General features: G+C 45.9%; 4 protein-coding genes across 5 annotated transcripts in view; 1 reads left to right on the top strand and 3 right to left on the bottom strand.

Annotated features, from left to right (window-relative positions):
- The window catches only part of VANGL1 (VANGL planar cell polarity protein 1), a 45,879-nt gene extending 5,415 nt beyond the window's left edge, over positions 1-40,464 (bottom strand). Inside the window, exons 1-8 of the mRNA XM_082279277.1 lie at positions 40,392-40,464; positions 32,278-32,569; positions 30,410-30,536; positions 26,634-27,241; positions 7,202-7,335; positions 3,756-3,888; positions 1,558-1,792; positions 1-342 (exon numbers count right to left, since the gene is read on the bottom strand). The exon at positions 1-342 is cut by the window's left edge and continues 5,415 nt beyond it. Coding sequence (XP_082135403.1) covers positions 82-342; positions 1,558-1,792; positions 3,756-3,888; positions 7,202-7,335; positions 26,634-27,241; positions 30,410-30,536; positions 32,278-32,360 — 1,581 coding nt within the window. The 5' untranslated portion in view covers positions 32,361-32,569; positions 40,392-40,464 and the 3' untranslated portion in view covers positions 1-81. The remainder of the gene's footprint in view (positions 343-1,557; positions 1,793-3,755; positions 3,889-7,201; positions 7,336-26,633; positions 27,242-30,409; positions 30,537-32,277; positions 32,570-40,391) is intronic.
- A 6,927-nt stretch (positions 40,465-47,391) lies between these two features.
- CHD1L (chromodomain helicase DNA binding protein 1 like) lies at positions 47,392-70,319 on the bottom strand. Of its 2 annotated transcripts, none has more exons than XM_082279435.1 (23): positions 70,203-70,319; positions 68,455-68,567; positions 67,543-67,649; positions 66,173-66,287; positions 65,783-65,814; positions 63,596-63,677; positions 62,180-62,342; positions 61,634-61,783; positions 60,463-60,555; positions 59,937-60,033; positions 58,605-58,678; positions 57,391-57,501; positions 55,683-55,797; positions 55,102-55,255; positions 53,843-54,008; positions 52,395-52,540; positions 51,863-52,026; positions 51,036-51,244; positions 49,897-49,995; positions 49,076-49,146; positions 48,704-48,818; positions 48,359-48,467; positions 47,392-47,661 (listed from the first exon to the last, which is right to left on the bottom strand). In XM_082279435.1, the coding sequence occupies exons 1-23, from the start codon at positions 70,297-70,299 to the stop codon at positions 47,583-47,585; spliced, it is 2,661 nt and encodes an 886-aa protein (XP_082135561.1). In that variant the 5' UTR covers positions 70,300-70,319; the 3' UTR covers positions 47,392-47,582. The 2 variants fall into 2 exon arrangements, with proteins under 2 accessions (XP_082135561.1, XP_082135560.1); XM_082279434.1 differs by having other exon boundaries at positions 61,634-61,789.
- Positions 70,320-70,418: 99 nt separating this feature from the next.
- Positions 70,419-86,718, top strand: LOC309570628 (uncharacterized protein; the record flags this gene model as incomplete). Its single annotated transcript, XM_082277598.1, has 20 exons — positions 70,419-70,571; positions 70,654-70,710; positions 72,254-72,291; positions 73,514-73,654; positions 74,641-74,703; positions 75,873-75,993; positions 76,399-76,491; positions 77,509-77,669; positions 78,677-78,762; positions 78,995-79,078; positions 79,922-79,984; positions 80,109-80,186; positions 80,280-80,368; positions 81,080-81,116; positions 82,340-82,488; positions 82,702-82,764; positions 83,078-83,153; positions 83,532-83,616; positions 83,782-83,869; positions 84,395-86,718. 20 exons carry the CDS (start codon positions 70,419-70,421, stop codon positions 84,503-84,505), a joined length of 1,836 nt encoding a protein of 611 aa, XP_082133724.1. The 3' UTR covers positions 84,506-86,718.
- Positions 86,719-86,957: 239 nt separating this feature from the next.
- On the bottom strand, positions 86,958-105,707 carry TMEM39A (transmembrane protein 39A). Its single transcript, XM_082277628.1, has 9 exons — positions 105,418-105,707; positions 94,996-95,189; positions 93,247-93,469; positions 91,816-91,899; positions 90,304-90,446; positions 89,505-89,847; positions 88,508-88,695; positions 87,920-88,040; positions 86,958-87,384 (listed from the first exon to the last, which is right to left on the bottom strand). The coding sequence occupies exons 2-9, from the start codon at positions 95,106-95,108 to the stop codon at positions 87,151-87,153; spliced, it is 1,449 nt and encodes a 482-aa protein (XP_082133754.1). The 5' UTR covers positions 95,109-95,189; positions 105,418-105,707; the 3' UTR covers positions 86,958-87,150.
- Between the last annotated feature and the right edge of the window lie 9,826 nt (positions 105,708-115,533).

Raw genomic sequence — 115,533 nt, forward strand, 5'->3', positions numbered from 1 at the left:
TTGGGGAAATTAAACCCAAAAGCACGATATTGAAAAAAAAAAAAAAATAAAAATCTCCCAACAACCCACCCTCAAAATCCCTTAGACTGAAGTCTCAGACTGTAAGCGGAGGACAAATTTATGAGATTTAGGGTCTATGAACTCTTCTGAGAGTTTGATGAAGGGGATTTTTTTCACATTAACAACAAGGCTGAAGTCCAAGCACTTGAGGACAAACACGACGCCATCTTGTAACCCGCTTGTGACCGCTTCCTCGCTGACCAGCGTCCACTGCTTGGAGAACCAGCGATCCCTGTCGTACTGGAGGGTTGGGCCTGGGTTGAGGTAACGCTCCAGGAATGCCTGCCAAGAGTGGGACACACGTTAGCATCAGCCCCACAACTTGCCCTGCTCTCTCCCCATCCCCAAAAACAGCTCCGCAAGCATGGGCTTGCCATGCTGCAAATTGTTTCAGCTTTCACACTTCAGAAGACATCTTCTCCCCAGCCCCTCCCAGCTTTTCAGACCCAGGAGTAGACACAAACATCAGGAGATCCTCTTTCAGTCCATCCCAGCAAGTTTGCAAAGTTATAGCCCTGACTTCTGCCATCAGCACAGCCATCTGGCAGCAGTTCAGTAGAGCAGAGGTCATTTCTCCACTTCCAGACCCATAATCCATCCCAAAACTACAGTCCCAGCCAGCCAGATAGGATAGCTGGCTCTCTCCTTCAGGCCAAGCTAAGCTGGTAAACAGATGTTTCCATGTTTTCAGCCTGAGGGTGCAAAACTGAAAACAGAATGCAAAATGCCATTTGACCTTGCCGTGTTTTAAAGTCCCTCTGCACCTTAATGGCAGCAGAACTCCCCTTGCATACCTGGGCAAGGTCCCAGGCGTCTCACAGCGAGAGGCTGCTAAGCCCCATCTCTTGACAGCATTTCTGCTCTTACTGCAGTTAAGTCCTGGGTGAACGTCCAAGAATAACCCTTCCCTAGCACTGTGGGGTATTCTTAGAGGGGAAGGTAGAGAGTGGGAGGGGAATTGTGTGACCTGTTTCCCTTATCATTCAGTCCCTCCCTGTGTCTGCAAGTCAACAGTCACAGTCTGCGCTTGAGGCAGCAAACTATGTTTGATCAAGCAGCTCATGAATTAAAAACACTGTCAGAGAGACACAGATTTAGGCAATAATTAGCTGTCCAAAATGCAGCATAGCAGAGGGGGCAGAAAACTGATCCTTTGCAGGTTGCCACCTGCATCATACTGCTACCACAAGCCAGCTGGAAAAACTCCTGTGACTCAAAGCCACCCTTTCAAACATTTATTTAGTATTCCCTTTGCTGAACTGGATACAAGAAAGAATACCTCACAGGCACTTTCAGATACAGAGACAGAAGATGCTGCAGAGGAAATACTCCTTCCCTTTGAGACCCGCTGCAACCTACACCGCACTGGTCAATTCACCGGGAGCAACTATGAAAGCCTTCACTCACCTCCCGTGACAACTTTCTGTTCTGCTTGCACACACTGATGTGCCATCCCCTTCTCCCTCCCTCCTGCAGCAGTGTTAGAGAAAGCTTTACCTTTGGTGTCATGTTGTTGGTGATGCAGAAGGACAAGTGTTGCAAGATGCTCTCCATGCTGTGGTACTGCTGCTGGCGGGTGGTGCGAAGGTACTTCTGCAGAGCTCTTGCCATGGAGGGGAAGATTGCCTGGGCTGCTTCTCGGGGGTCCATCATCTCTCCTGGAGCTTTCTGCTGTTCCTCTGCCTGCAGGCGTTTGATGTGAGTGAAAGCCTCTTCTACCGCAACCACAAGCCTGCAGAAGGAAAATCAGGACAGTAAGAGTCATAGCAAGAAGTAGGATGGGTCTGTGGTTAAGGCAGAGCCTGGGAGTCAGGATTTACAAAACCTCCTTTCCCCATCAGCCATTGAGTCACTGCCTGCCCCCAATTTACGTAAAATCTTCTCTACTGGAAGTCTGAGGGGCAGACAGTAGCTTTTCCTTCCTTGCCCAAGCCATCCAGCAACTGAGGGCCATAAACCAGGATTAAGCTTGTAAAGCCCTGAGCACTGCACTTGGTTCTGCCAGCACAGCATAAACATCAGCTACATGACTCAAACAAGACACAGCTGCCCTTGCGTTGAACGCGTGTCTGAGTACAGGGCCCCAGCACACAGGACTGCAGCACGAAGCACAGGACAGGCAAGCACTCAGGGGAAGGCTGACTGCACTCCAGGACACAGCCTGCTCCAAGACACTCTGTGCTCACAAGCTGCAGGCTGCTCCCATTTCCACCAGCTGGGTGCAGAGCTGCCCAATGACCGCCCTGCACCCCTCCACTGAACAGTAAAGGCGAAGACACCCCTCCAGCTTCACTCCTAACACTGCAGCTAGAGGCATCTTCTGCAAACCATTCCAGTGCTGGCACAGGTGAGCAAACACCAAGACCACACCATGAAAGGGGAACAGATGTCTTACAATGCTCGTTACTTAGTACTGGGCTAACTTGCAAGGGAGGAAAAAACAATAATGAAAGAGCCACCCAACAGAACTCTTCGGCCTCTTCAGACAGGACTTGTTTCATACTTAATTTCCTCTCAAGTCACCAACGACTGTCCACAATGATCTCAATATCCGGTGCATCTTAAAGCCAGGGGCAGCTGCCTCACCACAAGCAGAGGTATAGCACACTGCATTCATACTGTACATGAGGAACAGCATGAGAAGTCCTGACCCTTGCCCATTTTGTTTAATTTGACATGGGAGAGGCGGGGGGTGGAAATCAGTTTCTAAACTCCTGGCCTGAAACACCTGGCCTTATCTGGTGACTGATGGTTTCCCTCTGACTAAGCAGTTGTTCTAACCAAACTCAGCAAGCACAGGAGATGTGGCCAAGTTAGGATGCTACACTTCACAGAAGAGAGAGTTTTAAGTTCCTATTGCTCCAAGGCTGGAAGAGAGCCTAAAAGACAGAGGCTATAGAGCAGAGGTCAGACTGAAGCAGGCAAGGAGGGGACGTTGTGCCAGCACTTTCCCAGTGAAACAAACTGCCAAAAGAAAACTCAAAATGAGCCAGCTCCTTCCAGTTATGACACATTCCTTCCAAACACAGCTCAGTTCAGGGGTGCCTGCCCATAAGCAACTTGCCTCAAACTGTTAGGTATGCTAACTACAGACTGCAATTAGGCTCCTGAGCAAACAGAGGCACTCTCTTGGGTCACCTCAAGACAGCGTCAACTTCGCAGCCTAAGTGTGACTGGCAGAAGACATATGTGTGTTCCAAAATAAAATGTAACTGTTTGTGGTGAAGTCTTTCCTCCTCAATTCATTGAAAGGCAGTCAAACTGTCCCTTTGACTAGTCTGCAAACACAAATATTCTCCTCACCCATGAACGGGCAACACCAAGAACTCCACTGATCCTGTTCCTGGATTCCTTCAGCTGACAAGCCTGGGCATGGGCAAAAATAATGGGATTTCCTACAGCAAATAACTACAGACTTGTCAAGCACTGGACTGTTCCCTAATCCATGACATTGCATTAGCTTATCTGCCTCGTATACACGAGCTCAGCTCCATGCACGCTCTTCGGATAATTCCAGTCGCAAGCTGGAATTACCCGAATTCCAGTCCCCCTCCCTTACGCATCTGGGTTTCATAAGCTTCTTCCCCGTGACAGATTTGCAGCCAGCTCCTCATGGTGGGCCGGGGGCACCCGCCAGGCTGGGCAAGCCCCCACGGCCGGGCCTCACAGCAGCACGTGCGACAGGCTGGCTTTACCTCGCCCGGCGTTTCTTGACGCGGCGCTCGTGGTCGGCCTCCTCGTAGTAGAGCTCGTTGTGACTGGAGTCCCTGCGCCGGGCGGCCGCCGCGATCATGGCCCGGGACTGCCCCGACGCGTTGTTACCTGGGCCTGCGGGGCAAGGACAGCACAAAGGAGACAAAGGCGGTGTCAGTGCCACAGAGCCGGGGCTGGGACAGTCCGGCACCCCAGGGCATCTGTCACACGTGCTCTGGGGCTCCAGCCTTCCCAGCCAATGCTATAAACCCTTCCCCGGTCCTCAGGAGCTCCGGTAGAAACCCTGCAAGGCAGCACAGGCTTAGAGAGGGCATTCTGGCACGTGGACAAGGGCAGTTAGTTGGGATGGAGGGTCTCACGCAACGTACACAAAGGCAGAGTGAGGTGAACATGCCAAGGATGCAACTTACCCCCCATTATATATGCTTTCAGTTTGAAGGCAAGGGCAGCTGGAACATACCACATTTCAGCATCAAGACAGTGTGACAGCACAAGAAGTGAGAAGTTGGAAAGAGGAGAGAGACAAACACAAGAACAAAATGAGACATGGAGATGAATAAATGAAAGCCAAACTCCAGACAGTTATCTGCAGGAAAGGAAAACAGGATGCAGGGGCAGCAGGGTCACCTTCAGACACAGCACAGGGTTTTCCACAAGGGCAGGTGCTGTCAGAGCAGCAGTCCCTCAATTGGGTAGGCTGGGGTCTTTATGTGTAGTAGCTTCTCATGGCACCCTAAGCAGCACCTGCCATCAGAGCTTCTGCTGCTGTTAACAGATCCTACACAGCCACAGGAACAGGGAAGCTGCAATCTGCTCTGTAACACCCAGTCAGTCGACAGAGCTGTCTACTACAAGACCTTAACTAGTGACCTTAAAATACAGCACTAGGTTCTGCAACTCTCTCATGAAGCCCTCAGCTCTGGCTTTTCAGTTAGGGAGAGGAAAAAGGCTGCCCCAGAAGAGTTTACAACCCCTCGTATCCAGATAGAGGGCAGAGGTGGGTCTACCCAGAGAGAACTGGCAGTCTAGGACTGCCTCCAAACCACCAAGAGCAGCTTTTGTGCCAACTGCTCTGAAAGCCCACACTCTCAGCTGGCAGTGGTTAAGGCCAATCAATTGCACAGACACGCTCAAAACTGTTCTGCTCAAGCAAGGGCAACTCTTCAATTTTTTTCCTAAAAAGCCCAAACCAAATTCCAAGACAGAAGCCTGAAACTCAGCAGTGGGAAGAACAAGCACTCACACAAATAGCTTCTTAAGAGTCTAAACATTTCAGATGTTGTTTGACAGCCTTGAAATGGAGGCTATGACTCAAGGGAGACAGTAGCTCCCAAATTTGGGTTACATCTTTAATTTGCCTTGTTGACTATGCCTGGCAATGAAAGTCCTGGTTTTGAAGGTGAACCTCCCCACTCTGCAAAAGAGAGATTACAGCTATATGTTTTTCTTTCCTGGCTGTTGCAGTATCAAATACAAAAGCTGTCAACAAATTAGGCTGCCTTAATAGCATTACTGTCTTTTTACAAGAAGGGTATAAGAGACTGTCAGGCTGCCAGGGTAAGCTGCAGCCAGAGCTACACTCTGCTTTGTAAGATGGATGGAATCTTCTTAAGGCCATGCCTCTAAGCCTGAGATTTCCATGTCCACAAAGGCAGCCATAGCACACAGAACAGCCCAGGCAACCGGTCCTGCCCCAGAAGGGAAAGCAGGAGTTCCAGGCCCTGGCAGGCTCACAAGCTTGACACTTGGAAAAGCCTGCCAGCCACACCTACAGCTTGCTCCTGGTTCCTTCTCTTCTAATGAAGCCTCATGATCTAGCAGCTTCTGAGCACTCACACTACCAGACTGACAATCTTTCCTCTGAGCTTGGGAGTCCCACTGTCCCAGGAGGTGCTGCAGGAAAAGAGAGCACACCAGCTCCTGAAGGGATACTGCAGTGCAGGAGAAGACAAGCCAGTAATCAGAATGGCACACCCTGCAGCCAGCCTGGCAGGCTGTGGGGTTTGAACAGTGTGCAGACACCTGTGGGATCAGGAAGCCCTCACCTTCCATACACCAGGCCTCACTGAGAGTGAGCAGCTGGAATGAATGATTTCACCTCTAGAGGAACAAAGAGCATTTCTGTTTACATGTCGGTTTGCTTCCCCTCTCCAACACAACTCAACCAAGAGCATCACTCCAGGCAGCAATGGACACATGACGGGCAACCTGTCCTTCCCCTTCCCTCATTTCTCCCTTCCTCTATCAGGATCAGAATATCTCACTGTAAGGATCTAAACCTCCAATTAATTTTATGGACTCAGGAGTGCTGCATGAGGTTAGAGAAGCCTTTAGGATAACATCTTTGAAACTCACCAAAAATGAAACAAATCCAAACAAATAAACAAACCAAAAAGGAAAACGAAAACAAAACGCCCATAAAGCACTGAAACTTTGTTGAAAGCAAAACAATCATGTCTCATGTTTTTCCATATGACAGATATCCTTGATATTTCAGTCTCCACGCCATGCACACAGAGCCAACTTGCCCAGTTAAGTCCCTTCAGTCTCTTCTTTCCAGCCTCAAAGCCTTTCAGTACTAACAAATCCATGGGCAGCGCGTGCCTTTACCACATTTTGTCACACAACTTCAGCCATCCTTCACCATAAAAGCTTTGCTACTCAACTTCAATTCTTCCAAAGGAACGTGCACCTCTATAAAGGCTGCTGGGCACATCTTGCTTATCAAACGTGGCTTTCACTGATAGGGTTTAAGAGTGTCAAATGATTAAGCCCAGTTTTCACTGTTTTGAGCATTCACATATCCATCCATCCACCCATCCTCCTTTTTTAAAGGAGCTTTTTTAAAGCCCCAAAGCCTGAAAACGGTTTGTAGAACCGCAAAGCTCAATGAGGATCGTTATCTGTGTCTGAGTTTCCATGGCCATGGGTGAGCCAGGCATAGCTCATTTAGGTGCTGAGGCTGCAGGCTGATGAGCAACACTTTCATCAGCAACTGCTGCTTACACCGCGGCTCCTTCACTTTCCTGAAGGCTGTATGTGAAAGCAGCACAAACGACTGGGGAACTCATTAGGTTAAAAGTTGTGTTTATTGTAGTATCACAACGGAGGAGATGACCCAAGGGTGACAAAAGCAGAGGCTGCTTAAAAACAAGCAGTGGTGCTGAAAAGTGTCAAGCCACATGACAATTAAGCCTGACCCAAAACGTGGCTCTTTCAGCTGGCAAAGACAAAAGCCTTCTTGTGGGCTAAACACATCTGTAAAGTCATCTGGAACTGGCAAACTCAGGGCTGCTAGGAAGATTTCCAGCAAGAGACAAGGATTGGCAAAACAAAAAGGTGAGAATGTGTGCATAACAAAGCATAAAGCCAACCCAGTCCTTCCCAAACCCACCCAGTCTCAGAGACTACATTTCACCTCACCTACCATCAACATTGTAGACTTTCAGGCCAGCCATGTGCTTGGCTGCTCGGGTTTTGGAGGCTGTTAACAAGGCTGGGTTGTAGACTGTGAAATCTCGGTAGTAATTTTCCAGAACCACCAGTGCAGCTCGTTGGATGCTGGGGAAAGAAAAAACAAAACAAGACAAACCCCCTCAGACTGAAACAAGCTCTCTTGTCTTCATAAAATATTTTAAAAAAAAAAAGGAAGAATAGTGATATTATTTGGAACAGAGTTGTCACGCCTACAGGACTGTGCAATACACGGAATATTAATTACTCTCTCTAGGACCTGAAATTTCATTTGAGATGCAAGATAAGTATCTCTGCCCTCAGCTCTATAGGAGGATGACAGGAAATCCCCAAACAAGGGCAGCACAAAGTGAAAGCACTATGCTGCCTGCAGCACGGGAAATTACAGAACAAGAGCTCAGCCCACCTCAGTACAATCACTCTGCTGCAGAGAGCTTGCTCAGGCTGAAGACCAGAACACCACATGGGTTTTGCTGTAGCTGGCCAGCCTGGACAGAGGGACCAGCCCAGGATGGATGCTTTTCCCTCCGAGTCATTTCCAGCCGCACCTCGCAGCTCCTCAGACCTCCTCCTCCATCCCAGCACTGACAGGAGTGTGATCTCTTCAGTTTTCACAGGAAGATAAGATCGCTGCCTGAGGAATACGGCTGCCAGAGACGGGATTACCTCAGTATTCCTTGTTAAATCCCCGGCTAGGGACAGAATGAGGAGCAGTGACACTCCCTCCATCCCTTTGAAGGGATGCCTTTACACCAAACGATGACACATGGGAGCACAACAAACACACGCGCCAGCCGCAGGAAAGGCTCATCCCAGAGGTATCTTCCTCTGCAATCATTTCGACAACGGAGACGGAGAGATGTCTGTAGGCACTGTTACCAACAAATAGGACAGCATTTCAAAACAAGCCCGAGCTCTGGTGTTTAAAAATGCAGGAACAGGACACAGCTCTCTCCATGCTGCTCTGGCTCTGTGCCTCAGCGTGGCATCGGACTGGCAGCAGCACTCTCAGCAAATCACCAAGATCACCCAATCACCCAACTGGAGCTTGCCAAGGACCCACACGTAAAATAATTTTTGTGGGTTCAAAATGAAAATGTAACTGCCAACACATTTGTTGCCAGTTAATTGCAAAGGTCACACTTACCAAGGAGGCCCCTCCTAAGGAAAGCAACAAAGTATTCTCACACATGGTACAACATAGGAAGAAAACATTACGAGGACGGTAACGTGGGAAAATAAGACATTAACAAATTAAGCCCTAAATTCAGTTCTCTGCACTACCACAGATTCCACGTGTGTTCCCGGAGGAGCAATTTAAATTTTCCTGTGCTTTGCGCTAATATTAAACTTCTGCATCACACCCAAGTAATTTAAACACACACACACAATCACCCTCATTCTACAGCTGCCATGCTCCCACTGATCAGTGAATTAAGCACAGATGCCAGCCCATTCAAGAGATTCTGAGAAGGAAGAACAAACCCCGACTTGCTCACTGTGTAGCTTCATCAGCCAGTATTACGGTACATCGCCATTTATTTCATTAGCTGCGTACCTTTAAGATTATGAATTTAGCTTTAGAAGCAAATTCCATCTTTAGGATTGTCTGGTGGGGTCTTTTGGATCCAGCTGGAGTGTCTTAAAGAAGCTTTACCTATCAGGCGCCACTCCTTCGTATTTCCTCACCTTAGGTTTGGTAAAACTTACGCACTCAGCTACTGATTTGTGGTAAAGAGCCACCAGTTAACAAAGGAAACAATTTTCCTTTGATGAAGGAGTGCAGACTGACCCACTGCCAGACACACATAGATGCTGACAGAACAGGTGAAAGCAGTTTTATTTCTCCCTGCCACGCTTCTGATTTCTATTGTGAATTTGCTGCAGCCTATAAATAAAATTTCATAGAAGTAATCATGTGGCAGCAGCACATATTCCCCCTTCTGACTGCATTCAAACATGATCAAGTTTTTCCATGTCTGCTTCCCAGGAAGATAAAACTCCATAGAGTTTCATCACAAAACACAATATTTGGAAAACTAGGACCAACTCAAAACAGGAAGATAAAAACGAACAGTTATTCTCTGTTAATACACTGTACTCGTTTCAAACAGCACTGGAACTTCCATCCCAGCAGCGGGAAATGTTTGGGAGCTCCACTGACCAATTAGCTCTATTAGGACAAAACACAATGCATTGCAGCAGAGTATAATTGATTTTTATACATACACATTTTCCCTGGACCCCATTGACAGCATTATCATCAGGATGCCAGCTTTCCCCACCTAACACCCCTTCCATCCCCTCATTAAATAACCTTCCCCACCAATTCATTGGCACGTGCACACAAAATCTAAACACAACAAAGCTTTTACATTGCAGCATGCAACTATCATTGCCCTGAAAATTTAAAGCCCAGGTATTAGTTCCTGATGCAAATCCAGTACAGGCTCAATCCTGCACATGAGATACCCCAGCCACATAGTGTCTGCTCTCTGGGAAGAGAAAGGTAATAAACATCAGTTTCCTGAATTGCTACCAGCCCATTTCTGTCTCCCATGTAGTCCACCCTAAGCGTGGCAGGTTAGGAAGACAGCTCCAAGTACAACCCTTCAAACTCTGTTCCAGGAAAAAAAAAAAATCAGAGAGAAGCTGCAGACAAGTAAATTAGAAGGGTCACAGTAATTCGCGAGAGAGAGGAAAAGGCTGAATCAGAGCCTCCTGCGCTGTGTTGCTCAACCTCTTCACCCACATCAAGGGGAAGCCTCACCCTGCCCAGCACAGCACGGCCAGCCCTGCCCCACACGGAGCTGTGAAGCACCGAGAAGCCCGGCCCCGACCAGGCACGGCGCCCCAAGCACGGCAGAAGAGCACCCTACGCTCCTGCGCAACACCTCGCTCCAGGAGGAGGGCAACCGCAGGCATGGGAGCATCCAGAGCAGCCCGCAGCAGTCAGCAGGAGCACAGCAAAACACCAAGGAACTCTGCTGTCTCCCAACAGAAATCCAGGCTTTTTGGGCTTCCCACCGCAGGCAGACCCTCTGCTGCCCTGCGAGCAAGGTGAAGCGGCTGCGGGAAGCCGCCTCTCCACCCACACGGCAGCTCCAGCGGGAATGGAAACTGGCAGCCTTCCTGCAGGCCACGTCTGGAGAGGCAGCTTCCCTGCAGCACTGTCTCGGGAGGAGTTCAGCACCACGTCGGTCACTGCATTCATTCACCCCGCACTTCGCAAGCTGGGCTGAGGCTCTCCTTTTGTTCAGCACGTTGAAAGAATGGGGAGGGGCAGGAAGAAAACGAACAGAAAGTTTCGATACTCAGTCGCCTGTAGGAAAGACTCCGAGTGAGGATCGTTCTCGTGTGCCATCAAGAGGGTCTGGCAGCCCGGTATATTTCAGGCATTGTAGCAAACTACCAGAGCTATGCAGAAAAAGCACATCAGGGAAACATGGAAATCGTCATAGAAAGGCTTGGACCTTAAAGATCATCTAGTTCTAACCCCACCCCCCTCCACCCCCGCCATGGGCAGAGTACGAAAAGCAGGACACAAAAAGCATTTCCATGCAACAGTTCAGATTCAAAACTTATGGCATGAGAGGAAAACCTCTTGCACAATCCAGGGGCCTACTGGAAACACAGATTTCCTTGCAGGCAGTGTCAGTGAGGCTCCATGCTTTGTTGCTTTGGATTTTGTGTAGTTGGAGGGCTGCTTTTTTCTGATTATTATTTTTACTTCCCTGAAGAAGGCCATGTCACAGCATGCTGCCAAGAGGGAAAGCAAACAAACAGACCCAGCAGAAGTACAGTGGCATTTGGCAGCAGAGAAATGCAGAGCCCTTTACTAACAGTAATGAATTAACTTTTACAGGGCATCCAAGGAAGTGGAGGAGGGGGACTCTATGACACAAAGGTAGCAACTATTTTTTTCTCTCAAAAAGGTAAGTCAGGACCAGTTTTGCCTGAGTGCTTGCTGCTACAAAAGATTTGAATATTGCAGTCTTGCAATACACTGCACCTCAGAGGCCATTTTGACTTTGTATTTGCCTTCTGTGACACAAATACTGAAATTGGCTTTTCTTAGTGGATTTCTAGGAAAACAAGCCAGTACTAAACTGAAGAAAAGCACAAGGGAAGAAACCTGTTTATATCATCAAAATACTGGCTTTGGACACCAGTGGTTTCTAGGAAAAGGGTTTTGAGTTTTATGAAGTGGTGCGAAACGGGTTGGTGAAAATTAAAAATAAGGACAGAAAAAAAGATTAAAAATTGAAGCCACACCTCTATGCACCTGTCACTCACACGGTTTTAGCAGTTTTGTGCTTTCCTGCTAAGCTAGAAATGTGGCCTGTCATGGTACTATACCAAACATCAGTAGACACTGAGAATTATCGAGGACAGAGGAGTGCCCCATACTTTTGCAACAGATCTATGTACACATCCAGAAAGGGCTGAGCTGTTTGCTGCCAGGGCAATCTTGCTATAGATGCAGATCTTGCAGCATCAGGGTTTAGAGTGAGCCACACACACCTAAAATACACAGGGATAGGCAGAGGTTTGATGACTGCTGTGTTAACTGAGGGCCGAGGAAGCCTGGGGTTATTTAATCAAATGGTTCCCAGCACAGACTCCTCTCCTCCAAACAACATTTTTTTTAACATTCTTCAAAACAGACACAGTATCAAAACAAGACAATGTCTCTGGGCACATAAAACACTTGCCACAGCCAATTGGGAAGTTTGGCACTTCAAAGAAAAGCTAAGAAAAGATTCCACAAAGCAACCTTCCAAGGAGAGCCAGCTTTGCTTTACCAGATGTCTCCAGCCTACAATTGCATCAAGCTTGCCTACTGCAAGAAATACTGAGGTCTCCTGGGGCACTGAGCGGCTCATCCAGAGCACTTCTTACTCTAGCAGTACTGTCAGCTCACATCCAACAGGTTCAGAGGCCTTCTCTGCCTTCCCTTGCCCTACAATCACATCTTTCTCCCAGAAAACTCCATTTTCCCCCCCCTTTCTCATACTCTTTTGCCAAGGCACAGACCTAGGGCTCAAGCTCCTGATTCTTCACCATGTTGGACTGTTTTCCCAGAGCAAAGTCACCACAACTTATAAAACTGGAAATAGACAGCTGAAGTGCAAATGCTTCCCACACCAACATCCCTGATGAAAATGATTACAGAAGGGATTTCCACCATCCTCCACGCAGACTTGCCTCCCTGCTCTGCCTGTCACAGCTACAGGTGAGGCCAGCACAGGCTGCCCAGAGAGATGACCCTGAGGAGCACTGCCAGGGGCCAGGAGCTGGCAGAACCCAAGGGATTCAGTATTCACTGTCCTTCCCAAGCAACACCTTGGAGCAAGGCTCCCAAGAGGACAAAGGTTGTGCAGAGGCACTTTGCAGTGCTGGCAGAAGCACAGATGCCTTGGGTACAGTTTGGCCCTTGCCAATAAACAGAGCCCGAGTCAGATCTCAGCAGAGATACCAAGACAAGGAACTTCTTCAGCAGCTGTGGCCAAACAAGCAGAGCAGAAAAATGCCTTTTGATCATCATAACTACAAGAGCATTTCAGTTTGGTACAGTCAAGAGAACAGGACCGCAGCCCCTAGGAAAAGGAAAACCACATTTTCTTGTCAGACAACCACAACTGAGATCTCCACTTGGCTAAGGCAGGCAAGCACAATCCTCGCCCTCCCTGGAACAGGCACCGGGCAACCGGGACACAGCGAGTTTGTTTTAGATACCCAACTCCTGGCATTCGGTGAGGCAGGGAAAAGAATTTGCAAGGTCAAACCTTTATCAGGGAAGGGAAGAAAACCTCATTGTAGTAGCAGGGTACCACTGTGATGGCAGCACAGCTGCTGCCCCCAAGGCAGCCAACATCCCTCCGTTAATGGTGCAATTAATACGGAACCCAAACACACACAAGGTCTGCCCCCGTTTTGCAGTGACCAGTCTCTGTCTTTCTCTCCCCTCACAGCCTTTTTTAACAACATGAAAATGATGGAATTTAAAGCGTGTCCCCATCTATACCCAACACTGCACATCTGAACAACACAACTGTTGTAAATTTAAGGAGAGCACTAGCCCAGCTTTTAACTGCAGATCTCCCCTTCTCTGCCCTGTGCAGTCCAAGAAACACGGCTCCCCAACAGACACTCCTTTACAAGTCTCATCTTCTGCGAGACAAAAATCAGAATCAACACACCAGCTGAGCAATACAATAGTTCACTGCTGATGTAGAAGGGATTTCAACACAGAAATTCTCTGAATGAGAGAGAGGGGAGTGGAATTCATTTTCAGGTTGGGTTTTTCAGTTTGTTCTCCTCAAACCTCAGAAGCAGCCTAGTCAAAACCTAGTCAAAAACTATTGAGTACAGGTGAAAAAGACCCCTGCAAGTCCACTACTAACATTGCTGTTACATTTGAATGTTTTCATTTTGAAGAGAAGCTGTGAATATTTTTAAAAACCAGGACTTTACAGGAGGGTATGACCAAACTTAGGGGCTGTGAGGGAATCAACTCCTTTACATCACACAACCTAAACAAGCTACTTACTTAAGCCTTCCTGAGGAATCCTATAAAAGTACTCCCAGGCCAGCACTAAAAAGATGCTGCTACAGAAGTACAGAGCACTAAGTTTTAGCCAGCAGCTATAAAACCGCAGTAAACCCAATGGCATGCTCCTACTGCAGTTCTCCTGAGAAACTTCCAAGCCTGACACCTCAGGAAGTTAACTGGTCTACAGGGTACCAGCACACAGCCTGAATGTTTTCCCCAGTCACCTTTACTGGTAGAACCTCAAAATTTGATGAATGCTTTCCCAACAGCTGCACTGCCCTTCCTTCCACTTCCAACAGCTGAAGGTGGCAGCTAGCATAACAGACTAGTAAAAAACTGCAAGACATTACTGGTATATATAGTGAGGAGGAAGAGAAGGAGAGCACAATCCTCTCATTTAAAGGGTGGTCTGAAAGGTCCAATAATATGATTTGCCAGGAAAGGACAATCACTGTGTTGAAGTCAGATGCTGTGACAGCACCACACTTCTCTTTCTCAGTAACACAGTGAACATTTTGTTTCACAGTATGTTGTGCCGAGGGAGACAAAGATCATAAGGACACTTGTTACCTCCAACATCATATTCAACAGACAGAAAATTGAGTAAGCTGTAGAAGTCTAACATGAGTTTTAGAAACAATGGAGGTTCTGGAGCACCAGAAGAGCTTCCTATGGAAGGCAGAGGACTCTAAGAAAGAAGGAAGATTTAATCCCTTGCTGAGACTAAGCTTCTTGCCAGGTTCCCTGTATACAAGTCTAGGAAGCTTTATTGCAGCAGGTCAGCCTAGGTAACTGGAAGGCTGCCTTCCAGCCCCTCACAGAGTAGCAAAAGGGAGTTTAACATGCAGTAAAGCCACATGGCCCCAGTTGCCTCAGCCCATCCATGGGGATGGGTGAGTGTACAACAAGAGCAGCTTCAGGAGCTGCATCTGAAAGAGCAGTTTGTGAAAGCTTGAACATGTGGTGCCACAAACTTCTCCCTCAGAAGGCTGAGGAAGCCAGCTGCCAGGAGAGCAGGCTCCAAAGCAAACTGCCCGCATCCTCTAACACCAAGACCACCTCTCCGAGGGGAACAGCGTGTGTAGGGAGGTGTTGTCAAGCACTTCCTCACCACTCAGATACCTAGCAAAACCACTAAATCCAAATGGTATAGCTCACAGATTAGCCAAGGCACAACAGCAGCTTTCAGGCACAGCTTGGGCTGCATTTCAGCCAGTTCCTCAGACATCAATCATCCTATGCAGATGCCCCAACAGCTCTCAAACTAGACACCCACTTCCCTTTAATCCCATACAACACATTCAAGCAGGCAAAGGTGCTCCCTTCTCATCAAAGAGAATATTTGCTACCAGCATCTCTTACTCCAGGGTCTGCTGCAACACAGACAAGAAACATGAGAGGCAAAGGACCTGTCCGTGCCCTGCCATGTACCTGCCATGTCCCAGACACCTGTAGTGAACCAAAACAACACCTGGCCAGACATCCACACCTCAAGCTCAACCCAGCACCCTCAGGAGCCACTAGTAGTTTAACAGGACATGGAGAGCAGCAGCTACTGGATCCAGCAGCTAGAGCTCAGAAAGGGGTTTTCCAAGTGCACTATTAGCACACCAAGCATTTGCCTCCATGTTACGGTTTTGCCAAGTCGTGGGCTATCCTCAAGGGAGCTAATGAGAATACTATCTTCCTTATTCATGAGAAAAAGCCCCACAAACAACCAGCTACCCTCTGCTCACACTGAAGTAAAGCCAAAGCTGTGAAAGGTTTTCTTCATCTATGGAGCAAATGGGCAGTTTGGGAAGGAAAGCAGTGAGAGAAGAACACAAAGGGGACAACCTAAGTGAAAAGGTGATGGGAAGAAGCTGCTGCTGAGCTTTCCCCACAAACCTGCACGGCATGGTAGACCACAGGCACACCAGAAAGACACAGGTGTCAACAAAGCAGGGACAAGTTGGCTTCCCCAGGCACTGTGGGTGTTGCATCCAGCTGCCAGCAGTCCAAGAGGATCCATTTGTCCACACCCAATTCTACACAGACCCGTGACCAATTTGAGAGAGTCAGGGACTGCTGAAGTAGATCTTACAGTTACCATTTGCACAGCTGAGCCAATTATTGAGGCCAACGAGCCTCCTGTGGAAGGAGACCTGCATGGCTCAAGATAATAATTTACAAAGTCCAGTCTCACAGCTGGAGATACGACTCTAAACCAAGACCACAGCAGTAAGCTGCCATCCATTTGTGCACCATGTCCAGCTCTGAATCTTCAAGGACATGATCTGAGGTACTCAAGACCAATGCCTTATGCTTGGGCCAAGGCTGGTCCCTCGTAGGTCAGCTGGACTGGGAAGAAGAAGCAACAACTGGAGGCTCTCCCATCCCCAGGCTCAGCAGAGGAGCAGACTTTTGCAGACAGAGCCCTGCCCCACCAAGGAGGGCTCCTGCAGACTGCAGGAATCTACGGGGCTTGATGGGATTCACGCAATAGTCCCTAAAGAGCTAGCTGATGTCATCACAAAGCCTCTCTTGACGATTTTTGAGCAGCTGTTGTCCTGATTTTCAAGAAGGGCAAGAAGGAGGATCCCAGAAACTACAGGCCTGTCAGTGTCACTTCAGTGCCTGATAAATTGATGGAGAAGATTATTCTGGGAGGTATTGAAAAACATCTGAAAGACAATACAGTCATCACTCACAGCCAGCACAGCTTCATGAGAGGAAACCCCTGCTTATCAAACCTCATTTCCTTTTACGACAAGATAACCCACCTAACTGATCAAGGGAAGCCAGCTGGTACAATCTTTTTGGATTTCAGTAAAGCTTTTGATACTGTCTCTCACAGGATCCTATTGGACAAGGTGTCCAGCACACAACTGGATAAACACATCATGGGATGGATGAGCAACTGGGTCAGGTGCAAAGGGTTACAGTGAATGAGGTGACATCAGACTGGAGACCTGTCACTAGTGGGGTTCCACAGGGTTCCATCCTTAGCCCTGTGCTCTTCAATATCTCATAAATGACTTGGACACAGGGCTGGAAGGGACACTAAGCAAGTTCAGAGATGATACAAAACTGGGAGGAGCTGCTGATGCCTTGAGGGCAGGGAGGCCCTGCAGAGAAACCTAGACAAATTACAGGGCTGCGCAATTACCAACCATGTGAAGTTCAACAAGGGAAAGTGACAGATTCTGCACCTGGAATGTGGCAATCCTGGATGTAAGGACAGACTGGGGAATGAGTAAACTGAGCAAAATAATCCAGGTAGAAAAATACACACACAAACTGCAAAGCTGCATAGGTAATAGAGATATAAATTACCAGTTCCACAATTCTGCCACTGCATCACTGTGCAACTAGACAACATTTCTTTGGGAGGGGTGAGGAAGGATCAGGCTGCTGACAGGATTTTTTTTGCAGCAGCATTATCTGAAGAAGTGATGTGGAACTATGATCAAACATTTATGTAATTGAGGGGTGTACCGAGTATTTCTGAGGGAGGCGTAACCTCTTTCAAAGGTTTCTACACACTTGAGGTTGTATTTAGGATTTAGGGAGTTTCAAACAAGTCAGGGGTGCAGAACAACACACAAGCAAAAGGTGTGCTTTACCTTCTGAACACAGCAGTTAGGAGCAAGATCACAAGCTTACCCTGCATGCAAGGGTGAGATAGGCATTTAGTGCAGAAACAAGGGATGAAATAGCAGACACCTCCAAGCCCTGAGCTACAGGGCAACCCTCAGCCTCCAACTCAAGCTTGTGTCCTGCTCAAGCAGCTAGGAACCCTGCAGAAACCGGCAACATGTGGGACCCTGGATTAGCATTTCCAGCTCCCGGGAGCAGCATAATCCATGACAGCGATGCATTTCCTCCTCCCAACATACACCCATGCTATGCCTCTGATTAGCCTGAGCCTCAAATGAAAAAAAAGTAGATGCAGGAACTGGCAGGTATGGCAAGAAGTTTACACGACTCTGCATTTTCACAAGATAATTTAAAGCCTGTTCATGCTTCAAGTAAGGCCAGTCTTTAGCCACGGAATTCTTCAAGCTACATTAATCATTATGAAGTAACTAAGGGTGGGGCTTTTTGTTAGTAGTTTTTTTGAGGGTGGGAGAAAGGGTTAGTTGCTGATTTAGGGTGTTTTTTAAAGTCAAAGCTAAGAAATACAGCTTTAATTCCAAGGAAACAACAGAAACAAAGTGTTCAAAGCCTCTACTGGCAGCAAAACTCCAGTGCTGTAATAGGACTTTACATTTAGATGCTGCAGCCATAAAACATCAGCATTCAGCTCTCGATCCCACTGCTGCCTGGTAGGATGCTCTCTCAGGAAAGAGGACCACCTCCTACTTGACCCCCCCCAGGAGGAGATGGGATTAATGTGGCAAGACTTTGAACGAGGTTGTCTTTAAAACCAATAGAGCAGTTTTAACTTGTTCTAGGATTCCTCTCAAAACACCTGGGAATGTTATTCTCCTGCAAGCCTATGCAGACAGGCCTGAAGAGGCAGCATCCATGTTAGCCACTAACAGACCTTTGCACACAGGGGTATCAGCTCTCAAACTACAGCCCCGTCCTCCCTGCACAGCATCCCTGCACCACAGGGCATTGCTCACAAAGCTCCAACCCAGCAAGCTCTGCACAAGCAAGAGCCACCTGATTTTATAACCAGCACTCAGCAACCCTATGGGACCACAGGGACATGACCTGCAGTTATGAGCTCAAAGGAAAAACCCAGTCCCAGCAAGGATGCAGATAACCTTCTACCAGGACTAGAGGAGTGCAAGCCAGAGTCAGCAGCCTGAAGCTCCCAAACCACAGCCAAAGTCCTTACTGCTGTGCCAGGAATCTGTTTTCCTGTCAGCCAGGGATAGCTCTCCCCACACTGTCAGCTGATATCCCCACTTGACCTAAACTGCACAAAAGGAATTTAAGCACTGAAGTTCATTTAAGCAGGTACTGGAGGGGGAATCGAGTTATAAGTGAAAATATTGCCCTCAGTTTTATAGCCATTAATAAATAATTTTTTAAAATTCTATTACTGCCACACAACTCCCTATTAATTTTTACTTATTTCTTCAGGGCAGAGTCAGGAATTAGCTGCCATATTTCTTGGACATTATTTGTTGTGCTATATGAGAACTGTAAATTCACAATTCCTTGTCCTCTTAACAAAAAGCGAGCCTCTTCTTTTCCCCCAAAGGGCACACAGCTCACTTCTTTGCAGAATATTTGTATTTCATCACTCACCACAAGAAACAGATGTCAAAGGTTGAGAGGGTGGATTTCTTTTTTTGCAGCGTTCAAAGAAAAAAGCACCTTCATGGCCACAAAATTTGTTTGGCAGCTTAGGGAGGCCATCTGTCTCCATGGGTGGTACACACAGGCACTTTGGAGGGCAGGGACAGCAGGGCAACAAAAATTCCATGACAAACCCCCTAAGTACAGGGTAGGCTGGAGTGCATACCGTTCTTGTACTTCTGGGCAGTATTGGTTTTGAAAGACAAGCCAACAAGAAAGGAAATCCCTGCAGATGAACCCAATGGCATTTCCTCCACACCACCTCTTTCAGAAAGATGAAGCCGAGCAGTTCCTCACCAGGGAGCAAGTAATACTGTACTGGCCAGGTGGGTTAATAATTGACAGCAGGCACTTCACCTACAAGTAGGCTTGTAAACTTTTAAAGTATTAAGTATTCCAAAAATGCAAGACGGCTCCAGGGTATAACAATCAGCCTGCACCACTTGCCCTTGCTGCCTGGTGCATCTGCAGGAGCACAAATAAGACTGGTACATGGCCTGAGGTCTGGTACCTTCAGCTCGTGCTCCTCCTGGTGAGGAGGAGAGGAGAAGTGGTGTGTACATGAGGGGTGCTGGGGGTGATCAGGGATCAAGATCGAGGAAAGGAGGAGAGAAGGGTAGAAAGATGTGGGCACTTCAGTTCCCCAAGCTCTCTCCTCTTTATCAAAACAAGGAGCAGCTCCATGTGAAAAGCCATATGTAAAATCTGGAAAGCGTATGCAGAAAGGTAAGAGGCTAGGAAAACATGCTCCTTTCAGAAAAGCACAGCCCTCCCAGGCTTGGAGACAGACTTTACCGCATCAGAAACTCCCAGACAAGTTGTGCATGTGGTCAGATACTTATGGTCTATCCTAGACTTTCCACTCACCTCTAATGAGGAGTACCTGGCATTCCTGGAGCTTGCTGATCACTTCTGCCACAAACAAGCAGCCTCTTAACAAGCTGTTGCTCTGACCCATGTCGTAAGTCCTAGCTGAACTTTGCTGGCAACACAGCCCTCGCACCACCAAACAGACCCTTGTAAAACAGAACAAGGCACCATTCCCATAACTCATCTGGAACATCAAAGGAGACTGCTCCCTACTCAGCAGGGAACAGTACTTTTCTTTTTTTTAGAGGCTACTGGAAAATTCCCTTCTGCAATTCCACAGATACCCTCCTGGCTAGAGCAATCATATATCTCTGCAGCACCATCCTCCAGAGGTGAGGCAGCAGACACAGGCAGGAGGGAATAGTATGGCCTGTGACTAAAAATGGTTAAGAATGTGGCTGAAAGTCTCTTCCCATATAAGTCATTATTAGTTCATCCACAAGTCAGAGCTTTCTTTCCTCTCCATGACTGCTCCATGGCATGGGTGTTTCAAAGGTGCTAATGCTCAACTGCCCACTGTGAACAGAGTTCAGCAAGCTCAGGAATGGGAGAATGGAAAAACTGCCCAGATGAGTTGCAAGAAGTTGCAAAAAAGGGGTTGTAAACACCCAGTTTTGTGAAGTGTTGCTGGAAAGACACTGGGTAGGGGGTCACAAGTCTGACACCCCTCAGAAGCTGCTCTGGAGGGGACCCCTCAGTTTCCCCAGGAGCTTCACACTAGCAGATGCAATTAACACCCATTTAGCCGGCTATCCCAGAACTTCTTGGGAGGGGAGACTGATCAATGCTGGTGCTCGTCATGTTTGGTGATGGGCGTGAGAAACTCACACAAATGGGCATCAGGACACCTTGTATGGATTTCAGGACAGGGAAAATGTATTCAAGAACAAGGCTAATCTCACACTGGCTGGAGGCTCTGGCAACAGAGCTGGTCAGCAAAGTCTGTGTAACATGCTGTTCTAGCAAGTTACTGCAATCAAAGCAGCAGGACAGTTAATAATATGTTTTGCTACAGAACAAGGTAAAAACTCATCAGCTCAATCTGTTTCATCAGTGTGCATCACTACAGAAGATGATGAGGTTGAAGAAACCCCAAACAGAAAGGAGGGCCAGTGTAATTCCTCAAGGCCCTGGGAACACAGACCAAACAAACTGCACAGGGGAGAAGGAGAAGGAGAAGCCTGGAGTGTCTCCAGCAGGATTTAGCTCGGCAGGTACAGCACTGCACTATAGTGCACCAATGCTTGTTCTGCAGTCCCACTTCTGACTGCCCCACTGGAAACAGAAATATCACAGAAGTGTATGTGTGAGATCAGTCACACTATGAAGGAACAATGCAATTAGACACACATTGTCCAGTTCCTTCACCAGAAACCAGCAAGATTTTAGCAGCTCTTGCTCAGGGAAGAGATCCAGCTGCCTAAACCCATGGTTACAACCATGCTAGAAACAGAAACCAAGAGGTTCCATGGAAGCTTTCCTTTTGAGGAGTAGAAGGATTTTAGAACAGCGTAAGTGTTGACACAACTCCAGGCAAGAGCACTCTGTACAGTTCAAATGCTGACCTCGTGCTCATCATTAGAAAAAAAAAAAAATCACCCTTGATATGTGGAGGCATATTTGAGCAACAAGATCAGATGTCAACACTTACAAATGCAGGTTGGAATATGGAGAAGCCTGTTCCCACTCATTAGCCCTCCACACACTCCCCCCGTAGTGAACAAAGTACCAGTGGCACCAAGGGATGCCTGACAAGAGAGCACTCAGAGTAATCAGTAAATACTGACAACCTAGAGATCAGCTTTATAAGCAACAGGTCCAACAAATACCCAAAGCAGCTGGAAGACAGGCTGAATGCATCCCCCTTCCACAGAACACATCTGCATCTACTTTCTTTTGTGAGTGTGTGCAAGCCACTGGGTCTCTCAGTAAGGTATTGATAATTCCTGCAGGGAAGGTACAGCATTTTCAGAGACACGTACTTGTTTTGAGGAAGCAGCTGTTCCCTTCCTGAATTTTCAAACCACAGTTCAGCAAACATCCATATATCCAAATGGAGATGGGTAACAGGGATACAAGGAATGTTCAAGCACACTTTTACCGTACAGAACTGCTATTTCTGAGTACTAAGCTTCTCTTGATTAGATTGACAAGAGAACACTGACCAGCTCACAGCCATCTGCAAAACCTGTACCCTGATTCCAAAGGTGTACACACGCTTCCCCCACCATCTTCCCACTTCCTAAAGGCAAGCCCACACCACAAAGGACAGTGACCTGGTTTTCTCTGGGATTGCTTTACTTTTCTTCTTAGTACACTGATGTTTGGGTTGTTGCTAAGTACTGCTTACTCTAAGTCAAGGACTTTTCAGTTTCCCATGCCCTGCCATTCAGTGAAGAGTTGCACAAGAAGCTGGGAGGGAGCACAGCCAGGACAGCTGACCCAAACTGGCCAAAGGGATATTCCATACCACAGAACATCATGCTCAGTGTATCATCTGAGGACAGCTGGCCAGGAGCCACCAACCACTGCTTGGGAATGGGCTGGGCATCAGTCAGTGGGTGGAGAGCAACTGTACTGAGCATCACTTGCCTTCCTTGGGTTTTATTTCCCCTCTCTCCCCTCTTCATTACAATTACTATTATCACTGTTATTATAATTAATATTATATTTTACATTAATTAAAATATTAAACTGTTCTTAACCCACAGATTTTACCTTTTTTTTCTGATTCTCGTCCCCATACTACAGAGTGAGGTGGGGAAGAGTGAGTGAGGGGCTGTGTGGTACTTACTTGCCAGCTGGGGTTAAACCAGGACAGACACAAAAGACGACTGAAACTCCTACTACTTAAAACAGCCCGACACAAGATGAACTATCACAGTCCTGCTCCTCATATACTTGCTGCAAGGATGAGCAAAAAGGAGGAGAAGGACCCACTCTCAAACATTTCTAACCTCAGAAAACCACAACTAACTATACTGCAGCCCAACATTCGGACTATGTGAAAGATCAGTAATTACCACATGTATTAGAAGCCATTCATTTTGTTGAGCTGTCCAGACTAGCAAAGCTCTAGGGTGGGAAAGAGCACTCACTGGATAGGAAGGCAGTATGTTTTGCACCCTAACTTCAGAAAAGGCGGGGTTTCTCCAGCAAGAGCTTTCCTACACAGTTTCTGAGCCATAAAAGACAGTACTGAACTGCGGATGACAATCTCATCAGCATCCCTATTTACAGGGAAAAACCAAAGCCTCTGCTGCAAATCCAAGCCTCCACTCACAAAAGTATAGGCCTTTCAACTGAAAAGTTATCTACTCTTGTGCTCCCCCACCTTCATTTCCCTTTGCTGTTGCTTTCAAAGTTTTGCCACCATTCCCACCCAACCTCCTGCATTTTCCCAGGCTTGACGTTTCCTGCATCTCTGCTGCTCCCTGCTCTTCACCCACACATACGACCAGAAAGCATTTGCCCTGCATGGTGACCCTTCCTACCAGGAGCAGCAGAGCAGTCAGTGAGCTGAGACTTGGCACCACACTCATCGAGACTCCTATTTAATTTTCACCTCCCCCCTCCAAGCTCCTGAATCAATGCCAAAGGGAACATTCATTTTGGCAGTCAAATCTCCCAGAAGAAAATAGCCAAAGTGCTGGGGGTGGGACCAAGCCAGCCTATTAATAGGCTGATTAGAATATGAATTTGGGGAACTACTCCCAAATATGCTTACCCTCCTGGACCTAGGGCTCTCAGGGGTGGAGTGGAATACCTAACTCAGCACTTTCAACTTCTTTACGGCATTTGGAGCCAAGGAGGGTGGAAAATCCTGTCTGTACCCTGCCTCACAAAAACATTGTTTGCCAGAAGGGCAGCTGAGCTATTGTTTTCTTCCTTTCTCCCCCAGAAAACATGTTGTTCTCAGACTTACACAGCATCTCCCTCTGCCTCACCAGAAAAGACCTAGAATTGGAAAGCTTCCATCTTGGATTAAAAAGGGCGATATCAACAATTTTGATGTGAAAAACAATAAAAAGAGCTACTCCAAGAAGCAACACTGAAAAACATAAGATGTCTCAAGTCCCTTCTCACCACCAGCTTCTCCAGAGCACACTAGACTGCTGAGGAAGACAGACTCCATGGATTGTTAGTGATCAAAACTTTTAAGATATTTGAGAGTGTAAAGAGACAAACGGTTTTGACTTCAGGAGACAATCAGATTGCTATAGCTGTTAAAGCATGCTTCTTCCTTCCAGGTGGCAGCTCAGAACCTCTCCAAGACCCCTTAAAAGTGCTGGGATGAGGCAAGCATGCATGGTGGCAAACAGAGTCCAAAGGCAGCAGAAAGTGGTACATGCCTACTCCATCATAGTTAGAACCCCCTCCCCAGCACACCCACAAGGCTGCTTCTCCAGTCTTCCTGAAATCCAGACTGTCCTTTCATGTCTTCACATTTTCCCATCAACAGACCTCCCATTCCAGACTGATGCCTCAGCCAGAGAGTCAATCAGAGACAGAAGGCAGCACCTTGTGACCTCGACCTACATTTCGCCAACAAGCATGACAAGACCTTCATGAAAACTCTGCAAAATTATGCTGTGAAGATGATCAAGTTCTCTTTTTTGTTCATGTTTCACAAACATCTCACAATCCCAAGCCCTTAGAAGCTGAAGGAGATATTAACTACCTTCACTTTTTACACAGTTTGTCACATTGGAGCCACACTCTTTATCAAGATCAGAAGTTCTCCTTACCACCTACACACAAGTAATACTCAGAGAGGACAAACTCTTCCTTAGCTGGGAGACACGTGGCCCCTAGTCAAACCTACAGTTTTACCTTTGCAGCAGTAAATATGCAAAGACACACAGGTTTCAAAACACATGTCAATACACATTGAACTCATCTGTCAAACTAAGGAAAAAGCAACACTAGTTTAGCATTATCAGACACACTTGACGACTCTTCTGTAGCACAAGACACTGCAGCACCTGTGTGCGGCATGGCACACTCCATGTACCAAATGAAACTGAAATCAGCTTGCCAACAAGCGAGGAGTTACAAGTTTTCACACATCTCAGATTTTACCCTAGCTTTTACAACTCTTTGCTGCCTCAGCATCACCCAAGACATTTCAAAACCTTGCTGCAAAGAAAGAATTGCAGAAAACACTGTTTTTAACACGTCCTATTAAATATTTAGGCCGTGATTCTCAAGCAAATTCTTTGCCTCTGATGGCAAGTTAGGCATGCAGACTTTGGCAGATGTAGGATCTCAATTCCTCTGAACACAAACCCACAATCTACCACCATGCAAACTCTCTCAAACCAAATCTGCATGCTGTGTGTGTATATACAGGTAAACACAGACACATGCCAAACTTTCTCTGCAGAATTTACTTATGATTGAACTGCCTCATCACACCTCAAGGCACAATATTGTGGCACAGGGAAACTTTGGTAATCAACTTTCCATCGCTCTCATCTTATAGGTTATGCTGGATCACTGACCACAGAGCAATTAAGTTAAAAAAAAAACTGATTTCACAAGAAACCCAACTGATATTAGTTCATTTTTTGAATTCCTGAAAGAGGCATTTAATTGAGTGAATGGGTGCACTTCCATCACAGAAGAGGGGCTCTCCCCTTCACATTTCATAGAGAAGGAAAAGAAAGCAGAGTCCAGACCTACTTCACCCAACAGGCTTCGAGTTCTTCTATTAAGCCAGAAACATCCAGGAGAAAACTCCCAGACTTGAGCTTGAACCACTAAATCTGCTTCAAAGCAATTCCATTGGTAAGCTAACGGGTGCAGGAGACTGTTCCTACATCCACTTAAAGCAGCAGATGCTAATCTCTTCATCTGCCACAGATACACATGCCATTGGGGTCTGGACAGGATAAGCTGAACAGATGTTTAAGTGCACATTCAGCCTGGAGAATCATCTCCAGGGCTCAGCTGCTAGCTGCACAGGACGCAGGAACTAAGGGATTTCTGGAGAGCTTTGCAGGACACAGGAACTAAGGCAGTTCAGACACCTGTCCTTTTTTGTACCGTTGCTGAGAGAAGCACTAATGCCAGCAGGAATGTGGAAGCAGCATGCATATGTCGTACCTACAGCTCCCAAACGCTCACAGATACATCCAGCCCAGCAAACTGATCCATACCTATTGGCAAAAAGAGCATCGTGCTAAACCTTCAGCCCCTGCCACGTGGCCTGGCCTGCTGACAGGAGTCTCTGAGCAGATATGCTCTGCCTGAAGGGCTGCTCCCAAAGCAGTGCCTGGCCTGTACAATCTAAATGCACAAGCCAGCCCCAGCTATGCAAGGAGAGCTCTCTATTTTCCTCCAGTAAGGAGAAAGGGCAAGAAGCCCAGAGAAGGATCTTAAAGATCTCATCAGGCATTGGCCAGTGACCATCCCAAAGTTGTGACATCAGCTCTTTTCATTTCCTGAAATGCACAGGACTCCTCTGAGGCAGGTACAGCCTCTCCCACACTCAGAGAGGGGGCAGAGAGGTTCAGTTTGGTAACTTCGGAGGGACTCTAGGAATTCTTCTGGGGGAAGATTCAGGAACCAGCAATAACACATACTCAAGAGCAGCTGATGCTTCATGCCACAGCAGAGCCACACTTAGGGCCGCCTCTGGATTCCAAGGGCCTGTACCTACCTCAGGTGTCCCAGGCTGTAGTAGCGCGCCTCTCCGTCCGTGGAGCGAACCACCTTGACGGTGAACGTGGGCTGCAGCTGCCGCAGCTCCAGCAGCACGATGGCCAGGTAGTGGATGAAGAGCAGGGCGTCCACCAGGGACACGGCGTACTGCACTATCCCCTGGTAGTTGGTGTCCTTCGAGTCCAAGATGCGAACGCCGTAAAAGAGCCAGTAGGAAAACACAAAGAGGAATATGAGGACCAGCAGAAGGGCCCGAAACACAAACACCCTCGGTAGATCTGCCTTGGGTTGGCGGAAAAAAAGAGCCCAGGTCCCAATCAGGAGAATGAGGAGTTTAAACGCCACAGAGATGAACAGTCCCTCACAGACAGTACCACAGGGCTCCAGATCATCTCGCCACAGGATCTGGGGTAACAGAATGAAGGCAATGGGGGTAAGGAAGACTAGGAGTCCGAGAACAGCTGCCACTGTTAAGCCCAGGTAACGTTTGCAGTCCAACCCAACACTGTCTTCCAGATCCTTACTGATCCGGGCAATGTCCTCCTGGGAAATACTGTGCTCAGAGGTGCCTGTGATTGCTGTTGTGGTCTCACCCCAGTTGTCATCCTGAAGGAGGAAGAGATAAACAGAAATAACATTGAAAAAATCAGGCTATTCCTTCCAGATGTTCTACTTTTCTTACCTGGAAAGACTGCTATGACAGCCTTAAGTTCCAGAAAAAAAATACACAGCAAAAGCAACACCTTCAACACAGTGAATAATTAACCCTGACAATTAGTAAACGTTTGCAAACAGCAGCAACCTGTCCAAACCAGTGACTATAAACATTAGATGCTAAAAGCCCTTAACTGCAGAGCAGGTAGCTCAGCTTGCTGTGCCACTCACTGTACCCCCAGAGGTGGTTCTTCCAGCACATTTAACGAGTAACATGACATAAGTCTTGGAAACTGTAGTAATCACCAGTTCCCATGTCCAGGGCAAGGACTAGTATTCTTCCAGCCCACAAATTCTGCAGTGCAACTGCACCACAAAAGCACCTGGAAGGGAAATTTTCATTTCAGTGTTTCAAGCCAGTTGTTGTTGTTACACAATCAAAAACATGTTCACACATTATTTTTCCATCCGTAACAGAAGCAACCACACCTCCAGCAAGTTCCTCCACTTTTATTGTCCTCTACAGCAGCACTGCTCTCAGTAGCTGACAATCTAACAAAAGTTTACTTAAATCAACACATTACAGGTGATCACAGAGGATATTTTCAGGTATGGGGCTTGTAAGTTCAGAGGATCCTAGACTGCCAAGTAGCTCTGGTATTACATCCCAGGCCATTGTCAGATGCCACTTATTCACAGAGAGGCTTACCTGAAATACAGTCACCATACAGGCAAGGTTCAGATTACATTACGTGTTCTGAAAGTCTCATTTCTCCCCTAGCTACCATCAGACAATGTCTGCTTTGGTTCCCCCATGTTACAATGCCTCCAGTTGCTCCTTCCAGGTGCTAGCAGAGCCAAAGAGTTACACTGACATGTATAGATTTGACTCACAGCTGCTGCTGGAGTGACTCATGCACATAAAGGCTCCTGATGCTTCCCACAAATGCATGCCAAAGAGTGGCAATGCATGTGCTCTGCTGCTTGGCACCTGGCACCTTTGTAGCTGCAATGCTCACTCAGAACCACACTTTTCTTTTCTTCCTGAGAATATCTTCCTGCAGCTTGTGTCATTAATAGCATTTACAACTTCCCTCAGACTTCTCCAACTGCCCATGCTGACCGAAACAATCTATTTTAAAGAGACAGGCACGATTTTAAACCTTTATTCACTTCTTTTTAAGGGCTAGAGGAAAGAGTCTTTGGGAAAGGAGTAGACTGAGGCAGCACAACTACTTTGAACAACTCCCAGCTCCAGGGATTTAACTTGCAATGCACTCCAAGACATGAATACCTCCCATGCCTAGAGCAGTAGGGTTTTGAGACAGACCAACCACAAACAGTCAGCATCTTGAATTAATATGAGGGGTTTTTTGAGTCACTTCTCACCAAAGCAGAGGCCCCAGAAGAGATATCTGCACTGTAGTATGTCCTGAAAGGCAGCATATTCCTACCACATTTCCCTCTTTAACAGCATCTCCAATAAAGCAATTTAAGCATTTCAACTATTTTATGTTTATGCATTAAATAGTTCTGCATAGTTTCCTCCATTTGATGAGCTGCAAAATCGTGAGGAAAAGAGAAGGGACAGGAACACCAGAGCAGCTCAAGGCTACATCCCAGAAGACAACAGGCAACCCTAGTAACAGTCTACCCCTTACAACTCTTTCTACTTGAAAAAGTGGACCACAGCCTAATGCAAAAAAATGTGCAATTATATAGAAACCATAGACTCAGAGAATGCTTTAGGTTGAATGGGACTTTAAAGATCATCCAGTTCCAACCCTCCTGCCATGGCCAGGGACACCTTCCACCAGACCAGGCTCTTTGAAGCCCCATCCAACCTGGCCTTGAACGTTTCCAGGGATGGGGAATTCATAACCTCTCTGAGCAACCTGTTCCAGTGCCTCACCACCCTCACAGCAAATAATTTCTTCCTAATATCCAATCTATACTCACCCCCCCTTTCAATTTAAAGCCATTCCCCCTTGTTCTATCACTTCATGCCCTTGTAAAAAGTCCCTCTTTGGCTCTCTTGCAGGCTCCTTTCAGATACTGAAAGGCCACAAAAAAAGGTCACCTCAGAGCCTTCTCTTCTCCAGGCTGAACAACCCCACCTCTCTCAGCCTTTCCTCACAGGAGAGGAAATATGAGGCTGAATCTCCAGTGGTACATGGTTGTTGGACCTAACTGAGAAAAGTCTGGTTCACACATCAACTTATTTAGCTTTGGCTTTAATTGAGAAGGTCTGCATGAAAACAAGGACTTAAGAATTTGCCTTTAGAACTATTTGAAATAAAGCTGGGACTCATGAAAACAAGCATCTGATTACAAAATACCCAATTACAGGACATGAAATGAGCATGTAGCTACACGAATACTGTCACAACTACCGCCAAACACAGTTTGGCTGGAAACTGGACACTGATTTTTTTTTTTTGAAAAGGTAGAACTGGAGCACCACAGCCAAGGATTAACCCCAAATCCAGTCCAGAAGGTACTGATGCTGCATTCCAGGTCTTGCAGCATCAGCCATTTTTTGAAAATAAATATGCATCTTCACATCACCTGCTAGAGCAGAGAGAACACTGGGTCCATCCTAGGTGCAATCCAAATGCAGCATTATTCTAGTTTTTACTTAACCCATTGTTAATGTACCAGCTTTTTCTGAGTTCACCCTCCTTCACAGCTATTTCACACTAGTTTTACATTTCTTTACTCCTTTCCCTATTGGAATCCTGATTCTAATGTACTTTGCATGATTACCTGGAGCAAATCCGGCTTAAAAACTGAAATATACATACAAGTGAAAGGGTTGGCCTGAATAATGCACAGTGAGATGATGGAAACAGATGTTTCTATAGAGCCTGGCAGATGACACTCAGGAGACAGAGCAAATTAGTGCCCAAGGAGTTGTCACATCAGCATTGGTGCTGTCAAAAGTAACGCCCTCAGAAGAAGACAGAAGTGACTGAGACCTTGGCTGTAGGCACAAATACAGGGCACCCATAAGTCACGATTCTTTACTCAATGGCATGCAAGCAATTCTTTCTTCCTACCCACGACCAGTAAGTCACACACACAGCACACACTCCATGTTTATTTTCACACCCTCCTTACCTGGCCCTCCTCTGCCCGAGAGGCGTCGTTCCCCAGCAGCGGCTCCGCAGGAGGTGTCTGGATAGTGACGGACTTCTCAGACCGACTGCCATCTTTGCTTCGGGGAGATTTGTGTCTGTCCCGGCTCCTTGTGCAAACAGAGGAGGAGAATAATATTACCAGTTACTTTCCAGGGCCTGAAATGTGCTGCACTTCTACCTGCAAAAGGTGCCCCAAGCATTAGATCAGTCAAGCTTGTCCATCTCTTGATCAACATAAACTCAGGCTGTGACAAAATGAGCTTTGGAGGAGGTAGAAAGGGATCTTGCCCAGAGAAGGTGACAGCCTGGAGGCTGGGACAGACCACTCCCTCAGTGATAGGAGAGGAGAGGACAGAGATGCATGCCCACCACCTCATGCTGTCTTGAAACAGCTTCCATCAGTGCTGTGCTTGAAAGGGAAGCCTGCATTCTCCAAACAGCTGACAATTCCATTTGGGATTTACTGGTCTACACAGTTCTCACAATAAAGTGTCTCACAGGGACATGCCCAGTTAACACAAGGAGTGAATCAATACAACTTTAGTTCCTGCAAAGCAGAGTCTTGTCATCTCTGACCTTAACACTGCAGGACAATCGGTGACGTTTATTTCCACTGGTTAATAACCTCAAGTTAACCTCTCACAAAGAGAACGAGAACATCAAGGGTACAAGGCCAGTCTTTATTTCCAGAGTGCACTTGCAGACCTCACAGCTTCTCATCTGAGAAAGTCTCAAGATGAATTAAGCCCTACCAATCTGCTCACCAATGTGTTCCTCTCCCTTCCCACATGGACAGGAAAGCAGCCTTTGCACTGGAAACCCTCACTGTGCTCAGGGACTGGCTTAAACCTCATTAATATCCCAGCTCTGCCTCTCTCTTAAAATTACGAAAGCCCAAAGGTTTCATGGGATGACACTTTTTCCAATTTAAGGGCTCTAGGATTTTTATGTTGTTTTTGGAACTCTGAAGGCTTCTTTCCACACAGCATTCTAAGTTTAAAAGGGCAATCTGTATTGGGGGTTGGATGCTAAAGAAGGAAAAAAAGGCAAACAAGAGCTGTTTTACTCAATAACTGGACTGTGAGCAAAGAGACTTCATGGAAGAATTCTTTTTCCAACCACACAGGATAATTGCTTCCGAATTGCAAAATTATTTTGGACCAGCTCAGTAATAAGATGCAAACACTAAGTGACACAGATTTTACATGTAAAACTAAGGAAGACAGGAAAAAAAAAGAAAAACCGAAAATGTTTCCAAATAATCAGAAGTTTCAGAGCAGATGGGTTTTCAGGCTGTTGAACTACCACAACAGAGAGGACTTGCTATTCAAATTCAGAAAAGCCTGACTTCTAATCCAATCAATGCTGATAAAGGACTTGTTGCCTACTCAAGTACCACTCAAATTCTGTTTAAAAAAACCCCAACACACCATTAACAGAGTCGCCTGGAGGAGGGTGGAGAGAGGCAGGAAAAATTATTATTATAGAATAAAGAAATGGCATCAGAAGACAACCAGCAATTACCAGTTTAGGAAGTCTAACAAGTCTTCTCCCCAGATATTGCACTCATCCCTCACCCTTTACGAGGGGAGTTAGGTGATCTTTTCTTTCTGCTGGCACTATCCCAATCTTTTTGGCCACACATAACCCCAGCATGCATCCAACAGGTTGAATATCACTGAATTAGCAGCTTCAAGTCTCCCTGTGTTCCCCATGAGGACTCTCCCTCATGTGTTATCTCCTCCAGAGATGTGGGCCCACTGATTTTATCCTGGCTTACAATTTTTTTCCCCATAGGACATGTCCTAACTTAGAGCAGCAAGTAATTAAAAATAAACATTTCCTTACCCTTGTCTGTGAGCTTTTTTGGAGTGACCTGAGTAGTGGGAGTATCCCGAATATGTTGATTCTGTATCCATTGCAGCAGACATCGGGTCTGCACGGAAGGGGCACAGATTTTATTTAGAAGATGAGTTCCTGGTGCTCCTGAGGTGGAGTCCGTGGTAAAAGTGCTTTCCTGGGTACTCTTTGCTTCCCAGTCATCGGTGAGATCTGGTCCTCAGAGACTGAGCGAGCTTCACTTAAAAGGAATCTGATCAGAGGGGAGGGGAGGGAGGGCGCTTGGCTTCTCACGATCGGCCTAAGAAACGAGAAACAGGCATGGAAGTGCACTCTAAGCAAAGCAAAACATCATTCCTACTGCAGGAATTCCCTTGCTTTGGCCACATATCACACTCATCAAGCCTGTCCTGGTCAATACCTCTTTCTGATCTAGTGAAACACACGCATTTGAAGAGCTTTAAATGAACTCGATGCATCTGTTTTGCAGGGTCTAGCCCATTGCTCTAAAACTCTGGAAGAGACAGACTAGGCCACCTGGTAGAGACAGAGACTTGGAGAAGGCACAGCAGCCTCAGATACCAAAATTCACCCACAGAAAAAGGACCAGGCTCGGCTTCAACACCAGATCTCTTCTCCTGTGTGACACACAGCCCAAATAACCCCAGATTCAGAATGGCAGCATTATAGACTATTTACAGGGGGAAGGGGTGGGCGTGAGGGCAACTTTCCTAGGAGAAATGCTGCAGAGAATCAGCCCACCATGCCTGAACCTGCTTTGTTTTCACAACTTCGAGGTGTGCCCATTATACAGGCATTAGTTACTATACAATCAATGGCACTATGAACACCTCCCTCTCTTTGTAACCTTTGCCTCCAGAAGCTAATTTGGGCCTCGAAGAACTCAATTTTATTAAAAATCATCTCTATATATACACATATTAATAACACTGGGGAGAGGTGATTAGAGATCACATCTAGCTTATATGGGCCAACACTTCTTACAGCGTACTTCCATTTGGAACAGCAGCTTAAGTCACATCTGTAAAGGGCAGAAGAGGGTCATGTTTTTTTGGAACGGGAGCAGGGGAACATTAGAACAATTCCCAACAGTTACATGTCAAAACCCCTGAACCCTGTGGGAAGGAAGGGTAGACATCAACCTGCTTTCCAAATCCACATCCTGCATTAGGTGATAAGAGAAATGGACAGGAGGGGAGTTAAGAAGTTAATCACCGGTTTGGGGAAACACATGCAAACAGGGAAGAGGGAAGGGTGGCAGCTACAGGACAGAGGTACCTTGGCACAGCTCAGCACTCCTGTGGCACACAGGAGCACTCTCACACGTCTTTTGCCCAGGCAACTCCTGCCCCCAGCCAACACAGGACTAAAGCCATGAAAGTACTTTCAGAGTGGGCAAAAGACGACTTTAAAATTAAATTAGATCCCTCCATAGTTTTCTGCTCACAGCAGTTTTCAAAGCTGTTAGCAATAAAACAGGCAACCACCGCTTTCAGCCCTCTCCTTCCCCAAAGACAGAGGGACAATAACAGAAATCCTGCTTTGGCCAACTATTCTTGCCAGCCATAAGATTCCTACACTAACACCTCCAGAAAAGCTTGTAACAGAGAAGAGAGCTCTACCACATGCAAGCTGTGCCAAAGAATGAAGCCTCTTCCCCACTGGGCTCCTTGGCTGGCAGTGCAATCTGCAACGAAGTAAAGAAGCACCCCCACTGCATCCAGAGATGCAGGTATTAGCACAAAACTTGGATTTCCAGGGCTCTTGGAAAGCAGAAAGGTGTGGGGACCTTTTGTGTACAGGATTCCCAAGCTCTTAAGGGCATATTGTGCCTCGAGAAAACTTAAAGGCATCAGAGAATACGGAAAGGACAAATAAGGATGGGATCATAAGGCCCAGTTTCAGGAGGAAAGAAATGAGGATGGATTTGAACACAGTAACACATAAAGCCTAGGCACAGCACAGTTTGGAAGATGGCATCATTACAGTAACAAGAATAAAAATCCCCCAGCCTAGGACGTGATGTTAACACTCATTAACTCCTGAGATTTGCACACAGCCTGTAGCTTACAGCTCCAGCAATAGGCTGTGACTCATTAAAGCTGATTTTTACCTCTACTGTCCTGCTAGGCAACCACAGAAAAATCCTTCCTCTGTGTTTGTCTTCCTCTGATAAATGGGGGTGAGGCCACGACCCCCCTACATTCAAAAAGCACTATGAGGAGATGGCTACACAGGACTTTGCAGTCATTAGGCACCACAGACCAGAAACACCCTCAGATGAGCAAAAGGTGACACACATTGTAGTCTTAAACCACTGTTTGTCATGTTACTGGAGTCTCTTTGAGAACAACCACTACCTTCACAGATACATTCCACTGCATTACAGGGAAAGGAAAAGCAAGGAGAGCTGCTGACATACATCAGGAAGGGTTATGTATTTTTCCTAGCCCTCTAGGAAAGTATAAACTCTCACCCTTTTCCTCTAACCACATGAAAGAATTTTCCCCCAAATACCTGGTAAAACAATCAGAGCTGAGACAGGGACTGGGAGTAGAGCTCCTCTTTTGACCCCTCTCACCCCATCAGCACGGGATCATACTTCTCTGGAGGCATCTGGGAACATTTCTGCAGGTAGAGGCTGCTGTGGAAATGCAAAGGCTGCCTGGGCAAGTACCATGAACAAGCAGTGCCCATTTGATGGTGAGTGAAGGAAGGCAGTGCTGGGCACCAGGCAGGAAAGACCAACACAGGAACATCAGGGCAGGCTGGATCACGCCAACTTTCCTTTTCTGTGTAAGCAAGAGCAACGGTTTTGACACAGCTCTGTGAAAAGTCAACAAGGCAGCCCCCTAAAAACATCAAGTCTCCTGGATCATAATCAAAAGCAGTAATCTTAGAGGTATTTTCCAACCTAAATGATTCTATGATGAACTCAGGGACTCTGCACCATCTCCTTGCCCTGACTTCAGGGCACACCAGTGGATAAATAGATCTTCCTGTCAAGGCACTCACAGGACAGTCAGGAACAAAATTTATCTGCCCAACCTCAGCTGGAAAAAGCAGAAGACCGCTGGCTTTGCCTGGTGCCCAGCCCAGGCTGATTGTCAAGAAGGCTTCCTAGATTGGTCCAACAGAGGGTAGCCTGGATTGCTAGACACCACTCCCAGGCAAGGAGGGAGGAGCACAGCCCAAACACACTCCTCACAGCCATGCCAAACAGGTTACCCACCTTCCTGTCTATTTTACAGCAGGAAGGCAAGGCAGCCTTACCCCAGAAAAGCTTCTGAAACTACCATGGAAGAGGTAAGGAAGGGACCAAAAGACAACTAACAAGCTAAACTACATCTTGGGAGCTCTTCCAATGGCATAGACAGAAGTCAACCCTGGATTAGCCAGCACCCCAAGAGCGCCTGCCACCAGAGCCTGAGGAGACCTAGAGAAGGCAAGCTCTACATGAGTCCTTCATAATGCAACCATACCCAAACTAAGCACAGTCTTTACACACCTCCACCACTAAATCACTGTTAATGATGATTCCTACCCTAACCCTCTGGGCAAGAACAACTGTTCTGGTTAAAGCAGCAGCCCCTTCATTTGGGGCCTCATCCCTTCACAAAAAAAAGTGAATTCAGAGTCTAATGTAGCCAACTGAAATGGCTTCACAAAAGATCATTACATGTCACAGGACTCTGCTGAAGGCATGGTCTGTTTGCAGAGCTTCTGGCCCTGCATGAAACAAAGCTCTTCTGGCCTGAGGGTACAGTTGCACTGTATTTCAGCGTTGACAAGAAAGCTGGTGTAAGTAGCTCCCACCTCCGCACCACGGTTCACCACTCTCGGTTGTGTCAACACAATTCTCAGCAAGCAAACAGCACTGCTGGAAAACAAAACAAAAAATCCCTTTTCTCCCCCCCTGCCACGCTTTTGTCTTGGATCCTTTCCGTGACCTAGTTCACAGTACAGCTCAAAACATCAAAACCAACATCAGGGTGAATAGCAGCACAAGCGAACAGCTAGAGGGGAGATGGGAATGCCTCCTCTGCCTCCACCACGACAACTGTATAACCCGTACACCCAGAACTTTGCTCCCAGTAGGGCCAGCACTCTCACTTTGCCTTTCCCTTACTCACTGACAACAGAAAGAAGCCAAGTACTAGATAGAAAACAATGGTAAGGGCACCCCAAAGTAAATTTTGAGACCCTGTCCTGGCAAGGAGGACTGCCACACCCTGCATGACAGTGAAGAAACTTAGTTACCCCTGAATACTGCAGAGATCACTGTAATTACAGTTTCTACGCAGCTACACAACTCATTGTAACTCCCTCTTTTCATATGCTCATAAATCTCAAAAAGAGTTCTTTTGAATTGCTATTTTCCACGCTGGAAGCCCAATCCCATTTCCAATGAAGTCTGCTTTGTGATTGTCTTCAAGGGAGCACAGTTTGGCTCCCCGCCCAAGAGAAATTTAAAAGAGCAAGTTACATCTTTAAATCAAAGAGGGCAAACGCAAACAGCTCTCTTTTACATCCCATGCTTCCCTGATGGATTTTCCCCTGTGAAGTGAGGCAAATAACTCCAGAGCAGCTCATCTTTGAAATCTTTGTACAGTTTCAGTCTTACTCTGTTTAAAACTTGCAGTCAATTAGAGTTGATTTACCAGTTAGTTCATGAAGTTATATGTATTTGGAAGTGCCATCTGGAGCACAAGCAGCCAAAAGTGTCCGTGAGGATGTGCGCACAATTCAGCTCCAAACGCCGTCAGCCTCACTTGTTAAACAGCACCAGCTGTCTACAGGGTAATGGATGCCCACAAGCTCTTGCACTGAGAAATCTTTTTTCCTTCCTTTAGTGAAACGAAGAGCTTTGCAAATCAAACACGCCGAACCTCAAGCGCTGAGGGTTCTAAAGTAAAAACAATTAAAAGATGGCTAAGCAGTGAGGAGGCTTTTCCAGCTCTGGCATTGGCTTGGCTGCACAGTACTGCTGCAGTGCATTCCCATTATTCACTTCAGGAAAACGAGAGCTTGCGTAACTTGCTGTGTTCAACTGCAGACATAGTGAGACCTATGAGCAATGCCACAGGAACCTCTTGCTTTTGAATTTCCTGAGCAGGCCCCAATCCAGCAACTTGATCTGTAAGCACAGAAGTTCATCCATGCTAATCTACCCACAGAGCCAAGACTTTCAGTTTTAACGGCCAACGAGCTCTGGGAAACAAAGTTTTTCCAAAAGATTTTCATTTATTTTTGCATGCCATTAAATAAGGTCAATTTTGGTCATATATATATATAACTAAACCAGGGCTTTTACTCTATGGTGGTGGCTCTTGATTTGCAAGCCCTTCATTTAAAAAAAAAAAATGTTTAGTAGTCAGCAAATTCAATCCCTCTAGCAACAGGTTCTCTTTTCTTTTGCTTCTCAGAGGCTCCTTAGAAAGATTTCATAGATCCCCTGGAAATTCCAGCCCCAAAGCTGGAAACCATTAGCCCATGACATGGATATTTCAGCAAGAAAAGCCACTTGGTTTATTGAAGCAATCCACTGTTGAATCAGAACGTGCAACAACACGGCTCTGCAAACACAGCAATGCTGCTTCAACTGACAAGAGAAATAGCCAGGCAAAACCACCACCCAAGTGAGTGGTGTTTCCAAGCAGTAACCCCCAGCCTCCTACCCCCCTGTTACACAGCTGGAAGCTCTCTACATGGGGCCTGTCTGTGAAGCACTTCCCTGGAGAATGTCCTCTGCCCACTCCAAGAGCCACATCTGTGCTGTCCAAGTTTCTCAAGCTCAATGAGCATTCAAGACTATCATGCAAATTACGTCTCAGTGCCATCCTGTCAGACTGGTGAAAGCTTGTGCTACCTCACTCGTACGTCTCTCCTGTGCTGCCAGACCTTCCAGCACACCTCTTCATCCCAGAGCCATGAAACATGGTACAAGGTATTGTGGCCTCACCCTCATGACACCAGAGCACCTGTGTGCCCAGGAATACAATTTTCCATATTGACATTTAAAGCCTTACTGAAACAAACAGGGAAAAGAGTCTCACAGGACACTGCTGACTCTACCTATCCCAGCAGGCAGTACCTGTACCTCATTTTCAATATTTACTTTTAGCCATAGCACTTAGATACTGAGTTAGCATTAAAAGGTATGAACTGCAAAAGGTTTCTCTACTGAAAGAGCACCCCTTCCTTTAAGACACTGCATATCTGCCAGCATTTTCCATTTAAATTTAGAACAAAAAAGAAGTTGACAGACCCAGAAGAAATCCCCAGTATGCAGCACAGTGGGACTACACAGTATGGAGTCTATCTCCCTCCTGCTCAAATCTGTACAAGTCCAGTGTTATTCTGTCCTTGCAAGGAGAGAGGGCAAAGGTGTTTACCCCTGAGGAAAAAAACCACTGATCTTTAATTTGACCCAAGTCAGAAAATTCTGACATACAGGCTAATGAGAAACTTAAAGAAGTACTAAGATAGTTTTTACATGGGTTCATTTTCTTCTTCCGAATGACAGTACCAGACATGGAGAAGCATAAACTTACTGTTTCCCACCAGCAGAACTGGACATCACAGTTCTCCACTTGGGTCTGCCCATCAGGTCCCCACACATCACAACAAGCCCTATAGCATCAAAGCCACATTTCTGACACCAGCCTTCGCCTTGGGTGCAAGAGGTGGGGGTGTAAGGAAGGCAGGCTACAACACAACGTGCAGTTCTGCTAGGACAACTGCAGTCACTTGGTAGTGTTTCCCTAATGCTGTATCCAGTCTCTCAACAACAGTAAGCCCTCTCCATGTGCACATATTCATAAGACAAGAGCCACTAGGAGCAACTGCCACTGCTAACCAAAATCAAAAGGTCAGAAGCAATCACTGGGAGCTGCTGGTCAGTGACTGTGAGCAGTTAAATGTTTGCCTGGCTGGTTCCAGTACAGCCTGGGATAGTTCCAAAATTTCAGCTATAGGGAACATTTTTAAAGGAGGCTTGCTACAAGACTCCATTCACATTTATTTTTCAAAATTAACAACTGAAGTGATCACAGAGCCAACACTGGTCTTGTAGCTGCGGCCAGCGAAACAGCCAAACCCCAGTGGGGGAAAAGAGCCAAGCATGGTCAAAACGAAGCTTTTCAAAGGTGGCAAAGCACTGCTGAAGCTCCCTTCTCCACAGCTCTCCTCCTCGAAGTCAGGCTGAGCTCACAGGCAATGGTATCACAGAACATACTTCATAACATCCTAATTTGCACTTCCAGCCAGCGTGACTCGATTTCTCAACTCTTTATAGCTGCACAAATCTTGTGGGCAGTTCATTACGGACAAACCCGGGGCCAAAGAAATCCCACTGCTCCAAACAGTCACAGAATCGCCCACCTGCCTCCCCACATCGAAAACCCTGCCATCAAGCCACTTTCACAGACTCCGCAATTCAAAGACTTCAGCCCTTGGCATAAGAGAGTTAGTTCACCACCGTGACAATTTTCTGAATAAAAAACCAAACCCCGTGCTGCCCAGCGGGATGAGCCCAGACACAGAGCAGTTTGTTTCACACGGCGTGGGCAGGCAAGGCACCATCAGCCATTCACACCAGCGTGGAGCCTCACGCACGAACAGCACACGGGCTCCTTCCAAGGCGAGGTTCGGCAGCCAGAGCGCTGCCCGCTGTGCGGGGCTGCGCCCGCGGCCCCCGCCGGCACCGAGGGGTTTACCCCGGGATGCCGAGATCGCGGACCCGCCGCCCCAGCAGCCTCACGGCGGGCAGGCAGAGCTCCGGCCGGCAGGAGGGAGGCCCCCGGCCGCCTCCCACCTCCGCCCAGGCACGGGAACCAGCGCGCAGCCCGGAAAGCGCCGGGCAGGGGAGCGGGACGCGGCGGGCTGGCCCCGCAGCGGGCACCGCTGGGGCTCTCAGCAGCACCGCCCGGCCGGGCGCCGGCCCTGCGGCCGGGGGTGGGAGCCGGAGGCTGCCACACCGCTGCTCCCGCCGCCCCAGCGCCGGGGTCCCGGCGGCGGGAGGGCGTGGTGGGGGCAGCGGCACTGCCCCCCCGCACCGCGGCCGGCCCCGCACAGACAGACGGGCAGATGGACGGACTCACCTCCCTCCCGCGGCCGTCCCATGCCGCTGCCGGCACCGACCCGACACTCCGCCACCGCGCCGCTCCCCGCCACCTTCCCCGGCGGCAGCCGCCGTCGCTGCTGCCGCTGCCGCCGCCGCTTTCCGCTTCCTGTGCCCGGCACCGCCCCGCACCCCGTCCCTCCCCCGCCGGAGCCACCGCCCCCCGGGCGAGGCTTCCCTGCCCGGGCAGCGGTCGTCCTCACGCTCACCGGGACTCCGGCTCCGCGATAGCCCGGAGTCGGGCCCTGCTGCAGCCTGAGCTGGTGCGGGTGTGCGGTGGGACCCGCTGCTCAGCCCCCGAGGCCTGATGTGACGCTTGAATCTCTCCCCGTAGCTCAGCCTCCTCAGCACCTCGGGTGCTCCTTCACATCTCCTGCCGCTGCTTTCCCCATCGCCCCCTCCTTGCTCCCGGTGCCCACCCCCAGAGGCCCGCAGCTCTTCCAAGGCTCTGCAGCTCTCCTCCACCCAGCCATGCTCCTCGCCTGTCCTATGCCGCCACCCTGTCCTCTAGGAGAAAGATCAGTCCCTTGGAGCTATCCCATCCCAGACTACGGTGTGCTTGGGTTTCCTCGAAGTCTAAGTGTATTGCCAGGCACTCTAATGCCTCGCTTTCGGGACGGCTTGGTCTGTGCCTCCACCCAAAGCCTGCAGCTGCAGCGCCCTTTGCCCCTGGTCACAAGAGGTCTGCCGTGAAGAAGGACCTCCTGCTGCCCGGGGAGAAATGCCTGGCTGTCTTGGGCACCAAACTACTGGCAGCACTTGCTCTGGGCAGGTGGGAAGGAAACAGGAGAGTTCTACGTCAGTGCAAGTCACTTTTTCTACATGAAAATGTTGCTCCGACTTCATCTCACTTTTGGGTTGTCTTACCCTTTAAAAATATTTAAGTTTTCAAGACACACAATGAGCTAGCAACTGGGAATGTATGAAGAAAATCTAGACCTCCTAGATTCCAGTCCTGCACTTTCAACTGCTCAGGAATGACCCAGTCCACAAATGGAACAAATTCAGAAGAAACTGAAGTTATTCCTATTAGATAGTGTATGTTTTGCATTATTGTGGCTTCTGTATATGGCATCTTTTATTTTTCCCCTCCACTTTGTGTTCACTCCGTTTTTCCAAATTAATGCCACAGTTTTATTTGTGGTGCTTGCCCCCTACTCAACACCCATAGCCCATAGAATGATTTCCCAATGGAACAGTCAACCAGGAATGACAAGAAACATTTCCATATCACTCTGATTTGGTAGTTACATTACCTCCAATTTTGCATGGCATACATGCTTACCCAACCCTGTGACTGACTGGAAGAGTCTGATATCAACTGATAGGCTCCATCTTGTATTATACATCAACATGTGTCTAAACTTGCCCAAGGCCTGAGTACTCTGCTGCATTCCAGGGACTGTCTCTGCCCTGAAAAGTGTCTGACACCCTGCTGAAAGCCTGCCCCAGTCTCACTGCCTGCTAAGGGCTCTCCATGGCTCACAGGCTTGCTTCCTCCCTGCTCAGAGGTGGGCATAATGTGACAAAAGACAACAGGCTTACACAACTTACACAGGACATGCATCTGGGGCAGGGGAGAGACTCAGTACAAGGAGCAAGGCTTTACCTGTGCTTTGTGGGGGAGATACTGCCCTGCCTGAAAGGCTGTGGAAACTCAGGGGAAAACATCAACAAGGGAAAGAGGCCTTTTACCAAAGGTCTTTAACTGGACTTCTTTGAAAGCAACAAAGAAACTGTGCTAACTCTATTTCTTTTCCTACTTTGTTGCCCTGGCAGCAGCTCAAGAAGATTTAGAGGATTTCTCAACACTCGTTTCATGGTTTAGAGCAGCAGGACTTGTTGCAGTACCCCACAGAAAGGAGACTGCTAAGAGATCTCAGCTGGGGATGTATACAAACCTCAGTGAGCACCAGCATCCATGCCCTGCCCAGACCTGGTGCAGAGACCTGTCAGACACAATAGTGAAGCCCCCTCACACCCAGCTAGGTCACACTGAAGACTGGTAAATGAGAAATACACTGAAGATGGGCTCAGGGGCAGATTCTGAGATACTGTTACATGCTTATCTTTCATCATTGGTTTAAACCTCTGAGACATGAGGAAATGTTTCTTATGAGTCAAGCTACCTGTGTAGTAGGGTCATAGTTGAGAAATTTGTGAAGTGCTCTGCGCCTGTACACTACTGTGTAGGTAAAATTAGAGTTGATTAGGGTTTTTTTAAGGTACCTGAATGGATCTCATAGATTCACAAGGAGAATTGTTTCAGTTAGAATGGACTTCTGGAGGTCTAGTCTCCCCATTCAGAACAGGGTCAACTAAAGCAGGTTGCTTGGGGCTGTGCCAGGGAGGGTTTTGAACATCTCCAAAGACAGAGAGTCCACAACCTCCCTGGGCAACCAGTTCCAGTGTTTAACACATGCATAGTAAAAAATATTTTTTTATCACATTTAAATGTAATTTCATGTATCTCAGTTCGCACCCACTCCCTCTTTTCCTTTCACCAGGTCCCACTGGGAAGAGTCTGGCTCCACTTTTTCATTCCCTTCCAAATGGTATTTATACATGTTGATAGACATTTACACACATCAATTCCACTCTGAAACCTCAAAGCTAAAAAATTCCAGTTTGTGCTGTGTCAGATGCTCCAATCCCTGAATCATGTTAGTGGACTCACTCCAGCATGTCCATGTCAAACAAAGTTGGTCTCTGGTCCAGAGCGTGCTTGTAATACAAGACACTTTCACTGTTCAGTTCGCTTCTGTTTTGATCTTTTCCTGTTCCTGCTCGAATAGTGGCCAGGAGATGTTTCAGGAAGGATTTGTAAGCGCTCAAGTATATGGCCTGGCACTGCTTTATGGCATGATCTTAAGATGCATACATAGATAGTTGAGGAGGCAGAGCACTCACATGAAGCCAAGCCCTAACTGTTTCATGAAGTGGCACACAAAAAAGGGATATGATTTCAGATTCTTCATCCCCTTCCGCAGATGACTTAAGAACATGAGATTTATGAGATCATAAATACCTTTCATTTGCTTCTAATTTGTCTCTCTTTTGGGGAAAAAAATTGAATCCTTATCATGTGAATGCCAATGCTGCAACCTCAAGTTCACTGGAGGCAGCAGAGAAAGGCTAGTACATGCCCTGCACTTATTTCAGCAAGTAAGTTAATAAAATAATTCTTTTCTGCTTAAGCCAGCAAAACCTGAGCCTTTTTCATATTTTACAAAAAGCAACTTCTGTCTTCCCTTAACTCTCCTTTGGTTTGTTTTCTTTTTAACAGCAACATGATTAACATTCTCATTTCATACAGCTCCTTCAGGGGGTTGTTTCTATCCTTAGCTTTGAAGAAACACACAGGAAAATGTTACAAGTGCAAGCAGGGACATTCTCTTCCTGCCTGAAACATGAGGATCCAGACAATTCTTGTCCTCATCACATTTTCTGAAGGGTCTATGTGCCTTTCCACCAATGCAGTACCATCTGAGCAGGGCCAAGATGAGTGGATGGTGCAGCCCAACATGAAATACACACACTTGCAAGAAATTCAAAATGGTAACAGAGATCTGCGTTCTGGAGAAAATACTCATACGTAATTCCATGAATCCATCTACTGCATTCCTCAGGCTTGTATTTTTCACTCTGAAAAGCATGAATTGGACAGAAAACCAGGGAGAGATGAGGCACTTTCTGACATGTGGACATTATCTTTTCTTATGGCAAATCCATTAGGGTTTTGAATCAGTCTTACACTTTGATTTGCTGATCACAGTGCATGAGAAACCTGCCATTCACTGCAATCATCTGAATAAAGGTCTACATTCTGTCTTCCACGATCATATATTGTAAAGTGGTGGGATTTTTCACACAACTTGACACGTATGTTACATTTTAAGTCATCTCTCAGCTCAAAAGTTTGCTTTCCTTTTTCCTTCAGGACCTTAGCTTCACTTATTTTTTAAATGAATCAATCTCCTTATCCTTATATTTTTCTATTGATCATGTTTGTGGGTCGGATTCTGCTGTTTGGAGATACACACATACAATATTTTTGTTAAGATACTGAGGTTGAATTTGCTGTAGATTTCCTCCATCACCTTGGAAACCAGTCTTCTTTTTTCCTCAAAATCCAGGCTCCACCTTCCCCAACACACAGATAATTTTTGTCTCTGACAAAATTTTGTCTCTGACAAAATTCAGTGATAAAATCACCTATCTACATATGTCCATAAAACCTGATTGATTTCTGAGCTTGGTATTGTTTTTACTATTTCTAGAGTAGAAGGAAAAGATCATTCTCAAGTTACAAGCCACTAAAGACAAAATTTGTGTGCATAATGCCCTGAGAATGAGGCAGTGCTTTGTCAAGAAACACAAGCATGAGCTGAGCCAGCACAAGTATAAATGTCACTCTGAATTACAGCCTGCTTTTATATAGCATCAGCTGGAGCCTCCAGCATGGGGTGCAAAGTTTTTTCCTGAGACTGGATGTCAATTCATAGGTCCTATCTGATTAAACTGCTTGTGCAGCCCATCTGAGCCATGCATGATTGTGCTCTTGGCCACTGACCTCAATCCAGCAGCTTACATCAAATGTTTAAGTAAACATGCAATGACAGAAATGCACAAGGTGCCACTTTTCAGATCTTAGGCTGCAAAAAAATCTTGTTTGAAGGAAGAGAGAGAGGCCAGAGGGACATGACTACAAAAGCACCTTCCTTCCCTTTTGGGGTGGTTGCTATTTAGAAAGGGAAAATGCGTAGTATTGCACAGCTGAAGAAACAGCATGACATTTATTTTGTATAGCAACTTGTATAAAAGCTGCTGAGCCCTTTATGGAATTAATTATCTGAAATACACAATTTCTGCCCAAATAAAGAGAAATGGTGGTGGGTAGCAAACACTAGAAAAACTTCACTTGGCTGAGATTCTGCAAAACCCAGTTCAGGATTCAGTTGAAATCTCACTTCTGTTTCAAAGCAGACAGAGGTAGAGCTTTTCTTTGGGTTCAGGAGATTTAAAGAATACTGAAGAATATTGTTTAAAAAAAAAAAGAAAGCAAAAAACCCACAACAAAATCCCCCCACTCCAGAAGCATTTCCTAAGTATACTTAAGGGAAAAAAAATAAGGTAGATTCCATCTGTACAGTTGAAAAGGACGAGAGAGGAAAGGAACCTAATTTATTTACTTGTCCCTGAGTTAGAGGACTAAGATCTGCATTCCATGCCCTCTCCTCTGTGTTACAGGTACCTCGCAGCTCCCTGCAGACCTTATCTTAAGGGGTAAGAGACACTAACAGGCAGCCCTCCTCTCCCTTGTAGTTCTAGTCAGTCACAGCAGGATGGGGGCACAGAGGATGAAACAAAGGACAGCATGAGGCCTCAAAAAGGAAGAGCTGGCCATAGTGGGAGCAGACACTTCAGTCTGTTCTGGTGGACCCAGCCACAGGAGAAATCCTGTTCATGTGCAACTGCCCAGTGGCCAGAGAACCCCTAGGTGTGCGTGAAGCTGAGGAACAAGACTGCACACACTGGAACACTTGGGAAGGAAAGCTTTTAACGAAGGGCAATAAACATGCAGGAAAAAGAAGAAGTGGAGGAACAGAGCCTTGAGCCTGCAGACTGAAATTATGTGTTCAGTCAAGCTGCCAAAGAAAAAAGCGTAATTGGTGTTTTTAATTCTGGGAAAGAGGGAGACTTTTTCCAGGCTGGAGAAGCACCGTGAGCTGCTGCAGCTGATTAACAGTGCCACCAGCCGGCCTGCTGGAAGAGGGCCAGTTTGAGAGACTGGGGAAAACAAGGTACATCCACTCACCACCTCTCACCCCTCCAAGTCCTCACAGTCGGACTCTGATCCTGCAGGCACTTTGCCAAATGCAGAGGGGGCTGTTCCTGGCAACAGCTGCAAGAAAGGTCTTACCCACAGAGGTGCTGCACAGCACTGACTGCCCTCAGCTGCAGCAGGGTCAAAGAAGGTAACAAATCCCGTGGGGTTGTCTGCTACAGCAAGAGTGAACGATAGAGCATACAGCTCAGGAGGGCTTCTCCTCGTGTGGAGCACACCAGTCAGCATGATGAGCCATGGCAGGCCTGGAACTATTAAATAACCAGATGGTGCCACAGAGGCAGTGCAAATGCAGCCAGTGAGATGTATGTTGGCAATGAGATAGTTAGGGACATACTTTAGGGGTGATTTCCTATTGAAAGATGAACTTTAAATTGAATTAAGTTTGGCACCTCACAGTCTCCCTGGTCACGGCACTTATTAGGAGAGCTACTATTGCCTGGTTGTACAAAAACACCCTAAAGTATGTTGGCTAAAGCCAACAGTGTCAACAATTTGAAAAACAGGAAAGTTCTCTTGCAGTAGAGCAAAGCCAGCATCAAAAACTCTGCACTAAAAAGTGAATCAAAGGGTCATGGAACCTTTCACACAGTTTTTTAGACAGCAGTAAGGAACCGGTTTTGTCCAACAGCTGCAACAAAAAACTGTGTAATGAAATAAGAGTTGTGGGAGAAGGAAAGGTATCATTTATAGTCAGTCTCAAATTTTGGCAGCCTTACACACCTTTGCCGAGGATACTGGTCAGCAATTTGCTTGATTTTAACCACATGATTAGGTAGCTAAATTTTATATTTGAACAAATGCAAGTCAAATGGATTTCTGAGAAGAGTATAAGCAGTTTATCCTGTGTGGTTGTCATACAGCTCACAGGTTCCTTTCTGCTGACTTATATGTGGACATGTAGACTGAATGCCAGATAACCACTAAAAAGCTGATTGAAAAGAGGTACAGTGAGATAAGGTATGAAATTTGAGAGGGGGGGAGGAGACAGGGAAATACAGCCAAACAATACTGTGTTCCAAGCGCTAACAGTAACTTAATGTAAGGGATAACAATGGACCATCAGTTAAAAGTTTAATTTTCCATCTCCAAAACAGATCTGGGATTGAGCCAACATCCTTCCTCTCCGGACTCTGAAGCTAGAGGGAGTCTCATTCCACTCCAGAGCCACTGACAACATGCAAATATTGGGGGGCCAGTCATGGCAGAGAGGTACAGGTGTGAATAATGGCTGTGCAAGCCATGTTTCTGATGTGAATGCACATGGACTGCCTGAGTGATGGTCACTTTTTGCACATGTTCTTGGTGAAATTAACTGCATCTTCATGGCTTTGAGACTGTTGTTGAAGATGAATATGGCTGTGAAGCAGAGGAGGAACCTTTATTCCTAGAGAAGTAGTATCTAATAAAGTGTCAAGGAAATGCTGTGAAGTGTCAACAAATACCAGACAACATGTCCACTAACAGACTCACCAAGGAAGAGAGTGAAAATGCTCTGAATACTTTTGTCTTTGTTTCAGGTTTTCAGTTTCACAGAACTGCTGACAGCATCAGTACAGCAAATGCACGTCTTCCAAGAGAAGTGACAAAACAGAGCCTCCTTGTAAACCTGTTTCCTTTCCTGGAAGGTGAAAGCCTTCCTAAGCCTGTCCTAGCACACCAACTTTCATCATGCTCAGCCAAGGAAGCAGGCTATCACTTGTTTGGAACACTGTAATGTTTTTTTATATTCTCACTTTTGCTGCTTTCTGAGTCACTTCCGTTAATCTGAAATTCCAGTCATGTCCCCCACAGATGTGGCATATACAGGTAAGTCCATGCTGTCAACAGAACACTAGCACCTGGCTCTAACAAATTCTGTCAGGCATGCTGAATCACACTCATCTGTCATTAAAATGCTAAGTCTTTGGTGTGGAATGAGTACCTGGATGCTGTCAGGAATTCTGGATGCTGACAGCAAAGTCAAAGAAACCAGGTTTTTAGCTGCACTTTGGCATCTGTGCCTTGCCTTGCCTCCTTGCTTTGCATTCACCAAGCTATTTAGAGGATCATTTCAGTACTAGATGGTGAACAGAATGAGACACACCCTAAAAGGATACATAAGAGTGGGCACACCCCGTGCTGCCAGGTGCTTTCGGATGAGCCGCTCGGTGCCGTACCAGTTGAAGCCTTTTGTTGCATACCCAATCCGTGGAAGATGCACTGTTGCTGAGAAGGAGGGAACAGAGTGCACACTCTTCAGGAGAAGATACACAAACACAAAGCAATCTAGAAAAAGACTTCAAGCTACCCAACAAGAACAGAAGAAATATTTTTGAGCGACCTATCTGCTATGGAGATCTCACTTCACTTCAGAAAAAACAGCAGAGAGGTGGAAATTGGTCATCATCTTTACGTGCAACCACACATGTATGGATTCGCTGTTCGACTGCACAGACACTTACCATTCCTTTTCTTGGCTGCTGAATAAATCTTCTTCAGGCCCTTTTCCAAAGCTGACAGCTTAATGCCAGACAAGTTGTTGGACCGATCCCGGTGCTGAGCTACAATTAAGGCCAGCTAAGGAAAAAACATCAAAAATTGAAATGGAATCTATATACAGTACTAAGAGACATAGTAACAGTGTTGGAAAGCTGCATTACTAACTTTTAGCTTTAATAAATGAGGAAAAGAACTCATTATCTCTAATATTTAACTGCAACTTAGCCATGTTCAGTAATTAGTGCCATTATTATTATGAAAAAGACATAAGGTTCATTTCACCCAGCTTCAAAAACATATGGAGAGAGCAAAACAGAAAAAGAACTCATTCTCACCAAATCTTGTCCTTTTTTCCTGGACTTTTTATCATCAATAGGGAATAGCAGGGTTCCTCCTAACTCCAGGTCTGTCCAGGAAAAAGAACATTACAACAATTAAAAAATCAGTCCTCAAGAGTAAATAGGCAGTCAATGCAGCAATGATTCCACGGTCACATTCTGTATTATTCTCTCAGACTGTATCTCCTCATGATGGTTTTAGCAGTCAGATCCTTTGCCCAGGGAAGCACAATAAATGTTTTCCCCCCCAAGCCACACAGTGGCATACACACATCCTAGTTAAAGACAACAAATGGAAAGAGAGACACTGAAATGAGAAGAAAGCATCTCCCAGAAGATGAGGAAGACCAACAGGTCCACCTTATAGCTAGATGTTCATCCCTAACCAGCTGCAGGTATCTCAAAACTGTTAATACATGCTCAGGAAAAGATTAGTGCTCAGAGGGAAGCAAAGGCTCAGCTGAGTACTGCCTCAGGTGCCCTTCACCCTTCTTAAAAGCACTTTGACAGAAGATGCAGTGCTCTGTCTTACACAGTGAAAACCATTCTGCGAGTAATGTACAAGTTTGAGTTTTTTCCCTTTTTTTATGACTTGCAGGATGGATTGGAATGATCAACCCCTACACAGAGTTCTCACACTCCAAACAAGTCAAGTCAAAGCACCCGCTGAAGTACTACTTTCGGAGCTGGGATGCACACATCTAGAGAAAGAGTAAAACACATGAGTATCGAGGTACCCACGCACCTCACTCCTCCAGTGTCAGTGGGGTTTAAGCTCTTCAAGTACCTTGGCCTCAGGTCATATTTTAATCTCTTACCTTTCATCTTTCCTGCCATCTCATATATATTCCTTGGCTGATCAGAACGAGCCTCTAGAGCAGTGAATAAACCACCCCTTCCCCAGCGGCCAGAGTCATCTAGAATGAAATGGCAAGTTAGACTCCTTTTAGAAGTGAGGCTGGAGACCACCTCTCCAGGAGAGGCAGCTGCTCTGTACACAGGCAACAAGTCATTATCAAAACCAGATATGGGAACTACACACAGACTTAAGCCAACCACTATCAGGGGACTATCCTAAAGGATAAACCTCAGCCCTTGACAAAAACAAACTTGTCACAGTTCCCTGAAAAGCTCTGCAGAAAAATTCCTTACTGTCCACCGAGAATGCAGAAACAAGCACTAACCATAGCACTGAGCATATAAACCTGACACTATCCTCACATATATACATATAGGTACACAAAGCATGCATGCAGTATATCCCCAGATTGGTGCCTTGGGCTTCTCACACAAGGTGCTTGCAGTCTTTCACTTTACTTGGCATTTTCACTTCAAACATGAGCTTTTGTGCACAGTGTAACCCAAGCCAAAGCAGATGATGATGTTCTGCTATAGCCCTGGCCAGACAGCAGCTCCAACACAGCTTCAGGAGAAATTCCGTAATGTGACTTTATCTCCCTCAGCTTTAGTGTCTTAAAACAGGGTCTTAAATTAGGAGACTAGCCTAGAGCCTCTGTACTGTCAGTGTTGAGAGACAAGGACCAAGAAGTCTGACCTCAGCCTCTGGAAGTGTTTGTCTCTCTCTGCTGACCGGAAAAAGATGATGAATTTCAGTATTTCAGTTTGATCCCTACAGCTCCTACAGGATAAACAAAAGGCCCTGCTCTCAGGAAATGTCATCATTTAGCCACAGATATAAAATTTCAAGCCTTACAGGCACCTTTGAAGAGGTTTATCCATAAATCCAGAATGGGGTAAAAAGACCCTTGCACACCTTGCTAGTACTTGTGTGGGTTGTACATGCTGGAGTAGAGGCTGTATTGCCTCTGCACCACTTGAGATTAAGTCAGACTCAAACCCAAAGTATTTCAGAATTAGAAATTATTGAGCCAGAAGGGACAATTCAGCTCCCTTGCTCACCCCATCCAACAATACTTCTGTTGTTCACAAGTCCCACCTAGGCAATGGACAATGATGGCATCTTCCTCTTCTGCTTGAGGGTAGGTTACATCTCCCATGACGTACTTGATATAGTTCTGGTCTGCATCTTTGTAATCTAAATCCACGTTCTGCCCCAACTCATCCTCCTCAAACTCTTCCTCAGAGCCACTTTCCTCTGAAGGAAGGCAGGTAGATGTGTAATGATTGGACTCCCACCAGGCCATCCTGAAACCAAACAAGAGAAGAGGATGTTCAATGAAAATCAAAGGTGGGGGCACACAGCTTCGTTTAAATCATTGCAGTGAAACACAGGAGACCTAGACCTGCATTCCCTCTGCTCCCTCCCCTACTTTAGGCCAGAACAAGTTACCACAGTTCTTATCTATGATATTAAGAGCCACATGCCAATGTGATAAGCCAATTGCAGGCATGGAAAAAGTGAGCATATAACAAAGGGCAAGGAGCTACGTGGAGTGGTGAAAAGGAAGAACACCTGGGAAACAAGAAGGAGGAAGTTAAGACATGTGCCAGAGAGTCACAGATGTCAGACCAATTTGTAGGGGCCAACTGTGGTATTTCAGAAAGCTTCTCCCAAGTGCTCATTGATTGTACCGTCAGACATGGGGTTCTTATTCAGGCCCCTCTCTGAATTAGAGTAGATGTGAAGTCAGGCAGCGTATTCAGGAGGGAAGAGCCCTTGCTAGGGACTCGAGCCACTTTTCCACCTTCGCATCCCCATGTTATGCACTTTGAGCATATTATTTTCGTCAGTCGGACACGCATTTCTAGAGTACAGTGCAACAGACATCAGTTCACAAGTAGTAGATGCAGCACAAACCATACTTTTTCTTGTGTTCTGCCTCTGCTTTTGCTGCCTTCTTTTCCTCCATGAGCCTTGCTCTCTTTGCTGCTGCTTCTTGGCGCTTCTTCCTCCGAGCCTCCAGCTCCTCTTCACTCAGCAGGTGCTTCCTCCTGGCTGACTGTTCCCGTAGGCCTGTGAGAAGGGCCTGGAGAAAGAAAGACATATCACAGAAATAAACTGCTCTTCTTAAAATCATGCCTGATGCCCTCCTTAACCTACATTCTTTTCCCATTTGTTTACTTGTCCCCAAGTCTTAATCATCAGATCTCAATTGTCACATAATATGTGGGTTTGTGACCTGAGTTTGTATGAGTGCCCTCTACAGCATATCTCAGATCTGTCAGCCGAACTGCTGAATTGTCAAGCCCTGATTCCAGAGCCAACTTTAGTACATTTACATCCAAATCTTTTAACATGCCTTCTGCAAGCTGTAGGTAAAAAGAGAAAACTGCCAAGTTTCATCTTCCACAAGCAAATGAAAGAGCATCGTGTGCCTTGTCACATCTGCCTTACGTTTGCTTTGTTCCGAAGAGCTCTCCCTTCCTTACTGGTCTCTTCAATCAATGTTTTCTGAAGATCCAAAAGCTGATCAAATGCTTTTTTGTCTTCTCTGCTGGGTTCTTTTGAATAATCTTTGCCTTCATACACGTACATGTGATCTTTAAAAAATAATTTAAAAGTGTGAAAGGGAACTGAAACCTACTAACACCTAAAATGTACAGTGAGATCAAAAAAAATTTGGCTCTTCTGTGACATTGTTCTACCCTCAGCAGAAAAAGTTCTTCACTCTCATAATTTTCTGGTATGACCAGAGTCAGCATCATGTAGAAACAAGAGAATCAAGATTTGCTTCCTTAGACAAAAGCTTTTCATTTTAGATGTTTAGACTGGCAAGGAACCTTTTGTCTTAGTCAATTAATTATTTTAAATTGTGGTTCCATTGCTGTTCTCTTTGGTCATTCCATCTCTGCCAGTGGAGAGTTCATTTAGCTCTGCTATGTAGTTACAGGCAGCTCTTGTAAAGGGACAGCAAATCTTTGCTTTTGAGTTCCCCAATGAAATGAAAGCACGGAACTCTGGCAGCCCAGGGTTGCTGCTCACCACGTGAGTTACTTTCCCAACACCTATTACACAGTGTGGTACCACTGCTCCTCTTTTAAGTCACCACCAGAAAATGCCACTCTTTGCTAACTCTCAGGAAATAATTACTCGTTGCCAGCAACTGCTCTGGATGGACAATAACTATCCTGCAGGGCCACATTTTAACTTCAGTCACAAACCTATATTTAAGTGCTACTGTGTACCCAGACAAAAATTCAGTCTTTCTCTGGGAAAGAAAGCACTCGTAGAGGGAAGCATCCTTAGAATTTATTTTCATCTAGTATGGGGCTATGAAAAATTAACCAAAATTGGGTGACATTTGGGCTGGAGAGCAGGGTTCTGAAGACAGAGCAGGTTTGTTTTAGTTGTATAGAATCCATGACTCTGCACTTCTTATCTCACCTTTTGGATTTTCATAGCCAATAATCTTTTATTTGGAGATACAAAATGAAACACCTGCTATATAGCCTTTCCTTAAGTTACTATTACATCTCCAAAACTGTAGATCTATCTTAATGGTTCTCTGTGGGAAAAGCAGTCAGTACAATATGAGTATTTTCCCATTTCTCAGGAATTTCCATCTGAGGTATTAAAATATGAAAAAGAATTCAACTCCCAGCCACCAAAACTGGGCAAATATTGTTAACATTACCTTACAAACAGGCAAATAAGGACACCAAAAAGAACAAAAATACAGATAAAGACTCAGAAATAAAGTTTGTGGATAGGCCACAAACAAAATCCAAGTAACTTAATTACAATTCTGCTTTTCTTCTTCTTGCCTGAAAAATGCAACCCCTACCTGGGAAGCTCTCTCTATCAGCACTCAAATGACACAGCTGTTGAGATTCTTAACTTACTCTCTGTATCCTCTTCTTCATTCTCTTCCTTTTGTGGCAGCACAATGTCCATTATCCACTGCCCTCCTTTTGTCTCTCCAAGGATGTTTTCTAGCTCCACATCCTGTATAGTACTTCCCTCAGAGGAGAGCAATTTATCCAGGCCAAATTTCAAGATTTCACTCAGCTTTAACAAAGAGAAGGGGAAGTTCAGTATTATTATCCTCTAATTCCATGTCAATCCCAGTGTCTCGAACTTCTCAGGCTTCAATGCAAAGGATGTACGAGTGGAGGAACATAAGCTTTAAGGCTGCCTATCAAAATACTTATGCTTTAACATGCCCCATTCTCCCAACACCTGACGGGACAAGCCCCAGCAACATACCTCCTTCAATCTTAACTCATCCAGACTTGAACAGTCGTTTTTCTTCAGGGCTAAATGACAAAACAGCACTGTACTGACTGCATTCAAGCAGCTTTCTTCATAGCCAGAAAGGCCAGGTTTGTTTTTGCCCCAGAACCCTTTAAAACAAAAGCCTAAATACCATAAAAATCCAGGGGGAGAAAAATATCAGCATGGAATTTCCTATGGGCTCAGTTCCACTTCTCCCACAGAAACTGTAATTGCTGAGATACATACTAATGGGGCGGGGAAGGGAGGCAGAGGGGGAAGGATACACTAAATCCAAACCTCTTCTAGGTTTAGCTGCACACAGGGGATGTATTCCCTTAAATGTCACTTTGCTTGAGATTTTCAAGCCAGATTCTCAGCACAAACCTCAGCTTTCAGGTCAGAATTATAAATCATGCCCCGACTCCTGAGACACTGTATTTGCCAAGAGGTCAAAAGAAGGTTGACCGAGTTTCAGACTAGCAATCAAAAGCTGACTAGGTTATCAGCTGACTTCTGATCAGCTCTGTTTGTGAGAGAAAAGCACCAGAGACAGATCAGTTCTAGAAACAATGAGTCAGCTTCCACTTTTTATAATTTCCACTAATTATAATTAAAAAAACAAGACAAAGAAAGGTTCTGTCTTCCCCTCTTCTCCAAACCAACACACCCTTTTCCCACAATGAATGCACTTCAAAATTGCAAAAACTGTCTTCAAACATCAGATGTTGTCTGCACCTGGGATGTCATTTTGATTCCTACGTACAAAAGCTGTCATGTCAACGCACAACTGTTTGGAGAGGTTCAAATCCAACGTAAACACAGAAACATTCTGGGACATTTCTAAGGTGGTCACTGGAGTCAGATTGAGGATACAACTCTGGTTTACCTGTAACTCTGCTGCTCCCTGAGGCTTGGGCGCTCCCAGAGCAAACTGCCCCCCTTCTACAACGGCGTTGGTCAGGCGGAGCTTAGAGGCAGCTCTGCGGTAGATTATTTCTTCAACTGTATCTCGCCCGATCAAACGGATAATTTTTACAGGCCTTGGAAAGTTTAAGGAAATTCTAATTACTTACTGTGTTTTGAGGTGCACTAAGCTATTTACTATCCCCTCACCCACTCCTTTGGTAGGTAAAGAAGGCAGGAAGAAAATGAACAAAAATAATCAGCAGAAATGTGATGCTGATACAATTCTGCTTGACACAGGAGAAATGCTCACTGCAAAAGTGCAGGCAAACCTCCAGCCTCCATCTCCTACTCCAGATTTACAAAGTTCCCACCCTGGATACATGACAGGGACAGGACTGTATGAGGCTGCAGCTGGAAAATGAAGACACAAAATCTTCTCTGCTCCCCTTTGATCTTCAATCTACCCTCATACTTTAACCTTCCATTGCCTATGGAAAGGGAAAGTAATACTGAGAGGCCAAGAGAGTCAGCAACCAAACCACAAATTTTGCCATTTCTCACCTGTGCTGCCCAATCCGGTGAGCTCTTGCTATTGCTTGCAAGTCATTTTGTGGGTTAAAATCACTATCAGTAAAAATAACTGTATCTGCTGCTGTCAGATTCATGCCAACTCCACCTACAAACAAAAGAAGAAGGTCATAAAATATGTTACCAACAGAAAATAAAGGAGAAGCTGGAGAATTTATGCTATGCAAAGTTCTGTCAGATCTGATCAACTGTAGCTAATTCAATCCATCTCTCAAACCCAAATCTAAGTCTCATAAGGATCTAAACAGATGGGTAAGCCTTCCATTTCCAGCTTTCTGCAACAGCCCAAAAAAGAAGCTGTACAATGCAGTGTAATCAAAAACCATAGAGTCTGAGTGAACCAATGCAAAGGGGACTGATTGTCAAGGACTGATGAACATAGACATTACTCTTCTGCTGGCAGGCAGATTATCCCAGCAAGGACTGGCTTCTCTGAAGCCACAAGAAACTGCCCAAGTCATGACTTGGCTGCAGCACAGAACCAGCTGTAAATACACCACTGAAACAGTAGGAAACGCCAAGCCAAACTATACAATAACCAGAGCCCAGGTGTCTGTATGACTTAAAGGTTTTGAGCTTAGAACTTGGGCTCTCATGAAATAAAAAGATTAAAAACCCAGTTAATTTTGCATTTTTAAATACCTCTACTGTGACCACATACTGTAGTTAAAGAGGGGACGGACTGCTGCCTTACATTTCACCCAGCTCATGACAAGACACCTCCACTGTAATCAGAATATCCCTGCTAGTGGAGACAGTCATGCACCTGAGAATCTCTGTCCATAATAAAAGAGCAATGGCAGTACTGTTAGCACACCTCTTCCCAGCTGAATACAAGATGCTTTGGCCAGACATAGCAGTGTGCAGTAAAAAACAACTCTAAGTCTGGCTGGCATGTGAGGGAGAGTTCAGGCACTGTGGTGAGAGACACACACACTCCTGACATGCACTACTAGGGTCTTCCCTTCACTGTTCCTGTGTGCTACCCTCAGTGCACTGTGGTGTCATTGGAGCCAGGCTCATCAAGAAAAGTCAAACCAGAAGCCCAAAGGAAGACTTGCCTCCAGTTTGATGTTTGAGACCAAGCAGTGTGGATTCCTCCTCTGGAGACAAGCAGAAGCCTGGCTCTATGCTTGTTTGAACAGAGAGACAGGGAGGTTTGAAACGGTGTAGAAGACACAGATCTGCCCAGGGAGCGAAGAGGGGAAGAAGCACAGATGGCAGTCCCATGGAGTTCTCTGCAGCCTCAGGATGGTAAAAGGCTCTTGCTTCAGTCTGTCTGCCAGCTAAAGAGCATGTCCATGTTCAGCAAACTTGAGAAGCATTCCACCAACTTACTTAAAGGAAGTCTGTTCCTGCCTAAAGTCTGATGCTTGCAGAAATAAAAAGCTAGTGAGATTCCTTAAGCTCAAACTGGCACAGAGACAGGCATTATGGAACTTGGAATAAAATAAACTCAAGAGGCTGCAATATGAAAAGGATCTTGGCATCAGCTGCCAAAAGGAAAGCAGAGAAACCAGATGTCCTAGATGAGAGACCCAAGTTCAGGATGTGTCCTGTCTCCCCCAAAAATCCCCCACACGAACAGGCTCTGCAGGATTCAGAATTCCCTGAAACCTTGACAGAAAGAATAAAATAGGAGTGCAGATGCAAGATGGGTTGTTTGTCTCTCCTTACTTACCTGCTCTGGTGCTCAACAGGAAGATAAATATGGGCTGTTGACCAAAGTTCTTGATGGCCAGGTGTCTCTCCTCACCCCTAACAGAGCCGTCCAGCCGCTCATAGCTGTAGCCTTTCCAAACAAACAACATGAATTGTTGTTTCATGTTTCTGAAATTTTGCCTTTGCTTTTACCCTCTTACCTCATTCTCTATTGTCTCATTGCTCTCCTGAATCTTTTTGTGCCAAATCCTTCTGACTTGGTTCTCATTTCATTGCCTCCTTTTTTTCCCAGTTAAACCTCGTATAAACTGAGGTAACAACCCTGACTTCCAGATTGACTGGTAAAGAGTAATTTAGCTGAGTCTGAAGCAGAGACTCTTAGCATTTAATTTACTGCTTGGAAACACAACAGGAAAATTCAGAGCCCAAGTAAAAGAACATTAGCACACAGTCCCATTTCAAACTATGCTGTGCTGGCTGTCGGCCCCACAAAGCAGGCCAACAACCATCAGATCCTCCTTATCCAAACTCCCACAGCCTTCAGTGTGTGCTTTCCTGTGAGCAACCAGTATGGGATATGGCACTACATTTGGCTTTATCCTACATTATTAGTCGTCCAAAACCATAAACACCAAACAAAAGCCTCTTTCATGGGAAATCCTAAGTAGGCATGGAGCCATGTGGATTGAAACAAAAGAGAATGTCCCAAGAACACTTTGCTAACCTTGCCAAAAACGGTCTGATCCAACCTGCCCTCACAGACATGTTGGGGCCCCACTGTCAACAACAGTTTTAATCAAAAATTAATTTCCTGGTATAACTGTGGCTCAGTTTGAGTTTTGTGCTGGACAAAGTGAATCTAGAGCAAGCCTATTGCCTTTACTGCAATTGCTTCAGGACACAGATACACAATTGAACATAAGTATATAATGAAATATTGCTACCCTTCCATTTGTTAGCTCCATTTTATCAAGGCACAAAAGATGAAGCTACTTTGAAGAACAACACTTAACTGCCAGGTCATTTCAGGAAGCTGGTAACAGCAAAGAGTTGAACTCAAGACCCTCCACCACACAGAGCCACTGCAGGAATAGGGTCCCCATCTACAAAGAACTGATAAATCTTCATCACATTCCTTTCTCCATCCCAGACAAATCAACCAAAATCACAGTAACAATATCTGGCAGAGACCATTAGGATAAGCCCTCTCCTATCAAACTGTGCAGAACATACCCCTGTAGTCCATGTAGTCCTGCAGGATATCGAGCAGTTGAGTCATCTGAGAAAAGAGCAACACACGGTGGCCACTGCAAGAAGAACATGAGACCCTGTGGTCCTCAGCATACTGTGTCAGCATTTCACAGTGTGCTGAGGGGGATCACAACAGCCTAAGCAGTCATTATTAGTCACTGTTACACAGCACGGCTCACCACCTCTGTACACAAAGCCTCCCAGAATCACAGCCCATTCCTTCACCACATTTTCAGCTCCACATCTAAATGCAATCAGTTAAGCTTTATCTGCTGTCATCATTTGCCCTGTCCAGCATGTGGAGTCACAGAGAAGTAATAAGGCTCAGGCACTGCCCTGCTGCTGGCTGGATACAGGCTGGTGAGGAACCAAAGGAGCCTGTCTAAAACGACCCTCAGCTTCAGCCTAGCATGATGAGGTCTTTCTCACCATGTGACTGCTCTCAAATCACACACTACAATGCATCTGAAATACTGGGGAAATGTAGTATTAGCATCTCTGTGACAGCAGAACATTTCCTTCTCCAGCAAATGACCCCCCAAAGATCAAACTCTACCTAAAAAGTGTGTAAGAAATCAACTCTCCTCCCTCCCAGCCCTAGGCCTCAGACACTGCTCCTTTTAAATCAGACTTTGCCATAGAGCAGAACATAGACATTTTCAAGTCCAGAATTTGCACAGGGCTGGTCCTGCAGCAAAGACATTCAGTGGAGAGACAGCCACTCACAAGGTGCTACACAGCAGGACAAAGACAACAAAATCACATCAGAACTTCACAAGGGCTGTTGAAGCTCTGTCCTTCGGTCTTCAGGTTCCAGGTTCTGAACAGAGCACAACACAAGGGGTTCTGAACGTCAATCCCAAGACACCTGAAGTTTCAGCTTATTCTTGGGTTTTTCTTTTTCACATTTGCCATGGATTCTGCCTCCCAGGCTGATGCAGGCATGCTAGCACAAAGCAACTCAACTGAGGCATTCGAAACCACTCTCAGGAAACCCACAGTCAAAGCGGATATGCTGAATACCAAGTCACATTGGTTATCATCCCAGGTTCTCAAATATGGCAAATATGAGAACATGTGAGAGAGTAGAGTGCTTTGAAAAATGCTTAAAGGTAAGCTACAGAAATCCTCAAGGTTTCTCTACCATCTCCAATACAGCTTTTTTTTACTTCTTGCAGGTAGTGACTAATATGCAATAAATAGGTCAGTGCTTGTGTTGTGATGAATAACTGCTCAATCTATGGCTAAATAAGGTAGTTTGCTTTCACAGTTTACTTCTTCTCCCTATGTCAACCCCATCCCAACAGGACATACCCAGCATACAAGAATGAAAGGAGTTTATCCAACAAACACATCTTGCCACTGGCTTCAACAATATGGTCTCCAATCTCAAAGGGTTCTGGCTCAACACCTGGAACAGAAAGGAGTTTTAAAAGCAGAGCTAATACTACACAAATAACAATTCTGTGGTGTGTGTCTGCACTGCCACTATTGCTGAGCAGAGCCACGTGATGGTTGCTTGAGAAATGATGGTCCTTCTCTATCTCTAAATGACACCCTCAGTAGTTCATAAAGCATTGTGATTTCTTTGTTTAGGTGAGAGAAGACATACAAATAGAAAGCTGCAGTCAGAAACTCAGACTTCACACAGTCTCCTACTTTATTCATCACTATTGATGAACTGTCATGTGTTGGAACTGGTCACAAACTCACAGCTGCTACTGATTCAAGTACAAGAGTGTTTATTGCTTCTTCTAAGCATTACACTAATAATAGAAAACCACTGTGTAAATCAAGAAAGTTCTTTTCTCTGTTTCGAGAGAGAACAGTGCTTTCCTACCATTGAAGAGGTACGGGTGGGCAACACACTTCCGAAGCTGAATTAAGACATTCTGGAGTGTAACCTTCCTTCCCGTTTCATTTTCAAATGCATCTGGAACAAAGAGCACAGAAAAGAACAGAGCAGGGAAGCCCATGCTGCATTAATGGGTGTGACTGGTAATGTCTTGGTACTAAGCACTGCTCTGAAGTGCTTCAGCACTGGAGTATTTCTCTCTGTGAATCACATCTGAATTTGAATTTCCCATCTCAAGACTAATACATCTGTTTTCATGAATCAAAAAAACTTTCCCTCACACTTTTTGGACAAGCCTTTAGAAATAAAGACACTGATAAACACTACTTTGCCTTGTCAGACTCACTGAACTTTCTGGACTTCCTCAAAAAGGTCACTGTAATTTTTCTAATAGCGAATCATCAAAATTAGTGAAAGAAATTTGGTGCAGTTCATTTGCATTTTCAAAAGAAAAACCCCAAAAACCAGTACACTCAAGATCTCCTGGGCAACCAGAACATTAAGAAGAGTTGCATTTTCGTGAGGAACAAAAGAAAATGCGTGCACATATGCTGGCTACAGGAGAAGATGAAGGCTCAGATTTCCTGGTGATGTTCATGCAAAGTGCTAGAAAGGCCGAGAGGAAGAACAAAGGATCTCCAACTCCCCAGTTTTCATTTCCCTACGACAAATAAGCACTCACAAACCACAATGGTGGTGGGTTGCATTGTCTACATAGCCCTGTAGTTTCCAAAAAACCTCATATCTGCATCCAGTAGGTTGAAATTTGCTTTATGGCATCTGTGCTACTACTGGAAAATTTGTTGAGAACCACAGATCCAAAATTTCTTGTACCACGCTTTTGTTTGAACACAAAAACATGCAATAGGAGCAGGCTCACCTTGTGATAAGTGCTTTTAGTTAGAGACTGGCACAAAGAAGATCCTAAAGCTGACCCTTCCTAACTCTGCAATAGCAGAGCAATAGAACAATACACGTCTCTTATTTTGCCACAAGCTAAAACCAAAAAACCAAGCAGCCCAAATTTGGCATATTTATTCTGTACATATTCTGCAGACCAAAGTAACTTCTGCTTCTTTACAACCGAGCATGCAGGTACAACAGGAATTAGTTTTGTTTTTAAAAATAATTGATAGACTTCAAAATGCTCAGTTACCTAGATCTTTTGTCAAAATGGCCTTGTAGTACTTCCTCTGCAGAGCCGACATTCCATGGTACAGAACCACTTCCACCTTCTTTGGCAGCTCTGCAGCCACCTCAGACTTGACTCTCCGAAGGAGAAATGGCTGCAGAAGACTGTGCAATTCTTTGGCTATGCAGAGGCAGGGAGAAATTAAAAAAAAAAGAAAAAAGGAAATTAAAAAAAAAAAAGAGGAGAATATTGTGTTAAAAGTACAGAATTTATACAATACCTTCACAAATACACTTTCAAAATAAATGTAAAACAAATCTCACATCTATTAGTGAAATTGTTCAAGCCACATTTTACAAACAGAGAAACCAAAACATAGCTGCATACCTGAAACACTTAGGAGCTATATTAAGATAGCTCTTGCCTTAAAAGTAATCACTAGTTTTTTTTGGCTTTGTTTTAAAGCTTGTCACCATTAAAAGAAAGCAAATTAAGAGGACGCAACACAGTTGTTTCCTAGTCAAGATAAAACCTGGTTCTGATTGAAGTACAACATTGCTAGTTACTGACCTGGCTCACGTTCCTTTTCAATAACTTGGTAATACTCAACAAACTCTTTCACTTGTTCCCTAGGAAAGATGTCAGGCTCAATAAGGCTGAGTAAGGAGTACAGCTCCTGGAGGCTGTTCTGGACTGGAGTGCCTGTGAGTAGCAGGCTGAAGCCTACTGAGAACTGAAAAAACCAGCAATAAAACAAAATTATTAGGAAAAAGTATCTGTAATGAAAGTTTAGTTAATACACAAGTCCACCCACGCCACTCTTTAATTTAAAAGATGAGAGGCAGCACAGAACTGCTTGCAGAATACTGCAGAGATTTGCCAAAACCATCCAAACATAAGGTATGGTGGGACAGCCAAACAGCTCCAAACTGACTAGGCTGGCACCAGTGCAAGGAATTCAGTGTAAGCAAAATAAGAACAAAGTGCAAAACTGACTCCATTAAAATGCTCAGATCAATGCAGTCTACGGTCTAATACTGCATACTAGGTGTTAGATAAGGAGGGATAACTGGAAAATGCAGTTGGAATAGGACAGTGAAATGAAACTGTGTCAGACTAAGTTCCATTTCTGTTTGTTGGGTAACTGACAAACACAGCAACATTATCTGGTCCATGTTGCCTACAGTAATCCCCATAAAGAGACTTGGGAAATATGTTTACCTTCGGAAAGATAGAAATTTCTCTCATGTTTGGTAATAGAAAACATGTTAGGAGGAGAGGTAAGGTGAATTGCATCTATTTTTTTGTGATTATAACCAAAGCTCCCAAATTACAGACATCATGGACAAAATGTCCAGACTATATAAGACTTTCAGGAATTCAATAAAAACTCCTATTTTCCAAGGTGCATTGTAGTACATTGTTGCTGATGCCAGCACACACCAAATGCCAATGTTTCACTGCCATAACAAGAAGTGCAGCCTTCACTCAGGCATTTGTGCAGCTCGGGCAGGGCGCTTCGGAAGCTGGAGCAATTCTCCTGATTTCTGTAAACAAGGGTGTCTCCATTAACTGGGACAGTGGAAGTCAGTAGTTCAAGACTTGAGGTCTCATGAGCTAGGCAAGGGTTCCTTCACCCTGCCAGAGCTGGAGATGATCTCTTTTGCTTAGGTCAGCCACACTTCTACTACTGCAGTAGCACAGCTGTGGTTCAGTACCATCTGGCTGTTTTACCTTTTCAAGTATTTCAAATTGTTCCAACGTGGCAAGCCCAAACATGAAGCAGAATGAGAGGGAAGCTCCAAATACTGCCCACCTCCATGCGAAGCCAACAAGGCCTTTATCTCTCTGCCACTAAATATGGGAATCAGTTCACCAGCTCTGATGGAAAAGAGTTATGGTTCAGAGCTTAATGCTCTGGGAGCAAACAGAGAATCTAAAAAGGGAAAAGTCTTAAGGTACTAGAAGATGGATGAGTTACTTTACCTCAGAAAGTGTCTTGTAAAGCAGAGAATTTTGATTTTTCAGTCTGTGAGCTTCATCTACAACCAAGGCAGCCCAGTTAAAGCTGAACAAACAAAAACCAGCATCTTCAGTTAGGGGCTGACAATTCATTCTTGTAAGCACAAAAAGACTGAAGTAAGTGGTGGCTCTGCTTGGCTCAACTTGAGGTGGGGTCCCATGCCATGAACAACAAGCAAATACCAAAAGTGGGGTAGAATTCACAGGTACTGCTTTTGAAGAACGAACACAACTTTTAACTATTGCCTGGGTGAGTTTTTTCTGAAATCAAGACTAACAAAATTCACTTGAATTTCTTGCTTCTCTCTCCATCCCCATGACTATCAGGAAAATGACATCAACACAAGTTCATTGAACATTAAAGGAGGCCTCTGATTTGGAAAAAGAGACATGAAATTAGGGCCTAGAACCTGTGCAAAACCCAGCAACTATCATGAGGACAGTGATGGAAGAGTGATCACAAGGCTTTTGCAAACCACCCAAGACAGGAGCTTCAACTTATTCTGGGTTCATACAGCTCTGTGCAGGGTCTCCTCAAGCAGACTGCAGAATCACTGGTGATCCAGGAGATCCACTGGGCTTAACTGAAATTCCACATCTTCTCAATTCTCAGTGTTGGTGCCTCCTTATCACTAGGGTTTCAACTCCTACATCAGAGTCATTTCCAGAGGAGGGAAAGCATGAACCTCCATCTTTTCTTACCAACACGCTTCTCTTCCCAGTGGAATACAACATCTGAAATCCCAGTGACCTACATTCTTCTCACAGCCTTTCTGTTTGCCTCAATTTCCCTCTTTGCTATCAATCTCCCTCTTTGCTATATAGGAATGGTTCTCCATTGCCACAACAGTCAAACGTCATTGCTCTTATTCTACGAGCTCAGGAGCTGAATTGCAGAAGGACTCTGCACGATGAAGCATTACAGAAGCTCATGTGCAGAGCAGAGTCTGATCCCTCACCTATTCCCTTAGAGCACAGCTCTTGCTCAACTCATTTGTGCTGCTACACTGCTTGTAAGGAGTAGTGCTGGTGAGTCATCTGATAACACTGACCCACCTCTACAAAGTGCTCCAAATGCTCCTACACAGGACAAGGTACAAATGATTAGCAACCACATTTTTTCAGAAGGAAGACTAAAGGGCAAACCCCTAAATTGGAGTGACGTGTTTTTTATGTTATTTGTTAGCTTTAGAAGTAGGAAATTACTCTGGAACTGACATTTCTGTGATGCTAGGGCTGACTACTTGCTCTCTCTGGGTGCTACCTACCTGGGCTACACTTTTAAGATAAACAGAATAATACGCAGCAATGCAGAACATGATATGAAACTGTAAGGACAATACAGTCATGGCTACCTTTCATTAGACCTGGTTTCTACCATGATGTGCAGCACACCCTGCTACTTCCAGCAGTGGCCAAGGACAGATGCTTTGTTGAAAGACAGGAGGGTGCCCACTGTGGGCCTGACTAGTCCTGACAGACAGAAAATGGTGCCACTGGGAGTCACTGGATTTCTGCTTCTACAAAGATACTGAGCCATTCATTATATATAGCTGCCCCCAGCATTTGTCACAACACCACTGCAAGGCACTGGCACTACTGCTAAGAAAAAAGGAAAATTTCTCCCCATTTCAAGTGCAGACCCAGTAGAATTCTGCGTGACCATGACAGTACCTCCTACAGGCTGAATTTCAGCTGAATAGTCAGTCTTTCTAAAAGGCATAATGCTTCATAAGCCCTCTACAGTTCTGACTGGAGGCAATAAACTCCAGAATATGGTATTAGCACATTATCACTGTTACATAATACAGGTCAGTTTCAGTGAATTTTGCAACTAACACCTTTATAACCTGAAGCACTTGAGGATCTTCTCTGCTGGACTGATACTTAAGGTACTGCTGTAAGTCACTATGTGTCATATTGCTTTGAGTTAACTGGCTTGAAAACTGTCCTTGGGGGAAGTTCAAATATATCTTAGCTGACATTAAAGACTCCTCAGTGAAAGTTGGAAAAGGCAAAGTTCTAATCACAAGCCAAGATCATCCCTGTCTCTTGTGAAACAACACAGAATCTCACACATACAAACATTCACTTAAGAAATCGTTGACAGATGTGCAGACTTAAATTTGAAGAAATTAAAACCAGACTCACGACTTTAGAAATGTTGCATCTTTCAGGCAAATCTGCAATGAAAGAAAATGACCTGTGATTTATGATTTAAGTAAATATATCAGGTAAGAAACAGAGCAATTTTTTTGTCTGCTTGCAGACTATGATGAAATGGAGCCGAGTGGAATGAAGCCACTTACTACTTGAGGAAAAAAACATGACAGCTACATGACACCTTCAGCATGTCATGGTTTAACACCACACACCCCCCAACATCGCTCACACTCTGCCCAAGAGGAGGGGGGAAGAGAATTGGAAGGATAAAAGTGAGAAAACTTGTGGGCTGACAACTCATGAACTGGGTGGAACAGAGGAATCAAAAAGGCAAGGAAAACTTGAGCCTCCCTTTTAAGTGACAAAGACATCACATACCTCATATGTTGTCAGGACTGCATGGAAGTGAGAGTCCTCTTTTAGGTTCTCCTGCACTTTGGGTCGCTCTTCCTTGCTGCCTATGTATGTTATGAAAGAAAGACCCGGAGCAAACCTGTTGTTAAGAGAAAGAGCAAAAATAGAGAGCCAAGCTAAGTCTTTCTATGTGTTTATGACCCTGGACCCCCTTATCAAACACAGCCACTATACAGATAATGAGAATTCCTATCCAAACACCCTACACTCCTGTGAGATGTGTCTGGATCTCAGCTTTTGAATCTCACTCCTTCATGATTTTCACCTCAGGTTGGCACTTCAGCTGCTGGCTCTCATTTGGACAAGTCCTAAATAAACTTGCATTCTTCTTCTAAATAAATATGTATTCTTATTCTTCTGTAAGAGTCCAAGGCAGATGACTGTAAACCAGTCTCATGGCCCAAGTGCCGTTCTGAACTGAAAAAAGTTCATGAGAGGCAGGCGAATGAATACAATTTGCCCAGCTGAGGCCAAAGAATTGGCCTAAATCATATTGAAATAAAGAAAAAGATGTCTGCAGCAAACAGGTCCAAGTCAGGGCCTCAAAAATATATTCTCTCAGTAAAAAAGCAGACAAAACCAGTTCCAGTTGTTGGGACCTCATTTAATGTTCCTCATTTAATCCCGCCACTGTTATTTACCTAATGTTCCTTCTGGAGAGCCACACCGCTGATCTACGAAGGAATGCACTTTCTCCCAACTATTCCAACCCAAAGTCTATCCACATCAGGCCAGCTCACTTCAGAATGTAACCTGGATGACTTCAGATGCTGAGAGACAGCATCGCCCGACAGCCACACAGACAGATTCCTGTTCTAACCTTTAACTTCTTGCCCTCCCTCTTAAAAGGAATCTGTGGGCTCCAGACCACAAATGTACTTATTCTGGGCACAGCAGATGGGCACAGTCACCGCGGTGAGGAAGGGCTGCATGCACAAGTGCGATGTATTTTGCGTGCAGATGTGAGCATGCCCCCCAGTTTGGGTCTTACCTTTCATTATAAAGATTCCTGGCTGTCTTCAGCAGATTTTGCCTAAGAGAGGCTGAGCATGGAGGGTTACAAATCAATAAAAAGCAAGGAGCTAGTGGAGGCATTTGGACTGAAAGTCAGCCGATACTATAGGATGGATGGATTAATGTATACCACAGCATTGTAAAGACTATGCACTTACTGCATAGTCTGCATTGATTTGTTGGTTTAGTAGCAGCTTCCCTTTTTACTTTTTATCCCTTTGAAAGGATAAAAAGAAAGTGTTAGAGTGAGCACATTTGAAAACAATCTTTGCAACTGGCTGAGCAATAATATAGTAAGCCAGACAATTGTTGAAACTTACCTCTCCAGTTCTTCCTTCCAGTTGCTGAGAACTGACAGAGGACAAAGTATCAGAAATCTCTCTTTGTTGGATAATTTTTTTGTCAAATAAAGAAGTAGAGAAATGGTCTAAAAGGCAAGGAAAATATTTTTTGTTACAACAAGGGAAGGGTTCAACCCAATAGCCTGATCTTACGTAAGCTGTCTCCTTGTTGAGCTTTGCAGCTAGTTTCCATAGGTTCACTAGCGCAAACCAGAGTTAACAGAATATTAAGTGGGATCCAGACAAAAAGGCTTAGATCCTAAAACACTACCTCAATATATGGAGCCCCTTTCCAAAGGCCTTTCTTGCCCAATCACAAACCAGGTCTACCACACATCACTTCCTAAAACTACTTGTAATTTAAGTCCTATTGAATAAAATCAGCTGAACCAAAGCACAAACAGTCATTTTCCAACAAAACTTAAACCCACTGAAAAACGTAAAAAAAAAATCCAACAAGCCTCTGAAAAAATTAGACCTATAAATTTTAATCCATGTATTGAAACATAAAAATCCCCTTGGTGCAGGTGCATCAAAAGGACATTATTTTCCCTGTACTGGCTGTGTACTGTGCCTTCAGCTCTGCACACTATGAATTATGCATTAAGGCGTTTGTATAAAATGACCACTCATCTTTTTACAAAACCCTGAAACCTTTTTAGAGTTACTCAGGACTTAACTCAGGACTTGTTTTAAGTGGTTAAGGAGTGAAAGAGACAATGAGCTCTCACTTGAGTATGGAATTCTGAAGGTGGGGGGGAATCATTAGGGTGCTTTTTCTTTTTCATTCTGCAAAAACACTGGGCTAAAACCCCAAAAATTTAAGCAAAGATCATTTTCCAGAAGAAGAAGAAGAAGAAGAAGGAGAAGAAGAAGAAGAAGAAGACACACCTGACAAGTCTTCCCAAGGCCCATCTCATCACCCAGGATACAGCCATGTTGGACTTCATAGCATTTCACCAGCCAGTTTACACCTTCTAATTGATAGGGACGAAGCTTAATGCCTGGGAATAAAAGTGATTTGTTACATTTACACAGTCACCCACAATACACTCTATACACACACCAGAAACAGGTCCTGCCCAGAACAGGCCTTCCCAAACATCTGCCTTACAGGAAAAGCACAGCAGCCTTCAGCAGAGGCTGGTTCACCCTCCTGGAAAGCAAAGACCCCAATGTTATAGCAATTCCATTAAATTAAAGCATATTCAGGAACTTACACACACAGAAATGCCCCAAGCCATCGCAACAGACTGTACAAGGAATCTGATCTAATAATTAAGCTGGTATTTTGCTTTCCTACAAGACAGCTTGATTTTCAGCTGCAGTCACTTTTCAAAATATGTAAGTACTAGATCCAGGGACATGCTTTAGGCTACCAGAAATGTTTGTCACAATCTATTATTGTATAATAATAATTTCTCAACAAGCTGTTTTCCAGCTTTACTGTACTTAAAGCTAGGGTAGACCTCAACTATAGGCCACTGTGACTACTACCACCACTGCAATCTTTATTATGGTGCACAATATGTCAAAACTAACACAAAACATGTTACATAGGAGTTGGCAAGACCTGTCCTTGTACTTGGACTCAAGTGCTGTGTGTTGTGCCATTGCTGTCCTCTCCTTCCTGGGAAAAAGCGCACACTGAGTGCATGAAGTAACTCACCAGCCTGCAGGATACACAAACCCAAACCAGCCCGGGGATTGAGATAAGGACTTCCAGCAGCTAAGGAAAATGTGCAGGCAGGATGGATTGCCCAGGCGCTCCCTTTTAATATCTTACCTTCCAGGCAGCAGAAAGCACTGTAATTCACACTCACCATCAGCCCATTTCAGGACCACTGAACAGGCCAACCCTTGTTCATGTTGTCCCGAAGCACAGAGCTGTCTGAGGCTGTGCTGAGGCACTAGGGGGGTTAAAGCCGGGCTCAGCCCTGGCCCAAACACCCACCTAACCACAAAGTCAAGGACAGGGACTGCAGCAGCCAGGGAAGGCTTGCATGGAGCGGCGAGCATGGCAGCAGTGCCACCTCTGCAGCACTGCAGCTCACTTTGACAGGCCCGGGAGCTGCTTTACTTGCACCTTTATTTATTTTTGGCCGGGGGGCTGTTAAAACAGACCCCAGACAAAATCAGCTGAGAGAACTGGGGCTGTTCAAGCCAGAAAAGAGAAGGCTTCGGGGTGACCTAACTGCGGCCTTTCAGTACCTGAAGGGAACGTACAGGAAAGATGGGGCAAGACAATTTACAAGAGCCTGCGGTGACAGGACACGGGGGAATGGGTTCAAATTGAAAGAGAGTATGTTTAGATCAGATATTAGGAAAACTTCTTTACTGTGAGGGTGGTGAGGCACTGGAACAGGTGGCCCAGGGAAGTTGTGGATGTCCCATCCGTGGAGGGGTTCCAGGCCAAGTCGGATGGGGCTTTGGGCAACCTGGTCTAGAGGGAGGCGTCCCTGCCCATGGCAGGGGAATTACAACTGGATAATCTTCAAGGTCCCCCTTCCAACCCAAGCCATTCTATGAGCTGGGCAGCACCAGGCAGCGCGGGGCCCTTCCGCCGCCTCCCGCCATCTCTGACAGCACCCACCCCCCTGAGGCTCCCTGCCGACCCTTCCCCCGGGCTCCCCGCTGACCTGTCAGCCCCCACCGGAGCACGTCCGCCTCCTGCACGCCCGGACCTCCGGTCCGCACGCTGCCGGCGCGGCGGAGCGCCTGGAAGAAGCGGGACATGGCGGGATGTCAGCCAGCCCCACGGCCGGGCCGTTCCCGCCGCCTCCCGCCGGCTGCGGGCGGGGCCAGCCCCAGCACCGCCCCGGCAGCGGGCGGGCTCGCTGGGAGGGAGCACCGCGATGGCGCCGCTGCTGCTGCTACTCCTGGCGCTGCTGCCCGCGGCCGCCGCCGCCTACCTGTGCTGCGGGCGGCGGCACACGGGCAGCGCGGCGGCCGTGCTGCACCGCCGCGGGCCGCGCCAGGCCGGGCCGCCGGGCCCGCCCCGGGACACCGTGAGAGCCGGGTCAGGCGGGGGGCGGCGGGCGTGGGGCGGCGGGGCCGGCGCTCACCTCTCTTCTCGCCTTCTCTCCGCAGTGGGCTCCGCGGCTGTGCGGCGCCGGGCTGCGCCTCTTCGTCCATGTGGCCAACACGGTGAGTGCGGGCCGGCGGAGGACAGGGCAGTGAAACCTGGGGTTGCTCGGGGAAAACCGGGTGAGGGGTTCGGAGCGAGCGGGGCTCGGCGGGGAGGTTGTGGCTCTCTTCGTGCTCTCGGGTTCACCCGGTCGCACAGGTGTGATGCCGCGGGCGCTGAGAGCGCCGGCCTCTAGCTGAGGGTATCCTGTGCGTCTTTGGGTGTGGGGAGCAAAGATGATACCAAACTCGAAATACAGCTGCCACCAGCTCTCCTTGGACGTCAGGAGGCTTGGGTGCCTCAGCGCTCTGAGGGGGGTTCCAGCAGGGTGCTGAAGGCAGCTGTGCCCCCTGTGCTCCCCTCGGGTGGGCTCTGGCGTGTTCGGGAGCCCGAGGGCTGATCCCGCTGTGGCAGTGGGACCGCTCCGTGTCAGGGTGCAGGGGGGAGGAAAGTGTGTGTGCCCTGGGCACTGCTCACCCCGCACCAGCTTCTGCTGAAAGCAGCTGGGTTTGGTTGCTGCTGCTGCTTGGCCTTCCTTTTGAGCAAGGTAGGCACGAAAGTTTCTTTTCAGCCGTGTCACCTGTTACAAAGCTTGGTGTTTGCCTGGGCCTGGAGTGAAAGCTTGATGGGCTGTGTTTATTTGTGAGAATACCTTGGGAGCGGCTTTCTGTCAAGATATAACAACCAGAACACCTTGTTATTCTTCGCTTTGTGGCTGCTTCTGGTGCATGGCAAAGGGCTTGTTTCCTTTTCTGACATCCTCCTTGGAAGGGGGATGTGAGATTCTCAATCTCCTACAGGATTGTGTTGTGTTAGATTAGATGTAGATTAGGAGCCGTGTGTTTTCAAAGAGGTGCTGTAATTCTTATGCAATGTGTGAGATAACATACCGCTTTGTGGGACTAGCAGTGCGAGCCCTTGCCTCAGACTTGTACTGTATTTGTACATACCACAACATATTTCTGAGTCCATTGTTGAGATATTAAGACAGGCTAGAACAAGGCTGGTCTCTTTGGAACTGCTGGTGCTGCTACACTGGGAGTCAGGGTATTGAAAGAGTATTTTCAGCTGTCTGCTACCAGAGTCTCTAAACTTCTCACGCTTTTCCAAGTTGACTCATTTTACTGCAGGAGCTGGTTGAGAGACAGGAAAGGTCCTAATAGTGCGATAAATAAAATAATAAGCTCCTACCTTATCCAATGTTTGCATAATCCGTGGAACACAAAGAAAATAATGGATGGGAGCTATATAGATGCTTCTTAACAGTGTTGCAGCTGCAGATGCAGGCTTTCTGTGTGAGTCAGGGAAAGACAAAGGCAGAAGAATCAGAATAATACTCTTTTTGTAATTACATAAATATGAGAGGTGGGGGAAAAGCATTTCAGGCCATTTTTGTGGCACAAAATACAAGTGTTTGTGCTGTTTCTTTACAGCATAGCGTTGCATGCTCTCTAGGGTGCTCCGAGCCTGCAGCAATCATGAGCGTATTCAGCATTCCTTGTCTAGTGAAGAAGTCAGGTCAAAGTTGCTGAAAACCAACATTTTTGCTTGCTTTTTTCCTAGGCTTTTGGACAGATCTGCTTACTGCCATTCTTAATGAGGTAAGAGTGGGGAGTTTTCTCCCACTGCGAGTTTCTTTTATATCTTTTTTTTATGTTTAAGGTACTTGCATTGCACACTGCTTATAGGTTATCTGAAATTATATTTTTAAGAGGAAAGCTGCTTAATTTGATTGGAGAGTGAGTAAGATTATTTCATAGATGTTTTCTGGACTATTTTTTTAACTACTGTCATTTGAGTGGGTCTCTATGAGAAGAAATTAACCTTTTTTCACACTCATGAGGTGCATAGAAACTGTATTTGCCAGCTTTTCTTTTCTGCCTTTTGTTTATGTCTCTTTGCCTTTGCTCTTTTGTTAAAGGACAAACTTTTTTTCAAAGCTGATGGATGTGCAAATATGCTGTGCTTATCACTGATAGGGTTAAAAGAATAGTAGTAGTGGGGAAGTGAGGCCAAACATAAAGTTCAGAGGTTTTGATAAGTTCTTTTTAGTGATGTTCACTATTTTAGGTCAGCGTTTCCTCTTTCTCTCACATGTGTTTTTGTTCAGAAACTGATTTCAGGTATATATTGCACTAAGAGACACTTGGGTAAGAGATTCAGGAACCCCAGGATCATGCTTTTTTCACATAGTTTGCCCATCATTCGAAGGGTCATCTGTGCAGATCCCAGGACACTGAGAACTGTGTCACCCCTGAGTTTTACTGGGGGGGTGGGCTTTTTGAGCAAGTCAAACCCAGGCAAGTGCCACTGCTGTTACACTGCAGATCATTCCTGGATATCTGTGACAGGGTTTTGATTTCCATGCTTTATGTGGTCCAGGCTATGGATTTATGCTGCAATCCCTGTTGTATTTGATTGCAAACAAATACAGGTCACGGAAAAGTCTAAAGAGGTGCTTGTTTTAACAGGATTAGTGGTTGAATGTGTATGGCTTATACTACATTCTCCTTTTATTTTCCTCCATGTTCCTGTCTTGTTTGGTCAGTGTATGAGAGGTCTAATTAAAGTGAATCAAAAACTTTCACCATTTTTTTTTCCCAGCTAGGGTTTACAGAGGCTGGCCTTATGTCAAGAGGTAGGAGGCTTTGTTAAGCAAGCAGAGTATGTGGGGGAGATTAGTTGCTTGTAACTGTTGCAACTCCCTGCTGTGAAAGCAGGCTGCTAAGACAAAATGTTCTTGGGTAAGGTTCCTTCTGAACAGTCTGAAAAATTAGTTATGGTCGAGGTTGAAAACTCCAGCAGTGACTCTCTCTCATTCAGGATGAACAACTTCTCGCTTATGCGTTCCCTTGACATTCATGAAGATCCCACGTTCATCCCGGAGGTTGCTGCGGGGGTTACAGAAGACAAGTCTGAGGCTAAAAGCACTTCAGATGTTATCAAGCAGCTGACAGATGCAAGGTCAGTATGTGATGTGTGAGAGAAGTGGAAGAACACACGTGCTGGCACTGTTACATTCGTGGGGAACTGTCATTGTCAGCAATTTAGATTGAATTCTTGTTTCCATGCCCAGCCACTTCACAAAAGGAATGGTGCTGTCAGTCATCCTGCCTTTTGTAACTCATAAATCACCAGTAATTATGAGCAACATGAAAAGGAAAAGCTTAAGGGAGTCTGCCTATTGGGGAGAGACCAAATTCTGCCCTTTCCAGGGCTCTGGTTGCACTATTAAAGCAGATACTTTTAGTGTTTGGCTGGTCAGTGCATAGGTCCCTCTAAGTAAGTTTGCAGGAGTGCTGTTTTCTGTCTGCAGGGAATCTCAAAAAGAACACCAGGTTTACTTGGAGGAGAGGAGGAACACAGGTTTTAAAGAAAATGATGTGCAAGCAATTGGCTTTGTTAGTGATGAGAAGTGGTCCATTGCTTATGTGCTAGAGCCATTGACTTGGTGTTGAAGGAGTTTGCTGATGTGATCCTTGTGTGTGCTGCACGGTGCCTTTTCCCATTCCTGCACCATGCACCAGATGTGCTGCTGGCTGTCTCTGGATCGAAGTTTTGACAGAGGTCCTGGGAGTAGGTTCACAAGTATATTCCAGCTAGGCTATAATGTTGCAGTGGTGAGTAGTGAATGTAAATCTGGAATACGTTTTGGACAGTTTAATGACTGCTGTATTTCAGTCGGAATATGAAGAAACTAGAACATACTGGCAAAACTGATCCATCCCTTATTTTTGTGGCATCCGTAGTGTACCTGTTGCCTGGCTTGTGTGGAAGGAGTCTGACAGAGTGAGATGCAATGCAGGGGCTGGCAATCCACATGGTTTGCTGTGAGTGAGTGATGCCCAAACCTGCATTGGACGGTGATGCTGAAATCTGCAGGTCTAAACAAAGCCGCCTTTGGTCGCTCACAGTTGCCCCCTTTAATCCTTTTTTTTTTTTTTTTCCAGGTCTAATTCTGCTAGCAATGGATTTAGCTTCAAAGGGATCAAAGACTATCTGGAATGCTACCAGTAGGTGAAACTATGGTCTGGAAACAACCTCTGTCCCGCATGTTCCCCTGCTGTGGGCTGCTTCTGTTCACAGGCTCTCAGGCATTTCTTTGTTAGCATTGTCCTTGAGGTGCCACTGTTTATCATCACTTCCTACTGTTCTTTCCCTTTAGTAGAATAACAAAGGAAAGTCAGCTGGGAGAGCTGGCACAACTTTACAAGTCCTGAAAGAATATTTAAATGCCATTTTCTTTGGCTTATTGTCAGTCTTCTCTGAGAAAGATTTCTACATATCTTGTTTGCTCAAACACATGAGCGAGAAATAGATGAAGGTTGATCTGGGTTATGCAAGTTGTGCATACTGTGGGTCTCTGACAAATCCCTTGGTTCCCCAGCTCCTTGTGTTTCTCTGAGCATGACACCTGCTTTCACCCAGTAAATGTGTCCAGCTTGGAAAGAGCTGAAAACACATCCCTGACTCTGGGGTTCCATGAGCTGTTGGCTGCCAGGTAATCCTAGTTGCCTCTGGGACCTGTGCCAGGTGTGGAGCCCTCGGATAAATATTCTTGCACTCCTGGAACTTGTTCCCCAAGGGCCACCTCTGCCTGCAGGCTGTGGCCTTGGAGCCAAGGGCTGACACTGCAGTCTGGTGTTACAGTCACATTGTGGCCTCAAGGCTTTTGTGTCAGCCAGAGATGGTGTGTTTGTGGTGTAACACAGCCTTTGCCAGGAGGGAGGGAAGGTTTATTAAAGGTGAGTTATGACAGTACTGCTGGGAGCCCCTTCTCTGTAATGGGAGGCCTGCATAAAGTGGTCTGGCCTCTTGGTCTTAGCTCATGATACTGTGAGTTTCATAGATTCCAAGCTTTCAGGAGCTTGGAAAGCTCAGTAAAGCTGTCAGCTGTTTGTCCCTGTTTATCTGTCTGGTGGTTCAGGAATACCTGGGTAACTCTCCTAGCTTTTGCCCCTACTCTAAGGACCATTCTGTGTAGGCAAATTTTCCCCTTAAGGAAAAGAATTTCCTGTTTTGATGGTGTCAGCTGTGTTCCGGTCATCACCACACAGATTCTTACCTAATTCTTGCTTAAAGCTGTGGCAGCTGCCATCTTGCTGCATGGGAGACAAACCTTGTGTGTGGATGTGGTGAGGGAAGGTCTTGTAACAAATGCCCAACTTTTCCTGTCCTGTAGGAGTGGGAAGCTGACGCCATCCCAAGTAGCCAAGAACATCATTGCCATGTTGGAGGACTGCGACAAATCCACACCCCCACTCAGAGCCATAGTGCAATGGGACCGGGAGCAAATAATGCTGGTAATGTCTGCCTCTGGTAGGAAAGGGGCCTCTGCCACCCCAAGGGCAGTAGCATCCATTAGAAGGGGCAATATGCACAGAAAAATAAGTACATTTTTCCTTCCTCTGTGTTTAGAGGTCTACAAACAAGTTTGCTTTCCTTCCTGCAAAGAGAGGTAGCGTTAAAGCAATCTGTTTCCTGCTGGATGACTGTTTATAATGGGACTTCTGTGCTTATGTGGCATCCATTAGCATAGATGGTTCCAAGTTGTAGTTTCTCACCAGCATATGGTGGAAGAAGAAGGAAACTTTGATAGACTGGCCAAGAAAGCCATTTTTGATATCCATTCCAATACTGGTGATGACCTTCAGCTCAGCTAAATATATATAACATATGCTTTATGCTTTTTTTTTCCCTCTGTGCAGATGGCTGAGGCCTCCACTACTCGTTACAGGAATAAATGTACCCTGTCTTGTCTGGATGGCATCCCAGTGTGTCTGAAAGAAGAATTCAAAGTGGTGAGTTTCCTTGTCTAGCTGCCAGTTCCTGCTGCAGGTGGTTCACCTGGGCAGCTCACTGTGACAAGGTTTTCAGACCGACTCCTCAGCAAAAGCCTGGGAATATGTAATAAGGGGTTGTACGTGGGTTTGCAGTGAGTAGGATTAACAAGTTTTGCAAGGTGAAGACAGAGCTTGCAGCAGACGTGTTCCATATCTTGTAGTGATCTCTTTAATCCACGAGGAGTAGAGGGTGGGTGTGGGAAACAGTCTCATATGAGATGAAATGAGAATGTATAACAAGATCTGTATAGTGGGTGTAACTGTGTGTATTTCTCAGGCACTGACTCTGCTCCACTGGCAAAGCATCCCTGTCTCCTTACCTTGAAGTACATGTGTCAGAAATACGCAAGTTACTTTGAAAATCCCTACTGACAAAGATTTTTACCTGTGGCCTAACAACAGTTAGCAGTAAATACTCCTGGCAGTGCCATCAGGCTGTTGTAGGCTCTGCAGAGATCTACCCCTGTGGTGGGAGTCCTGTTTATGTACAGATTCTTCTATTGCCACCTCGAACTAAAGAGTACTTAGCATACCCTAAAATAAGTCCATCTGGTATTTTGGCATTCGACTTATCTTGGTGCCCGGCTTCAAAGCGTGCAGATCTGAAATGTTGTAGCTCTGTCCACAGAAAGATGGAACACAGAGCTGTGTGCTGTGGGGCCAAGGTGATGGTTCTGCAGCCTCTGGGCACGGCAGTTGCATTGCTGCAGGGAGGCAGGCTTTGACCATCTACATGTTTCTGCTCTTCTGTATGATGGTGTGAAAAGGACTTCTCTGCATGGGAGAAGGACCAAATATTGAAAGGTTAAGTGTCCCTCCTAACAGAGACCAACACAGAACAAATTGAAGAGTGATGTTCCCTAGCCCTTACTTACTTCCATGGGTCCTAATGTCTGGGATCTGTTGTGATGTTGAAGTGTGCATGTGCACCTTGCCAGGGTTTTAGAATGAATAATTAGGTGTCTTCTTGCCAAGGTACCTTACCATCACCGAGTAGGAACAGTGTATCTTGGGACACAGCCAGAAACAGAAGATGCTACTGTGGCCAAGAAGCTACGAGAGGCTGGAGCTATCATTATTGGGGTCTCAAACATGCATGAACTAGGGACTGGAACAACTGGATGCAACCCGAATAGGTAAAAATCGCTTTCCTCTCTCTTACCCCCATCTAGAAATACTGTCCAGAACTCACAGGAAAGGGTACAAAAATAAGGGCAAGCATGTGAGAAAAAAAAAATGGAAGCATGACAGAGCCCTGGGGGTATGGAAACCCATCACTGTAGATTTGAGGGTTAGAGTAGCTGTGGAAGCCTGAAGGCTCCTGAAACCAAAGGGAGGAGAGGCTCTGAGTGTTGTCTGCTGAGTAAGGAACTTGGTTTGTCAGGCCTTACAGGCCTCGAGGTGTGAATGTTTATAGGATGAGTGGTAGACAAAAGCTGTGACAGAAATCAAATAAATAGCCATGTAATGTTCAACCTCAGTGATGGTTGAAGGCCTAGAACAGTGAGAAAAAGTACAACCATCTCAGGAGAACATCGTGGTTTTACTTCCTAGCTAAAACAGGTTCACTGCTCAGTTCCAGAGCAGTGGTGCTCACGGCCTTGATGAGCCTTGTGTAGAGAGAACCACGCTTGGTGCATGTGCAGCTGGGTGGAACTAGGGCTCCCCCTCGGTGCAACAGCGTGCCAGCATTTCCTCACCGTGGGAGGTGGGATGGACACCCAGCGGTTTGGCAGGGCTCTGCTGGCTGGGGCTGTGGTCAGCCTGGAGGCTGGGGATAAAGGGCAGAGCTGACTTGCTTGTCTGTAAGGATTGCTGGCCACCAACTGCTCCACCTTTCGGAATTGCATAATGCACTGTGGCGGGCATGGTGCCATTGCAAACAGAAGAGCTGAAGTGGCATCTTTTCCCTTGCTTTGGGCCTGTCTCTTTTGGATAGGCTGCTTACACTCACAGGAGATTGGACTCTGAGGCAGAAGTCTTACTTGCATCCTGTTTTCTAGGGACATGGCACTTCTGATGTTAAATGGCATCTCCTTACCAAGAGATCAGAATCCCTGAGCTGTGTTTCTGGATCTTTTCCTGGCCTGTAGTGCACAGAGTCCTTCCTAAGAAAAGATTCAACAATCTTTGTTTGCTTCAGGTACCACAAGATCCCCAGGAATCCTTACAATCCTAACCACTTCACAGGTGGGAGCTCCAGTGGGTCAGCAGCAGCTGTAGCAGCAGGTAGGTGGTCCTAAATGGAGTTGGTGGGAGGAAGGTCCTGAGCCAGAGTACCTCAGGCATTTAGGTTTTTTTGGGGGGGGGGGGGGGGGGGGGGGGGGTTGGGTTTAGAAGCTGGAGGGAACTTCTAGCAAAACAGAGAGCTCTGTGTGCTGCCTTGGATGCAGCTGCTGGTAGAATGGACAGGGCAACATGATGTGTCTCTGATCACAGGCCAACATGTGGGTTTTTTTAGGTCTCTGCCCCGTGGCTATTGGCACAGATGGAGGAGGCTCTGTGAGGATTCCTGCTTCGTTCTGTGGTGTGGTGGGGCTGAAAGGTAGAGCCCTTTAATCTTGGAGGGGTGTGTGTTCATTTTGTTTGCTGTTTCAGATAGAATGCCACAAACAAGTCAGGCACTTGTTTATTAATTCCTGTGAAGTAAAATTTGACCAGAGGAACTCTGAAATATAATACCCCGAGAATCATGTGGGTTAGACTGGCAGCATGGAAGTATTCTCTACTGTCTGTTGAACAGATGTTCAAAAAACCTAACTTAACTTACATTAAATGCTAAACAAAATATGCGTGCTGCTTTTCCTTTCTACCCTTTTCCTTCTACCTTTCATCTGAGACCAGATACTCAGCCATTACTCTCTTTCCATCCTTCACATGTGGTCAACTTGACAAATCTTGTTTCATCTGAGGAAGATAGTGATGATGACAAAATGTAACTGGCCAGAAAGGTGATATGAGTACTTGCAGAAGACAGCTGGTGTTAGGCATGAAGTCTCACTGGTGAAGTGGGTGAGACCTCCCATGCGGTGCTGTCTCCTGCGGTTGATACTCTGCTCCTGCCTCTCCATCCTCCACACCATAAATGCTGCTTTTGCATATTTAAATACAAATATTCCAAAATGTCCCTGCACATATTTCCCTTCAACTAAATAATTTCTTAGGGGTGAAACCAATTGCACTATTCATTGAATGCATGTGTTTCACTGATGAGACAGACAGTGGTCAGCAGAACAGAGTACTGAAGGATGAGAGACTGGGCTCTGAAACAGCAGACATAAAAGTGACTGGCAGGGGTTTGTTGTTTACCGTGGGTGCACCAGAGCATGTAGATGGCTCTTCCCAGCAACTGCTGATACCCAGCTAAGTCCCAGTTCTTGTTCTCCAGGTACATTTGGGCGCATCAGTTGTCATGGCAGCTTGCCACTCTCCTACTCCACAGTCAGCGTAGGTAAGAGGACTTGTGCTCCACTTCAGGGACCTCTCACAGGGGAGGCAACCTGTGCCTAGAAAAGATGTGGGGGGGAAGGTACTATTTACCTCTTACCACTTTTTATAACTGGTCTCTTTTACAGGCCCTATCTGTACGTCAGTGGCAGATGCAGCCATTGTTTACAGTATCCTTGCTGAGCCAGATCTGCTCTATCCATATGGTAGGTGAGCCCTCTCCCTCCCTGAGCCCAGATGCTCTGCCTTCCTAGAGGCATCCTAGAATAAAAGCAGGAACTCTTCTTTGTTCCCTGCAGGACTCAAACAGCCCAAAGCAACCCTATCTGATATGTGTGCTCCTGACCTGAAAGGCTTAAAACTGGGAGTGGACTGGACATTTTTTAAGGTACCTGGTTTATCTCTATCTTTCTGCTGCTTTGCAAAATAAGATTTTAAAGGAGCCCAGTGCACTCATTGTTGTCTTGCCTGTCATCATTAGAGCTTCTTATATTTAGTCTTATTGTTGGAAGATAATACAGCCTGTGTGAAAACATCAATGAGGAGGTATATTTTTTAAGGCAGCCTTTTGAGTAAGAGTCTGTTGAAGGCATTAGGAAAGGTAATGACTACTGCTGATTCTATTGGAAACAATGCTTCTGAACTGATTACAAAAGGCAGTTAGTTTAAAATCAAATGAGGAAAAGGAATGTATCCACTTGGTGACAGTGCTGTAGCTGCCGAGTGTTATTTCATTATTCCAGTGTAGAAACGGGGCTTGCAAGCTAGTACTGCTTGAAAATTGTAATGCAGCCCCACAAATGTGCTCAGGATTTCTTCCTGGAGCTAAAAAAAAGACTCTTATTGGCTCTGCCACAGTGCAGAGGAGGAATATTCTCTCCTCTGGAGAAGGTGACCTTTCCTTTTCATTAGGGGTGTGACCTGCAAGCTGTTTTCTTGCAGCATGTGACCTAAGGCAGTCCTGCAGGACTGTGTTTCACTGCTGTTAGGGACAGGAACAAGGAGAGCACCATGAGGACTGAAGTCCTGGTGAGTGTGCTCACCAAGAGGAGGAGAGCAGTTACTAAAGTCTGCTTGGTTCTTTCTTCTTATTCTTTAGGCATGTGATGCTGAAGTTCTGTCTGCCTGTGAGAAAGGTAAAGACAAAAAGTCTGTAAGTCTTTTATTGTGCCTGATGTTATGGTGTCACTTGGTGCTCCTCTTATGTATGCATTAAATAGGTCCTGCCTGAAGCCCTTACAGGCAGTTGCTTAAAAGGGTCTGGCTGGATAAACAGCAGGAGCTTTGTATTGGGGAAGCCCCCCTGACTGCTGAGGGTTAAAAAGCTCAGCAGTTGCAGGCTTGTCAGATTACAATGGAAGAATGCAGTCCAGTGTGCTCAGCCTCTGTGTGTATAAAGACAGATCTGTGCGTGGTAATGCTTACTCTGCAAGCTTTAATGGTAGAAGACTTTTAAGGCAGGGCCTTATTTCACAACATAATGCTCAGTAGTAATACAGTGCTAGGTCTTTGTGATGTATCCAGTTCTCTGGTATTTCCTTGAAATCAGCTGAGTGGTGCCTTTAGGGTGCCTTTGTCAGAGTTTAGACTACGCAGAATTGACCCTGGTGAGTACTTGGGGGTGGGGGAGTATGCCTCTACAATGCCTGGTATAGTAGTTGCATTGGAGCTGGGATAGTTTACAGTATTCAGGCTTTGCCTGGATTTTCTTCACCCTCTTTATTTCCATAGACACACTTTTACATTTACAGCATTTTCTTAGGAGAGGTGGACCATAGGCAAGCTTGGGTATTTACGAAGAAGTTGGGGTCACAGAAAGAAGAGGATTCTTTTCAGACTTCTAAAGAGTCACCTTTCCCAAAGTCTTGGTGTTCAGCCTTGTTAAAGTGCATCAAGATTTAGTGGCCCTGTCTTGTTTACCTGGTCTCTTGGGTATCCCCTGGTTCCTCTATCATTATGGTTCAGAAGAGGCTTTGAATGGGAATATCATGATGCTAAATAATCACTTCATGCTGACAGAACACTGGTGAAGTGCTCAGGGAAACATTGTCAGTCCTTTTACTCTTTGGCTTAACTGGGAAGCTAGAGAGATGAGGTGAATTTGCCTGAAGTACAGCAGGTAAGTTAGGAACCTGTCTGCAAGCCCCTGCCCTGTTGGAATACTGAGATGTAGTTAGGTTAAAAGCATCTCCCTAGGAAAAGCAGCTGCAGCCGTGCATGCCACGTGGTGCACTGAAGACGCTTGCCCTGCAATGGCCTACAGGGTCTCTCACTCTGCAGGGGTTGGGGATTTGCAGCCTTTCTGTGAAGTCTGGTGAACTCAGGGATGCTGTCTGTGCTTTACCTGTCCTGTACACAGCGGTGAAGCACCTGCAGAGTTTGGGAGCCAGTGTGGTTGAAGTCTCTCTTCCAGAGATGGAGGAGGCACGAGTGGCACATGTGATCTGCATTCTCAGTGAGATGAGGGACTTCCTGCAACCTGACTTCAATAAACATTTCCATGAAATGGTAAGTAGCAGCAGGAGCAGTGTCAGTAGTTGTCCTGGCTGATACAGAACAAATGTCATGTCAGTGAGAAACCTGAGGTCCTCCTCCTTCTTCTGTGACAAACTACCTGTTGGATGATTACTGATACAGAAGAGTAGACCTGGGAAAGAGCTCCTGGGCTGTCACAGTTCAGTTTCCTGCAAGCAGAGCCTTGATCAGTGTTTTTTATTTCAGAATTTGGAAACTCGGGCTAGCCTGGCCTTGGCTTCCCAGTTCACAGCTCTGGATTATATTAAGGTAAGGAACATACTGGGGTGAGGGCTGAAGGGAGGCACCTAGTGGAACTGTAAAGGTGGGATAGGGGCTTCTCTTAGCTTCCCCATACCCATGGGAAGATGTCACCCAGCTCTAGCTGCCCTCTGCCACGAAAGCATGCTGGATGGTGGGGCACTACAGAAGATGTGCCACCTGTCCTGTATATCCTGATTCCAGATTGTGGGAATGGTGTCTTTTGCAAAGGCAGAGACGCTGATGGGCAGAGTCTGCCAACATCAGACATGAATTTTGTGCACAAAAAGGGCCCATCAGACAGTATTCTCTCTGCTTGCAGGCAAATCGACAGAGAACTCGGAGCATGAGATTTTTGCAAGAGATCTTCAGCACTGTGAACTGTATCCTTACACCAGGTATTGGCACTCTTGGCTAAAGAGTGAGTCCTCAGCAGCTGTGTGGTGCCTTTTAGGAATAGTCACTTCATTAGCTTTCCCTCCTCAATTTTAAGTATGACTTCTGTGCAAACGCTTTGCTGTGCCTTGCACCTTTAGAAGATAATGCAGCCTGTTTAGAAAGACTGCTGTGTATTTCTAGATTTATTGGTTGTATCCATGGCACTGCATCAGGTTACCCAAAGAGCCTGTGGAATCTTCATCCCTGGCAATATTCAAAAGCTATTTGGACATGGTCATGGGCACCCTGCACTAGCTGACCATTCCTGAGCCAGAAGGTTAGACAAGATGACTTCTGAGGTCCCTTTCAAGTTCAGTCATTTTGTGATTCCTCCACAGCTGTTCCTTGCACTGCCCCAAGAATTTATGAATCTGACCTCTTGACTGGGAGCAGCGATATGTCCTTCACAGTCCGGTCCATGAGGTAAGGAAAGTGCTACTTGCACTACAGAAACAAAAGTTTGGGAACAGCTGGAGAAGAAGTACCTCAGACTGTAAGGTGGGAGAGATTAATCATAGTTGCCTTTACCAAAAAGGGATGAATTTGCTGCTGGCACCAGGAATACTGATGACACCTTTTTCCCCCTAGGTTCATGCAGCTTGGTAACTTCACTGGGATTCCAGGCCTTGTGGTCCCCATTGGATATTCTATTGCTGGGCTTCCGATTAGCCTCCAGGTGAGTCTTTGTGAATGCTGGGGCACAAAATCCCGGTCTGGCTTTGTCCTGAAGCATCACAAGGGTCCTTGCTCTTCCACACAGCTCACTTGAGGAGCTGGCAGGTTCTGGAAATAAAAGCTTTAATTTGGGGGTGATTTGCCTCACTCCTGAATGGAAGAGGATCTCTTTGGGTATTTTTGAGAAAGATTTCTCTGTCTCCCTGTCTACTTGCATCAATACCCACTATTGGTCACTACTCTTTCTTCTCTTATTTCTCATTTCTGTAACTTCTTTAAATCCTTTACTCTTGAAACAGGTCTCATTTAAAGGAAAGATCTGTGTCTTGCAACTGAAAGTCACACAGTTGCCTTTATCCCAAATAGTGATGCTATACTTACTGGGGTAAAAGGGGAAAACATGTCTGTTGGGGGGGGAGGGGCAAGGGAGGGAATTGTTTCCAAGGCTTAAAGAGCATCTATACGTGATGATGCTGCTAGTTTTTTTTTATTCATTCTTCTCCTTCTGCCTCTCATCTTCTCCCAGGTCATGGCAAAATGGTGGGATGAAGCTGTTCTTCTGAGGGTCGGCCTAAAGCTAGAGCAGTTCCGTGAGCAGACCAAAAAGCCATCCATTTATTATGACATCCTCGCATGATGGAGCAACCAAGATGGGGAATAAGTCTGTTTTTTCCTAGTCTGACCTGACCAAGTATTAGAGTGAACTTGTTTTCAGTGTTCATTTGAATAAGGCTTAGTAGCAGGCCCATTTGAGGAATGGGGACAAACCACAGATCTAATCAGGCACTGAGGCTGAGCAGACATAATTTCTTCTCCCTGCTTGGTGGATGGTCCAGTTTGTACTAGGGAGACTAACTGCACTAGCTAGTTGGGTTTTTGCCAACAGGGGGAACTGCAACTATCTTCTACAATTTCTTCCCATGTAGTGGTCCTGTGTATGGGTGGAAGACAGTTGCATCTACAGGACTGCATGCAGCCAGTTCACAGAACTGTACATGGCAAGGTACAACCTCTAGACTTTAACCTCATGGAACTCCTCCTCCTCCGGGTACTGTTTCAGAAGGTGAAAGGCAGCAAATAATGCCTAGCTCCCTCAGGAGGAGGAGGAGGATCTTAACACACATGCAGTTAGGCAGTGTTTGTTTTGGCCCTGTACTCGGTCACTGGGTGCAAACCAAGAAGCCTGTAGCTATGGAAGTGTTGCTGTGCCTCCCTCCTTCGTGCTGCCAACAGTGCAGGGTCAGCCCAAGGGCTGCACAGCATCTGGGTGTGCTCACTGCCCCAGAGTTCTGCCTACCTTCAGCCTGGCATGCAAGGGGAGGAAGAGCCAGACCATGAACCCTCCTTGACTCCGACCCAAAGCCCTGGTACCGTGTTCTGGCTTTCTTCTGCACATCTCCATTTCCCAAGCTAAGCCTTGGAGAGCCTCTTTTCTCCTGCTGGTTGCTTATATATAAGCCTACTATCATCAAGGTGTCCAAATGGAAGAAACTACTGGATAATGTTCAAGGGGTGCCGAGCCAGCTATTAGAAACAGCTGAAATTTGTAGGAAATGCTTCTGAGCTACTGCAAAAATTGAATCTGGATGCAAGAAAGGTGTTGCACAAAGCCATATGCAGCAATGAGCCTGCCTCTAGATAAGAAGCCAATCTTCTCTTATCTTTAAAGTACTTCCTAAAGTAATCAAGGTAGATATGGATTACTACATCAAGCATGACATGGCTGTTAAGCCATGGTGTTGTTTTAGTGAAAGGCTCCAGACTGTAAATTCCCTAGTACCTTTGTCCTGCCAGCAACGTTAGGGCCACATGAAAGAAAAGTTTTAGGATTAACTAAACCTAAGCATTTGTGTTTATTTGGGGGTTAATGCTCAGAGGCATCTCCTGTTGCCTCCCTCATCAGGCATCCTGGACTTGTGATCAGGCTGCTGGAGCAGCTGTCCTACAGACAGCAGAGATCACTGTATTCTTACATAGCTTGGAAGGAAAGAAGAAACAGAAAGTTGCAGTTTCTCCCAAACTCAGTACAGTTTTGGGGCTTTTTTTTCCACACCCAGATACTCCTTAACCAGAGCTAGCACTTCAGTTGTCAGATGGCATCTGAATGCAAGAACATTGCATTGCTGTCCCTGCTTAATTACCTGAGTTACAACATCAACTCCTACCATCAACTGTAACCAGCATGGCACAGTTAATTATATGGTTGATACTGCTTTTTATGTTTAATTCCTCTGTGGGATACCACCACAACTGTTTTTTCACTAGTCTAGTATAGTTCAGCTTTAGGAAGAACAGTCTCAAAGCAAAGTATTTCCTCTATTATTAATGATAAGTTATTAACACTACCAACATACATTAGAATGAAATGGCTGAAATGCACTGCTTAGCAATCAGGGAGTTGGTAAGTGTTTCACAAGAATAAATTTTAGCTAGGAACATTACTGCTTGAAGGAAATAGCTGAATATTTCCTAATTCAATGGTATTACTCAAGGAATTAGAGATGAGTGTCTAAAATATTCAATTACCATCCTGTGAGATAAAGCTGTTTATTTCAAATCCCTTCCTAAATGCTACACTACCCTAAAATTATAATTTCAATATTTAGTTCATTCTCTGGGCATGGTGAGGGAGCTCAGGTTGCTAGGAGGAGAGAGGCTAAAGTAAATAGTTATTTTTTAAAAATACCTGCATCCTCCTAACAGTGGGAAGAAGAAAGAACTGAGTTTTTACTGACTGACAGTAACTCAGCCTCTCTTCTCACACACTGCTTCCTCCCTTTGCCCAAACATATCTCATCAATGCACATTTCCAGTGCAAGACTTTCCTGGTACTGAGGTCATTAAAATAAACTTTATTCATCCTGGTGAAAGGCCCCTGTGTTTCCTTTTTTGCCCCCTGGCTGTTAGTTTATCCAAATTCTACAGCAGCCCAGTTCCTAATTAACAGCAGTTCTGTGAGCAAAGCAGACACAGTGACCACACACACAATCCTGTTGCTTCACATAGATATATGTATGGGTATAGATATATGGTATATACACATGGATGGGGTTTTTTTAATATATATATATATATAAAATAACACCTTGTTTATAAAGCGACATTTAATTGCCACTGGTCCCCTTCCCGCCCCACAAAAACAATAGTATACAAAATATAAAATATTTTAAATATTTATAAACGTCGCAAGAAAAAAATAGAACTGTACGAAAATATTTTTTTTCTGAGGTTCCCTCCCTGCCCTGGGGGAAGAGGAGGAGAAGGGGTACACGTCTGGCCGGCCTAGTGTGCCTTGAGTCCGTAGTTGTTAAGTGGGTAGGAGTATGCCCTGCCTAATACTATCCGGTCCCGGAGGAGCTTAAATAAGACATAATAGTTGCAGAAAAGGATGAGGGCCATGGAGAGGGTGTGGTTCCACTTCTCTGAGCGCAGCAGGGAGTAGAGCTGGTAGCAGACCACACTGCCTTCGATAAGAATCAGCAGGTTGAGCAGCCGTAATGGACGGTGAAAAAGGAACTGCAGGGAAACAGTTAAGAACGAGAGATTTGTGTCATTTGGTACCAGCTTGAAGTGAGGAGGAATACGGACATAATGCTGTCAGGGACCACTGCAGGGCAGAAGCAATGCTTGTGCTCCACCACCACTAGCTGCTACTTAGGGGAAACAGTAAGAAAGAAGGCATGTAGAAGTGGCATTTTGCTTGAGAAGGGGCAGTGGGTGAAATAAACCTATTGGCCCACTGACCCACTCTCCCATTTCCCTGAAAGATGTTAACTAGAACCCTCTTAGGAGAATGCCACTGCCTGCTGGGAGAGCTGTGTCACCTCAGTGAGAAAGCACTGACAAGGCAGCTTTGGTTCCCATCTTGCCCAGAGGTCACTAATACTGAATGGGAAAGCCCCACTGCTGCCAACATGTATTTTGCTCAGCAGCAACAGCCTCTTATGTAGCACTGAACTCTGTCCTGCAGGGTCTACTCTGCTGCAGCTGGGTTTGAGCCTCTGTCCCCTCCCACAGTCGTAAAGCACCAAGCAAGAGAAGAGATACTTGCATAAAAGCGGGCATGGGACACGTCTGAAGGCACTGCTACGTTGTAAGGCCCAACTGCTTTATACAGGCACCGGCTGCGTCGCACCAGAACTCCCTGTGGCCATATTGTGTTTTCTGACCAGCTGTGGGGAAACAATGCCAGAGCGTTACCATCTGTGCTCCCAACCCCCTGAACAAGGGTTCATGGGAATGGGCTGCATCTTGAAAAACACCAAAGCCTCTGCTCCCTAGCTCCCACTGGAAAAGCACCGACCATTCAATGGACTCCGAGTAATATGAACAAATGGCTCCCAGTGCAAGAACCCCGTCCACTGCAGTGGAGGGGGCCACCCCCTGCCTCTGCTCCAGATACTCTCCAGTGGCCAAGAATCTCAGCATTTCTTTCTGGGAAGGAACCAGCAGTGACTGGAGGAGCTCAGACAGGTCTCTAGAGCAGACATTTCTGTTTTCAATGAACAAGGCCAGCAGAGTTGCCTGGGAAGTGGAGACGCATCCTGAGTAGATAAGCACCGCTGGTATTTGCTTGTATCTACTAGAACATCTCAGCCCCTTGCTAGGCACACCAAGCCCTGCCCATCCCCACACTCACATGTGCTGTGGAGCATTGCTGTAGGAGCCATGTTCTAGTTTCTGCCACTTGCCGAGGTGGGCGGCAGACCTGTGGAGCAGGTCACAGTACTTGGGAGGCAGCAGCTGTGTGGTGAGCATGACAAAGGCATTGATCCACACCATGATGAGGTGCTCGCAGGACCAGCGCATGTCGTAGTACTGGGTGCTCTGTGAAGAGACCAGACAAGAACTTGGCACCACTGTCACGAAACAGGAGGAGGAATGACGAGGGACATACTGCATGTGCATCCAGCAGACCCACACCACACATTACAGGCATGCGCTTTTGGACCGGTGATTTCGGAGGGTTACAGCTTAGGAGACACTCAAGACTCCCTCCTTGAGCTGAAGGAGAAAGGGCAGGGGATGATACTGCAGCTGGTGCATCTCCTCCTCCAGCAGCAGGTAACAAGGCAGTGTGCTTGCCACAGAACTGCCCCAGGAGCACCAATTACACCAAGACTGCTACATGGATTGTGGAGCCCTGCCCATTTCTCTGCACCAACTGGAGCTTGTTCAAGTTAGATAAATGACAGATGAAAAAATACAACCCCCACACTGACAAGAGGTTCCTGGATTTAGTTTGCCAAGCATCCTAGTTGGCTCTATCAGACTGGCCACCAAAGCCTCTGATCCAAGCATTCAAAAGCCACAATGTTGGATTTGAGACGGGTAACAACAGGTTCTCTTTTCTAGGAAGAACACAGCTATCCATCTGCCTAGGACGGGGGGTGGGAGAAGGGGAGTTAGTAAGTGGGGTGATGGGACTAGAGGTGCATCACATTTATGGAAATACCTATCTGCCAACCAGGAGCAGTACTAGTGCACTCCGGATGCAGCCATGCTCCGCTATCCGGGCTGCCAAAGGGGAGACAGAGAAAAGGGGAATTAACCAGGAATCTGGCCTGGCAGCAGTTCACACAACAGTCAGAAGGAGACGGCGGGCAGGGGCACAGAGAGAGCCAGACAACAGCTACCTTCACAAAGCACAGTGGCAGGAATGCCACGTAGTAGGCACTGAAGAGAGAGTTGAAGAGAACTTCCTTGATCCTGCGGTTGAAGTCTGCTTTTAGACACTCCACCTCATTGCGGATGAGATCTGGGGAAAGGGGGCAGCTGTGGGTGGGGATAGATGTAGGATTATTGAACTGTTCTCTCAGGGATTCCCACAGAAGCGAGAAGAAGTCTTTGACCAGGCTGCTGACAGCTGAAGCCCCATCATCCGCCACCTGGTCCTGTACCAAGTAACCACAGTCTGCAGGTAGAGGCTGTGCTCTGCTGTCCTGGTGGAAGCAGCACAGAGGGACGTAGACACCAAACCTGCCATGGAAGAAAGAAAACAATGGCTGAAATAGCCATCCCAACAGGGAGCAGGGGGCACCTCCTCAACAGATACTGGCCCTGACAAGGGTGACAGCACATAGGAACCCTCACTCCAGAAGCTAACAGCCAACTCTTCTCCCCACTAAAAGGCCGGGGGCTGCAGCTTCAACACCTGTGCAGAGAAGCTTATTTAAACCCCATTTGTAGAACCAACAATCCCAATGGCTCAGTCTTCAAGTGGCAGTAAAGACCCCTCACACAAACAGCAACTGAGGCAATTCACTTCATCAGCTCAGTGCTACCTCCCCCAGCCACTCCTGCTTCCTTTTTAATCCTAAATTGAGGAGATATTACAGCCAACAGCTCTGCTTCCCACAGTGGCTTGGGTGGCTCATGGCACCCCCAAGCAACTGTGCTCCCCCTGCCCAGAAGGTACAAGGTGGTGTCACTCACGGGTAGCCCAGGAAGAGAAGGTTGAGAACAGAATGGCTGCGGAAGAGGTTGACCAGAGTCCAGCAGAGCACCCATCCACAGAGGGTGAGCAGCACCAGGCGCACCATGTAGTGAATCGCCGATGTTGCACCCACCTGAGAGGCCTGCAAATGGAGAGGAAACACTCAGCAGTCCTGTAACAACTAGTGCTAGAAGATGAGCACAAGGGATGCCTGTGGAGGAGGAGCAGCAAGAGGGGTGCCAGGAGGTACTAGAAGAGGGGTAGCTGCCCTCTTCCTCTCAGAAGCAGGAAATTGATTCTCTTACAAAGGTACATGCCTTTGGTTTTATTAGTAATTGACAGGATCCAAAAGACTCAAATAATCACGAGTTGTGAGGCATGACTGAAATAGGGCGTTTGAGGAAAAATTCAGGGATGCAAAGTAGAAAAATATTTTTGCTAAAGTCCCTTATTGCTCTGATGATAGCCCAGGATTGCCTGAAACCCATTTCCTCTCTCTTTTCTTTAGAAGGATCAGGTCTCAGCATTCTGAAAGGTCACAGTTCTCAGCTGAGGGAAGAGAAGCTGTACACCTTGGCAATCCCCAACACAGATTTCCATAATTTATCTCTTTTGGATGTGCAGGCTGCAGTCTAGTGAGGAGGCACCACAGCAAGAAAGCCTGATCCAATCTCCAGAGGAGAGAAGGAAACTGAACTATGAAAAGATTGTTAAGGGTTAGAGCCAACACATGGGATACACAAGAACTTGCATGGAAGATTTCAATGCAGGAATTTCAGTCTATGGGAAATTTTACAGAGGCTGTGAACACAAATGAAAATGGAAGGAATCGGATGAAAAGAGAACTTCAGAGTTCCCACCATCTCCATTCATCTATTCAACAGGACATAACTGTTCCTTTATTTTATTTACTTAGTTTTAAACACTGCTTAGTTGCTTAGCCTAGAGTTGTATTAACCATTTCAGTGGACAAAACTTCTATCTTCCTGAAAATGACCTTTTACAGAGACCTATTTGGCCTGGTTCTGCTCCCACAAACACAGAGAAGGAAGGTCTCAAAATCTGTGGTAGTATGACCAGAGTCTGAGTTGCTGAGTAACCAGGACTGGAAAAGCAGTTCGACCAGTATTCCTGATTCACTTTGGTCTAGTCAGACATCCTCCTCCTGACCTTTCCCCCTGATCCCCTGTTCATTCTTGGCCAACCTCCCTATTTGCTTTCTGGTACCCATGAGATAGTGGGGTACAGTGCTGTACCTGCAGAGTAAATAAGCAAGTGGGACCATTTCATCTCCTCTTAAGATGTAGAGGCAACAGAGCTACCCAATACTGCAGGACATGACTGGTCTCAAGGAGAAAACTCCAAGGCAGAAGGGCATCCCCAGAAACTTAGTCCTTCACACCCAGACTTTTCTGAGGGCAGAAACCCTCCAACCTGCAGAATTTTCTTAGGCCATGGATGACCATCTGCAGCAGTTCTACAGGCGGGAGAGGGAACAGTGGGAATGTTACCTCAGAGATAAGGGCCCACACCAGCCTCCGTGCCAGCATCACTGTGATGAACGCCGCCAGGTGGTAGTCAATGAGGTGAAAATTCTGAAGGAGGAAAGAAAAAAGGTCTTCACCAGGAAAAGGGACTCTGAAACCACCCAGATGTGGTGAGACTAGAAAGCTGGCTGCTGGAGAGTACATTAGGACTGTTAGGACCTCATGTAAACATTCCCCAAATCTCTCTATTAGGGATGAGGGAAAAGGGATTACATTAGTAACACAGCTATGTCTCCAGAAGCAAGATCTCCTCCATAGGGAGATTCCTTCCCATGGAGAGGTTTCCACAGAAAACAAAATAAACCCACCATTCAGGCAGGTATTTTTGGGGTCAAAGGGACATCTAGAACCAGAATCCTACTATGGAGAGCAGGTTGCAGGTTTTCCACAGAAAAGCCCCTGAGCAACCAGAGGAAGGGCAGCCAAATAGAGCCCAGAGTGAGCACACCAGCTCACTTTCCCTTTTGGTCTCAAAAATGGTCTGTAGCAACCAGTGCTTCCTGATGAAACCAAGCTGATCTGAGAAACCTCATCTTCACTGGCCATGAAGTTCTCTGGCTGCATCAAGTTAGATACAGTTCTTACACTTTTTCAGTTATCAAATATAGTCTGGCCAGGAGAGTTAGCAGACTTCAAATACTGCTGTTCAGTACTTCAAGGACATTTTGGGTAAAAAAGAATGCTTGAGTTGTGATGGGAATTAACAAATGACCGTTAAATCCTGCCGGGTAGGAAGCCTCAAACAGAATGATTTTACTTCTAAGCCAGCTGTGTCCAGCACAGCAGAGCTGAGCAGGAGGCTGGTGACTGGAACACCAGCACCACCTGTCGGTACAGGTAACTGAGGGACCACCTCGTGCTTCCAAGTAGCCGTAAGGACACAGTTCCAGCTGTGCAGGCTGGCTTTGCTCATGTGAGGCTTGCTGGCTTACAGGCAGCTTATTGGGACAGCAAGAACACTGAAACCGAGGAGGGTGAGAGCTTTACGTGAGCTGAGGATCTTACCCCCTGCCCAACTCTGTTGCTGCTCTGCTGTGGGATCCTAACGAAAATCTGCACATCTTCCTTCTCTCAGGGTCTGTTGTTTTGACTGGGAAGGGGCACTCACAGACAGCTCCTGGAGTCTCAACTCTGTGTCAAAACCTAGGGGCTAGCTAGGCCATGCAAATATCTGCAAATTTCCCCTGAAGGAGTCCTGCTGATTCCCTCTCTCACCTGCCATGTATTTTCTCCCCTGTAAAATGGGGGATGACATGGCCCTGCCTGATGGGGGTGCAGGTGAACTCTCATTCACTCCCTTAATGTCAAATGCTTGGTGATTCCTGGACTGAAAAAGCATGAAAAGAAGCTGTGTCATGAAAAAGCCTAAGTGATGGCACTTGCTGGGGAACTCACCAGTGAGGTGCAGGAAGCAGGGTGGTTGTATGGGTACCACCAGACAGTCTTGTAGATGTTGATGTACTGAATGAAGAGGGCTACCAGAAGGTAGATGAAGAACAGGAATTCAAAGAGAAGGCTCCCATCCAATGGCAGTTCAGGGATCCGGCAGTGACGCACAGGCTCCGGAGTAATCAGCGCTGTGATCGGAGGCGCTGAGAGGCTGATGGCACTACCATTCCTGAAGTAGATAGATATCACTTACTTGCTGAACATTCTACAACAGCTCTGACATTTTCCAGGACAGAGAGTGCCTGAGGTTGTAAATTTGAGACTGGGCATTGCTAGGGCAGAGGTGACAGCAGTCTTGCATTCATATTTCTGACATGAGGCTGGTGGTGAGCATCATCTTAGCTCAAACAAAACCCTTATCCAGAATTTCCTCTGAGCAACAGCTTGATCTGTCAGAACTGCTGTGACATGCCCAGCAGTATTTCAGTAAACTTGCACACGGAGGAGGAGAGGTACAGAGCAAAAATCATTAAGGACTCTGTGCTACACCAAACACATAATATTGGCTCCTTCCACCCATCACCACTACAGTAGCACCCAGCCTCCTTCTCTAGCATGGCGAAGTGCCCATTGTCTTTCTGTTCATGTTCTGTTCTGTTTTCTTTTTAAAAGAAGAGTAACTAAAAATGGAATGGAGTAGTTCAGCCACTTCCTAGAGGCGAACCTCTCAAGTGTTCTCACACTTCCTTCTTTCCTAGCTTTTCAGAGGAGGCTAGGACCTCCAACTAAAAGCTCTGGCATACTGAACTGATGGAGGAAGTTCAGACATAACTATGCTGTGTCTGACTGAAACCAGATAAGCAACGCTCTCCCAGGACCCTGGGGCCCTGACTCCACAGTCTCAACAGTCACTTGCTCCTCAAGAATGTCAAACTGTGTTATCTGTCTCTCTGCCCCAGAGAAGTCTGTAAAGGCCAAAGCAAAATGGCTTGGATTGCTCTACTCTGCAAGAATGAACCTATTCTAGGGCCCCAGCATGCACCAAATAACTTCTCTAGTCTGCCAACTTTTCTATGGAAGGAAGTAATGCTGGGCCCTTTCAGTTTTCATACCAAATGTGGTGATCTCAATGTCACTGTGTGTTCCTGTTTCAGCCCCCAACTTCCCCAGAAAATGGAGGTCATCTTTCCAACTATGAGAATTAGTTTCATCTGCAACCAGCAGGTCTAAAACAGAATATGGGCATCCTCCTGCCCTGCCTATTATGCAGGAGGAGGAGTCACAGCTGTGCTCTGACGTGTCACACTAATTCCCCAGGGCAGTGAGGGCAAGTGAGCCCTCATCATTTGCTAGGACTCACTGCTCTGGGAACTGCTGCAGGAAAGACAAATGGAGCACTGTGTGATTTCCACCCCTGGCTGTCGTGACCACAGTGAGTGGTGAAGGGGGGCTGAGGCCACTTCCACAGTCCCCTCCATGGGGCTGGTTTTAATGCATAAGTCAAAAGAGTGGCTGCAGAGAGAAGCATGTACCACAGCAGAGCTGAGAAGAGAAGAGGTTTGTCACACAGGACTTGTTCCCTCTTGGGTGAGCCATCTCCTAATGCCACAGCGGAAGGCTCAAGGTTCCCATTTCCCAATCCCTCACTTTCACCACCAAGCCACACTCCCACCAGGGTTCAGGGTGGATCAAGGCTCCTTGCTTTCAGCGCTGTCCCAGGCACAGGTGCCTCAACAACCCTCCCTTTGTCCTCACCTGTTCCTCAAACCAGTACCGTTTCCACAGCTCCCGCCGACCAGAGTCTGGAGAGAAGGCAAAGCTGAACGGCTTAGCTGCTGCCGGCTGGGTCCCCTCCTTCCACCGGGCATGACCAGGAACCAGTCCACTGCCAGTGCCTCCAGCAGGCTGTGCCCCAACACCCAGACAACGATCCAAAAGCCTTCCCAAGTCTGCAAAGGAAGGCAGAAACACCACTTAAGCTTTAAACTGTGGTCACCCAGTTCACACTCCAGCCAAGCAAATTCATGCAGAGGGAAGTCACTCTCATACACTCAGAGCCCTGTGGGACAGTCATCACCACTCTAAAACACTGTGCCACTTCAATGGCAGCAGGTCTGCTTGCACACTCAGGATGAACACCACTGACACTGCGTCTCTAAAAAGGGGCTGCTTATAACAGCCATCAGTGACTGATAGCACTTACTGCTGGCTGGAAAGCACCACTGAGCATCTCCAGAGCTGGAGACAACACAAACGTGCTTTATTTCAAAAGCAAGCCTGGGAAGAGCCCTCTCCATGTTGTGGTGGAGCTACTAGAGCTCCACAGGTCTTTTTAGCCACCCAGCACATTACTTGCCCGGCTCTTGATGCTGGTAGGTAATCTGGACACCCTCTGGCAGAGCTCTGAACTGACAGACAGGTGTCCACGAAGGGAACTGCATGGTTCAGCTCCTTCTGTGCTAAGAATGCCCAACTGACACCAAGGTAATACATCTGTTTAAAACTGGGTTTAGTTAGCAGAGAAGTGCAGCAGGACATACATGTATGCATGTACTTCAAATGCTCATATAGGCAATCACATAACCCAGCCCTCAAAAGAAAAAAAATTCAGAAGTAAGCTTGTACATATTTATTTAATCTATTTATTTTTAATGACACATTTAAATCTATCAATTCCTTAAACTGAACTAGTATGAGAGAGGCTGGGCAACTCTGAATAGCAGAAACAATGGTGGAGTTTCTGGCACAGACTTTATCACTTCCCATACAATTTTCCTTCTATTTCACTGGTCTCCCACACGACACTGCAAGGATTTTGGCAGTCAGGAAAGTTTCCAATGGAAACACACAGCAGACATAAGGCAGTGAAGGACTGAACTGGAGTGCATGTGTGCTGTACAGGAAAAGACACTGAGTGAGCATCTCAGTACAAGGACTTTGGTGTGTCTGTGTGCCTGGAGTCTAAATCAGCTGCCCTTTTGGAAAAATATCATAGCCAGAACCAGCCCAGGGGCCAAAAAAGCACACCCACCTTCTGGGAAACTCTAGATGTAGCTTTGAAATATACAGATGGAACCTAAAGTCTATTTATAATTCAGTCATCACCTCCTTTAAAATCCTGAGAAATCACAGCTGGCAGAAATGCCAGAAGTTTTCTCAGTGAGTCACAGTACTGTCACCATAAACACAGTGTGCAGGAGTACTTCTCTAAAAAACTCCCTCAAAGAATTGCCCTTTGTATTAAAATTTCCCATCCTTCATCTCTACTCCAATAAACAATTGTCATGGTTGAAACCAGGATACCAATTCTCAAACTTTCAACAAAAATCAATGTTTCAAAAGATGAATGCTTTCCACATACCCACATGAAAGTCACTTGGAAAAACCAAACCAAGCCCAAAGAAAACCACACCAAAAAACAGAGATCCTGAAGAGAGAGAGAGAAAAAAAATGAAAAACGAGATGTGAAAATGCACGAAAGGCGAGCAAACATTGGAGAATTTAGGTTTTGAGGTAAATAATGTGTTTTGGCAGACTTTAAAACTCTCATATCTCCAATAACAACACAACAGAGATTGAAGCTTTCCTTACCTTTCTAATCAAGACTTAAAGCTTTCAGACAATTTTCCCTAGGTTGTTCTAGAGTTCTATTTGGGAATATTTGTATTTCAGGAATTAAATATAAACAAGAAAATTCTCCTGCATGTGCAAGATGAGCAGGGGCAGCAATAAACAATGCAGAATGCACTCAGGGCATTCAGACACTTTTGATAAGCAGCTGAAGTGAAGGAAAAAAAGAGAAAAACCTCTAAAAAAGAACAGACTTGAAAGCCATTTTAAGCCAAATTTAGCTACCACATGGCCTGTGGTAGCTGAAACAATTGGTCTGATTCGACCTACAGGATATTTATGATAATGGATGCAATATGTTGGTGGTCTAATTAGTGCTATTAACAGTGGAAGGTATTTTATACCACATTCAATAATTCATGTAAATAATTTAACAGGTCTCATTAGTATCACCCCATTAGTATGCCTCACACGCTCGCCAATACAGACACTTGGACACGAAGTAATGGCAATTCCAGCCCCTGGCTTTGCAAACCAGTAAAATGCAGGTTTCTACCAGTAAAAACAACTGCGCATGGAAAGAAGCCATCCTTAACATCAGTGCACATATTTTAAATGCACTTGAATAAGCCCTTTCACAGTGATTCATGAACATATAGACTGGGCAGTTCCCCAAGCCAAGCTTTAAATAACTTTACTTTACTGGAGTTAGATCAAATTAGGTAGGTGTTTGTTGGAGCAAAATCTGCCTAAGAACCATTCCTTTTTTGTTTGCTTTTATTTTGTAAAACTAGCCACACAAAACTGAAGCTCCACAGATAAAGCTAAACAAAGAAGTGAGATTACAGATCAGATTGACTCTAAGTCTGCTTTTTTGGCCTTGAACCAACCAACAGGCCTCCTTTTTGAGGAGAAAGACATGGGGAAAAGCCTTTTTATAGCTTCCAATTAATAAACAAAGGCATGATTCTACTTTGAAAAATATGTGAATAAGAAAAAAAGGTGTCCATAACCCCTTACTCCAACAGATAATATGCCAAGTCATATAAAGTATTAATGAAGAGTCCACCCTGCGCCCTTCTCTGTTTGCATTCCCCACCCCATCAATGATCTTATTTTATAGAGTCATGCAGAAAAAGTGACTAATGAAAGATAAAAGCTTTTCCTGACAAGACTCTTTAGTCCATTAATGTGACTCCACACTGTTCTTTCCAGTTCACCTACAATTTCCCTCAAACACGAGTCACATCCTTGTAGTCCCTTCATACTCAAATCCTCAGAACGGATACTACCTAGCCTCCAAGATCTCCTCTCTGAGGCAGGTGTGGGCATCATAAAAACACACAGGCAGGATCTGGAGCCCAGCTACAGAACAGCAGTGGTCCTGCCCAGGCACAGGGAATGGATGTGGATATGGACAGCTCTTGGATCCTAGGACAGACCACGCTTCAGGACAGAGACAAAACCTTCATTTGTGACACAGTTAGAAGAAAATCCAGAAACAGAAGGCATCAGACGTTTTGATTTCCAGTTCCTGTTTTTAGGACGACAGAAAGCACTTGTTAGGTTTTTTTTCTGTGCAACAATATCCCTCCTGCCCATCAGCTCCCCAGCTATCCTGATGAGGCGGGATCAAGGCAGGCAAGAACCACAGCTGTGTGCAAGACTTTACTGATAACAAGCTAGGCAGATGAATTATTCACCAGTTCAGAGGTGAAGCAGTGCGCAGCCCTGTCCTGCTCCCCAAGGACCATCACTCAGAATCCTACATCAGCAGCTGCCCAAACAGCTCTTATAGGGCAGATCAGGAGAGAGTCAGTGACTCATCAGAATGGAAAGTGTGCCTGGTTCCCCATCTCTTTGCTGGAAATGCTACAAAGCACAGTCAGTTATTTCGATGGTGTTAATGTTTTGTAATTGGAGAAAACTCCAAGCCTCTTCAGTCCTCCCAGGAAGTTTGCTGCACTGAGGCAGGAGAACTCTCAGAGGCTGGAAAAATTCAAGTGGCTCTCCTTGGCTCCACAAGTCTTACAACCCGTTCCTTGCAAGAGCAGAAAGGGAAATGTGACCATCCTCACTTGCAGCAATGTGGTTCCAGAAGACCACAGGTCTCCCACTGCAACTCCCCATCTCGATTAAAGCAGCCCTCTTCCTGCTGAGGAAGCATGTGACAGCTGGGGGTGAAGCAACACGTGGCCTCTGTGGTGAGGGACTCTGCCTGCTTCTTCAGCAACCCAGACACTCCCAGCAAGGCTTTGCATTTAGGGTGTCCGTGCGTTATGGAAACACACCTGCCACGTGTGCAGTGCTCCCTCGCAGGGAAGCGCAGGCAGCCACCCCCACGACAGGGCTGCAGAGCACTGACACAAAGCACGACTCATTTCTGAAACTGAAAATGCTCTCTTGGTTGCTAACATCCTCAATTCAACTCACTGCAGCTGGTCAGCCTAACCCTAAACTTGCAGTTGTCCAGCAACTCTAATAAAATCTTTGCAAATTATCAGACAAGTTTTCTTTTGAACTTTGAACTTTGAGAGTCCTAGTTACTCTAGGTTATTTTTACTTCCTTTTAGTGTGAATCTTTTATTTATTTATTTAAATTAAAAAACAACCAAAGCAAAACCCCATTTTGACAGCTGGAAAAACACAAAGCTAGTCATCATCCAAAAAAACACCAAAAAGAAAAAAAAAATCACCAGAGAACAGAGGAACAGCGATGGCTGCACCCAAGCTTTGGTCACAAGGCCACCGTGTCAGCACCTTCACATCTGCCACACCAAAAGCCAAAAAGATGCAAAACTTCTGTGAAAGCCCCATCTTGGTCTGGGAATAAAATAAGCAGTTGGTCGCTGAGAGGGAGGAAACAACCAACAGGTTATCAGATGGAAAGCTAAATATTTGGCTTGCACAGAGCTGCCCCAGTGCTAAGTCAACACAACCTTTCAACTCTGACTGGATCCAAAGGCACACACCCGCCACCTGGCCCAGAGCTGGGAGGCAAAACCGGTTAGGAGGGAGGTCTCCAAGTCAGCACATTTTCCAAGTCCTCATGTCAAACAGAGCGATGGATTAAGAGGGTGATTTGGCACAGAGAGAGACAGAAACACCCCCTGAAGTGCAGCCCAGACTCCATCAAATGGGACAGCTGGGTGAGGAATCACCAATGTTAGGTGGTGCACCAGTAAGACCAATTTTTGCTGAGTGACTAAGAACCAAGAACGTCCTCTGTTCTAAAACCATCTCCAGGTCAGCATAGGCTTTTCTGATACAGCACAACTCTGGCTGAAGAGGCTCCATCTATCAGTCCTCTACACAGATGCCAAAACCAAAGGGTCAAAGTAGCAAGATGAAGGCAAGAATTAACGAATGGCATATATACAGCATAACTTAGTTCAAGTGTTTTCAGCAAGAAAGACTAGATCTAAGCAGAAAAGTAAGTGGGAAAAATAAGAGTTTTAGCTAAAAACAAGGCGAAGGCAGTGCCTGCCATTTGTAGCTGCCACAGTACTTCAAATACCCACAGTACAAAAATGGGAACAGGAAAGAAAGGTTTTTCAGGAAAAGCCTCTCAAAGTTAAAGTGCAGTAAGCTCAGTCAGCTCATTTTGCGGACATGCTTAAGGATAGGACATAGATTTAAGTTCTGAATACTCTAGACAAACAAAATTATTCAAGATACTGAAAAAGCCTTTTTTAAAAAACAGGTAAATCCTACACATTCCCTAAAAATCCCCTCAAAGACCTTACTTTAGGGGGTACAAAGAAGAAATTTCCAGAGGTATGCAGGCAATAGTGTCCTCTTCAGAACACAGGCAAGTTCAAATTTTTGTGAATTGGAGGAAAGTTGAGACACACACTAAGTGCTCTAAACAAACCTCTGGCAAGTACAGGAACAAAGCCATAACTCCTGGTGTAATAAAATAGTATTACGTTATATTACCTTATAATTACCTTGTGCAACTAACTGCTGCAGGAGGTCAAGGCAAACATCTTAGGAAGACTTTAATGAATGACTGCAATAATTTTATGAATGAAGACAAGCGAATTTATACTCCAAAAGAAAGGGGAAAAAAAAACGAAACAAAGCCACAACACAAGACCCTCAATGCTCAGCAGCTCCAAGTGGCCAATAACACTCCTCACCAAGCCAACAAGTATTACACAGCTAGCAAGACATTAACATTTTCTTTGGCTTCTTCTGATGTATACAGCAACGCTCACAGCCAAATACTGGATCTGGAAATAAAGAAAGCATTGGCTCATTCTCATGTGAGAACAAGACAGAATTGCAAAGTTGAGCTTTTCCAGCAGCAGAGGGAAATGCAGGCCTGACCAGTTGGGTCACAGTCTATTTTGGTCCTACAGTTCCCATGCTTCTGAATTGTGTGGGGAAAGGGACAGCAAGCCCAGCCTCATCCAGAGTGAGAGGCCCAAACTAAAGAGCTGGAAGGAACTACTGAGCCAGACAGACAGTTCTCCGAGTATTTAACAACACTAAAGTTCTAAACTCCAACCCCACATTACTGATAAAAACTGAAGTTCTGTTTAGAAGGGGACTAGTTGGGAAGTAATGCTAGCTCACAAGGGCAGTGCTTCAGCAGACACAACACAGGCAAAGCTATCAAAGCTGGCTGTTAATACAATTTGTCAATGCGCCCTCACTCCTAAGTACATCTTGCACCAAAGCTCTTCAGTAAACATTACGCACAGCCACAGCTCTGCTAAAACTCAGCTACAGATCACTCTCCCTTATACCATGCTATGTGCAGTAAGTGGGAAAGGCGGGGCATTTTAAGTATGGCCACTGAAATTATATTTTTCTAAGATATCAAACCAAATGCACACAAAACAGATCACTACTGAGGAAGAAAAAGAAGAAAAAAAAATAGAAGATGCTCATGCTTTAAGAGCCCATCTTAAAATTTTCCATCAAGCAAGCCACCAAAATATGCATTCTCCTCCCAATTTTGAACACAAACCCACAGTCTAATGGACTGAGCACAGGCCAGGACGTCTTTTGCTTTTTAATCTTTCCTCTTCAACTGACTTCCAGGGAACTTGTTTTACCAATACAGACCTCAGTTTCCTTATCCAAAACAAGATAAACTGTTCAGAGAGTATTTCTCCTCCCAAGGGTCTCTGTATGTAGTAGTGAATATTTTTTACATTATTATTTTAGTGCTTTAGACAAGCTTTTTTTAAAACAAACAGAAGCAGCTTTCCTGCTGGTTTTGTTCCTCTGCCAATCCCTATGTTTAATTTAATGGAGATCAGCCATGATGACAAATCGTGGAGAGTCACTAGGATTTTTCTATTTTGTCCTCAAATAGCTAAAAATAAGGCAGGCATCTGCCATCTGTAGCAATGAGCTTGAAGGCATGAAGTAGAATACAAGTGAAAAACCACTTCACTTCCTTGAGCCTTGCACAAAGTCATCACACTGGGATTCACAGCGGAAAGCATCAGTGAGACAACACTTTGCACATCCCTGCCACTGCGGAAAAGCAACAATATTGCAGGGAATTCTAAACAAATCGTAATTTGCATAAATCATAAATCTGCTTTAAAATATAAACCATGTATGAAAATGCATGGACTCTCCTCTATTTGCCACTTAAACAACAGGTTCAGGGGATATAAAAATTCCCCACAAAACAGTAAGTCTTCAATTCAAACTCCATGACTTTGGTAGGCAGCACTCAACTTCATACGACTGTTTACAGAGCAATTAATCCAGCAGATTGGGAAAATGCATGAGGATACATTAATCTCTTGTATAATTAATTATACTCAGACTAATCCAGCTCTCTGAATCTGCATCCACGCTCCCTTATATGTATTTCTGAGCCGCAGATGTCTACTGATAATTTTGCTTTAAACCAACAATTCCAAACCCCCCAGTACATAGGGATTCCACTGCACCCTGTCTCCCTGATGAGGTTGCATAATACCCACTTCTCATCAGAAGTCTCATTTTCACTTGCAATACCCAAAAAAAGTCAAGAAAAGGTTGGAAATAACTCATCAATGACAACAGTCCCCAAAGAATGGCACAAAATCTTCCAGGGAAGTTTGTGAAAGCTAATGAGCTATTTTCCCAAGTCACACAGCTACTAGAGATTTACCTCTGATTTTAAAAATCCACATAGCTAACAGCTATGCCACTTACCCAACTCTGGTAGGGTTAGAAATAAATGGACTAAAGCTCCAATTTTTACTGCCAGAAAAAAAACTTCTTCCAGGATTTCGTGATTCTGAGACAGAGGGAAAGCACTAAGACTGAGGAGCAGAATGGTCTCAGAATCACTACTATCTTGTTGCTTTCCACCACATCCATCTTTAGGAACTGTAACTCTGCTGAGGAGCACTGAGTGGCCCAACTGGTTTCTGAACTGAATGCTCATGGAAACTGGAGGCCACCTTAACAAACATGTCTAGTACATATGCTCTTGGCTGTATTCTCAAACGTCCAGATGTGGTGTCTACAGCCAGAAAGAAAGTGTTAAGTTTTATGACAACCAGGCTTGAGTCAATCTGCATTACATACCTTTTCAGAGAAAGATTTGTGTTCAGTGCTACTCAGTTTCAAAATCAGCAGAAAGGTGTGGGGCTTCCCCTATAAAATACTACACGCATAATTTAATTTAATTTTTAATTTTTAAATCTAAAATTTTAGGACAAAAAGTAGTGTCTGAAGAATGCACAGATTAAAAAAGTTATTGGACCTGTCTGCTTTTGAGTACTACATAACAGTCCACCTATATTGGCAATGTTGCATCAGCACAATTATTGCTATTACAGGCAGGCTCGTAAGATGAGAATAGCTTTATTTCCTTAGCTACCACAGAATTTACTGTGGTAAATGCCATTAGTGTCTCTGAAAGACAAATAATTCAGCAAGATGCTAATCTGTATATTGCAGGAAGTTTTTATAAGAATTTATCTTCTTACAAGCAGAATAGAAACATGCTCTGCAAAGTAGGAAGCAAAATGTTTTATCCCCATTTTACAATCAGAAAGACTAAATATAAAAGTAAGAAAAAAAAGGACTGAATTTCCTAAAATATTAAAGATTTTGAATACTCAGATTGAGGCAGTATGGACACCTCTATCAGTAAGAATGTGGACACCCAGAGCTTCTGGAAGTCAGGTCTCAAATGCCTGCAAGTCACAAAGTCTGGAAAGAGACAGCCAGGAATGAGCTGTACAGGAGGCACGCAGGTGTTCTGTGGTCTTGAGATCAGGAGTACACGCTGAGCACAGGTCACTGTGTCAGTGACACCACCTGAGCCTCTCTGTTGTTCCAAATAAATCAGACCTGGAAAACATTCCCAGCTGATGTGCTGGTTTGTACAGCAAAACCTGAGGCAAAGATGCTCAAGAACAGAAACAAGGAGTTAGGTGCATCTATACTTGAAGAACTTCTTCCAGTCAGGTAAGGGACAACAAGGAGCAGGTGAAGTTTCAGCCCAACCCCAGAGGGGTCAGCATTGCCTGGCTACCACTTAAGCACCAGTGAGTCCAGATTTTACTAGCAGACTATCATCCAAGCACCTTGACTGAAGGAGCCTGCACTCCAAGAGGTGCAGCTGGAAGGAGAAATGAGTGTCAGAAACAGCCCAACAGCAGGAGTGCCTGGAGGTGAGCCATGGAGCAGACTGGGGGTTAAAAAGGGCTGATGTTCTCTGCCTTCAGCATCCTGTGAAACTGAAGCTGAGCCATTCCAGTCCCATGCCTCTACTGCTGCATCCCTCTCCCAGAAAATCTCTTCGGGTCACAGTGAGTTAACAGACAGAAGGGATGGTTACAGAAGGGATGCCTTGTCTCCAAAAATTTCGTAACTCACCCCTTTGTAACACAGACATCTCATTTCTTCACTTACAGTTGTAACAGACGACAGGGACACGAGGGGCCCCTTACTCACAATGGAAAGCATGCATGAGAGCAATGAGAGATCGCAAACAAAGCTGCCTCTGTTTCTGCTGTACGTTCACATGTTAAAATGATGTTGGAGTAGCGAAGGAGTTCCCTCATGTAATAGGAAAAATCATGGGCCCAACTGCTACCCTATATAAGGGAGCACGATTGATACACTGTTTTCTCTGTGGTACAAAAAAGAAGAGCGACAGAAACGTGCACCCACATCCATTCTGGAAACGATACCTTATGGCGGGTTGGATTTGCCTGGCCTTACAGAAGATTGCCTCAGCTCTTCATCTTCCACGGGACAGTGCCCTTGCAGGACTGGTTACGTAGGGACAGCGCTTTAAAAGCTTCCAGCACACCTTCCCGTAACCCCAGTCCAACTTCCCCGCGTTTAATCCTCAACCCTTCTACCACAGAGCACCCGGCTCCCAGCACCGTGCGTGGACCTCCTGCTTTAACCCGGACACAGGACGAAATGTCTGAAAGAAGCCCGGGACCAAGTGCCGTAACTTACCAGAAGGACGGAACAAACCCGGCACAAGCGTCCCCACCACTCACTCCCACACACACACACACGAAGCTCCGGAGGGCGGCTGAGGCGGTCCCTGCCCGCCGCCCGCCTGAGCCGCCGTGGCTTTCCCGGCGCGGCGCTGCCCGCGGGAGCGGCGGGGCCGGTACTCACACATCCAAGCGCGGGCGGAGGCGCGGCTCGGACATCAGCCGGCAGCGGGGTCCCCTCCGGCGGCAGCGGTCCGGCGGCGAGCCCCGGCCCCGCAACCCCCGGACCGCCCGGGGGCAACGAGGCTGCGGCGGCGGCGGTGGGAGCCCCGTGGAGTGTCCCTCCTCCCGCCGGGCAGACCCACCTCGCCGCTGCCCCGCGGCGGGGCAGGAGCAGCGGGAGGGAAAGGAGGGGAAGAGGACGCAGGCGGGCGGGTCCGGCCTCGGCGCCCCGGCGCGGCCCTGCACAGTGCCGGCTGCCCGGGAGACGTGGCAGTGAGGGCTGATGCTCTCATCACACGGCGACAGCGGCGGCCCCCGGCGGCCGCGGCCGGCCCAGGGAGGGCAGGAGCCGCGGGGCGGGGCGGCGGCCGCGCCGCGCCGCCATCTTGGTGGTGGCAGCCAGAGCTGTGGCGCTGCCGTCGGCCTGTCCTCGCTGCTGGGGCTCCTCAGGCAGGCGCTCCGTCTCGTGTGCTCCGGAATCACAGGTTAAAATAGATAGCGAGAGCTCCACACCGAATTACGCAATCAGGTTGGCAAAGACCTCTGAGATCATGGAGTCCAACCTATGTGCGATCACCGCCTTGTCAAATAAACCATGGCACTGAGTGCCACGTCCAGTCCTTCCTTAAACACCTTCAGGGACTGTGACTCCACCACCTCCCTGGATAGCCCATTCCAATGTCTAATCATCCTTTTAGTCGAAGAAATTCCTCCTAATGTCCAATCCAAACCTCCTCTGGCACAGTTTAAGACTGTGTCCTCTTGTCCTGTTGCTTGTTGCCTGGTAGAAGAGACCAATCCCCACCTTGCTACAGCCTCCTTTCAGATGGTTGAGAGAGTATTAAGGTGCTCCCTGAGCTTTCTCTTCTCCAAGCTAAACCCCAGCTCCCTTAGCTGCTCGGCATCAGACCCGTGCTCCAGACCCCTCACCAGCTCCGTTGCCTTTTTCTGGACTTGCTCCAGCATCTCAATGTCTTTCTTGCTTTCTTGTAGTGAGGGGTCCAGAACTGGACACGGGACTTGATGTGTGGCCATGTCTTGCATCATGAGATTCCATTAAAAACAAAATCATAAAATCGTAGTGAACTGGTTCATTATAGCCAGCACATCTATTTATCCCATGGCTGGACATCAGCAGCTGGAAAGCCTTGCTGCCATTGCCACCCTCAGTCGACGTGGAGAAGGCTCGTGTTCCCCTTTGAAACCAGCACAGACTCCACCTCTTATTTTATATAGTTTACATCATGCCAGCTCCCACACTTTCAAATGTCCCATCATCCTTCCTGTCTTCTGGTGTATACACACAGCTGTCATTCCATAAGTCCATCTCCATGAAATCTCAGCTGAGTTTGTTTTGTCCATGACCTTGAGTTGCATTTGCCATAACAGTCTTTTGGGGCAGAGAAGATGGTGTGTGTTGTTGGACTGTTGCATGGTGAAGCCAGTTCTGATTACATCACCACTGCACTTGTCCAGATTCATCAAAGTTCATTCTTTATTAACGTGGTTATCAAAAGGGAGTTGGGTTCAGATCCCCAAATCTGGAGTTGGTGGAGACGGGTGCTGCAAAGTGCTCAGTGCACTGATGAGCATATCACCACCATATAAGTGATAACACACAGTCTTATATAGCAATTACATCAAACAGTTTAATTAATTGTAATTCCCACCCAAAATCAAATCCTCTTGAGGCACACACCAGACTTCTCCATCCTTCCATGTTACCCATCAAGTGCACCCAAGTCCTTGAGCAAAAGCAATCCCATGGATTGGTTTTGCTTTTGCCTGAGGCAGGAATAACCCAGACTTTTTTCCCCAGCATATTTTTTATGTGCACTACTGGGAATATGCCCAGTTCTCCACTATGTAAAAGTTTTGATTGAGCAGTGCCAGCCTGACTGACAGATTCGCTGGTGCTGACTAACCAAGTGGCTTTTGCTAAATGTTTGGAGATTCTACCCATTGCTCTCAGTGCAGTCTTTAACAGTTCATTGCAGTGCTGGATTTTTCCCTGGAGGCTGGTGTGCCATAGGGGCTGTTATATCCACTCAGTACTATGTTTTTGGCCCAGTTGTCTACAAGGTAGTTTTGGAAATGAGTCCCATTGTGTGACTCAGTTGCTTCTGGCCTACCAGGTTCCCACAAGACTTGCTTTTCAAGGCCCAGGATAGTTTTCTGGGTGGTGCTATGGGGCCCAGAATATGTTTCCAGTCCTGTGAGCCCATGGTGGATTTGTGGGAGTGTGATATAGTCAATCTCCCAGGCCTTCTTATATTTCAGCCACTGTCCTTCTTACTAGAGAGCCTTTAACCACTTGACTTGCTTAATTTCAGCATGCTTCCCGTTCATGGATAACCTATGTGACAGTGTCCATGGTCAAATCTACCCCTCAATCATGAGCCCGTCTATAGTTGCATTGCTTTCTTGATGGCCTGAGGTGTCATGGGCCCACGGGGCTATAAATAATTCACCTTTATGTTGCCAATCCAGATCCACCTGAGCCACCTACTGGTTGTTTGGATGTTCTGCAGTGGCCCGACTCGGGCACACGAGCATTTTACATGATGCACCTTCACAACCAGGTTCTCCACCCAGGCAGCAATATCCTGTCACAATGCAGCAGCCCAGGTGGGTTGACCTCTGCACTGCCAGCTACTCTGTTTCCATCACTGCAACCACCTCCACAGGGCATTTGCCATCATCCCTGACTCAGTAGAAATGTAAAGTATTGGCCATTTTTCCTCATTCAAAAATGTCTGAAGCCTGCTGGGTGGCTTTCACCTCTGCAAACTGACTGGACTCACCTTCTCCTTCAGCAGTTTCTGCATCTTGTCGTAGGGGACCCAATACAGCTGCCTTCCACCTCCAATGCTTTCCTACAACACGTCAGGACCCATCAATAAACAGGCCATATTGCTTCTCACTTTCTGATAATTTGTCACATAGTGCAGCCTCTTCAGCACATCTCACCCCCTCCTCTGATCATATTCTGAAATCTTTACCTTCTGGCCAGTTCATGATCACTTTCAAGATTTCTGGATGCCTGGGGTTTCCTATTCGAGCTCATTATGTGATCAGTGGTATCCCACTTATTCCACATAGCATCAGTTGTCTGATATGCAGAGGAAGCCCTTGCTTTGAACATCCAGTCCAGCAGAGATAACTGGGGTGCCAGAAGGAGCTCTGCTCCAGTACCAATCACTAACTGGAGTGCCAGAAGGAGCTCTGCTCCAGTACCAATCACTACCAAAGCAGCTCAAAGCTCTTCATAAGCCACAGTTATCTCTTTTTCAGCTGGAACGTAGCAGGCCTTAGATCCTCTGGCTCCAAAAGCCATGGGGTTGACCTCAAGTTTCCCATGGTGCTTTCTGCCAGAGGTTCCACATAGGGTCAATCTCCCTGGCTGCAGCACAGCTCACATTTCTAACATCTCGCTCTGCCCAGACTGGCCCAAGGGCTATTGCATGAATTATCTCCTGTTTAGTTTGTTCAAAGGCTTGTTGATGCTCCAGGTCCCATTTGGTACCACTCTTCTGCTGGGTCACTTGATAGAGAGGACTGTAATTTGGAATGAGCATTCTCTAAAAACCCGCAGCACCTTAGAAAGCTTGCGTTTCCTTCTTGCTAGATGGTGGAGATGTAGCTGTTGTTTTGTTGATCACACCCACTGGGATCTAATGATGTCCATCTTGCCTGGGTGACATACAGCATCTTTCTTGAAGGGATACTTCTCTTTCATGCCTGACAGAGTCATTTCCAGAGGCTGAGGACTTGTATCCCTTTTTCAATAAGCTTGTCAATTCCCCTTTCCCTAGAGAGTGACCCCAGATGCTTGGCTTCCCTACCCTCTAATTCCAGGCTACTAGTCCCATTATCCCAGCATTGAAGCAGCCAGGCGATAATGTGCTCACCTGGACAATGGATGAAATCTTTTCCCATAATCCATAATTCACTCAGTGATAGGGATCGACTGGTGGTTACCTTCTGTTCTGCTTCTTCCTCCTTTTCTTGTGATGGCCCCACTTTGTCCCCATTTACTAAATGAGTCGACTTTCATGTCCATTTCTTCTTGTCTGTAGGGGTGACTGACACTGGCATGGGTTGGGTCTCTGGTTCAGCTGCACTGCCTGTCACTGGAGTTGGAGTAGCTGCAGTGCCTAACGCTTTGCCATCAGATCCAGAGACCATCTCATCCCCTTGAGGTACTAAATAGCGTTGAACAGGGATCAGTAGGCATGGGCCAGGCCCCAGCACATCTCAGTTATTTGTGCCTGTCTGGAATTGACAGGATAACAGCATACTTCTCCCAAATATTTATTCTGCACTTGTTCCAGGAGGAAGTTCCAAAAAAGTTCCCACTGTTCTAGGTACTTGCCACATTCTATCCTACACATCCTGCTACTTGTAACTATCCAAACTCAGGGAATTCTCTTGGTAGTATTCTTAAATAGTTGTTTAACCACAAGCAAGACCTGGAACATATTCAGCATTCCTGGAAAGAGGACCATGCTAGTTTCAACATCCCAAGGACATTCAAAATTTTCAAAATCCTCAAACACTACTGTAATTAGTCTGACAGGAAAGGGGAAAGTGGGGAAGGATGTCTCCTCCATAGGTTGTCTCTAGGAGGAGGAAAGACAAAGGGTGTGATTATTGGTAGTTCCCAACAGATGGCTCTCGAAGAACAGAGGTGAACAATGCTGAGTACACACACCAGATTAGTCTTACAACCAGTAATTCTATCATATCACAAGCCAGCATTACGAAGTACAATGAAATGATAACCTTAGCCCAGACCTCAAAGGCAATAAAGCCAAGACAGGGAACACACGCTGCAAGTAAAGTGCTCCATAATACAGCCCTGAGAACAAGTGCAATGACTCTGAGAGCAAATAAATCAATGTTGTGATCAGTGAATGTTAAACCAATGCAGCAAATGCTTATAATGAATTTGTTTTAACATGCTCTGGTCAGATCTGTCTTTACCTCAACCCTCAGGGCTCCATGTTGAGCGCCAAGAAGTATGTTGACACAGTGTAACACCAGCTGGCAACCAAGTACCACCCAGACTCACTGCCCCACCCACCCCGCAGTGGAATGGGGAGGAGAACCGGAAAAAGGGCAAATCAGTGGGTTGAGATAAGAACAATTAAATAATTGGCATAAAGTAAAACATTAATGCAACTAGTAATAATTGTAATGAAAACAGAGATTACACAAAGAGAGAGAAATAAAACTCAAGATAAGAAAAATCAACAAACCAACAGTCATGCCCAATACAGTTGCTCACCACCCACTGACTGATGCCCAGCCTATCCCCTAGAAGCCACCAGCAACTCCTGGCCAGCTTCTTCCAGTTTATATACTGAGCGTGACATTCTACAGTATGGAATACCCCTTTGCCCAGCCTGGGTCAGCTGTCCTGGCCATGCTCCCTCCCAGTTTCTTGTGCACCTGCTCCCTGGCAGAGCACGGCAAGCTGAAAAATTCTTCACTTAGGGTAAGCAGTACTTAGCAACAACCACAACATCATTGTATAATCAACATTATTCTCATACCAAATTCAAAACGCAGCACTGCACTAGCTACTAGGAAGAAAATTAACTTTATCCCAGCCAAAACCAGGACAGCTCTTCTGTTTTACTTTTAAAACAAATGTCTGGAAGGGGCTCTGGTAAAGTCTTATTGGCTTATCAGTGTGATTTGGCTTGCTTCTGGTAGAGAATTCTCCCTCTTCATTCCCTGCCAGCAGATCAGGGTCTGTGCCTCATGCATTCACTTTCCTACCTTCTCCCTCAGCAGCATTCTCGCTTAATTTCCATGTCTACAAACTGGATCACAGTGGCTGCTCAGTGAACAGACTGATTGTGTCTGCATCACTGCCTTCACACCTCAGCTTTGCTCATCCTTCCCCTTTAGCCACAGAAATGACCAGTGACAGCCCAGCTGTACCAGCAGTCTGTGGCTGTAGTTCTGTGTCTGAACCTCTGTAATACACACCTCGTACAAGGAAATATGCCAAAACGTTCTATTGCTCCAGATCAGCTGGAAAAAGTACCCAAACAAAAGAGTGAAATATTCAAGAAAATAAATTGTTCTTATCCTCAGTCCAGTTGTCTCTAAGGCCTGAGATGCGTGCTCCAAGAGAAACCTGCTCTTTGTGTGAAATATGCCCAGGAGAACTTAGCTGATGGAACTGTGCAACAAACCACAGTAAGGTAGGAGACAGAGATCTGTGCTATTTCAACAAGGGTGAAATTCCTTCTCAGTCACAAATCTGAACAGCAGTTCAAGTCTGGATATATGTAGATGAACCTTACAGCTGCTGTGCATTTTGAATCAAAGAAGTAACTTTGTGCTATGTATTAAAGTTAGGCTAATGACTTGAGCACAATTTTGGGGGGATGTTTTAAAGATTTACAGAATGTCACAGGTTAGCAAGCATAGTCCCGGAAGGGATGTCCTTGCTAAGGGGTGCTTACAGTTTCCTCTGGGAACTGATAGAACCTATCAGCTGGACAGTTTGATTATGGACAATTCTCTAAGCCACTTAAAGTTGTGACCACCTCCGTGATCCACATTTAAGAATAGGCAAACTCCCCCTCCAAGCTCTCTCTCGTTTCCGGTGCTGGCACAGGTGGCTGCGGGCCCCGTGTGGGGGCCAGTGGGCCCGGCCAGGCCCTGCTTGGGCCAGGCTGGGCCGGGCCACGGCCATCCTGGAGCCATGGACCTGTTCCAGCCATGGAACCCCCCCCACTGCCTTGCCGTGGGCAGCCGGAGCGGCTCGGCTCTCCCCCCTCTCCACTGCGATAAGAAAAATTCAACATTCCAGCTGCAAAGCTGCAAGGCCGAGGTGAGATTAACCCTTTTACTGCTGTGAAGAGCTGAAAACCTGAGGGAAGAGAGAGAGGGGATGCTTAAAGCTGAAATTCTGTTGTGAAGCTATGATATATCAGAGTATCCTGTTGTAATTTCATGAAGATATGGGGGGTGGAGTGTTCAATTCATAAGCAAAAGCACCTGCGCTGAGATAGGCAGATGCTGACGCAGCTGTAATTTCATGAGAAGTTTGGACAGGGAGAGATGGAAGTGATGAGGACTTTTGCTCCAAACGGGAAAGGAGAAAACCTCAGTCCCTAGAGATGAACCAGATGAGGACTTTTGCTCCAAATGGGAAAGGAGAAACCTCAGTTCCTAGAGATGCTCCCAGAGATAGTCCTAAAGATGAAGATGAGGAAGACCCTTTGCTCCCAGGGAAGGAGAAGGGCCTCTGTTTTTGTTTCTGAACGGCTCAACCTTAAAATTGTACCCCAAAAACCTTCAAGAGTGGACCCTCGAAAGCAGTTGCGGGAAAAGCTGCAAGTCGGGGGAAAGGACTCACACACAGGCAGAGAGACTCCTCTTCCTAAATGGACTGAACAATATTTGGAAGTGGGCGGCTGTCTCGTTGTGGTAATGTTTTCATTCATAGCATGAGCAAGAAGAGACTTCTCTTTCTAAATGGACTAAACAAGGTTATTATGGAAGTGGTAAACAGACTGAACATCTTAAGGGTTGTCTTTTTACATTGTCAGTGGGAGAAGGGAGGAAGGTGGGGGGAGGAGGAGAGCTCTGAAGGTGGTATAATTTTTTTTTCTTCCCTCTTTTAGGTCGGTTAATAAACTTTATATTCTTTCAAGTTTGGTGCCTGCTTTGCATTTCTCCTAATTCTTATCTCACAACAGATAAACAGTAATGAGTATTTTGGACCAAACCACTACACTAAATTGGTGTTTCCGCCCGGTTACAAACCGAACCCGCGACACACACTCTCCTCACTAGCATATTATGTACTAATTGTTATGCCTACAGAATTCAATAAAATGGTATGGAGACTTAGGTGTCTCTTCTTTTCCTTTCTCATTCTTACATGGAAATGTTAATATGGCCAGGACAATAATGGAGTGACAATTTGTACCCACCTGCCCTTCATAATGATATTTCAGAAATAACTTGCATTTGTCTGCCAGGGTCCTCGTGTGCAATCCATGGCATGTTGTATTTTTATCAATGAATTCATCAGAGAGCTGCACAAATGTTTGGATCCTTGCTTTCCTTATATTTGCAAGGAAACTGTAATCCAGACTGAGCCAAGGAAACTAGTACTGAGAAACAAGGAACAGGTCAGGCAGAATGGCAAAAATGAGACCATCCTGGCTAGGTTTTGTGAAATCTGCCTTGTTCAGCAGTCTTCTAACTTATCCTTGCTTGAGACTTTATCATAAAACACTGGATTACGTATGTGGGAAGCCCAGCAAAGCACAGAGGTCCAGTTCAAAAAGAGCCTTCTTTGATTAAATGTGTAACTGCTGCAGGGACTTAGAACACTCCTACTGAATCATGCAACAGCAGTTTGCCCCCAGCAAACACTAACAGTATACAACTTCCTATGCTCTCATCACATTTGATTTTCCTATCTGTTCCTTCCAACTCTCATTTCTTTTCTGTATTTAGGTTAATGTGATTTTCACCCACTTCTCACTTCTGCTATGCTTTGTGTTTTCTGCTGTCCCTGAGAAAACATAGACCCCTTTTGCCACTCATTCTCCCTCCTGTTTCAAATCCTTTTCCTGTCTTACTAACTCCTCAATTTTTCATTTTATCAAACACCCCCTCTATCCTTTCACTCCAGGGAACAGGAATAGTCCTTTAAATTTACCCTGGGATACAGCTGTTGCTTATCTCAAAGTCTTACCTTGATAAAGCGAAGATGTAACTTCAGTCTTGTGTACACATGTCCAGGTGAGGTTGGGTACCACTAACTGTGTAATTGTAGTGACATGAAATTCAGCATGAACTAATTGCTGTAATGTCCAGCAACTGCTGGGATGACTTTTGAAGATCTCTCTGTACCATAACCACATGCAAGAAGGAGTCGCCATTGTTACTCACATTTCGAGGCCACATGGCACCAGCTTTCATCCAAACAATTATGAGGTAAAAATCCCTGTGTTTAAACTGTGAGACTGAAGAACAGAGATGAAAAGAAAAGCTGCTTTCAAATGCTGCAGGGAAGAACACCCAACATAGACTTTATATCTGCATCCAAGAAAACAGGGCTTCTATGCATCTTCTAAAAGTATGTGTAATAACAAATTTATTTCAAGTCACTGATGTCTATGTGAGTAAGAAATGAACCTGCAGGGCTTCAAAATCTACTGCAGCTCAACAAATAGCAGCATTACCACAATCAGACCCAAATGACCCATGATCCGATTCTGTTTGTGCAGAAATTCTGCCATTTCTATGGCGCAGTATTGAGATAAACTACATCCGGGATTGCTTCCTCAGTAATTTTTTAGCAGCACTAACAACCTGCAGGGAAGGATTTGATTTCTTAGGGAAACCTTTTATGTTGTGCTGGGCAAGTTGATGAGGTATCAGGTTTGCTGTCTGATATCATTGCTGTTTCCGGACAGGAAAAAATATTGGTCTCTCCATGACCTTAAGGTAATAATGTTGCTCACTCAGCATGCCATGTACTGTGTGTCCTTCTCCAAACTGGAGATGTAGCATTCCACTGAAATACCTCCTGCTAAGTTTACAGGTAATTATTTATTGGATGGCATTATTTCCACAACTAATGATCTTTGCTCCTTTTCAAAAATTAAAAAAGTATCATTTTACACTTTGCAAACCTTGAGTCACTGGGGCATCTGGGAAAATCCCAGCTTGCACTACATTTGCATGTGGTGTGGAGCTCAACAATGATTGATATTCTGGGTAGTTTAAATTCAGTCCTTGTCATATTCTACAAGTGAGATTAAAACCAGCAGCTAAAGAGCGCACCTAGGACAACGTGAATATTTGAAGTAGCGGAAAATGTAACATTTGCTTCACAAGAGAATAAAGATAGAACACTGAAGGAGACCCCAGACTCAGGGCCCTTCTCAAGACTGTTCCCATGAGATCCACAAGGTTTTATTTTTTGGAACAAGCATAACATTTAGTTTGGAGAAAAGAAACCTGGTTAAACAAAGTTAGACAAATGTTACATTTGCAAGATAAGAATATTTGTGGAGGAAAACACACACAGAGA

Source organism: Coloeus monedula, assembly GCF_965178545.1.
Source record: "Coloeus monedula genome assembly, chromosome: 3".
Classification (NCBI taxonomy): Eukaryota; Metazoa; Chordata; class Aves; order Passeriformes; family Corvidae; genus Coloeus; species Coloeus monedula.

Bases quoted from the DNA above. Each gene is read 5' to 3' on its own strand.
- TMEM39A (XM_082277628.1), bottom strand. From the start codon at position 95,108: ATGCCCGGTGGAAGGAGGGGACCCAGCCGGCAGCAGCTAAGCCGTTCA. The intron at 93,470-94,995 runs GTGAGGACAAAG...TATCTACTTCAG, and splicing joins GGTACTGGTTTGAGGAACAG to GAATGGTAGTGCCATCAGCC. The intron at 89,848-90,303 runs GTGAGTGACACC...CTTCCATGGCAG, and splicing joins CTTCTCTTCCTGGGCTACCC to GTTTGGTGTCTACGTCCCTC.
- CHD1L (XM_082279434.1), bottom strand. From the start codon at position 70,299: ATGTCCCGCTTCTTCCAGGCGCTCCGCCGCGCCGGCAGCGTGCGGACC. The intron at 52,541-53,842 runs GTAAGTTAAGAA...TATTTTTTAAAG, and splicing joins TGAAGAAGAGGATACAGAGA to ATCACATGTACGTGTATGAA. The intron at 51,245-51,862 runs GTATGGTTTGTG...GTTTGGTTTCAG, and splicing joins GAGGCAGAACACAAGAAAAA to GATGGCCTGGTGGGAGTCCA.